Source organism: Lagopus muta, chromosome 2 (assembly GCF_023343835.1).
Source record: "Lagopus muta isolate bLagMut1 chromosome 2, bLagMut1 primary, whole genome shotgun sequence".
In the NCBI taxonomy this organism is placed as follows: domain Eukaryota; kingdom Metazoa; phylum Chordata; class Aves; order Galliformes; family Phasianidae; genus Lagopus; species Lagopus muta.
In genome coordinates, this window is record NC_064434.1 from 33,181,047 (window position 1) to 33,314,019 (window position 132,973).

General features: G+C 40.4%; 2 protein-coding genes across 6 annotated transcripts; one reads left to right on the forward strand and one right to left on the reverse strand.

Moving 5' to 3' along the window:
* The first annotated feature begins 7,102 nt into the window (after positions 1-7,102).
* PRSS35 (serine protease 35) lies at positions 7,103-15,606 on the forward strand. Its single transcript, XM_048934923.1, is given in 4 exon segments — positions 7,103-7,882; positions 7,884-7,994; positions 7,997-8,035; positions 12,498-15,606. Coding segments are annotated over 4 exon segments (1,638 nt in total). The 5' UTR covers positions 7,103-7,651; the 3' UTR covers positions 13,755-15,606.
* An 11,373-nt stretch (positions 15,607-26,979) lies between these two features.
* Positions 26,980-96,746, reverse strand: SNAP91 (synaptosome associated protein 91). Of its 5 annotated transcripts, XM_048934865.1 has the most exons (30): positions 96,439-96,746; positions 95,885-96,044; positions 77,261-77,403; positions 76,056-76,131; positions 74,375-74,477; positions 72,467-72,560; positions 71,163-71,274; positions 69,624-69,730; positions 68,275-68,316; positions 64,206-64,276; positions 62,831-62,858; positions 59,464-59,573; positions 58,138-58,238; positions 54,461-54,475; positions 54,145-54,315; positions 49,403-49,510; positions 48,611-48,868; positions 48,337-48,414; positions 48,161-48,232; positions 47,603-47,686; positions 46,599-46,682; positions 40,772-40,909; positions 39,356-39,505; positions 37,802-37,832; positions 36,501-36,612; positions 35,655-35,678; positions 32,540-32,623; positions 32,365-32,469; positions 29,426-29,526; positions 26,980-28,361 (listed from the first exon to the last, which is right to left on the reverse strand). In XM_048934865.1, the coding sequence occupies exons 2-29, from the start codon at positions 96,012-96,014 to the stop codon at positions 29,434-29,436; spliced, it is 2,724 nt and encodes a 907-aa protein (XP_048790822.1). In that variant the 5' UTR covers positions 96,015-96,044; positions 96,439-96,746; the 3' UTR covers positions 26,980-28,361; positions 29,426-29,433. The 5 variants fall into 5 exon arrangements, with proteins under 5 accessions (XP_048790822.1, XP_048790823.1, XP_048790825.1 ...); XM_048934866.1 differs by lacking the exons at positions 48,611-48,868; positions 49,403-49,510; positions 54,145-54,315; positions 54,461-54,475 and having other exon boundaries at positions 96,439-96,738; XM_048934868.1 differs by lacking the exons at positions 48,337-48,414; positions 48,611-48,868; positions 49,403-49,510; positions 54,145-54,315; positions 54,461-54,475 and having other exon boundaries at positions 96,439-96,737.
* Between the last annotated feature and the right edge of the window lie 36,227 nt (positions 96,747-132,973).

Below are 132,973 nucleotides of genomic sequence, written 5' to 3' on the forward strand. Positions count from 1 at the left end.
TCTGAGAGGTATAAAATGACTAGGTTCATTTCAGCTGAATATTCAGCTTCAAGTCTAAAATGAAACCCTATAAAATTCAACATTATTAGCTATTAGGCTGTTAACAATTTTAGCAGAAACGTCCAGCTATTTTAGGATTGTGAATGGAATTTGAAAAGGGCATCACCAGGTTTTCTTCAACTCTTTCTTCATACACACAGCTTACTAAGAATAAACAGTCAGATCTGCCTTTTGATGCAATGCTGTTCTGGAATGCAGTTAAATTAATGATTCTTTAAAGCATGCTGTTTTGTTTTTTTTTTTCCCTATTTTTTTATCCAGTGTATGCAGTGGTAGCTGAAAAATTAATCTTGTACTCTCCTGGGCATCTTTGTGATAGTAGTAAATAGTTTATGGTCACCTTCAGTCAAAAGTGGCCTCACATAAGAGAATACTTTATTTCTTATTACCAATGGATATGGCCAACATCTATTTTTTTGTTGTTGATTGTTTGGTTTCTCTTTTTGAGCTCTCCAAAACTTAATTTCTGTTAATGCTTCTTTTCCTAATTTGACTGGGCTTCTAGAAGAAGAGTGCTTCATTACCACAGGTGCTCAGTTTCATGCCAAATGCCAAATTTTCTCAGGTAACATGTTTTTGTTAGTTCTTATGAGTTCTCAAGCTTTTAAGACGTGTGTCTCCCTCCCGAAGACCTCCTTCCAGTTTAAATATTGACACTAGGCACAATGTCCCTCAATAGTTTTAATTTCCCTAGAATCCCTTTCTCATCAGTTGTGTCAACTACGCTGATGGTAGCTAAAAATCTTACTTTATCTAACATGTCACCATCACTCTATTAATCTTCCACTGCAGTGTGCTGTTTCCATTATAGTAATCTAGAGGCCTGGGGAGAGAATGAATATTCAGCTTTAGCCAGGCAAAGTCAGGTGTTTTTCCAAAGCTTCTCAAACTCCGGACATTCACTTCTTTTCTCTTCACATCAAAATGTCACTTATGGATATTACTGTACTCTGTTTACCATCTACGGTTCACTCTATTTTCCAGTGCAGTGGGAGTGTCAATTGGAGGAAACCATTTGCTTCAAAGTAGTATGCTCTCAAAAATACTTGCTCGATTTTTCTTCAGTTAGTTTTGAGAATTTTTCACCCCCTAATAGTACCAACTGGCAACTTGCCAACATATTGGGTGGATAAAATATTTGCCATCTGACAGTTCTCCAGAAATACCTCTCCTTGTGCAAATTTTCCGCAAGGAAAGTGATCACTCTATGTATGTATTTAATCTCCATGATTCTTATCAGGTAAGAATTTTAAGCATTGCTGTTTTAGCACTGATGACTGAACAGCCAACTGTGCTCTTCTATAACCATAAGAATCTCAGAGCAACAAGTTAGTCCTGCTTTCTCTTTAGCTGCAGATGTAGGGGGAGTGAAAACCAGGGAAGGCAGGACTTAGCCCTTGGGGGTTGGGCCTTCAATTCAGAGTCTCCTTCCTGTGGGTCATACTCTTCTACATCTCCACATTTTTTTCTTCTTTCTGCTTCACTGAAGAAAGCACCCTCTTAATTTGACCACAAGCCTGACACGGTTTTAACTCAGAAATGGGATCTTTTTTTGTTGTTTGTACTACCTCAAAATGGTAGGGTCATTTTTTTTTGTTCTTTTCTTTTCCTCCTGACCTCTTATTTCATACGCTCACGTGGTGAAAATCAAGTCTCATACAGATGCCCTATGTTCCATAGCGCACTTATTTCTTTTTCATCTGTAAGTTCTTCTGTTGATGACGCTGCGTTCATTGCTAATGTCCTTGTTCTGGCACCATACTCCCTTGTACACCTATACCCAATTTAAATTTAATAACAGCCTCACGGCATGCACTGTGATAGTCCATGGGTCTATGCAGAATCCTCCTGAGCCAGTGATGCTTCTTTATCCTCGCTGTGTGTACTCTTAAAAAATGATGTGATTTATTGCAGTTCTTGCGTATTTTCCAAGTCCTCAGTGCCAGGGTCTCTAACAGAGGTCTGTTTCATTCAACGTCTTAGTCTAACCGGTCAGCACTGTGTCACAGGAACCTCTGAGCAACACAATAACCAAGCCCAACTGGTCCACATAACAAAAGGGCTTCTGTGGCAACAAGCTGCTACAGAAGAGACACTGCCATGGAGACCATTCTTGATCCAGCAAGAAAGATCTATTGTATTTCACATCCCTTTGTTCTGAAAGCAGTAGGAATTATCTCACAACCATTCATCATGAGCCAATGAGATATCGAGAGTGTAATGTTTGGGGACTGCAAAAGTGTCAAAGCTCATAAAATTAGTCTTCTTGGGGAAGGGAAAGTAAAAAGGAAGTGAAATATATGCTATCTGCTGAACCGGAAGAGTATTGAGATGAGCTTGAGAATTAAAGGGAGACCAAATGGGTTTACCTGCACTCCCCAAGTAATTGCTTGTTTTGGAATGAGGTACACATCTGCACACGAGCAGTGAGGGGACAGAATGAAAGAAGAGAGTAAATCTGACTTACTCTCTGCACATTGAATGTGCCAAGGGACTGCGCACTGAGCTTTTAATTTGGTTATAGGCATTTCTGTTCTTTTTTGACATCTATCAACTTTTTGTTTTGTTTTCCTGAGATGCATCTGTGTTCTCTCTCCCCTCTTTGTTCTTATGCAAAAGAGTACTTTGTAGGTAAGCTTGTCTTTCTATTGAGGCGTAACGCATTACATAGGGTAAGATCCTGAGACTGACATTTTCTTGCTATGATTCAAAACTACTTGTATGTGTGCAAAACCTGCCTGGGAGCAGAATGCATTTGTCCAGCCTTGTAAGGCCAGACTGCATTCCGGGAGCGGCTGTGCAGCCGTTGTGTCCACACCCTGTGTGTGCTGCCCACATGGAAAGCTGAGGCTCCTATCTCAGATTTCTACATGCAAAAACAAAAACAAAAAAAACCCATAAAATAATAAATAATATATATACATATATATATATATACACAAGAGAATCTTATTTGGAAACATTTTGTATCTCATTTTGTGAATTATCTACTTTCCACTAATTACAGTTCTGTGACTGCATTCAAATCTGATGGTAAAAACTTGCTTTATTTTCTCCATAGATCCACAGGGAAGAACTTCAATAGAAAACAGTAAATTGTTGATGTTAATACTTGGTTGCTTTTCACTTTCCCTCCCTCTTTTATTTTAGGCATCAGTCTTTCAAAGCTTAGTTCCATGTGAAGGTCTCTCAGTTGGTATATGATGTCAAACTTATTTTTGGGACATGTAAAAATACTGTAAGGGCTCACTAGTCTTCTAATGAGGTAAAATTACTTCTGAAGGATAAAATTAGCATGCTGGAACTTTCCCAACAATTATATTTGTACAGCCCTACCATGTATATTATACAGCATGCTTCTAAAAAATCATTACTACGAAATACATATTCTTGATGTCTTTTTGCAATCTTTAGTTATTTTGAAGTACTTTTAAATGCAATAATTACTTTTTCTCTCCCTCCAGAATCTTTAAATTTGCACTAAGAATAATCCACAGTGTATATATTGCGAGAAATAAAATAATTGTAATGAAACAGTGTTCAAGAACCTGGTTAAAAATGAAGAAGAAAAATAGAAAACATATATATAGATTATACTTATTAAAATAGTTTATTTTTTCCCAAACAATTTTTAGACTTTTCATTTATCTTGACAACTTCTAGTGAATGTCACCTGAGATGAGGCAGAAATGTGAAATCAGGAAATATCCTATCAGCCAATTTTCCAAGATAAAAAGAAAAATTTGGAAGGTTAACTAACCTACAGCAGATTGAGAAAGCAGGATAGAGTGGGGTGATATGACATGAGCAAACTGGTGCCATTACCCTGAGTTCACTTAATGAAACAAACCTCTCTTAGCCTAATTTTCTGAAAAACAAGAAACAGAATATAGTACTAAGTAACTAATTTTTGTAGAGGCGACAGTTTAGCAGTAACAACCTGTTGCACCCTGAGCTATTCTGCATGTTCATAAATGATCTGGAAAAGGGATCTGTGGATCACACAGTCTGGTGAGGCTTCCAAATGATACAGGTTAATAAAGACAAAGCAAAGGACTTCAGGAAAATTTGTGAAGGGGAATGACCGTGCAATAGAATGGTGGATGGAGTTCCATTTAGACAAATGTGAAGTGGTTCACATGGGGAAAAACGGTCCTTACTTCACAGATGAAAATGCAGGTCATCTGGTCAGTGCTTCTTGGGAGAGTGATGGAGTTTTGAAAGCAGTTCCACAAGAACGTCAGCATAGTGCTCGACATCTGTCAAAAAAAAAACAAACACAAAAACAAACAAACAAAACCCCACAGCCACAAAACTAGGAGATGCTGGGAAATCAGCACAGGACTGGACAGAGAACACCTTTGTGCTGCATCCTGAGGTAAAGAATCATAGAAATATTGGTTGAGAGGGACCTCTGCAGGTCACCCGGACCAGGCTGCCACTTGACAGAGGACTACTGCCAGCACTGGATCAAGGCTTTGGCTCTGTCTAGCTGAAGGCTGAAAACCACAAAGGGCAGTGATTCCACAACCTCTCTGCACACCTTGTGCCAATGCTGCATGACTCTGGGCTGCCCAGAGGTGTGGCTGATGCCCCATCCCTGGAGATTTTAAAGGCAAGACCAGATTAAGCCCTGGGATACCTGATCTAGCTGTGCATGTCCCTGTTTGTTGCAAGGGAGTTGGACTAAATGACCTTTAAAGGTCCCTTCCAACTCTAAGGATCCTGTGATCCTATGACCCTTTTGGTGGTTTGGTTCTGATGTCCAATCTGAATGTCCCAGGCTGCAGCTGTTAATACAGCACAGCTTCCCAATGCACGTGGCTGTTGCTCCTCGTTTTGTACTTGCCACTACCAAGAAGTGTTTATCCCCACCATCCTTCAGATGATGTTCTAGTCCATGTGCATCAGCAGTAGAATGGAAAAAAAATGAGTTATTTTCACATAAAACAACAGCTAACTTAGCTAGAATCCTTCAAGGTGAGAGAGTGGCTACAGAATCTCTATGATGGAGACCTGCACATCTAGATGTGACACGTGAAGGGTGTCTCTGAGTGTAAGCAAGCTAGCAGTAGCGAGGTTGACAATACACAGAGACAGGTTTGGCATATGGTTTTGCTGACCTTTGGAACTAGCCACAACAGCCAGTTGTGGACACTAAAAGTCTACATAGGTTTAAGGGAAGGTAAAGGTTATTAAGTGCACAGAAATGATATATTCCTCAGAAAATCGCTGAGACTGAAATATTGGTGGTAGGGAAAGTTCTCAAGAGGAATACTGTATGATCTTGCCCTGCACTAATACTCTTTCATATGCTTTTGGTTTAAAAATCTTCGGACTGAACCATGTGTTCTTCATGTTCAAGAAATTGCTAGCAAAATGCAACTGCCTCGTAATGTGGATTTCTATCTCTCCTTGTCTAGTAAAATGGAATTTGTTCCGCTTATTTTCTCAGGTGCATAAATAATTACCGTTATACTTTGGTTTGAAGTTGTACAGGCAAACAGCAACACAAGCAAAACTGCAAGAAAATGAACATCATGAAGAATGGCCGATAGTTTATTTCCATCCTATTCATATAATAGATACACCAAATTCCACAACTAAAGTCTTTGAAAGATATTCTTATCCTTGAGACATTAAATAGCACTCTGGAGATCTCAATTTGATCTCTAGCAATGCCACACATTTCCTGCTGGTTTTGGCAAACCAAGCAGGCCATCATCTAGCGAGAGCTGTTTTCAGCAGATGAGCTCATTGAAATGACTCAAGTCAAGCACTTGCAAAACTCCTTAATAAATGAGTTTCTTCATGTGGCACATCTACATAGTGCCGGAATGCTTCAGGAGTACTTGTAGGGCAGAGGGCTGTGGACACCAGCTGTGTCTCCTGGTCCCTTCAGAAGTCCCACACTGTTCCCACACTGGGACAGGACCTATGGAGCAGAAAACCCCAGCCCAAGGTCTCAAAGGGAGTGGTGAGGGAAGGGTCGCCAAAGCTCCAGCGCTCCAATTCCACACAAGGCTACAACTAGCAAGGTTCTGGGAGCTCTCTGCTCCAGGGCATGGGAAGGCAGAAAGAGAGGTTAGAAAGAGAGGGACCTGGGTCTGTTCAGCCTGGGGAAAAGAAGACTGAGGGGGAATCTGATCAATTTTACAAATGCGTGAAGGCGGGTAGGAGGCAAATGGATGAAGCCAGGTTCTCTGGGTGGTGCATAGCGATAGGATGAGGAGTAACGGCCTAAAATTTGTACATAAGAAGTCCCATATGGAAGAACTTTGCTACAGTAAGGGTGATGGAGCACTGGAACAGGTTGCTCAGAGAGGTTGTGGAGTCTCCTTCTACAGAGATACTCAAGACATGTCTGGATGCCTACCTCTGTGAACTGTTGTAGGGTATTTGATTAGCAGGGAGGTTGGACTCGATCATCTCCTGAGGTCCCTTCCAACCCCTGCGATTCTGTGATTCTGAGAAGCAAGAAAAGGAGGGGAACGTTTCTCCCCGGCCTCCGACGCCCTGAGGAGAGCGGTCCGATAGGAGCGAGGCGCCCCAGGGGAGGACACCCTCCCGGCTCGGGGCCCCGCCGCCCCCCCTTCCCGTCCCCGCCTTCCCCTACTCTCCCAGCAGCCGCTCCCGCCCCAGCTCTGCTCGGGTCACCCCGGCTCCCCGCGGCGATGCACTCCCCGCCCCGCAGGCAGAGTCCCGTCCCTTCATCCCATCCCATCCCATATCCCATCCCATCCGAGGGGCTCTGCCTCGGCTCCCCTCGGCCCTCCCCCTCCCTCCTCCCTTGCTCTTTTTTTTTTTTTTTCTTTCCCTTTTTTCCATCCCCTCCCCCACCTGGGAAGACCCGGCGGCTCCCCCCCGCCCCGCGCTCAGTAGCGGCGGGTGCTCGGCGGCGGCGGAGCGGGGATACCGGCGCGGCGTGGATGTGGCCGCTGCCCCCCTGCCGGGGCTCGGCGCTGCCAGGTACGCGCAGGGACGGACTGGGGGGGCTCCGCAGCCAGGGCAGGACAGCGCGCAGGTGGCCTCGGGCCCGCTGTGAAACCAGGCGGAGGGGGTCGATGCCTCGGGTTCTGCATAACAACTGCTGTCCTGGTGGGTTTCTTTTTCATAGGACCAAGAAGTGACGCGAATCTCTGATCCCCTTTTTAAGCGCAGGCGGCTCCGCGGGCAACGGAGGGGGGCACGTTCATTTCTTTACGCTTTCAAGGGTTTTGTCTCCGCGCAGCTCTAGAGCCTCTCTACGTTTCAAAACAACCTTCTTTGAGTTCTGATTCACCCCCGCGGTGTTTGTGCTACCATTCCTGCCCTCCTTTTGGAATTGACACTAATTTTATCCAGATTCGTCACTGCTAGAAACGGCTTTATCTCGGAATCGCGGAAAGCTGTGCCAAGTATCTAGCTTGAGGACTGGGAGAGAGGGAGCTCCTTCGAGTCGGGCGCAAAAGCAGAGAGCCCCGTGGTCACACCCGAAAGCGGGACAGAGGGTGGCCGAGGGGCTTTAGAGCCTTCTTCCCACTCCTCCAGGAAAGCACCACACTTCCGCGCGATTAGTGCATCGGAACGGTGAGCAGAAGGAGAGCGGGCAATGAAACGAACGCGGTCGCCGTCCCTCCCCGGCTTCCCTCCCTTTGCTGATGTTCCCGCACCCCGGCAGCCACAGCGGAGCTACGGATCCCCTCTCGACCCCTTCCCCAAGTCTCGGCGGGGAGGAGAGCGGGGCTGCCTGCTGCGAGCCCGGCTGGGAGAGCTTCCAAGCGAGGCTTGAGCCGGCTGGGCTGAAGCTGCGAAGCGCTTGTCCTCCTCCGCTTGCCCTCGAGCGAAGCTGTGCCGAGCCCAGCCCCTCTGATCCGATTCGGGCCGTGCCGAGTTGTGCCCGTTGGCTCCGAGCTGTGCCGCTATCCGGGCGCGCCACCCAGCGGTCCTCCTGCCCCTCCCGGGACACAGAAAATCCGGGCCCGAGATGAAGCCCGTTCCTTCGCTGCCTTTTTTTTTCTTTCTTTTTTTCTTTCTTTTTTTTTTTTCTTTTTCTTTTTTTTTTTCCCTTCCCTCTTTTTCCCGTTTTTTTTCCCTTCCCCCCCCCCCCCCCTTTTTTTTTGAGTTTGATTTCATAAGTCCACATGAGCTTTCCAATATCCTTGCTGACTTTGTTCTTTTTATTGACACTGAGGCAGCTTAAATCTTGTAAAAAAAGACAAACAGGAGTCACTGTGTAGTTACTGAGTGAGTTGTTTGTTTTTCCATAAGTCAGAGCAGAGGGATGAAATCAGTGCGGTGCTCTACAGAGCAAGAACCTCCACAGGAGTGGAGAGGGCAGAGGTGGGCAGGGTTAGGGTGATGCTTCCTTCCAGGGATTTCTAAAATCTGCTTTCTCTTTTGCTGTGTCAAAGGAGAACTGTCAATTCCAAGACCATTTTGAGAGTAAGGCCAAAAGCACTTAAGGAGCTGGTTAGTGCTGCAGCTTCTTTTTATGGTCTGAAGTCTGCATGTAAATTTAGCCATGTGCTGACTTTCCTACCATACGGCTCAGGCTGCTCTAAACAGACCATAATATAGCACTGGGAGGCAGCTGGGCACATCTTTTCTGGTGCTTGAACCACACTAAAAGGCAAATTCTGTCTCTGGTAGCCTAAAGAGAAGCATTTTGGAATACAATCTGCTGAAGTAAGATAAGTCGTGCTGACAAAAATAGTTAAAGGATATCCTAAAAAGGTAGGGCATGAGTATGCTTTGTGATTGCAGAAAGGTTTGATGCTGGAAAAGAGCTGAAAATGCTTTTACACATACATATGGGTGCTAGAATGCCACTGAACAGAGTCCTTGTAGTTATCTGCTAGGCTTGAAAATCAGATGGAGAATTTTGACATATTCAAAGAGTCAGAGCACTCTTTTACTTCCTACTTTCTGTTTTCTTCTGTCTTCTCTGAAACAGTTCATCCTGCCATAAAGGCAGAAGTCATTGAAGGCTTCTAATTACTGTAAGCCATCTTAAAATGTGTATGGGGAAGGAGCAAAGAAAAGGAGAGGGCAAAGTTTGGAAGAAGAGCAGAGAACAGTGCAGTGCAAAGCATTATTAAGATTTTGATGATCTTTTTTCCCTTCCATCATGTAGCCTTCTCTGAGCCCTTCCTCCTCATTTTGGAGAACTCTGGGGTGTTCTCTTTCCCCTTCTCTCACTCTACAGTAGTGTCTTTGCAACCATCAGTGTGTTTCCATCCCCACTGTCCGGCAAGAGAAATCCCTGTATTCTCTCATGCCAGCAGCCTGTACTGGGCCATAACAACTGCTCAGTTCGCCTGTGCTTGATGCTGGACTTGCTTAAGTAGTAGAGTTCAGTTTAGTAAACAGAGCCTGAGTGCTTGGCTGTAAATGAGAATGATGAGAATTTTCATCAAGCTCCTTGGCTTGGACTTCATCCAGTTCTACTGAAGTGTAGTTGTCCAGTTGGTTCATCACAAACAAGTGGTTCATTATAATTGATGGAAATCTTGGCTTCCAAGACTCTTTGTAAGTAGTGAGCACTTGAGTATAGTGTTTCAAACAGGAGGCTCTGATGCATCTATTCAGGGTTGCATGTTTTTGTTTTTTTTTTTCTTCTTCTTTTTAAAGAGTGGCTAAAGAGAGGCACAGCACTCCTCCCATTTGCTTGCAGAATGCCTCCATGCAAAGCAAAGTTCCTTACAGGTCCAGCTGGGAAGGCCTCCACCATCTCAGTGAGAGGCAACTCAAGCCAGGCACCTTTCTATATGAACTAGCAGTTAGTGAATTAACTTTACATAGTGCTCACAAACCTCAGCTACCCAGATCCTGGAGAAGAGCTGAGGAAGGGAAGAGCGTTTTAGGAGAAGAGCCAAAAAAAGTCTCTTCTGAAGCCTGATGGAAAAAATTAATTTCTTAGTACCTTGTTTCTCTTCAAAAGCTCTATTAGGACACAGTAAACTAAAAGCAGCTTTCCCACATTAGTAAAATGTGATTTGTCATCAAATGATGCTAGTCTGTGGTTGGCTTAAGATGAGGAAAAGAGGATGCTTTCTCATACAACATGTAGTTAAGCAGTAGGATGCCCTGATACAGAGCTCTGTGGGTACAAATTCTGTGGGGTTCAAGGAAAGACTGGGCAACTTTATGGAAGAGAAATCCATAAAGTAGAGTTTTACTCACACTGTAGAAACTGCCTCTGGTTTGGAGTTCTTGAGGTGCAAATGGCTATAAGCTAAGAGAGTGTGAGAGAGGAGGAACGTATTTGGCTTTCAAGTAATGCTGTATATAAATATTAATGTTTAAATATGTGCATTTCTGCTGTACCAATGACCTACAGTGAGATGGCCAAGTGGTGTCTCCCTGCACAATCTTGCTACTGGAATGACTCTTCTGAGCTTTCAAAATTTTCAAATATTTTTCAGTATGACTGCATACACCCCAGAGCTTAGGCCTGTGAATCACTCTAATCTCCAGATGTCTTGGAATAGTCCATACATCTCCAAAACTTTAGTTAGTTGCTTTAAAGCCAGGGTAAGCATATATATGGTATTGTAAAATGTGTTTTAAGTATATCCAGGTAAATAAACCCCAGCTCAAAGTCAGCATTCCATGCAGGCTGAGGTGAAAAGCATTAAAAATTATGCTAACACTGCACTCTGAATTTGGCGTCAGAATCAACAAGCAGTGTTTGAGCCATAGTGTTTAGTCAGATAAAAAGTGATAGCTGTTGCCTCTTACAGCCAAATGTTGTGTCAATATGGTGTAGATGCCTAAAATGTTAGGAGTTGTTGATCCGTTGCATTGCTCTTAAAGTGAGACTAACAACTTTTTTTTCCCCCCTCGTTACACACACGCTCCTTTATTTTTCATGCTGTATATTTAGCTACCCTGTAACCAGGTTATTTCACTGTATGGTTTTACTTGTGTTATTCTAAACAAAGCTCAGGAAAATGAAAGCGCTTGTCTTTGCCCTGATTTACACTGCCATTATAATGTAAACCAGAAAGCTTAACCACATACATACCCTTGAATTGCTTGGCTTTGAAAGCTTAATCATAGGTTCTTTCTTCATACACCACTGAGGTTTCCCTGTAGTTGAAATGAAGGATATGAGAATGGAGTGCACTTCCCAATGGTACTGGTCAGTAGTTGGTTAATGCCACTGACATCACTGCTGCCAAGGGAGAAAAATGGTCTTTTCAATAATGTTCTGAGCTCAGAATCAAGAGTTCTGGGTTCATTTTCTGGCTCTGCCACAGGCTTCTAACAATTTTACATTCTTTCTGTATGTTTCCCAACTACTGATGATAATAATACATTTTCTTGTCTTTTGGAATTGTAGTATTAGCTTTTTGTATGGTGTATCACCACAGCTAGGTGGGGTTTTCCACATGTGGCCATAAGACACAGACTGCACAGTTTCTGCAGCCTTTGTGGGATCCTGCAGGAAAAAGGCATGTCATGAGTCAGCTGACTTGTCCCACCTACTTGGCTGGGCATTCCTTTGTGCATATAACCAGGAGTCTCTTTAGGCCAACCATCGTCGTCTTCTCTCACCTTTCTGCCCTTCCAACCACGGATTTTGAGATTCTATGGCTGAGGTGCCTATGCAAAGGAAAGGAAGGAGATTTTGGTGGCCCCAGAATGCAGGACACACAACTCAGGAGATGCAGGACACCCCTGCTTCTCAGAGCAGCAGCAATGAAAAGTGTCTAAAATGGCACTGTCTGCCTTTTGTAGATGCCAAAATTGTTCCTTTTGTCACTTCCAGAAAACAACTTTGGGAAAAAGGTCATTCTAAGTATGTTCACTGGGAAAAACAATTAGAAAAATGTTATTTTCCATAGCATGCAATTTCACAGATCTTAGCTGGATGAGTAGAGCAGAACCAGTTTTGGCATTTACATCAAAGACTGTAATTGGTCTGGTTTCCTAAGGGATTTAATCTCATGGGTACAGTCTGTCTATTTATCTCTGTCTGCATGCCAACTTTTAGATGGCTTTTAAATATGTCGATAATATTCAACCATGTTCTGCTTATCACCAGTAGCTTATAATCAGTATAACCAGTAGAGAAGCAGAATCTTAAAAGATAATTCCATTCCTACAGTATAGATAAAACCAGGCTGCTGGTAGAGTGGAATGGCTGAGACTACTACTGCTGCTGAGGGAAAAGCAAGTAAAACTCAGCTCTGTCCACCATTAGCTAGCTCTGTCCAGTAGGTAGCTCAACGTAGATGCTGGCTGGCTGGTAGCACCCATCTTGCTAGAGACTGTTGGGAATGTCAGAGGCAGTGCAGGGAATATTTGAAGGCACTTCTATTTTGAGCAGAATGTTAAATTCTGTTCCACTGATGTCAGTTCTAATATTGCATGGCTTTGCTTTTTTAGATGCTAAGATATTTGTGTGTATTTTCAACAGTGTATTTTCAAACTTCTCTGTTTTGTTTCAGAAAAAAACAGACAAGATGGATCACGTGTTACTGCTGTTCATATTTTTCATGCCTGCATTGGGTCTTGCTAATGGAACAGGAACTGAACAAGATTTTACCTGGCATTTAAAGAAGGTTCCTCAGATTGTGAGCGAAAGAACTTTCTCCCTTGACAGCCCTAAATTTGAAGCAAAACCCAATTTGGAGCTGAACAGCGTATGTGGAATTGAATGTCAAAGGAAATTGCCAGTACCCAGCTTGTCTGACTTGAAGGACTTCTTATCCTATGAGACTATCTTTGAAAATGGCACGCGGACCCTGACTGAAGTGAATGTCCTTGGTCTGACACTTGATCCAGCTGGAAACACAACTGCACATAAGTCTTTGAGAAAGAAGAGGCAGATATATGGAACAGACAGTAGGTTCAGCATCTATGACAAGAGGTTTATGACCAATTTTCCTTTCAACACAGCTGTGAAGATCTCCACTGGCTGCAGTGGCATTCTCATTTCCCCAAAGCATGTGCTCACAGCTGCCCACTGTCTGCATGATGGCAAGGACTATGTTAAGGGCAGCAAAAGGCTGAGGGTGGGTCTGATGAGGACGAAGTCCAGAGGTGATGGCAGGAAACGCAAAGGTGCTAAAAGAAGCAGGCGAGAAGCCCTTGAGGCCCAAGAGGATTCTGAAGTTGCCACAGGACAAAGGCGACGATCCAGAGGTGGTGGGAGAAAGCAGAGGAGATCTGGGAGGAAGCAGGGGAGCTCAGACGGCATGCCTTCCTTCCAGTGGACCAGAGTGAAGAGTACCCACATCCCAAAAGGCTGGTTTAAGGGTTTCTCAGAAGGTATTGCCCTAGATTACGATTATGCTGTTCTTGAGCTCAAGCGACCCCACAAAAGGAAATACATGGAGCTGGGAATCAGCCCTACCATCAAAATGATGCCTGGCAGTATGATCCACTTCTCAGGCTTTGACAATGACCGATCTGGGCAGCTAGTCTACAGATTTTGTAGCATTTCTGATGAGTCCAATGATCTTTTTTATCAGTACTGTGATGCTGAGCCCGGTTCCACTGGGTCTGGTGTTTATCTTCGTCTGAAGGAGCCAAACAAGAGGAAGTGGAAACGCAAGATCATTGCTGTATTTTCGGGCCACCAATGGGTGGATGTCAACGGGGAACAGCAGGATTACAATGTAGCGGTAAGAATTACTCCTCTCAAATATGCCCAGATTTGTTTCTGGATACACGGAAATGATGAGAATTGCGCACAAGGCTGAAGAGAGTTGACACTAACTTGCCAAGCACCCATGATATCATAGAGTGAAAATCTGCTGCCGAGAGAAAAGCGGCTACCGAGAGAAATCATTCCGCATCAGGATGCCTTCAAGCTCAAGGCTCACAAATGTGTTATGGTGACTTGAGTGACTCTGAATGGTTGGGGGATGGGTAGCATTGTCAAACAAAATGTTTTCAGTTGTAATCAAATCCAGGTCTGCACTTGAAATCCCAAGCTATATTTATAAATTGTGATAAATTCTAATCATTCACATCAGAAAAAAATGGCAACGCTTGTTTGTCATTTTTTTCCCCCACGGAAAGGATTAGACCTTCTCAAACTGGTATTATTTAACACCATACATTTTTCCAATGGATTTTCTTTTCTCAGGGTTCTGTTTCAATTCTTCAAATGCAAGTTGCACATACATCCCTTTACTGTATGCGCAGAATGTATGTGTACAGCATGAGACCAAGACTTTTTTTGGCATTTTCTAAAGACCACAGCTCCATGTTGAGAAACAGCAATCTAGTTCAAGCTTGTTATTTTGGAAAGCTTTGGTTGCTGGAGGAACGCTCCCATGGAAATCCCACATTTCTCTAGTTGATGACCAGACCTAAAAGACAAGTTTTGCTTCACTGCTCAGCAAAAACAACAGAGAAAATAATGAGCAGAAGTTTCCATGTTTGGAAGAAGAAGAAACATTAGAACGTAACGTAATGCCTTTGAATATTCTTTGAGAAGCTAGACAAGTCTTAAACATATGGATTTATGTTCTAGTTAGTGTTTGAAAAGCTGTAGCTGTAGTTTCTTTTCAAACATTTTGCTTTCCCATAAGGCAAAGCGGTGGCTGTTTGACAATCATTTAGAGCTTCACCTCAAAGCCACAGGTGATGGCTTTATTGGGTGCTAACCATTTTTGCAGACGTTTAAAATTACTTTATAAGAATTCAGCTTCATAGGTAGAATGCTCTGGGTATTATGCTGGGAGTTGGAAAGCAGTATTTCCTTGCCTTTAGTTTTACAAAGTGGGTAGTTTGAGTCATGTCATATTGAGACTCCACCTCAACTTGAGTTTTAGGGTTAAATTAAAAAAAAACCTCCCAACTAAATTATACAACCTTCTGAACGGTGGACAAACTACCCTGTGCATTATGAGAGATATCATGCTATGTAGCAGCAGTAGTTATCAAACCATGTGGTTCAATATGTTTGCTGAACCACGCAGTTAATGAAAACACAAAGTGAGCTTGACTTCTACATGCTTTTATACATGAATTGCCTTTATAAAAATTGGTTGCTGTTGATTGCCATGCAAGCCTTAATCTTGTTGTTTTGTTGGTGTTTTTTTTTTTATATCAAGATTTTGGAGTGCACAGGGTTGTTATGATGCTATGTTAATCTAATGACATAAAAGGATACTGTGTACTTCAGATCACATCCATTGTATTTAATTACATCCACAATTATTCAACACTGCAATATTTCATTTTTTAATAAGTTTATATTGACCAAAATCCTTTTTCTTCCTATGCAGAAGGAAAAAATATAACAAGATTTTCAAATATTATTCATCTGTTGGTATATTTGAAATATGCTTTTAACATTTTTCAGTGAAATATGATCCTTTTTAATAACTTGACTTTTTCTGTAGACGATTGAAAACATAAAACCTGACACTTTGACTGCGCAGGCGATTTTGTCATATTATTGACAAAGCATAAAAATTTAACGCTTGTTTCCATACCTTAACTATTACAACATTCCACTAATTGGAAATATCTCACTTTAATGGAAAATATTTCTTTCAACTTTTGCCATTTCAGGCAACATTAAACTTGTTTTTTTTTTTTAAGACTTGTGTAACTGTTTGCAAAAACAAACAAACAAAAAAACCCTGATAATTGTTAAAGATAGAAATCTATGTCTAATTAATTTTAAAGTTAATTATTGTTGTCGTTAACATCTCAATTAAGATATATGGCTTCACTGACTAATTTTAAATCCCCTCAATCCAGTATTTAATGTTCTTGCTCTATGCAGCTGGTCTATAATATTCTTTAGGTGGTTCTGTAATCTTTTTCCTAAGTGCCTTTTTCCATAGTTATGCTAAGAATTGAGATACCTCATTGTTGATCAACAGAAGTCAGCACAGTTCCATGGACTTCAATACAGCTCCATCCTCATAGAATGGCCTGTGTTGACAAGGACCTTAAAGATCATCTAGTTTCAATCTCCCTGCTGTGGGCAGGGCTGCCAACCTCTGGACCACGCTGCCCAGAGCCACATCCAGCCTGGTCTTGAATGCCTCTGTGGTTTCATTCTTAATTTGAGTCCAAAACTGATCACAGTAAGGTAACATAGTCCATTCCTTATTTTTGGAAGTATTCTCTAGATGTGTTCATAAGGAAAAGGCATTATTTCTTCGTTAGTTTGGGAACTGGGGACAAGGTAAGAAAGAAAAATATTATCAGTTTTCAGATGGTCTTCTAACAATCATCTGTTCTTGATGCCTCAACCACAACTGGTATCCAAGCTTCTGTGTCTGAGTGACTGTGCACAGACATGCAAATATATGGGTTTGGAAAGCATGTGCTGTTTTGTCAGGCCAAGCAGACATGAATGGACAAAATGTTAACGCCAGACAATATTTAGATCCGCCACTTACCCTAATAAAGAAGGAAATACGTTGTGTAGGCATTGTCACTACCTCCTGAATAGTTCATAAATCAAGTATTTATGCACTGGCCAGTGCACTGCACAGAGCTACAGTCACCTACCACTACAAGTGGCACAAGGACTTCTGAGCTTCAGATTTTGTTCAGATAGCATTAGTTGGCATCTTGTTATCTATGAAGAAATGCAGAAGAGGGTGTTCCTAGTGAGCAGTGTAGTGCACAGGAATCAGGCTTGCTTCCCATTATAGAAGGGGACAATGTTTGGGACAATATTTCTTCTGGGAAAAATATTTTCCCAAAGAATTTTTCCTTCTTTCCAGTACTGGAATGGGCATCAGTTTTCCTCAGTACTAATGCTTTTTCATAAGAGCTGATATTTAGCCGTGTTCATGGCTTTAGGAAAAAACAAACAAACAAAAAAACCCCTATAAATTCAGACAATTTCCTTTTCTTCTAAAGGGTTGCTGGCAATTTGTGAAGTTAACAAACAAGCTTTCCCCAGGCCAAGGGCACATCTCGTGTTCAAACTGTTAACACACCCAGCCAAGGTTCTGCAAGGTAATTGTGCATGTGGTTACTCTGGGGCTCTGAGAAGTGCAATGGAAGTCAAGGGGGTTATCTATGATGTGAAAAATTGAGTTTGTATTATCTTACAAAAGGAAAACACAAACTTATTTCTGTTATAAGAGGAATAGAGTGTCTGATGCTTTAAAAATTGCTCAAAGAAACCCCTGGAGTCAGTTTATAACTTACCATCCAAGTTCTGCAGATTTATGAGTCTACATGAAGTATGAGTCAGCCCAGAATATGGCTGCAGCAAGAAAATAATTCATGTGAGAGAGGCATGTGGGGCATTCCTCCCAGTCTGCTGATAAGGGACCAGCTTGCAGCAGGCAGCAATGGCTGCAGAAAGAGGGAGCAAAACAAGTTGATATTTCAAGAAGGAGGTGGTGTGGTGAGAAAGGAATAAAGAAAGTGTGGAGAGTAACAGACGAAATGGCGGTGAGGTAACAGTGGAACCCACTGGAAGCAGGAGCAGGCAGCTGGTAAAGGCATAGCAGTACAGATTAAGATGTAAAAATCATGTCACATAGACAGACTCCTTCCACTACCGAGCCTGAGGCTCTTCTTCTCAGCCTCAAGCCCTGAGAAAAGGGCTGGGAGCACTGAGGCTACGGCAGGAACCAAAAGCAGGCAGCAGCTGCCAACCCACATCTACAGACCTTGCCCAAAATCACAGTAAGTCAAAATCCTTGGGAAGCAACAGACTCAAAGCCCAAAGGGTCAGAACCTCCCAGCACAGCGTGTCACCAACAGAGTGGGAATACTTTTCCCTGGGAAGTTGTCCAAACCTGACTTTCTGGTGGGATTTCTGCAAAGGCTTTTCCCTCTTGGAAAAAGAAATCCCAAACTTCAACTGTTGGTCCCATTCTTGTTGCATATACCTACAAAGTCTAGCCAATAATTTTTTACAAATACCTTTAGTTTGTTTGGTATCTTTGTAGAAATTTAATCAACTGATTCTAATTTTAAAGCACAGCATATTGCAGACACTTCCATTGACAAATTACTGAACTGGAGAATAAAATGAAAAAACAAAAAATATTATTAGATTGAATGCTTAAATTTCCACGGTATTCTCAAAGGATTTGGCAGCAGGTTTGAGTCTCTGGTTTTCATTTTTGCTTGCACCATCATTTGCTCCAAGTGTGATATAGCATTTAGGTTAAAAACCCCAAGAGTTGGCTTGTATGATTCTTTAATGTTCTTAACTTTATAAAATGTGACAGCAAACTTCAAAAACCTGTGCTTTTATACAATTCTTAGATGCACAAAATGATGGCTCACTTGGGAAAACTAATGCAAACCTTTGGTATGTTAAGATGTTATTCAATGCACATACTACATCAATAAATATTTTCTATTGTTTTTCTTTTCCTCTTTCACAATGCACTTTGTCATCCACGTTGTCACTGAACCGACTCAGTTCTGTGAATATCTTTAATAGGTTCTCATTGGATCCTCTTGGTTGCGGCTTCACAAGATACTAATGAATGTCTCTTTAAATTTGCTATGGGAAAATTTTCCCTGCCTACTCCTGTCTTCAAGATAATTACACTGTGAGCAACTTTGATGATTAAAAAAAAAAAGGCTCAGCAAGGAAGTGACTCACAGACTATGCCACAACTTATTAATTCTAAAATAAGCAATTAGTTCTGTTTCTGCTGTTAGCAATTGTTGTATTTTCTACCTTGGAGAACTTTTGAAGTAGGCCAAGTCAGAAATATGTAAAATGTGACAGAGCCGGCTCTCAGCATTATCTTATCTCTGTGCCCTTGAATCCAGTGGTGATTTGATCACTGGCAGTAAAAGGAGAGGTTTCTGGCAAGAATGAGAGCTGTTTGGGACTATTTCATGGAATGTTTAGAAGTGATTACAGCAGCAATTACCTCCCTATCCAATACAAGCAATATTTAACAGGGTCCGACAGGGGCTCCCACACATCTCTGGGGGTCCATGGAGGAGGAGAAAGGGCCAAAAGGGCCACATGGCAACAAATAGGACCAACAGGTTTTTCACCTGGACCAAGGTCCATGTGTGACTGGGAACAGTACTTAAACCTTCCCATTGCTGAGGCCGTACCATTTGCCATTGCCCTGGAGAACGGCTTCATGCCTGAGAGATGTTTCTCTATCCCTAACCACAGGTGAAGAGTGTGTCCTCTGCAGGCCTATGGCAGGGTCTTTTTTGCTCCTATGGAGGGCACAATTCAGGACATAATATGGGTTTCATGTTTGCAAGGGCCTAGTAGCATCCTACCCAATACCAACTGATGCCTAAAATGTTCTGACAGAGCCCAGTTCCTCTTGTGAGTATTTTCCTGACATGGTTCTAATGCCCAGCATCTTTACCAAATGTATGACCTGAGCAAACAATAGCAACCACTGAAACCTCAAAGCCACTGCTATGTCTTAGGTGGGTTACAAATAGCACCCTGATGAGTTGCCCATTCCTCTCACTTGGAGCACATCTTTGAACCTTAACAAGGCTGCAGCTAAGAAAGAGGGTCAGATGCACTGCAAAAGCTATACACATATTTGATAAAGATTGTGCTTCTTTGGCAGTTATGTATGCACCATATTTACTGTGGTTGCTATGGCTCTGCATTTCCACGTGAAAATGCTGGAAAACAGTGGATGAAACTAAACTGGGCATTTTTTCAGAGGAATTACTCAGCTGCCCTTTAGCTACAGTTACTGCGCTCTCCAGCCCTTCCCCTCCCATTGATTTCCAACTCTGGATGAATTTCCGGTGTCAACTTCACTTAATCCCAGCTGAAGGGCCTGTCCTGGTGGCACCTCTGTGGCTGCAGACACAGAAGGGTGCGGAAGGGAAAGGTGAAAGTTGTAATCAGCAGCAAAAACCCAAAGTACTCTCTGGAACGGGAGAAAATAGGACCTTTGTCTTTCTTACAGTAAAAATCAACCCTTGTGTTTTCCTTTCCTTTGCCTTCTTTTGAATGATTAACTCATTGGCTAACCAGTGCTAATGATTGCAGAGCAGAGACCAAAGCTGCTGACAAATTTAATTAAAAAAAAGAGAGAGAGAGAGAGGGAGAGAATGTGGAGTTACTCCAATGGGATTTATGAGTAATAGGAGGGAAAAAAGTATTTTAAGAGTAATCGCTAAGACAAGAACTGTATTTAATTTAGGTAGAACATAGCAAACATTTTTCCATCCCAGCTTGTCCCCACCAGGCAGGGATCCATTGCGTTGTCTGACTCTTGTTGCTCACCATGAGTTTGGGCTCAGGCATGGTTTGCTTGAATGGTGGTATAAACAGAGGCATCTGAGCATGAACACTGGAGTTTTTGTCTCCTCCTTGCTTGGAGAAAAAGAGGCTCAGGGGGATCTCATCAATAAATACCTAAAGGGAAGGTGGGGTGCAAAGAAATGAAGCCAGGCTCTTTCCAGTGGTGCCCAATGCCAGGATAAGAGAAATGGACAGAAACTGGAGCATAGGAGATTCCCTGAAGCACTTCTACACAGGTGCCTGAGTATTGGCACAAGGTGCACAGAGGCTGTGGGGTTTCTTCCTTGGAGAACTTCAAAAGCCACCTGGATGTGGACCTGGGCACCCTATTCTGGCTGTTCCTGATAGAGTGGGGGTCTGGCCAGACAGCCCCAGATCCTGGGACTGTCTGGTCCCTTTCCATCTCAGCCATTCTGCTATGTTCTTTATCTTTTCTTCTTTTGTCTTCTTAGTTCCTCCTCATCTTTCTCATCCTTCTAGTATATTAGTGTCTCTAAAAACAATTTACTATATGTATCCAGGGAGGATGTATGAAGTCATTTTTAATAATGGTGGGCTGAAACTGAACTCGTTTTGGTAAGCTCCAGTAACCAAACAAACACCGCAGCACTTACAGTGGTGAACCTTAGAGGGAAATTTGACCCGCTGCACATTATACATATTTATATGTTACAGAGTAATGCACAATAGGCATTTGTGATCTGTAAGAAGGTCTGCTCTTTTCAAAAAAGCAGAAAGAAAGCCAATGCTCAAAATAAAAACGTGTTTTCTTAGTGTCCAATTTAGATCTCACACTTTACTGCTTGCAAGTTTACCTTTTGCAGCTGTGATCTGTGATCAAGCTAACTGCAGCTAATGTGACTGAAGGGCTCCATCCTTTGCATCTTCCTGATTGACTTTTTCCTTACCAGCTGGGACTAAATAAAATCTGACCTCTACGCATTCAACAATGTGAGGGTAAGCACTCTGTCTGCAGCCTTAAAAAAACCCCCAAAGAACAGCTGCCACTAATAGCATAATACTCCTTTAAGGGGATAGAGCTGTCCTTACAGGGTCCTGCCTTTGAAAGCAGCTTTAGCATGGCTGGTGTGCTGTACAAACCCAGTGTGCTACACACATACACAGGGACCAGCTCCAACCTCCTCCTCTTCAGCTTGGAGGAACTCAGGGACTGCATTAGTATAAGACAGTTACCACCCAGAGCTGCGTGTTCCTTCCCAGCTCAGGCTTGCACCCTTTTATCTCTTACATTTAATGACAGCAACTTCCCATGCTCTACCCATTCCCACAGAGGCTAACAAAGCAGCTTTTCTCTGTTTTCTTTTGCACTTCTAAAAGCTTACATATAGTCAGCTTCTGACTGTCCCAATGCAGCGTGCAGCATGTTGAAGCATTCACGAAGCAGGGCACCAGCTGGACACAAGCAGCAAGAATGGAATTCAATCACCTGACACATCCTCTTCCCCTGAGTCCCCAGTGAAGCTCTACCAAATTTCCCTCATTTCTTTGACTGCAAAAATAACAGCAATTTGATGCTATTAGTATGATTACCCTAACCAGGCTGCAAATGGCTTGTGCAGCCCCAGGACCTGCAGTGGGGAGAGGCAGATCCTGGTGGGCTGCCTGGGGCTGCTGCTGCTTGCTGGTCTCCACACCCAGCCAGCACCCACACATCTGCTGAGTACACACTGCTGGTAGCTGGTGTGGATGAGGCTTCTGCCAGCCACTGTTCCAGACTGGTGCCAGCACAGTGACACACATCTCCATGCAGCTGAGCAGTTTGCCAGTGCTAATCCAGGATTAAGGCTGGAAATCCCACCTGTAGGTGGTGTAGCTACGTTTTATCTGCACTATTTCCCTGCGTTTCGTTTGCAAAACAATCCCAGCTCTATTGAAGGGATAAAGCTTTCCTGTTCCAGAAGCATGTACAATGGCCTACAAGGTAACTGTCATCCATTTATACAGCTCAGCTTGCAGCCCAGCTCTGCAGCAGCAAAGCAGCACGTCCACCATGGGCCCTTCACACAGACTAAACTGGATTCAAAACAGCTCCTTTGCCAGCCTGGCCACTTTACGCCAGGATTTCTAGACCAACCACCTGCAATCTGGTGTTTTCAAGGTGCTTTCTTTAACATGTAAGAGTGGATCTCCAAAGGATCAAAGGCAGTACTGCAGGTTTGAGCTGGAGGATTTTCCTTGCTAGCAGAAAGCATCAGTGAAGCACGTCCCACCACGGGCATCATTGCAGCTCCCAGGGCTCACAGCTCTCTGTGCCTCTGCAATTTACATTTGAGAGAAATGCAGACCATTTCACAGAACAGAGAATTGTTTGAGTTGGACAGAACCTTTAAAGGTCATCTGGTCCAACTGCTCTGTGGCAAACAGGGACATATACAGCTACATCAGGTTGCTCAGAGTCCTGTCCAGCCTTACCTTGGATTTCTCCTTGGACAGGGCATCCATTACCTCTCTTGGCAACATGACTCTCCTTGTAAAAAAACTTCTGTCTTATATTCAGTCTAAATCTCCTCTTTTTTAGTTCAAAACCATTTCCCCTTGTCTTAACACAACAGACCCTACTAAACAGTCTGTCCCCTTCTTCCATATAGCTCCCCCTCATTATATTCCCCCTTCTAACAGAGCATTCTTCAGTATATACTTATCTAAAGGGAGCTATAGGTTGTGATACGTTAGCAAATTCTTTGAGGTATTTTAAAAAGCTGTTAAAAGCCCAAACAACCCACATCCAGCCCCTACTGGTTGTTGGTTAAAAAAGTAAGCTCTCTGACAAATGCCCAAACCAGACTAAATGATAGAGTAGGATTAGAGTCAATCCTGATGGTCAGTGATGAAGCCAAACATCTAAAGAAGCAAAATATTTCAGCAGACACATAAGCTGCTTTATAAAAAAAAAAAAATTTGCCAGGATCTTGAAATCCTACAGAAAACCTGGATGCAAAATACCATGCTGTGGGGAGAGAGAGCAGCACAACACTTCTCTAGAGCAGATTTCACTACACTAATGACATAGGTGTAAGATAAATGCCAGAAGTGCACATGAATTATGATTACTATTTATCATTTTAAATGTTGAAACAAAAAGTGAAACTCCTGCCACCATTATGTAATTTATTTATGTTTGGAAAAGAACCGTATTTTTTGAATGGTATCTTTGTTCAGAAATTTAAATCAACTTTTGCTCAAAACTTTATGAGCACCGTGGTAATAAGATTATGATTTCATCTGCATGTGTTGGAGCTTAACATTTAAAAGGAAATTTGAGAGAAATAATAATAATTAAAAAAGCCAGTTGAATGCAATATTAGCCAAATCACGATCTCAACTTCATTTCACATAAGTTTATGAAATGTGAAAACCTCAGTGTGTCTGAGGTTACATGAACAACAGAAGCTGGTCTGTACCAAGGTTCAGAAGGGATCAGTCGATTCAAAGATGCTCTAAAGCCTGAACTAGTATTTATATAGTGTGACAATTTTAATTATATGGCATGGTCTCAATATTACTAACTTCTCCCCATTTTTAACCAAGATTAAGCAGCTTTGCTAATCTGTTGAACTTATGTTTAGCTCCTGTTGAAAGTAATCTACTCTACTCTTAGATTTTTTTTTTTTAATAAAGCCAGATTTTGGGGTTTTGAAACTATACTTTAACTCAGCTGGAGGTAGCAAAGTATTATTCTAGTAAGAATCACTGAATCCTCTTGGACAAAATGATTGGGTACAATTATAGATGTGTTATAGATGCACAAAGCTTAAGTCGTACAACCAACCATAGAAATTACTGTTTTTTTCTACTCCTGGATTAAAGTGGCGTTTCACAAAACCCAGTACATTTACACATGTGCCAGAGAGCCTACCAGTCCCTGCAGTTGTGGTGGGCAACTCAATTGACTCCAACTGCCAATTCAACACGGACGGAGTACCTTCTGCTTCCCCTGGATCTGCTGTCTCTTAGCACTATGAAATTTTTGTTTCCATTGAAGTGGGCTAGTGCTTTGATAAGGCCTCTGAGAAAGATGGCTACTGTGGGCATCTACAACAGCAAGGTAATCTGACAAAGAGCTTACATCATACTAAATCAGGAGACAGCTGTATTTCCAAAATATGGGTCACACTCAACCACGAACACCTGGATGGAGGGGCTTTACTCTGTCATGGCAGAATAGATTGATCAACCTTTCAAAGGTTCATCTACACAGCCAGATGAGAAGTGTGCTATCCTCAATCCTTGCAGTGGATGTTTATCCCCACTCCTCTGCACTTCTCCACTTTTTGTGTGCTGAGTTTCTGCCTCTGCACTACCACCTTTGGTAACTCATATTTGGCCCTTACATCTATAACTGCATTAGAAGATTTCTGTACAAAACAAGCACCAGTCTTTTGCCACTCATATGGTTCTCAGAGTTTAATTAAGGGGAAGGAAGGAGGAGGTGAAGCTTTAGGAGCCAAAATCTGGAACAGAAAAAATACCGGTGCTGGCTGCTTTAAAACACATATAGCCCACTCTTGCCTTCTGTAATTCCATCTCTGAAATTCTTGTTTAGCTCTTTCAGTACTTTAGTGTCTGCCACCACCCACATTTCTCACAGCACTAGCAATACACAACATGCAGGGAAAGGGGTTTTCTTTTAATAAAGTTTCTGAATATTTCATATTTCAGAGGAGAGATTTGTACATCATCTTTCTGTTACCATCATTATTTCTACCATAGGAAGTTTCGGTAGGCTTTTCTAAGCATCAAGAGTTGGTACATCTGCACTGCTGTTACTGAGACCTTTTTTTTCCCATGAAGAATAAGTTATCTAGGCAGGCAGCTCTCATTTTAGTGGGAAAGATGGGAAAGGAGGATCAGGAGGAAAGAGCCATACCAGAAAAACAGAACTATGTCAGCTATGTCTAGTGGCTATATCATGCACTAGATCTGTCATCCAATATATCCTATATTACCAAAGCATCAACTGCATTTGCAAAGCAATTTCCATCTGATTGACCTTTTTAAGGCAAGTCCTTAGCTTTTTCAGTTCTTCTACTAAATCTTAGGAACAGAAGTTTAGGTAGCAGCATAATTTTTCAACCAGTCTGAAATACAGTCTTAGAAGATAACAATTCAGTCCTCAACTTCCAGATTTTCATCTGTTGTCTTGGGGAACAGCAGCATCACTCCAGGGAAAGTCCACACATCAAGTTACAGCACATTGAAATACATAGCTAAAAAAAAAATTACAAAAATAGCAAACTATAATGAATGGGGAAGCAGTGTGAGAGGCTACTAACCCCAAGCATTCAAGTAATGAGCCAGGTTGAGGTTTGCTACCACTGTCATTCAAAACTCAGCAAACTGAGTTCATGGGCACCCAGGCCTGGGGAGGAGCTGCACATTTCTCACATCACTAGAGCTTCCGTCTTCATAGGAAACCACCACATTCTCACAGAACTCCTGGGCATGAGGTCTACACAAGATAAACAAGAATGAAGAACAAGGACTGGGGGCATTGTAGAACCTGCTACAGAAAGACATTTATCACATAGTGATGGAGTACCTGGCAAAGGAAGAGCCTCCACAGTGAGGTTTTACCCCTTGAAGCATCTGTGTTCTACAGAAATAACTAGATTTTGTTATAGCTGACATTTATTGGCAACAAAGTGCATGCAACTAATTTTGCATCATTAATTAGAACAACATCCAACGAAGTAGTCTGAACACATCTCCTCACGTGCAGTGCTTGGTTATGACCGTCCTTGGGAAAAAGGTATAGAATCATAGAATTGCTCAGGTTGGAAAAGACCTTAAAGGCCATTGAGTCCAACCACAACCTAACCAAACTACCCTAACTCCAACAACGCTTCATTCAAGAAAGCTTCACAACACCATGTGTCAGAACTCCAGGCAATAGCAAGGATAAGTAAAAAACCCACCTGATCAGAGCCTGAGAGCACTATGAGACTTTCTGGATGAACTTGTTTGGGTCTTAGTGCTCAAATAGTGACAAAACCCAGGCATTTACAGGGCAGTCTGACTCTGTGGGTTACATATACTAAAAGCCTCTTAAATGGCTAAACGAGATAGATCAGTAGCAGCAAATAAAAGAAAATGGGATAAAAATAAAATTGAACAGTGAAAAAATCTCTTAAGAAATTACACCACCCTGCTGGTGGAAATTTCTTTGTAGTCCAGTTCTAAATTCAGACCTCACCAAGCTGTTTCAGTGTTCTGTTGTTTGTAACAAAACAGCCTTCACTACCACTTTATCACTTCTTCTTTTACCACTTCATCACTTCATCAAAAGGTCTCTTGTTAGTTGTGTACCATCAGAAAGACTTTGGTGTGGCTAAACATTTTCCCTTCCTTTTATCCCGTCACCAGATGAACCTTAGCACAAGCAGTTCTTGTAGCATCATAGCTGCGCTAGCTCTCAACAAGCTGTTGAATGAAACCTCATAGAAAAGAGATCGGGGCCAGTAACATAAGCTCTCACAGGTGCAACTATTTCAATATTATTCTAGTTTAGGAGTTCACATCCCTAATGAAAGCTTCTGAGGTGTTATGGGTCAAACTACAGAGTTCTCTTCTCCCTCTCACAAAAACCTTCTCACAATACGTATTTCCCCCTCAAAGCATATTACTGTGCTCAGCATCTGAATGATCAGGAAAATGGCAACAAGTTATTTACTTTGATCAAGGTGTTTATTGCATCTCAGAGGGCACACATGCACTGGGGTTTTCTGTTTTTCTGTTTTTTGCTATTTTTTTTTTTTTTTAAACCGAAATACAAAGAAGAGCCATTTTGAAATTAACTTTTTATAGAACTTTCCCATTACGGTGTATGTTATCCCCACAGCAAACTCTGTGATACATCCACTCTTAATGGTACCATACATTGATTAAATAGTTAATTTGAAAGACTTCAGGTGAATCTTTCCAACCCAATATGCTTTTACAGAGAACTGCCAAGCCACTTGTAACACTGATCAACAGTGACCTCATTTAAGAGTCAAGATCTTAAGCCAAGCCATCAGCAGAAACAGTATGAGAACAAATAAAAATTAAAGAAACACATTATGTACAGTAAAGGGCATGGATCTCTGGATCAGAATTAAATCTAATCACCAACTGTACAAAAGCTACTCACAGCGCAGTTGGGGAAATGGAGAAAACACTAGCCTAAGGCATACACAGGTAAGCACTAAATTAAGAGATGTACGTAAGAACTAAACAGAGGTGAATAACATCACTTGTCATGTTCTGACTACAGATATACCGATGAGTGCTCTCAGATTCGAAATTCCTTAATGCCAGGCAACCATGGTTGCTTTTTTCAACTACTGGAGAGAAACTGACCCTTTACTTATTTTCAGTGCATTCAGCAAGAACTGATAGATAAATATGCCAATTTAAAATGAACAGACTTAAATAATTAAAATATATTTTAAAATCAAAAACAACAATAAATATGGTATTCTTTCAAATATGACTTTTCAGTCTTGGAAAATCATTGGAAAAGTACTTGTTATGGAAGTTTACCTTTATATTACTTTAAATTATCTTAACATATACAGTGCCACAAAAATAAAACATTTTTTCACGACAATTGAGATTCCTGTGACTGCAAAAAAATGTATTCCACACAATTCCATAAGTATTTTCCTTACTATCTGGTATTATCACACTATATTTTGTAACAGATAAAGGAGAAACTGAGTCTTAGGGAAATTGTAGGTGTCCTCAAAAAGTTATATACATTGAAACCTTCAAAAAACACAGACATCGCTCCAAATGGCTCACCAAACAACAGCTGCATAATCTGCCCCTGTGGGTTAGGTTCAGAAAAGCACTAGAAGGCATCAGAAACATACATCCATTGTTTAAATTGTAAAACACAAATAACCCAAGTACACAAATTTAGAGAGAGTAGGGATAACAGCTAAGGTAGTACACATTCCTAATGTTCACTTTCACAGCTGTGCTACACGTTTCAGGAGTAAGAGAAAGTCTGAGTAAGCGCTGGGTTTGGTACTGGTGGCTCACTTTGAAACTCTGAGCATCCAATTGTAGACTCCAAACTCACGTTTTTATCATCTTGTCAGAAAAACTGCAGCTGTGGAAACAGAAGAGTGTTACGTGAAAGCAGAAATAATGAATCAGATCAAGCACATTCTAGAAAAATTAAGGGGAAAGTACCAAATATACTCTTTTCTGCATCTCAGAGCTGTTACCAGCATTTAACAAAGTGGCTGTGTTCCCATGGACAGTTATGAGCCTGTTTACTACAAATACAAGCTGAAAGCTGTGAGCCCAGCAACAAAAAATGCACCTCCACTTTTAGAAATCTCCAGAAATTCCTAAGTACCTTCAAAGCTGGAATACAGAAATGTGGAGAAAAAGAGCCATGTGGTACCTGCTAAAATGAGCTCAATCCCATCCCTTGCTGCTAATTCCAGCACTGAGGAAGCCCAGAACAAGCCTTAATATTAAGCTATGGGTAGAAAGCAAAGGAACTTGCAAAGGCCTCAGAGATATGCAAATACTGTCTTCTCACCTGGCAAATTATCCTGGACTTATAAAATGCTTACCTTACTTCATCCATTTAAAAAGTAAAATGCAGAAGTGTTAAATCCAATTTGACATTTCTTTCCAGCCCTATTTTTTTTTCCCCTTTTCCTCTCTCCACACCTGTGCTACAATATCTGTTTCCACACACATGAGATGGGATGCAAGATCAACCACAGTTTACCAAAAGTTCTCATAAACAATGCACAGCTCCTTGTAACAACATGGAACAAGCCTCTTTGGCATGGTTTTGCTCCAGTGTATGTACTCTTATTATGTTTCTATTTGTTTCAATATCAATTTCATGAAAACAAAAAATGTGAACCCTTTGACTGAGGGGAAGCAAGACAAAATAGAAGCTATAGATTGAGGATAATTTTCTTGTCAGTCACTTTTTGGCAAAAGGTAGTCGAACGTCGGGCTTTCAGGCTAGAATTAAAAAATGCAGAATTCAGTTTTCCATTTTAACCACCACATTATCACATTATCATTGCATGTTTCTACAGATCTCTGCAGGTACAACTCTGCTCTTTGTGTTTAATCTGCAGGACTAATCACCATCTGTTTGCCAGATATGTACTGCAGTGTAAAATGCAGGCAGTCACAAAATACCTTATCGTTTACAAGAAATCCTTGATGTTAAGATCCGCTAATGGGTCCTTTGTTGGAGGTTTCTTGGGACTCTGAGTAGCAGGAGTTGGGCTTGGAGAAAGCTAACAGACGCCAGCCAGGAAAGCAGAAAAAAAAGCAATACGGATACACAAGCATTAGGTAAGTATAGCTGGATCTCACACAAGCACACTGAAAGCATATGAAAGTTCTACATTGCTGTTAACTTCACTGTGCTGCCATTTTGCTCAAGCATTGTTTAAATTCTGTCCTTACTATAAAGTTAACAATGCTTGGCTGATGTAATGGGCACAGACACTGCCTATTCTTGTTAGCATAGCTGATTGCTTGCACCCTGCAAGACAGAACAGAGTTAGGAGTGTCAAACCAGACAGAAGTTAAGCACTTGTCAGATGTTAAACACCAAGGTACAGAATAAACTGAGCATGTACTGCAGAGTACATCTGAAAATCCAGCAACTTGCATTTAAATACAAGTTGTTCAGCACTGGTAACAAAAACGAAAGCCCATTAGCGTATTGGAGATGTGACTGTATTATACTTACATTCTTCTTGATTTTTGTTAAGCATAAAATGAATTATTCAGTAGTTGGTATCCATTTTTTCAAGTTACATGCAACCCTTTTCCCTACTGAGCTAAATGATTCTCCCACCCTTACTGCTCACTATCACCACCTTACCTGAGGGCACTGCAGGTAGTTAATATATAGTCCTGGCACACTGATGACTACCCTACTCTAAGAAAAATGTGTTTGTGTCTTCCATAATATCATTCTTGATAATCTGTGTCAAGACACAGTTTAAGATGGAAAGACCAAATAGGAATGTGTGAAATGCAGAGCTCCATTACTGACAACCTAAATTCTAGTAGTTTCAAGTTCTCGTTTCTACGAGGAAAACTCAGAGTTACTTAAACAAGAATGTAGTTTCTAACTAAAAGAGTGCAGTTTGCTACAGGTTGATTGTTTGACTTAATGTTTGGAAAACTGAGAGGTGGAGTGGTTTCAAGTATCAAAAGACAGATTTTAGGCTCACAGCACAAACTTCTACCTCGAAACTCATTTCAAAGATAAGATGAAAAGTACTTCAAGAAAGTTGTTCCCTGCCTCTCCTCTGGAAAGGGTCTTTCCATAATTACTATAAACTAAACTTTATTATGGAAAAATAGCCTGGAACAGCTATCATGGCTTATGCTGTGTCAACTAGTGGCTATCAGTCAGCTAAAAACTTGTACCAGAGTGGATACAGACTGCTGCATTTCCAATTTTATTAGCTTCAAGTTAGAAGGAATACTTGGGTAAATCTAAGAAGCAACTGATTACATACTTTTTCAACAGGATAGATGGCATGTCTCCATTCACTAATTTGTCATTAACTACTCCATTAGATATTTTTGTCATATTAAAGAAAGACCCATCCTCCTGGTAGCCAGTAAGTCATGTTAGCATTTTCTGGTTACTAGCCTTGCATTATGAATAGGGTGATCAGTTTCCACAATCTGATCCCAAAGATTAGCTTGAATTACTTTTTCTTCAGATCCATTTCTAGCACCTGCTTTTAATCTGCTAGTGCACAATTCTTGTCAAGTGAAGCATTTGAGGCAGAAGCACTCAGACACTGAAGTCTGCTAAGATTGGACTTTCAGGTAGCAGCTGGTAGGTAGGCAGTTGCATGACGAGGAACAGACTGCAGGACAGATGGTTGTGTGAATGACATAAGTAATGTGTGAGTACTACAGCAGTGCACTACTCTGTGTTGGGGGCTAGAACCACTTTGCAGTTCTTTACTATTTTCTGCCTGCTGAATGACTACCATCTTTTCAGACTAATCTGTTCTGCTTTGAAGCATCACTACATATGATAATATCCAGCAGTAATGTCTAGGTATATTGGTCAAACATAAAGAGAGGTGTCAGGACAAGAGGCAATGCGCAAAAACTGGAGCACAGGAGGCTCCTACTTAACACCAACAAACACTTCTGTGTTGTGTGGGTGACTGAGCACTGGTGCCTCAGAGGCTGTGGAGTCTCCTTCTTAAAGAACTTCAGAAGCAATCTAGACATGATCCTGGGCATCTTGCTTGAGCAAGGGTTGGATGAGAGGACTTCCAGATGTTCCTTCAAGCTTAAATCATTCTGTGATTCACCCAGAGTTGTTGCTAAGCAAATATCTCCTCATGTAATGAATAAAAAACTTCCTGTATGCAGCAACTAACAGAGTATTTGTATGCATGGAAATTTATGCTCAAGATTCTACATCTGTCTCACAATTTAGACACCCAATCCAGAGTTCAATTGCTATGCTAGTTCTTTAAGAACATGTTTGCTTTAGCTGTATATGGCCAAGTTGTATGTGTCCTTTTGGGTCTAAACGTGATTGTCACAAAGTCAGACTAGGTAAATTTACTTTAAATACATGAAAAATGAAGCAGTGGCATGTACCTCCCAACTTGAAAAAAAACAACAGAGTGACTGAAGCTCAAGACCTTTCATTTGCATTTCTCCACATCAATGTAGGTTAGAAGAAAAACTCCATTCCTCAATATTTAAATTTGCACATTGCAGTGAAAAACACTTCTTGAACTCTATGTGATGTTATACACATTATGGGAATTTATACTCAAATGCAGTAATTTTGCAGCATGCCACCAGCCTAAAACCATTAAACTTGCATTTACTAAGAAACAGCTGTCATGAAAGAACTCAAGAACTCAAGCTTGTCCATAAGCAGAAGATCGGTTTTCTGAAGTCTTCTTGGTGGGCTGAGAGGGAAGCTGCAGAGCATAGCTCTAGCAAATGTGGGCAAGCTCTGAACAGAATGGAAACATCGAACAGCTCTACTTCAAACTTCACCCAAATCCCCCCCAGAATACATCTTGGATGTAGTTAGACACAGGAGATTCCTTCTGTGAGCACTGACTCACCTGTACACCAGGGCCTGCGGCAGCTCCAAATGGCGGCCTCATCATGGGCTGCCCATACATAACTGGCTGTTGGGGCATCATGGGTACACCTGGTCCTGCTGGGGGCTGTAAATCAGGGCAGCATGAGTAGGGTTCTGGATAAAAAAGGGAGAGCTGTATAGTGAAAGAGACTCACCATGCCAAATGCGGCTCCCGGCTGTGCAACAGGTGGGGTACCTCCTGTGGGAGGAACTCCACCTGCTGGAGGCACGGCTCCTGCCTGGAACATAAAAGAAAAATTAAAAAAGAAAGAGAAGCACGAATTTCTGTAATGCCAATTATCTGGAAACTGCATTCCCAAAGTTGTTCTATCAAGTCAGGCTGTTATGTAGTAGGTTATACCTAACCTCAAAATTATGATGCTTCTGAAGAATGAGAGAATTGAATTAGTCCTTACAATAATGTTCAGCTTTCTCTGTCAGAAGAAAGCTAGGGTGACAGACTCAATTCTCTTTGCAAATGGAGTTCATTTTCCGAACAAAGCCAAAATGGGCCCAAGGAAATTCATACTTTTCTCTTCTTTCAACACAGGATAAGAAAGCACACCAATTTTGTAACAGGTAGCCAACGCACCATTGCACATGCTATAGCACTGAGTTTTAGTAAAAGCTATAGATTTATGCCTAGCTTAAGCAGAATGTAAAGTTAAAGGAAGGAACTGCTATAGTAATTAATTTCCAATAAAAAGTAGTATTATTATGCAGTGATATTAACTTAAAAACTAAGTTCACACACTTAAACCACAATCAAAACTGTTACATAGTTTACTAAGGAAAGTTTAGATTGTTATGCAATTGTTTTTCATCAAATAACATGTAAGCAAAGAAAAGAGATCTTCCACGAGGACTGAGGAAAAGAGAAATGTTAGTCTAGTAGTCTGACTGTATAAACAGCACATCTAAAGCAGTATCCTTGAACTAGCCAACTCAGGTATCCAGCAGAACCTATGCACCATCTCTTTTTGGTTCCCTTGCCTGTAATTTTCCACGTACAGTCTCCTTATGGCCTTGAAAGCATGCAAGAATCTCCTTTTCACAGAAGTATATTTAATCCAAACATTGTTTAAACTCTTAATAAGAACTTTAAAGAGAGGCAGGAAGCATTTAAGGAAGGGATTAAAGATGATGGTAGGATTTTTAGGAACATCGTTACAGTTATCTTGGGGCCTAACTAATACTATTGGCAAAATTTCTCAAGATGTTACAGAAGTTGCTTGGTCATTTATGAGCCTCTAAATCCTGACTACCTACCTTGAGTCAGTAATAGAAACACAGAACTATAGAATCCTTAGAGTTGCAAGAGACCTTTAAATGTCACCTAGTCTAACTCCCCTGCAATGAACAGAGACATGCACAGCTAGATCACGTTGCCCAAGGACTGATCCAGCCTCTCCTTGAAAGTCTCCACCATCTCTCTGGGCAATCTGTTCCAGTGCCTCATCACACTCACTGTAAAAGACTTTTTCCTTATCTCCAAACAAAATCTCTCTTTAGGCTTGAAACCATTTCCCCTTGTTCTATGACAACAGACCCTGCTGAAGAGTCTTTCCCCTTCCTTTAGCTTCCCTTTAGACACTGAAACGCTATCAGGTCACCTCCAAGCCTTCTCTTCTCTGTGCTGAACAGCCCCAGCTCTTTCAGCCTGTCCTCATAGGAGAGGTGTTCCATTTCTTGAATCACTTTTCTGACCCTCCTCTGGATGCGCCCCAACAGGTCCATGTCCCTTCTGTACTGAGGACTCAATATCTGGATACAGTACTCCAGATGAGGTCTCACCAGTGCAGAGTAGAGGGGCAGGTTCACCTTGCTTGTCCTGCCTGGATACACTTCATTTGATGTAGCCCAGGATACATTTGGCTTTCTGGGCTGCAAGGGCTCATTGCTGGCTCATGTCCAGCTTGCCATCCACCTGTACCCCACACTGGGCTGTGCTCAATCCTTTCATCCCCCAGCTTGCATTGAAGGTTGCTTCGATCCAGGTGCAAGGTCTTGCATTTGGCTTTGCTGAATCTCATGAGGTTCTTCTAGGTCCACTGGTCAAGCCTGTCTAGATCCCTCTGGATGGCATCCCATGGCATCCCATACCTCTGGTGTGTCAACTGCACCCCACAGATTGGTGTCATCAGTAAACTTGCTGAAGGTGCACTTGACCTCACTGTCAATGTCACTGATGAAGATATAAAAGAGCATTGGTCCCAGCACTGACCTACTGTGTCTGCATGCTCTCAGTTTACAGAAGATAGCAGCTCTGGAGATATGCAGGAATTACTCATCATACAGCCCACTTTCATGAAGGCTGCATTTAATGCCCTTGCCTAATCCTTGCTTTGAGGTAGAAATACCAGTTTCTTAAGGAACCTGAGATTAGTCAGGATAACTAATTCCAGATTTATTAAACAACAAGCATCCTAATCTTTCTTAAGAATTATCAGGAATCTTTTTTTTCCAGTCTGAAATTTTTACTGGGAGCATTTCAATTAAAATCATTATCACACTAGCAGTATATCTGTCCTCAAGCTAATAACAATATCTTGGATATGGAAAGTAAGGAATGTGAAGATATACACTAATGACATGAGAAGAGCACCCTAGAGCTATCTGATTGCAGCCAAAGGAACACAACTTAGTTCAGAATTCAGTCCATCAGTTGCCAAGAACACAGCCATACAAACTGAACCTGCTTTTGCCTGAAAGAGTAAGGGTCACTGAAAGGAACAGATTTTTGTGAAATGCTGCTGATTTTAATCTGGAAGGGAGGGAAAAAGTGACCAAAACTTCAGTGGCTCAAATTCAAGCTTCAACAGTGATGTGAAAGATCGCTTCATTTTGATCTTCACATTTATTTTCCCTGTGGCTTTGGTTTTCAAAAATACTTTAGTATACAGATTTAGAAGAAATGCATGTAAAACCCATGTTTCACAAAATGCTATCAAAACCAACCAGCTTTCCAAGAAAGGACAGTTAATTACTGGATGGTAAAACCACTTCCAGATCAGACTGGTATTACAGAAGCTAGAAAATTCAGGGAGTGTATGTCACCAGATACATCGCATCCACATACAGCAAAGATTGTTTGAAAATACCATATGTTGCTTGAGGATTTTCTGCTGCACGAACAATTCAGAAAGAGCCATGTTAGGTAGCTTCTAGGTAGTTTTAAGCCAGCCTTAGTAACTGCAGTGCAAGTGAGTTGTTGTTAGTATCTTCATGTTTAGTATGTGTAATGAGATCCCCCCAAAATAATTCACTTACACTGTACAGTACTGTCCAGCCTCTCTATTAAAAAAAAAAAAAGTTAGCATTACAACTAATGTACTCAATAAAGTTTCATAGGGTTAAGGAACAAGCTGTAATACACTTACAGTTGCATTAATATTTGACTATTGCAGCATGGAACTGAACTTGAGAGCTCTCTTTCCCCCTCCATCCCACTTTTTTCCAACAGAAGCTGCTTTATGCTGTGCGGCTCTGATGAAGTATGACCTTTCTTCAGAAGACTCTTGCAACTTACTAAATTGCTCTTGATCCAAGTTTAGATTTTAAGCTCAGTTCAACCCCCTTTTCCTCAAAATAGTGCTTTCTAATATATTTTACATGGCAATCTTACCCTTTCCAATAGACTACTTCACTGGGCTAAACAAGCTATCTTCTACTCTAATGTCAGTCATCTACTTAGTCTGAATGATGCACAGTCTTTTGATACTTCATTCAGGAAAATTTGAATTGAGAACAAACTTAAGTTTTTTCCTGTCAGTACATCAGTTTTGGATGAATATCACTGTTCTTTGAACAATTTATCTGGACCTGATGCTGGCCAAGACTTAAATGGCTAACCACACACTTTTCTTGGAAGACTCCTCAATCATTAAATACGTATGTAGAATCTTCATTTGTGGGCTACTGCATCTTCACTGACTTCAGTTCAGTGATGTTGGCTGTAAATATGGTCTTAAAAATGTGACTTGTAACAACACTATCATTTATACAAATGCAAATTCTTCTGATGAAACAGACAGAAGCAGTACACACATGCACACTTCAGCAGTCTCAAAATACTGAGGTTTCACTATCAGTGGTATTGATGGATGAAGCACCTACCAGTGGGCCACTTGGTACACCACCAGTTGACCATGTCGCAGGTGCTACTTTCGGCTGCCAGTTGGCTCCTCCTGTTAGCTTCTTCTCTCCAGCATTCCACTGAAGGTCTCCCCTAGTAGAGAGGCAGAGAGAGCTATTGTTTATACTCACACAATGAAAATGAAAACCAAGTATACGTTAAAATTAAGCTTGCAGCTACATTAGTTTATAGTACTTACAGTTTACGCTATTAACAGAAAGATAGACTTTTAGTACCATGCAGTTCCAAGGGCTGTTAGTGACAGACACCACTACACTCTACACTCAAGTCAGTTAAGTGGTTATAGCCTTTGTGGTGAGAATTAAAGAGCTGTTTTAATTAGTATTGATTGAAGGTAACATATTATTGCATGTACCCTTGCAAAGTAGGAAGAGGGACTGCTACTGCCTATTCTACTGGGGCCAGAAGTAGAGCTGCCTGCTAGAAGTCTTTGAAAGGTCATTTCATTGCTAGAAATCTTGCTCAGAAAGATGGAGGAGAAAAGCATTCAGTTCTGAAAAAAGTTGACAGATACAAGAGAAACAAATCAATCACAGAATAAAAGGGCAGTTTCAAAACCAGATTTTGTTAGAGGCTGCTTTACCCAAAATAGGCTGAACTCCTTGAATGAAGTAGACTGAGGGAAGCTATATATGGAGGACAGAGTATATGATTTGTTTACTCATTTCCCTCCTATCATCTCCATAGAGGCACAACACGTCTTGAAGAATGGGCATTACAAACTGGTCTTGGATATAGAGGAAGACTCCACACAGAAGTAAGCAGTTAGCTAAAGGCATTCAAAACCAAGTGTAATGTTTTAAATATCTCTTCTTGCAAAAAGAAGTTTTTCATGCCTACGTTACAAGCCCATTCAGTGTCTGTAAAAAGATAACAGAACTATTATATACTAGCCTAAATAACTGAAGGGAGCTAATGCAATTTATCATCTGGACAATTCCAGTTGTAAATCAGCTATCCAATACAAAGATATACATATAAACATATATATATTTTAGAGGCTCATGTTTAAGCCAGCAAATTTAAAAGCTACATCAGAAACAAATCAACATTAATTATTCAGTGAACCTGCATAGAATAGAACACTTTTCTCAAAATCTTAATGAATTTCTATTTTTTGTTTGAGGGAATACAAAAGGAGGGAGGTACTGGGATGTGATGTGATCACTTCATTGATTTCTACTAATCGCTAAAATCAATATAAGATTATAAAACAGACCTGAAAACTTTCTTTCTTTTTTAAATTAAAAGTTGAACTTACTTTTTAGAAGTGGTACCAGAAATTCCAAGATCTGAAAGTTGTAAGAAAAAAAAGAGGGAAAAAAAGTCACATATCTAAGAAATTGAAGCGCATCAAAGTAACAGCTCATGTTTCACAGCACATGGGCTTATAAAGAATAATGACGTTTTGGCTGTCTTCATTTATCTAGTCAGCATCAGAGTACTAGCCACACCTAAATCTGATTCAGGACTACATCTGAGGAATCATATGGATGTCTTATACTTCAAGCCATTTTTGCTCCACAAGCAAGCCACAGTGCCAATACATTTATTTCTACAAAACGTTCTTTAAGGTATTAAAACTACCACAAATGACAGCACTATCTATTCATCATATTATATACTGAACATTATTTTACTCAGACAGATAAAACTGTTAACTGAATGTTCTGCAGTTTTATCTGCTCTGTCATGAATGGGTGCTGCAAGCAGTTTCCTTAACTACCCTACGAAAGAATTTTTAATCTAAGTTTTAAAGAACTCTCTTCTCACATGATCAGCACAAGTCCTGTAAGTCAGACTGCTGAGTATGGTTATTTTCTCCCCCAAAGTTGGATACACCAAATGACTTGCAGAAGGCGTTTTGAGTGATTAAAACTTCTGCTGACTTCTAAATATGGTCATTTATCTCCACTCCTAACAGAAGAGTGTGCACGTTAAGATCAGTTATATCTTTGCTGTATTTACGTACAGGAATGGTATATCCTATGTATAAGGTCCTTCAAGAACAACTTCCACACTGTACCTTACTCTAGGTAAGTCTGTGTTAGATTTGTACAGGGTGCTACTGATCTTTAGTTATAACGACTACCTCACTACAGGAAAGAATATTTTTTGTTTAGTGCTTCAAGTACATGTCTTGGGAAGTTCACTATCTGAGATAAGGTCTGTTCTTCATACCACTGCTACTCTGTTCTCACAAAGAGAATAGCAACATCTCTGAACTTTTTCTGCTTAAATTCTATGGTACTACTAGATGCTTTGGACAATTTTCACCATTCCATCTGTTAATACTTGAGTGCCCATCTGTTAAGAGTCTGATTATGTCCCTGAACATAGCTAGGATGCTCAAATGTTACAAATCACAGTTAACAAATAGATCCTATTGTTTAACCCAGATCCTAAACACAATCACAGAATCACATAATTCTAGGGGGTAGAAGGGACCCCTGAAGATCACGTAGTTCAGCCTCCTGCTAAAGCAGGCTCCCTACAGTAGATTACATAGGAAGCATCTAGGCGGGTTTTGAATACCTTGGGAGGAGACTCCATAACATCTCTGGGCAAACCTTTTCCAGTGCTCTGTCACCCTCAAAGACAAGTTCTTTCTTGTATTCAGATGGAACGAGTGACAAGCTATGATCCTAGAGCACCAGCTACCTGAATCAGACTCTACTCTTGCCTATAGCTGACCTGATCTCCACAAAAAAACAGGACACTGAAACAAGAAAGGTAAAATGCACAGGTGTTTGGATCCACAAATAAACAGTATTGTTATGTGCCACATCACTTAAAACAGGCATTTGTCACTTACTGCCTACTAAGTTCGCGAGAGATGAATCAAGATCACTTCCAAGACCTTTGCTTGCTGCTGAAGCAGGAACTGTTGTTGTGGCTGCAGGTGTTATAGACTGACCAGCAGGAACCATAGTTGGCATAAGAAGATCACCTAAGCCATCAAACACTAAAAGGGACAGGAAAATAGTTTATGAACAGCAGCTTTGGTAAGAAAAACACTACCAGACACTTGGATGTTGGTCCAACAAATATAGCACAGACAACAACGTCACAAGACTTACCAAAACACAGTTTGACATTAAAAGTAATGCCAACAAGGGCATGCACATCATTTTACTAGAGACTAAACATCCAGTAGTAACCCTAAAAGAGTTATACCAATGAAAAATAAAATGACAGGACATGCCTAAAAGTACTTCAATTGAATTTACACAGAGTTAGTACTATTTCCACATGACACTACTCTTCTTACAGTTATCCTTAGAAAGACATTAGATGCACACACATTTGTCAGGAGATATTCATTTAAAGGCTTTTAAAATGAACATCTTGCAGCAAACACCACTTAGAATTATGGTGGCGAAGATAGTCTTATACCTTGACATGGTAACAGGATTGAAACAGTCTTAGGATGTGACTATTCACTTGCAAGCAGCAGGGAGTTGGGAAAACCTACTAATATCTCAAAAGATCAGAAGGAATAAGAACCATCCACACTGACAGAGCTAGTTTCCTTAGTCCAGCCATCTCTCAGAAGCTAATTTTTTTAGATCCCTTGAGGTCAAACTGTTTGGTACATCCCATGCCAACACTGTCTTCTGATCTGTATTTGAGGTACATGCTAATATTAAGTCAACAGGAAGGGGTAGCATGTGCACTGGCAAGCAACCAAATAACCACGCAGCAGTACTACTTTAACCTTTTTTTCTTGTACAGTTGCAGAACTCACCAATTATAAGTTTGTAGCAAGGACCCAGCATGGAAAGTATAGAATGGAAGAGATACAAACAAAATGATAGCAGTGATGAAAGTTTAAGCTTATAAGTCAGGCAAAGAACTTTGTCTCAGTTCTGTGAATCTTCAGGTGCCATGCGAGCTTAAAAACAGCTTCAGCAGCAACAGCGAGATGACTTGGGTACGTATTTAATTTACAAAAGAGTATTTTCACTGAGTAATTTCTGATTCATGCCATAAAGCACGTGCAAGGATGATGCTTGCATTAGTTCAGTTTCCACTGACATGGTAGAATAAAACATGGTCACAGAAAGCTCTTGGGCACACATTTCCCTAAATATAACACTGAGTTCTTCCCGTTGAGATGAAAGGGAAATCACTTCTACTGCTTGCATTCCAAGCTTAAATATAGTGCCACTAACTCATCTAACACATAAAACACATTAGAAAATTCATAGGAAGAAACCTTTTGACTCACCTGATGCATCAAATGAACTGCCAGTCGTTGGAGCTGTTGTTCCAAAAGCTGCATCAAAGTTAGGCTGTAGTAAGCTTGTTTGAGCTGGAGTGACTGGAGACGGTGATGGAGAAGGAGCAATAAAAGAACCTCCAAAGCCTTCAAAAAGTCACATAAAAGAGGTGTGAACATTAGAGTCAGTCTTGATGGGCTGTGTTTAACAAAAGCTCAATCTATAAAAGTCTCAATCTATAATAAAATAAATCTAAAAAGAATTACTAGACTACAGCAAACAGTTCAGTACTACACAAGCATCCTTATGCCAAATATGATTCAAGAAATTTAAGCTTTTTCAAGAGTTGCTGGTAAAAACTTTAATGTTCATTATTTAGATACCTCCAGAGGTGCACTAACAGAATACACAATTCTTCCCATACTACGTGCTAGTTAAGTAAGCTCACATACAGAAGGCAAAAAACAGTGACAATAGCATATTTCTCAGCTACGAAAACAAGTCTTCCCCAGGCATTTAACTACAAGACAAACCAGTGCTGAATGTAAAGTATTTGTGTTCAAAGTGTGATCATTAATTATATCAAATATCACTGTGAGATCTCAGATGATCTCCTCCAAAGTGATAGTTTCTCAGAATGAAGTAAAACTAAACACCAAATACTTTAAAAGTGTGGAAAGGGTAGGAAAAAAGTGGCATTACAGGTCCAGGAGAACACAACCTGATTAGAAAGACCTCTAAGTATATCCTTCAGCTGCTTAAGTTTGCCAGATTGCAGGCAGTGACACATCATAACTTAAACTAGTCCCTTTAGATGACTGATTGATTGGACTGGATAGAGGCAGGGAAGCAAGAGAAGGACACAGAGCAGCCTGTTTTCAATAGCCTGAAGTAAAGAGCATTTCAAATGCCTGCATGAGCTTCCTTTGGCTTATTAGACCCACCTCAGGGTTCTGGCACCAAGAAATCTTTAATACCCAAACTCTACTCTGTAGCAAGCCACATGCTTGCAGTTGCTAAATGAGAAGCTGAGCAAACATACTGAATCAGAGAGCTGCCTCAGCTCCCCAGTGTCTGTTTGTGAGGCAGGTTTGTCACTGGGTAGTTTAAGAGGTGATATCTGATCTGATTATTGAGTCCCAGCCCCTGCTAAAAGCAGGTTTCATCAAATCAGGTGGCTCAGACACAGTTGCTTTGAGCACTTCTATGATGAGAGACTCTACTACCTCTGTGGGCAGATAATTCTAGTATCTGATGATTCTTGTGGTAATAAATCAATAAATAAAAGTTTCTGGAATTCCCACACCGTCTTTTTCTTCTTACAGTGCACCTCCATAAGGAACATGGCTGATTTTTGTATCCCTCCAAAGAGCTGGATTTATACAGCTATAATGCGTAGCTTTTGCCTTCTTAAGGGTGAATGGATCCAGCTCCCAACCTCTGCTCATTTTTCACATTTGTCACCATCTTGGTGTCCCTCCACTGAATGATCTCACACTGGTATGACTTGGTCACCTACTTCAAGAGATTACTTTTAATACATTTCAGAAGTCCCCGGGATCACCTGTGCCCAGTCATACTGCTCTTCCAGCACATATGGTGGTTAAAGCTGCTCATGAGTGCCAACGCTTATGACAGCGAAGCTTTCTCTATCTGCCTAAAGGGAGGCTTTTTCTACTGCTTCGTTTTGACTAGATGGTCTATAGCAGGTAACTACTATAAAATTACTAGTGCTCTGATTCTTATATACAAACTTCTGGTTCAACGCCAGTCTCAAGGCCAAGCTTTAGGCATTCAGCTACATGTAGAAAACATACTTATCATTGAAGAATCACGCAGAAGCAGGGTAATAAGGCATATGGTTGATGGACAAAGGCATCTGACTCCAACAATCCCTACAGCACCAGAACCGTCTAAAGATCCCATGCTCAGACCCATTCTGCCTCCTGAGTGAGAAAGAGCTTGGCAGCAGTGCATGACATAACACAGTTTATACAATTTTGTTTAGAAAATTATGCACATTTTTGCAAATCCCCACAAAATGCCTATTTTTCCAGCTACAGAACGGAGTCCTCCCCAGCTTCAGGTGAAGTTTGCATGGTAAGTTCTCTTAGTTTCATAGCTTTCAGCCGCATGCACAATCATCAGGCACAGAAGCCACAAATATGCATTAACATGTATAATTCCTAGCCATCTATGCTTTTACAAGACCCAGAGAAAGATGGCAGAAATAGCAACAGCTGAGATATGTTGTTTGGACATCTCCAACTGCCTGATTTTGAAGTTATTTTTACTAGCACACTCAGTAAGATTTCTTTTTCCCGATGTGACTCCCATCTACAATAAGGGAAATAAGGAGGATCCAGGGAACTACAGGCCTGTCAGTCTGACCTCAGTACCAGGGAAAGTTATGGAGCAAATCATCTTGGGTGAGATCATACGGCATGTGTGTGACATCCAGTGGATCAGGCCCAGCCAGCATGGGTTCATGAAAGGCAGGTCATGCTTGACCAACCTCATCTCCTTCTACAACTGGCTGACGAGACTGGTAGATGAGGGAAAGGTTGTTGATGTAGTCTACCTAGACTTCAGCAAAACCTTTGACACAGTCTATTACAGTATTCTTCTGGGGAAACTGGCTGCCCGTGGCCTGGACAGGTATACCCTTCTTTGGGTAATTTGGGTAAGGAACTGGCTAGAGAGCCATGCCCAAAGGGTAGTGGTTAATGGAGTTAAGTCCGGCTGGAGCCCCTTTTCAAGTGGTGTCCCCCAGGGGTCGGTACTGGGGCCCATCTTGTTTAATATCTTTATTGATGACCTAGATGAAGGGATTGAGTGTACCTCAGTAAGTTTGCAGATGACACCAAGTTGGGTGGTAGTGTTGATCTGCCTGAGGGTAGGGCAGCCCTTCAGAGGGATCTAGATAAGCTGGATCATTGGGCTGAGGTGAATGGGATGAGGTCCAACAAGGCCAAATGCCAGGTCCTGCACTTTGGCCACAACTCCATACAGTGCTATAGGCTTGCAGCTAAATGGTTGGGTGACTTTGAAGAGGAAAGGGACCCAGAGGTTGGTTGATGCTCAGCTGAACATGAGCTGACAGTGTGCCCAGCTGGCCAAGAGGGCCAATGCTATCCTGATCTGCATTAGAAATAGTGTGGCCAGTAGGAGCAGGGAGGTGATCATCCCCCTGTACTGAGCGCTGGTGAGGCTGCACCTTGAGTACTGTGTTCAGTTTTGGGCCCCTCTCTACAAGAAAGATACTGAGGCCTTGGAACGTGTCCAGAGAAGGGCAACGAAACTGGTGAGGGGTCTGGAGCACAAGTCTTATGAGGAGCGGCTGAGGGAGCTGGGATTGTTCAGTCTGGAGAAGAGGAGGATCAGAAGAGACCTTATTGCATCCTACAACTTCCTGAAGGGAGTTTGTGATGAAGAGGGATTTGGCTTCTTCTCCCAGGCAACAAACAGGACCCAAGGAAATGGCCACAAGTTGTACGAGAGGTTTAGGTTAGACATAAAGAAAAACTTTTTCTCTCAGAGAGTGGTCAGGCACTGGAATGGCTGCCCAGGGAGGTGGTGGAGTCGCCGTCCCTGGCAGTGTTCAGGAGGTGTCTGGACGAGGAACTGCGAGATATGGTTTAGTAGCTTGTGATAGCAGTGGTAATGGGAGGATAGTTGGACTAGATGATCTTGCAGGTCATTTTCAACCTTGTGATTCTATGATTCTATCATTCTTATAAGAACATACTATTAGCACTGGGATACACATGTATTCACTTAGCTGAACAGAAAAATCTAGAAGTGAAAAAGGCTAGACTATTGCATGTACTGACATAACTATATTTTTGTCTGCTGAGAGGCTCAGAAGAGTATGAAAAAAATTCTACCACCCTTTCCAAGAGAGCAGAGTCTAGCCACTTACCTGAAAGCAGAATACTTGAGACAATGATGCATGGCAAGTATACTCGAAACACTGTGCATATAAAGACTTGTTACAACTAATCATAAACCATGAAGGACAAGCCTTCAGCGAAACCTAGACAATCTTAAATTTAAAACTGGATTGCACTGCAGGCTATACATCTGCCATTATCTAGGGTGAACAAATGTTTAGCAATATGCTGTGATGTTTCCCGACCCTCTGTATATGCCAAATTGAGATTCACCTCTAACTTGGTGTCATTTTGGATGCATATAAGTAGAAAAAATCTATTCACTCAAACAGCTTCAGGTCTGCTTGAGTATTCAGACTTACAACAACCATTATATAATTCAGGTATTGATTTAATGTGACTCATCAGATTCAGAAAGTGCACTGCAGAAGTTTAAGCCATCTAGAGCGTAACTCTTACTGTAATTTAAGTTTAGTTACAGATAAAGACAGCAAGTATTTTTTTATTCTAATGTTTGCATTGACAAGATTAGCTTTTTCTTGACAGCATCTTTTCACCCAGTCCCCACATACTGCAAACGGAAGCAGCACTTCCTTTTGTAAACTTTTTTCCTTACAAAATTACCAGAATCTACTTGGTAAAGTCTCATCTACAGTTTAAAAGCTATTCATAAGCTTTTTAACCAATACAAAGAATAACAGTATTAAAACAAAAGGAAGCCCTCCATCCTGAAGTCTGGAAACTACTTGTACATAGCATGCCCTCACAGTGTATGTTCGACTAAGTAGTCAGATGGCCAGAAATGGAACAGATTCAGAACAGACATGCATGTTATTCTCTAGAACATTTATATTTTAGTGAAGCCCAACTAGGAGATGCCCACACGCAGAGCAGATACTATCAAAAACACTGAGATATCTTACTTGCATTATACATTTCTGAAGACAAAAACATACATAGAATTTGACTTCTGTTGTGTAAATTGACATGGGAGAACTTCAGACATACAGACAGCCAATGACATCAGGTCCCACCATGCCTAGAATGGTTAATCATTACATAAAGAGCAAACTTTCACTCTGGGTCTGAACTAAAGCCACAGAAGCACAACACGAAGCTAACAATCATCCACATTTGCAAAGGATAACCTGACAAATTCACCTTTTAGAAACATGAGGAAAAATTAGTCAAGTTCTCTTTCAAACCAGAAACATATTAGTTTTCTTTAAGCCTGAAAAAAAACATGCTGGGATCTTGTTTTCTATGCACTTCATACCGGGATGGGGAAGAGTCTGACTGTTTAGCACAATTTGTATATCCACTAAAATACACAGTGTGGCAGGTGTTTTGCAGAAACAGAATTCAGCTGAAGTGGCTTAGCTTTTAGGATGCAGACTAGAAGTATAGTTATTTGACCTCCTAAATTGGCATTACAGTCTGATGCCACACTCAGAACAAGCGAGTATAAGGAGAGGATTTCTAGCACTGCTGTGTCCTTGCACTCAAGAAGGCTCTCTTTTGTCAACCCACTCTTTCTGGTTAAACACAAGACTATTGAGAGAAATCATTGATTCAGTTTTCTAACATCTAAAGTATGTAAGTTGACTTTATTAAATCAACCAAGAAATAATGATGAATTACAAGTGAGGAATAAAATGTGTAGCCTCCTATCTAGTTAGGTGGCAACTCTGCCCACAGCAGGGGGATTGGAACAAGACAATTGCTAAGGTGCCTTCCAACCTAAGCCTTTCTATGAGATAACACCTCCATTACAAACCCAAGAAGTTTTAATTTAAGTTTAAAGTACCAAGAAATCTTACTAAAAGCTATTTTTATCCCACTGCAATCATCCATATCCACCCATGTAAGATTTCACAAAATTTCATAAGACTATCCATTAGATTTTGCATGACAATAAATTGGTTAAAAAGTTCTTTATTACCAGCCAATAAGTCTGCAGAAGCTGAGGAACTAGAAGTGGCCTGGGCTGCTGGCTGAGGTTCAGGAGCACTACTTCCAAAAGCATCTAAAGGGAATTCCAGGAAGCAAAGAGTTCAATATTAAATGCATCAATTCATCATTCAACTCAAATAAGATACAACAATAGGATAACAATTTCATTCATCAGAAGAAAATGAACGTGCTTAGCCATCTTTATTTCAGAGCAGTACCATGGATGCAAAGCTCAGGTGGAAGAAAAGGAGATGCAACAAACCAGCATTTCAAAGATTTTTCTATAACAAAGAATAGCAGTGAAGAAGATAAGAATATTAGGTCAGTGAGGCTTGCAGATCCTTATATTTGGGCCACTTATCAGAAGACTCAAGAGCAGCATTCTAGACTAGAGGGGTAAGCCATTTTATTCAAAGTTTGGAGTAATTCCAGACATAATTTACTGACTCACATCAAGTCTTATTAGACGTGTACTTCACTAATGTTTGAATATTCACTACTTCTAAGTAACAATCATCTCTTCTACAGCACTTCTAGAGCTGGTTGTGCTCATCCCAATTTCCAACTTGTCAAATCTAACAAGGACCTTGTAATTCAGCCCTCTGCTTTGAGGCAAATCACCCTCAAAAATTCAGCTGCTTTGCTCTGAGAAATGGAACTGAGAGAAACTAATGTGAAAGTGAAGAGTTGCAAAGAAGAAGTAAAAAAAAAAAAAAGGAAGAACATAATATACTTTCATTAGACTTCTGAGAAAAAGACTCATACATGCATTGACTGAAGACAGAATGGCAAATGTAAGGACAACAGAATGGTAACAATGACAGCTCATTTGCAGTTCATTAATGTGCAATATGAAGATTTGTACATGTTATTCTTAGCTGTAATGACAAAGAAAAGCTGTAAGAAGGGGAAAACTGCAGCTTTGGCAAAGTGCAAAGTTAACTGAAATGAAGTGATTCAGCTCTGAAGTGGTGAGGAAAGAAAAATACCCACCACCAAATAGGTCAATCACACCTGAAGAATCCACCTTTGCTGGAGAGGCAGTGGGTAGAGGAGAGGGGGCTGCAAATGCATCCACTGCAGTAAGCATAGGATAAATAATATTTAGTATCAGCAAGGCAACAATGATAGCTAAATATTTCAAAGCAACATAGGCTCCATTAGGTAGAATCATGGGGTACGTAAAGCCGGGTGAGAGTCTGCAGAACTGCAAACAGAAAGTGTCACATTTCTCACACAGCAACTGAACACTGGAGTACTTTAAAGAAAAAAAAAACAACAAACAAAACATTTATTAATAACTTTCTTATGCTTACAGAAGAATACACTCTCTTAAAAACCACATCACTTACTTAGCTTCAGTGTTAGCCACTTCATGATCCTCATCTTCAATAACTGCTAATCTTGTGATCAAAGTATCAACAAACCTACAATTTACTATTTCAGCTTAAAGATATAAATTGGTAATAAGTTTTGGTTTTCAGTTATAAGGAAAAAAAATCCACAAAATCAAAACCATAAGTCTATAGGATGGCCTGTGAAAACACTTACCAGATAAGAGATCACCAGTGAGAGAACTCTCAGGCACAGGAGAAGCTCCGTGTGGTGGAGATGAAAAAGCATCTTCCAAAAACAAAAGAAAAAACAAGAAGTCGAGTATTGTTCAGTCAGTTTACACCATCACAAGGCATCAAAGCAGCAGAGTATTTGAAGACTTCACTCTTTACCTGTACCAAAGAGATCTATGCTAGGAGTAGCATCTGGTTTAGGAGCTGCAGGTGCCTCAGGGACAGACTCAAATAAATCTAAGGCCAAGAACACAACATGTCTTTAACTCATTTTTGAAACACAGGACTGAATGTGAACTTTCAAATTTTGTACATCATCTTTGGAGTTAATAGGCTCTCTGGTTTGAAAGCCTAGCACACAGCATGCATGCAACAATTTTTAGTTCAGTACTCCTGACAGATCAATCCACCAAAGAGTTAAAAACAAAATTACCACCAAAGATATCTAGAGCAGGAGGAGCGGAGGTGGTGGCAGTAGCAGAAGTGGTGGCAGTAGTGGTAGTGGCAGTAGCTGTAGTAGCAGTAGTGGCAGCAGCAACAGCAGCAGCTGGAGAAGGAGTTGTTGCAGGAGCTGGAGTGGCTGCACTAGTTGTAGGGGTAACTACAGGAACAGCAGTCTCTGTTGGCTTCATAGCAAAGAGGTCCAGCTCAGGAGCAGCCTCTGCACTACCTTCGGATGGGGCAAAGGGGTCTTGTAAAAAGGAGAGGGGAAATATACGTGTATGCTTACTTAGTATCAGTGAGGGAAGAAGTCAAGAACAAAGCAACTATAGGCTATGCACATACTGCAAATACACTCACACACACATAGATGAGGTTGTTCTACATCTAGCCTACTTATCCAGACATGCCACTTATGTTTTTCCAAAATAAAGACTGTCTGAAAGGCTGAGAAGTCCAGTTACTAAAGGGCAGAACATTCGTAGGCCATTTGACAAGTCCAAAAAGGACAGCAAGATGATGAAAGAATATCCAGTTTAACAGGCTACTGCTCACAAAAGTCAGCACTGCCAGAATCTTTGATTAGCACTAATGAATAAGCAAAATAGTACTGGGACTCAGAAACAGGCCATTTTGTTAAGCATGCTCTTCCATCTAAGGTTTGTTTTGACCAATAGCAGGCACTAAGAAAATTTCAGAAAAACACACTGCCATGTAGTTTAAATGAAAGAAAACAAAACCAAAAACAGCAAAACAAGAAACCATCTAATGACATAAAACCCACCATTTCCTGAACATGCATCAAGAGCTGCTGCTACAGGGGTTGGGGTAGCTGGTGCTGCTGCCCCTTCAGTTGCTGCAGGGGCTTCCCCAGGAGAAGCTGCAAAGGCATCTTGGGTGCAGATTTAAAACAGAAATTAAAAGGAAAAAGGATAAAGAGAAGAAAAATATAGTAAAAGAAACAAGTTAAATTGCACAAGTAGATCCCCTTATACAACATGAATGTTGTTCTTCTGACAGCAAGACAAGACATGCAGCTTATGTGCTTTGTCTCCCCCAACCCCACATGAGCAAGTTCTAGGGCTTGAAGAAGGAATTTCTCCAGTTGCTCAAGGTACAGCAAGCGTAAAAGGCTTTATTCTCATTGTATAAGGGTTCAGAGCAGCATGGTCATGATCTACCCACAATTAATTAATGAAGAGTGGAGGTATTGCAGTATGTCAGTGTTAATACTAGTGTTGAAACTGAATTTCCATGTTGAGAGCCACATTATATGTGATTATCCTTTACCTGAATTTACCTGCATAGAGGTCTGCAAACTTCAGCACTGTTATGAACAACAATCCAATTATAGTGGAAGAGATCTATTGCTACCACTTCTAGCTTTTTAGTCAACACCTAAGCAACTTCTGAAACATCTGAAAACCTTAATTTATTTTTTTCTTAACAGTATTTCAACAGGATATTTCTGAAGCTGGAAAAACTGATTCATAGGTTATATTTACTCAGCTTACTTCCAACAGATCCAAAATGTTCATTTTCACTACTGGCCAGCCATACTTAATCTCCACATCTATGAGGATTATCTCTAAGGCTAACAAGCCCAGTCAAGCAAGGGAAAAGAGTAGCTTTGGGGTTTTGGAATTACTTGCTCTTGAGTTTTGCCTGATTTGTTTTTTTGTGGCTTTTTTTAATTTTTATTTGTCACTTGCTAATATATAGTTAAACTTCAAGCTCTGAACTTTGACAGCAGTATTCCTAGATGTAAACCACCATTTGTAGCTGTTAATTCCACAGAGTAGTCCTAATGGGTGGTTTCATTCGGACTATCCTCATAAGCGAGCACATATTTCACAAAAAAAAAAAGATGGTGCAATTAAGATTAACTGGTTTAAGATGCTCATAAAGGTCATTCACCTACTAGCAAAAAGTTAGTGAGGTAAAAAAAAAAACAACACTGTTCAGGAATACTGCAATCGCACTGCTAAATCAGCACAGGAAAAAGCTTAACATGCTTTAACTTGAATATCAATTTTAAAATGAAAACAACCATTTTAAAACCAAGTTTATGCCAGTTAATCTAAAAAGCCCAAAAAGAACATGCACTGAAATTTGAACATAAGAGATGAAAGCCAGTTACTCTTGCAATAGAATTAAAATGAATTGTTAGCAAATAAAGGCCTGCTAATAAGCCATTTCAAATATAATTCTATTTTTCATGTATCAAGGTTTAATAACAAAACTGGATGGCAGTTGTCCAAGTAGAAATAACAACTAGACAAAAGTCACATTACTGTATGCATACCAGGCACTGGCATATACCCCTCAGAAGAAATTCAAGATAGAAGTGGACCGAAGACTTCTGAATCATACTACTTCAGAATACACTGTGCATGGCCCTGTGTGCTGCTGTTTGTCCTACTCTGATAGCCTTCCTGTGGAACAGCAGCTTGCATTCTTGTGAAAGAACATATTTCTATCCACACAAGCCTGTAGACCAACAATGCAATTCCCTCCTGAAATGTGGTCTATAGTTGACGTTTCTCAATTCTTTTGCAGCCCTTCAAAAGGCTCTGTTGTACTTGCACAGATGGCATCACATGTAGGGATGGATACAGTATATTTTATTAGTCAAAAAACCATATTTTTGCTTTTGTTCCTCCACACTGTCGTACTAACCCTATGAGTTTATACCCAGCATTGCAAAAGACCTTCTCTCTTTAAAGCAGCTAAGACATTTACTTAATTCCTCACATTTGCACATCTTTTGCTTCTAAAGAAAATGTAGTTTGACTTTTATAATCAAATGATACATGATCCTCACATGAGTTTACAGACAGCCCAGTAACTTCAAGAGATATTACTGAAGCCTTTACAACTTCATACTACACAGAACATCAACTGGGAGTCGTAGATAAGTATTACATACTGCTTAACTACTAATTGTTGAAATGTGTAAAGAAGGGTGCCCTTAAGTTCTGAAATACTGAAATAGTGCTTCAGTATGTACTGCCCACAGCAAAATAAATGTTTCTGAGTGTGGTCTGTGTAATTTTAAAAATTCCAGCTTTTTTATTTGATGCTACTGCATCAATACAGGATAAAAGCTTTTCACACTGATGATACTGATACTCATCTAATGTAATGTGTAACATCTGGAACAACTGTATGAAAGCCAAAATTACAGGAATGATCATAGAACTAAGTGTGCAGGTGAAAAGGATGTTCTGTTTACACATTTTTTTCTCTATTTTTTTTTAATGGAGAACCTCTGGTGAGCTAACAGGACTTACTTCACTAGGCTCAGTGTTAGGAAAGAATCTTATAAATATACATGTTTTTTAAATAAACATTAGTTTGGTATACACTATGAATGCATGTTCAAGCATAAAAGAGACATTCACTAGGGAAAGCCACAGTTCTCCTGCCTAATCACATCATCTGAATGCTCAGCATTTGCACAAAGTCTGTTGTTATTTGCTATCCTCACTGTTGACATAATAGAATAAATTTAATTCAAAAGCACATCAATGATGTCCAAAACACTATGTCTGAATTCTGTCACTGAGATGGAAAGCATTTCAAGATATTTCTTCTCCTCTACCTTTAGATTTCTCCCTGTCAAGAATGACTCCAGTTGCACTCTGAATTCAGCCTCTAGATAGGGAATTTTTAAGTGGGACCAGTTAAATGAAAGCTCACCCATCATTCAGACTGAATTCTTCAAGAAGCTATGGTGGATCAACCCTGCATTTCTCACCTACTTTCCAGGAATACATTAGATAAAGACGTAACACAGGACTGTTTTCCTAAAGACAAAGTCCAGTCAGAGTCACAGGTAGCATACAAGCTCCATATCAGTAGTAATGCATAAGAAGAAAAGTCAGAATTTATTCCTGCAAAGTCTTCTCTTCTGCTTCTGTCTTCTCTGCTGCCTTTTTTCTATCCCTTTTGCCTACCCTGCCACTTCTTGGAGACTCTTCACATGTTTTCTTTTGAGATCACTGTTCTTGTTTCTTCCTGTAGTGCACCTCACTGACAAGACACAGTGCAAAGCAACTAAGAACTTATTTATGTATTTATTTTAATCATTATTTTTATCAATTCATTTAAAAGTGATACATCCATTCCAAATGAAGAATACTATTTGAAAGTGCTGTTTCCAAGACTGACTTACCTTCCAAAGCCAACACACCAGAAGTAAGCACTGCACATTATGTAACAATGAATTCATCAGGCCTTGGCCTCTGCAACAAGCTTCCAAGAGTAACAAATGTCAGATTCTTGCTTCTGGTGGTATCATAAACTGCTGCCAGGTTAAATGGTTTCTGAACTTCCTGATTCTGCGGCACTAGACTCTCTTCTACCCTTTTAAAAGGAGGGATTAAGAAGCAGTGAACCAGCTCCACTCCTTCCTCAGAGCTTGTCAGCAATTTTACTGGAGCTATCTGAAAGATGTCTGTTGAAGCCAGTCTTAAAAAAAAAAAACAACCTTTTTCTAGATACTTCCAGCCTTTGGGAAAAGCCTTTATAGTCAAACTGTTTTTGTACAAGACCTCTGTATCAATCCTGGAACTAGAACCAACAGATAAACACACCCAATCAGTGAACATACGTTAAAGTGCTAGAATACACCAAGTATTTTACCAAGTTTTTACACCAAGTAAGTTACTACTAATTCTTGACATCCACTGAGCCACAGGAAGTATGATTCATAGGATAAGACAACTAGAAAAATGGAATGGTTGGGAATGTTAGTAGCTTGTAGCTCAAAAGATTTTTCCATAAACCTGGGCTGGTACCACGTTGAAAAGAAACAGTAGTTTCTGACTTGTTGAGCAGCCCTCTGCTTCACTAGACAAGTAAGCTGGCAACATACTGGGTGGAGAGGGAGGTTTATCCTTATTCAAGGTTAGCAGCTAAGATTAGAGACCAAAAGAGCATAACAAAACTATAAGAAAATGCTTCCTATAACTCAATTTTATCATTGGCATTTAGTACCAAGTTCATTGCCATTTCAATTTACTGTCATGCTATGCAAGATAAAACATAGATTGAAGAATATTGAAATGAAGTCATTTCAGCTGGCTCAGTATTGTATTTACAGGAAAAGTCCAAATTAAACAATAGCTCAGGCATGGCATGTAAGAGATGCAAAAAGCAGAAATGTCCATCTTCTCCAGTCCAATAATTATTTTTCCAGAAACTGTAGTTACTGGATAATGTGGAAAGCATGCCTGCTTAACCCAATGTGGACTTGAAAATTAATGTTCTTAGTTGTTTAACATAATATACCTCAGTCTTAAGTGTATGCAGTTTTCCATTTCCATTTAGTTAAATATATGCAAAGAAGTCTATAGCTAACAGCACAGCAAACAAAAGGGTAGTTTACATTTCCTGTTCCATCTAGTATCCAACACACATGCACTGGTAGAGTTAAATTAGAGGTCTCATTACAAATAGCTGAACTTCTGTTGTTCATCTACCTTTTGAGTTGGCACAGAGGACTAGAGCAACCAAACTAACCTCCAAAGAGATCCACTTCAGCAGTGGTAGCAGTAATAGTTGTAGTTGTTGGAGCAGCAGATGAAGTAGTTGTAGTATCAGTAGTTGCAGCAGTAGTTGCACTAGGCTCTGGAGCAAATGGATCTGAAATCTGTGGCTCAGAGGTAACACCGGAAAGTGCAGCCAGATTATCTATATGCAACCACATAACGAAGATCAAACAGGAAAAGTAAGGCGAAGAGGGAGAGAGACCACAAACACTCAACTGCAAAAAGTTAGAGCTCCTAATAAGAACTCTTAACACTCAGAAGACTTAAAAATCAAAAATATTACTCACCCTCTCCCAAGAGGTCTAGCAATTGTCCATTAAAATGGCAGCAGTGTAAAGAAACAGACCAATTAGTAGAACTGCCAGACTGAAGATGTTTGTTAGCGATAAATTTGTTCTCTAGGTGATAAGTGTAGTTTAAATGTCATTTCAGCACTTGATTTTCTAACATTCAAGATGTTATGGTTACACGCCACAGCTCATTCTGTTAAATATCTCTATTCATGTCAGCATAAGCACATAAATTCCATTTGCTACATTCCTTCACAGTTAATCAGCAAGTTAATCACATACAGGCATCATGTATCACTGTTTCATACAGCTACTGCTCTGTTTTTTACACTACAGCAGAGAGAATCTACCAGTAGCCCATAGGAGCTGACAGGAAGGTCTCCTACCTTTTGCTACCACAGGACACAGACAAGAAACTTTAGAGTGCAGTTCACCACCATACAAGTTCTCCCTTCCTGGCTGGCTTTGTTCCAACTTTGGTTCCTTAATAAACTTTTCAGAAGCCATTGAGTATCTTTAGTTATAGACTTTTCTACCATCTAATGAGTGCTAATACCAGTCAGATTGAGCACACAGGCAGACAGAGGAAACTTTCCCTACATATATATTTAGAAAAAAAACACAAAACCTGACACAGAAAGCTACAAAACAGAATATCAAAATAAAAACTGTGAGGTATAAAAATCTGAAAAAAATATGTGGCTTGGCCTTATTTAATAATCAGTAGTTCAGTATTTCTCCTTGGTTCGTTGTACATTTAACAGAGTCATGAGTTCATTTACCTACAACGCGCTGAAGAACCAGCACAGCATCCGGATTGTTTCACTATAGGTAAAGTAAAAATAGTAGTAATTGGTTTGTTAGGAGAGCTCTACTTGAGACTCACTTCACAAGCCAAGGTAAGTCAAAACACCATTCTGAAAAGTGTAGCAGTGTATTAAAAATGCAGTACTCTGGTATCTCATTACTGCACAACAGGTGGATGCCTCACAGCTAGACCTGAAATAAACAACTGTTGGCAAACTTCTACCTCCTATTAGCTTATTCCTCAATGCATTTTTGTTATCCAGTTACATTATAGGTTATAATAAAGTGAAATAATATTTGCCCAGCACAGCATGGCCAGCACTGTATTTACTCTTATTGTATTGTATTTAGTCTATTGTTACCATAGCAGTGTAGATCTCACAATTTACAGTTCATTTGGTAGGTAATTCATGTTGTACTCAGAAATACACCTAACATACAACCATAATGTATATTCACCACTAAATATAAATATATGAATCTCAGTCTAAGATTGAGAAGGATTTTTTTTGTTAGTGACCACCTGCATTCCTGAGATTTATGTGACATATAAGGTGCCAGCTTGATGCTTCCTCTTAAAGTACGTGGTATTTACATTCAATATTCTAAACTACAGCAATTTTTCTAGCTTCCTGCCCTTACTGGTTCTTTCTCACAAGTTCCTACATTAACTTCCTGTGAGCAGGAACTGTTTTGCAGATGAGCAAGCAGCTCAAGTAGCAGAAAGGCACTATTACACATTCTCACAAAGTGGAAGGGAACTTAAGGTCATCTAGTTCAGTCTGAGCTCAGACTTACTGCCACCAGCAGATCAAGGCAGTCATGGCTTTTCCTGGTTGGGTCTTTAAAAATCTCCAGGAATGGATATTCCTTTAGCATGTACATAGAGGATCTGCCTTGGTGTTGCCCTATCCTCCACATGAAACAATGTTTTATTAATGTAATAAGCCTCCAAAACAGCTATGTGTTTCTGTTACTTTTCTTTACAACCAGTCATCATTCCCAAAAAAAGGTTGGTTCCACTTTGCAAGTTCCCTTTCAAATAGCTGTAAGCCACTGCTAAGAGCCCCTTTTAGTCTCCTTCAGTTTATCAAATGTCTGCCTTGACTACAAGAGCCCAGAACTGGATACAATATTCCAGAAGTGGCCTTATATTTTGAAAAGTTTTAGGAAAAAGGTGTGATTCCAGTGTGATAACAGGTCTTCCACACCTGAACTCCTGCCATCAGCAAAGCAGACAAATTTGAGGCTTACTAAGTTACCAAAATGCTATTCTGAAATACAAGCTTGAAGTATAGTTGATAAGACTGGTAATAATCCAAGCCAAAGGAAAAAAAGTTTGCTGTCCTCTTCTGCTATGGAGCAAGAGGTCTAGATGTATTACTGACCAATTTTTAAAAGTTTCCAGTAATTCAAAGGAATACACACATAACACCTCTTCTAAAACATCTAAGCTCCAAACCCTATGTTCCTTATAAAAAAAAAAAAAACAACACAAAACAAAAACCAAACCATCAGCTTTCAATTGCAATGTGAATCAATATTTTAATGGCTATTTATTCTGCACAAATGAACAGTTGCTTGAAGAAGAAAAAGAAGTTATCCAAGAGGCCTAAGCTCTTCTGGAACAGCTCAGAAAAGCTTGTACTAGACAGAAAAGCTTTTTACAGAAAAGTTTCTAGTACCTGGGGATGATAGAAAAGGACAACAAAAGTAACTACAAGCTGCTAGGGCATAACTACAGAGAAAATAAGTAGGAAGCTGCTAAAAAATGTGGACTAATTAGTCCCAGATATCTAGGAGAGATGACTCTTTGGTCTTATTTTCTGTATAAAATTGTATTTCAATTAATCTGCCACTTCTTAAAAAAAAAAAAAACCCACAGATTTAATACAAATATGCAAAGCGTGGTCTACATAGCTATACTTTCATGATGAGGCAGTTGGGAGACATATCTTTAATGAACTGAAGATGAAAACAGAAACAGGGAATGCAGAAGTCACTAGTATCCAGCGTTAGCATTTATAATGGAGTCAGGGTGACTCAGTGCAGTATTCCTGCTGTAATGAGTGAAGATGTCTACAACTACACCACAGATTTACAACTATGTAGCCTAAATCATCATTTATTAGCCTAATTCCTTGTCCACAAGAGGAGAGCAGTGAGCATTGCCTAACATTTACTGTGGTCCTCTTCAGACCATCACTGCTAAAGCTGTCTGGAACAGGCTTGGTTCAGCCTGTGCTGTACCACAAAGATCATATTCCAGAGAACCGGTTCCTATTTGAAGACAGCTAGCCCTCTACTTCTATTTTCTTACTACAGTTCTAAGCAGAAAAGCAAGTTTTTTAGTGCACTATGTTAAGGAATGTCAGAGGTAAAACTCACAATAGAACTAATTTACCATCATTAGAATCCTTTAGACATTTTTTGCTTTAAAAGATACTTTTGATCCTTCCCCCACTGGTCTGTGTGTTTTGCTTCATGAACAGAAGTGCTAATATCTCCAAACAACTTGCCAAGAAGCAAATGAACAGTTTTAGTTCTATCTCCCTGACTATTTTAAAGCGTCTGCCTTACCTCTTTACCTTTAGCCATCACTTCCTGCTCATATAGTTACACAGTCCTGCCCCCCAACCACAGCTTTGCATTCAGGCCTTTATAATCAGCTTATACAATTATGCATATCCCTAGAAAAAGGAGTAGTTTTGTGCTGCAAGGGAATGCATGCCTGTCAGGTCAGCAGAACACAGAAAATGAGCTGGGAACATCCTGTGCTAGTATGAAAAGGGATAGGTTTCAGTTCAGCCAGCCAAGCAAGAAGAGGGAGATAGCAAGAAGAAATGCTGACAGTGGGTTTTCTATACCTCCCCAAGAAGTCGCTCCAGCAGGGGCTGCTGGAGCTGCTTGCCCAGTAGCAGCAAAATCTGGCTGAAGATCCAGAAGATCACTGGATGGTTTGGAAGAGCTGTCAAGAAAAGGAAGAGAATTATTAAATACTGGGGTAATTTTTCTACTTCAGTCAAGTGCAAAAAAAAAAAGTCACGTCTGGATTGCAGGAATTAGATTGGATAAGGCCATCCTTAGACTGAAAGACTGAGGGAACTATTAAGAGAGAGAATTTTTCCAGGTCTTAGAGCAGTGACCAGAAACGGAACTGCAGTGAGTGCCAAAGAACATACTACATCCTAGGATAGGATCTTAACATATTTACGTTACTTCATAATGGCATTTTAATAAATTTATGAGACATCACTAGGCTGTGATAATCCCCCAAAAGTTTTTTTTTTTAAATATAAGCCACCACCACCATCAACAAAAAAACCCAACAAACCCAAATTCAAAAACCCAGGTGTCCCCTAAGAACAGAGGAAATAACTGCTGCAACTGAAAACAGCTCCATTCCTTATGCCATATCTGAAAGTCAGAAACCTGCATTTCTAGGCAATAAATAATTGTTAGGTAGAATGCAGTTGGTAAAACTTTGATGCCTAAAGCTATCTGAGTGTTTGCTTAGGAAACAAGGTGTTTTTTTTCATTTAGAACATTTAAATAATAATAAGCTGTAGAAGACCTTTCTTCAATGAAGTGTTTAATTTGGCAATTAAGTCAGTATTATCTTCATAGTTTTGGTTCAAGCTCAGAGCTTTTACATGTTTAGAGTCCTACCATTTCTACTCATTACAATGAACAACAGTCGTCTGTCCTAGTTTTAACTTGGAAGTACTGTTCAAAATTCCTCTGTGGAATTTAACATTTATTTTTTATTTCAACCTCCCAACATTCATTATATTTTTCTGTGCTTCATTAACTGATTTGAACAGCAAGAGTAAGGACTCTTAATTCAGTAGTTTTAGAAGCAATACAGAAGGTCAGCAGAGACTATTTTGGATGTGCATATTACTTCAATCTATTTGACAATAAGTTTATGCTGTTATGTTGAGAACTGTACAAAATCAGTACTACACTGACAGCAAATCAGGGTAGACGCAAAGTTTGCATTCTTGTTTGGATGTTTTTTTTGTTTGTTTGTTTGAACTCATATATGACCTAGACTGGTAGAATTGTGTACTTCATTCAATACTGTTGGATACTATCTGTAAAGTAAGCAAAATCTTGCAGGCTACCCATTACAAGTGTGACTTTAGTTTGTACCATCAAGCACAATAACTCAAATATGCTTCTCAACTTACCTGACTGGAGCAGCTGTAGATGCAGTTGCAAAAAGATCAACTGGAGGAGACGTATCAATGCTTTTTGCTGGAGTAGTATTGGGAGATGTGACAGTTGTGGCTGGAGAAGACTGGAGAAATATTTTAAATGTGTTCAGTATGCCAGCATTTATCCACAAACTGGTGCACAGATTCACATACTTATGAAGTCCGATTTGAACATTAAGTCTTCTCATTGTGAACTGTTCTCACCTTGAGAGAACTCAAAGAAGATTGGGCTGTATTTTCAGAGGGCTATTAATTCACGAAACCTGAACATTTGGTTTCCTTCCTAGAGGCACAAGTATGATGTATGGTCATGGGATAATTCTAATGCCTATACCAGCACAAAACAGCTTTCCTGTGCCTCTTTTCCTAACCACAAAGAACTGTGCACACCTACACGCTTGTGACATCCCTCTCCTGGCAGGGGAAATCTTCCCTTGGGCAGAGGCAAGCAAAGAAAGACCTCCCAAAAATCGTGGCTGAGTCAAGGAACTGAATCTAGAGTGACTCCACATAGTGATGCCTGACTCAACAGGAAATGCTTACTGTAGGTGCTTTGAGTGCATGGAGACTCCAGCAGCAAGAGTCACATCAGCTTTAGTCCCCTGGGTTCAATAGTGTCTAAGCAGCTAACTCAGATCCATGAGCTGGAGGAGCATTATCTGCATTTTCAAATCCCAGCCAGGACAACCAACAGTGCCTATGTGTCAAAGGATTCTCAGCAAGTTTCAAGAAAACAGTTTGCTCATCAGAAAATTCCCTCCTATCAATTTTAAGACCATTTTGGAGACTAAGTATATTTGTGGGTTTGATTCTGCACATGTCAGATCCCTCATTTTGTCCATTAAATCAAATACCTGCTAGTTCACAACAGTACCTTAGTATTCTAATGATAAAATTTGTGGGAGAAGTTAACTATCTAAACAGTTCAAAGTGTATACACAAACCTTCGGACTGAAGAAAGTTTAAGAAAAAGAACTATTACTAGCACAAACTCTTAAGTTCTAAGGAAGATACAATAAAAAGCTCAGCCTATAATTTTGTATTAATTGCACCTCCTGTTCTGGAGCTTAAGGATATCTTAAGTGTTGCAAGAACTGACACTCAGCGTACGTTGCAATTTTTCTGTGCCCTTAAAGAATCACATTTCCTTGAGGCATGTCATTTAATTCTGAAAGATACTATGAGCTTTGTTCCCTTGGCTTGCTAGAGATACTTTTCCTCATAAAAGGAAAACAAGTCTTACTTTCATTACTATTTACCATTCTGACAGCTTTCAAAATCAAAAAAGTATGGTAAATTTGAAGTAATTTTCTTCCATCTGCCATACTGCCATCTCATAATCAGTATGCTAACAAGAGATAGATCAATGATTTCTCAACTTTTCTCAAGCCTTTGAGACTAGATTGGTTTTCATAGAAATAGAGAAGTTTTACCTAAAGTTGTAATAACACTTTCTGAATCTGGTGGTGAACAGAGTTAAATCCAGATGTCAACTGGTCACAAGTGGTGTTGCCCAGGGGTTGGTACTGGGGCCTGTCATGTTAAATATCTTTACTGATGACCTGGATGAGGGAAGTGAGTGCACCCTCAGTAAGTTTGCAGATGACACCAAGTTGGCAGGAAGTGTGGATTTCTGTGGGGGTAGCAAGGCCCTTTAGAGGGATCTGTAGAGGCTAGATTACTGGGCTGAGGCCAATGGGATAAAGTCCAACAAGATCATGTGCCGGATCATGATCCTGTACTTTGGCCACAACCCCAGGCAATGCTACAACCTTGGGGCAGAAAAGCTAGAAGGCTATGTGGAAGAAATGGACCTGGGGCTGTTGGCAGATGCTCAGTTGAACATGAGTCAGCAGTGCACCCAGGTGGCCAAGAAGGCCAATGGCCAATGGCTTGTATCAGAAATAGTGCCACCAGCAGGAGCAGAGAAGTGATTGTCACTCTGTACTCAACTCTGGTGAGGCTGCACCTTTATTATTGTGTCCAGTTTTGGGCCCCTCACTACAAGAAAGACACTGAGGCCCTGGAGTGTGTCCAAAGAAGGGCAACAAAGCTATGAGGGCTCTGGAGCACAAGTCTTATGGGGAGCATCTGAAAGAACTGGAATTGTTTAGTTTGGAGGAGGCTCAGGGGAGACCTTATTGCTCTCTACAACTCCCCGAAAGGAGATTGTGACAAGGTAGGAGTCAGTCTCTTTTCCTGTGTAACTAGCTACTAGTTACTGTTCCTAGTAACTAGTTACTAGCTACTAGTTACTGTTCCTAGTAACTAGGACGAGAGGGAATGGCCTTAAGTTGTACCAGGGGAGATTCAGGTTGGATGTCAGGAAAAATGCTTTCTCCGGAATAGTGGTCAGGTGCAGGAATAGGCTGGTCGTGGAGGTAGTGAAGTCAACTATCTCTGGAGGTGTTCAAGAAGTGTTTAGAGGTAGTACAGATGGACATGATTTAGTGGGGAAATACTGGTAGTAAGCAGACGGTTGGATTCGATGAGCATGGAGAGCTTTTCAACCTTGGTGACACTATGTACGATTCTGTGTGTGATTATAATGTGTTTTCATCAACTTTCATCAACTGCTACAGTATTAGAAAAAAGCCGTTTTTAAAAACAACCTATGGGCTTTTGGAAATATATTGAAGAGCTTTTGGTTAGAATCAACGGTTGAACCGCCTTCTCCTTCAGATTCAGAAATCTGCATTCAGTTCTTCCTACACAACTCTTGTTATTAAGCATGGAGTTACGACATGCAGTGGTCATTCAGGTACAGCAGGAACTAGTATTACTAACATTGTAAAGCTCATTAGTTTATCTGACACTCTAACCAAGCTGTTTTCACTGGCAAGTCTATCTTTACAGTGAGCAGTCACACTAATAAAGATATTCCTAAAGTAGGTATATCAGATTACAGTTTGAAACGATATACATTTTTAGGAAGAGAAAGAGTCAGCATTTTCTCATAAAAAGCTGAACATGGAGCGAAGAATCTGGAGAATAAAGAGAACAGAGCAATTGTCTCACTGATGAAGATTAAAAAAAAAAAAAAAAAGTTGGGATAAAGGTATGAGTGCCTTAGGCTTTCACAAAGCACGACCATCAACCCCCAGCAAAGCTGCTTAGCATCCTGCACTGGTCTAAGCAGCATCTCCCTGCAGATCACCAAATTGTTTTTATGAAGCTGTTATTTACAAGCCCATCTAAAGATGCAACTTTGTCATTCAGGTACAGTCTAGGTGACCAAGCCTAAAAAACAAATTAGGAAAGAAAAACTTAACTCTTCATGCCTTTATGTTACATCACGCAAACTCGTTATATCATCATATCAAGTATTGGCAGTACTTACCTTGCTCAGAGGAGAGGGAGCCCCAGATCTAGGGGGAAGAAAAAGGGGGCTGAGATAAGTACACTTTTGCAAACTTGTTTCTTGTACTTAAAACACATGCAAAAAGACCAAAAACTAAGCATCACAGCTGTGAGAAGATCTCTACAACTGCACGCCTTCTCCATTTCTCAGACTTCATGTGTCAATTTAGACAAGGAATGCAAATTGTTACTTCAAAGCTTAAATGAATCTTTTTAGTTAATTGGTATCACTGGATTATTCTGCCTTTTAAACAAGTTCTACTTAATGGAAGAAAGGCAGAGATGCATGCAAATGTCTTGCCTTAGGGTCTACAAAAGTCAGTAGAAAAGAATTATTGGGGCAAAATATAGCTATATTATAAAATCCTGCAAGGGTAGCAGAATAAGACCAATAGGGAAGCAGTTATCGAAAATGAGTCTTCTGAGAATGTATCAGCCAATTTCCAAAGTCTGTTCTTTAAAAAAACTCAGGGACACTTTAAAATAATGTTTGAAAGTTGGGAAAGAGTAGGAAAGTCCCAAACTAAGAATTCTCTCACATGCAAGAATACACCAATCTTAATCCATAGAGCTTTAGTCATAAATTAGAATATATGTCAATGCATTTGTTTACTTTCATTATCGTGAGGTATGAAAATACTGCTATGCATTTTTAGAGCTGCTTTGATCTAAGAAATGAAGAATTACAATGGTGCTAATTTAAAAAAGAGGAGCTGAAGTTAAAAATTGTGCCAGTATTGAGCTAGCATCCATCCTTAATTGAATTGGATACATTACATGAGGTGTAGGATGGGTTAGAAGATTCAGAGTTAAGACTGAAATGACTAAAAATAGCTTAGGGTACAATTTCATGAGGTATCTAATTGTTCAAGCCATCTTAAAAACAAAACAAAAAAAGCTCCAAAACCATGCTTGCATGCAAGTGATATGTAAACATATGTACTTACCCTTCACTAAATTGCAAGGGAAGCAGCAGCAAAAGAGAAAACAAAATTTTAGCTTAATCCTTCCTAGAGTTAGCCATGACAAGCATCTAGTAAGAGGATGCAAAGCCATTAGAAAACAAATCAATTTTAACAATAAAACCTTTGGCAGCAGAGGAAAATAGATCCTTCCGGGTCAGCTTCACAGTTAATTTTGCTTCATTATGAAAAGTGCTGAGCTGTTCAGTATCTCTCCCCCACCCCAGTAAGAAAAACAGATGGCATTAAGACAACTTTGTAAGGAAAGGAAAAGCCAAGTCTTACCACAGCTTATTTTCCAGCTAAAGGAGATTGGGAGGCAAACCTAAATATTAGCTAGTCTCAAATTGTCAATATTCTGCCTTGAGGAAAGTTCTCAAAACATGTACCTACTTGTTGCCAGGTTTTTTTCCTTCCAGTGAGTTCAGATGCTGCTCAAGGGTCTCCATAAGACTGCTAGGAGCCTTGAAAGCAAAGAGAAAGTCACATTTTTAAAAGGATTACTTTGACCTGATGGTACTAGAAATCTAGCACAACTTCTCTGAAGTTCACCATGTGCACACTCATGCTGTTATTATAGCACTGAAAGTAGTGGATTTCCATGCTATAGGTATTCAGGTAAAGAGATTTTGAGAGATAATATTGTGTCAAAATTTGCAGAGGGAAAGCATTTCACTTTACCAAACAGAGCCTACAGCCAGAATCAAGGATGTGCTCACCATGCTTTGAGTCAGTTTTAAACATTGACAACAGCACAGGCATCCACAGGGTCAAGTATAAGAATAATACATTCAAGGTCATTCCTTCAGTTCTGGTTTTAGTGAGATCTCCAACACATCACTTAACACCAAAGGGTTGCAAAGCATTTGTATATCTAAATAAAACAAGCTAAAAGATTGTTCTAATGCCCCCAAAATCAGTTACTGTTGATTTAATACTCCCAACATACCAATACCAACTTTCAGCTATGTCTTCCCAAAACTAGGCACAGATTACTGAGCCCAGCAGGTAAGTCAAAATTCAGCAAGATTACTTCTTTGGACATTGACAAAAACTAAGCATTTTACTAGACTCCCTGATCTTAGGTTTTATTTTAAGCAACCTCTTCATTGGTAATATCCCCAGGCAGGCACTTGCTGTTACAATGGTAGTTAAGAAAGGTAGTTAGAAATACAAATGACAGGGCACTTATCTACCCCAATATAAAAATAGTGTCCAGACAAGTAGAATTCTACAAGATCAACACACAAGAAGGAAACCCTTGAGAGATACAGCAGAGCATAACAGTGAAGTATTTCATCAGGGTTACCGTTTCATCACTGGTACTGTCTTTAAGAGGGGAATTCTCTTTATCAGAGTGTTTCAGATCAACCAGAACTCCTGACAGCAAAACCTATGGTGTTTTTCATAAATAATGTCTTTAATTCCAGGGTATACACATGAATTTAAAATAAATAAATAAATAAACCAATCTGTTTGGCTTGCAAGCAGACTTTCTACTGCTTATACGTACACTATGCTGAAAACCAGTTGTCTGCCTAATGTGGATGCTTCAGGACACTTCGTACCTAGTAGTTATGCAGAGCTAACTGTATTTGTAGTGTTTTTATATTAATTTGGACATTAAATTAACACATGTTTTAACACATGCAAAAATTTTAAATGCCCAAAAAATCCTTAACTAGTTGCTTGATTTCAAATACATCTCATGTACATACACAATGCAGCACCTTTACTACTATTTCATAGGCAGGTCTATTCATATTCTAAGAATATATGCACAATAAAGAATTTAGCTAAAAACAAATGACTTTGTTCATTTTTCTTGCTCCTGAAGAACACTTGTTACTAAGTCTTTCATTAACTGATGAAGAGACTCAGACTTCTATTTATTTAATAAGGCTACAGCACAAGAAACAAACTGTGCCTGTAAGCCAGATAAGCAAAATGCTATGTTTCAAAAATAAATAAATAAATATTTTTAAGAAAAGCATTACTTTTTTTTTCTCTTATGAACTGTAGCTCTACACAATTTAATTATCTTTTCAATACATTACTTACAGGTTTCAGAAAAAGACAAGAAAACATGAACTCATCCAGCAAGCAGAATTAACAGAAGGAGCTTTAGAAAAATTTCTACCTACTTCAGAAGTTAAATATTGCCTGGTATCCTCTTTGTGACTCTGAGCATCACTTAATTTCCTCTGGATATTGCTTCAGTTAGATTAATCTGCTGGCCAACATCACTGGGGAACTATAGCTATGGGTTACTCACTAGCTATCTGGGGGAAAACTGCCATATTTCAATATTTGCTTATAGCTGAAAATGAGCCTAAGTGCCAAGATGCCTCCTCAGCTTCCAAAACCTTGCAGCCAAACCAGAAAGTTCAAAGATGACAACTATCAACTTCTATTTAGTACTGTAACCACTTTCTTGGTTTAAAATATATTCAGGCACATCAAATGTCAACATAGCCAATTTCTTGTAGAATAATACTGACTACTGGTCTGATAAGGATAGGCCAAGGGGGAATGGCTTTAACTCAGAAGAAGTGTGATTAAGATCAGATGTCAGGAGGAAATTTTGTCTTTAGATTATGTGAGGCGCTGGCACAGCTGCTCAGAGAAGCTGTGGGTACTCCATCCCTGGAGGCATTTAAGGCCAGGTTGGATGGTGACCTAGGCAGGCTAAGCTGGTAAGGGGCAGCCCTGCCCAAGGCATGGGGTTGGAACTAGATGGGCTTTAAGGTTCCTTCCAACCCAAGCCATTCTGTGACTCTGTGATTTTACTGTTTCTCTTAGGAATTCAGGTATACCACTGATATTTCAACTTTGTTAGCTGAAATTACTATATGTAATTATATATAAAACTTATTAATTGGAATTCAGTTTTATTATTATTCACCTTTTACTTTCTTCTCGTTGAAATGCACTGCCTAGGTCTTTGCAGAATCTAGAGTGTTGCAAATGAGCTTCAGCAAGCAAGTTCCAGACAGCTTTTAGGAGAACACAGCTATGATGGATGGTTGGAGATTTAGGTTTGCTATCAAATAGCCATGTGTGGCAGTTATCAATTCCAGAATAATTTATTATGCAGTTCCCTGCATAATAAATGCGTTAGATTAGCAGTCAGCTTCCTGTGCCCGCCTGAGGAGCACGTTCCGGCAACACTGGTCAGTCATCCGTTTATCCAGTTGGCCCAAAAAACTGCTACTCTTGGTCAAAATATTGATACTTGAGGTGATATATACCTCAGTAACAGATACAAAAGTAACTAAAAACCTCCACTGACAGGCCTCAGAAATAGAGGTAGCAGCAACTAATAGTAACTAAGCAACTGTAGCAACTGACTATGGACTGTGGAGTAAGGCTTGTGCATTCTAGCAGGCAGCCTTTCGTCTAGACAGATGCAACAAAAGCAGGAGCAGATAAAGCATATTTTGTTAATCCAACTTAAGATGACTTCTTCTGGTTCAAGGACTTGGTATATGACTAATGTATGACTAACATATGACCTTGTTTTAAAAAAAGAGCCCATTAGTTACAAATTTGACTGAACAGCCTCCTTTAGCTACTTCAGAACTGAGTTTTGCATTCCAAACACTATTACAACTCTGTTTCCGCACTTGAAGAAGAGTGGGTAGAAATTATGGGATGCTACAGGGCTATAAAGAATAAAATTCTTCACCTTCACATGGCATCTGGGTTTCTGATTTAGTAAGTGTTTTGTTTTGTTTACCAAAGAGAACCACTATTTGGATGTCAATTTAAACCAGGTTTTCTAGAGGCTTTACAAAACTTAACATTTATGGGTTATGAATGCTTAAGATTTACAACTGTTATGCATTTTTGCTTCTGTTCCTATTTTATTGGCACTGAAACTACCAAAATTCCAAACTCCTTTGTATGTATCCTCTTCTCCACATAAATATCCTTTTCACATTAAACACAAAGCCCATTGAAAATGTGCCAGCGCAACAGAATCCAAGCAACTACAGCACTGGCAAATTTTGGTGTGCAAGTTTTGTTGTATACTGACAGTTCCACAATGAAATCATGACTTCTGTTTGCTGTACCTAGACTGAGACAGGAATGTTATTGCTGCTCCAAATTTCATCTCTGGACCACTACAGTGACACGGAGAGACTATGAAGCAATCATGATCACAACATTCATGTAATTTGTTGTCACAGACAAACATTTTCTACAACTGTGAGAATCTGTCCTTCAGCAAGGAAAGAGCAACATGGCTCACCCTTCAGCTCCAGGTTAGAAGAGATCAGGAAAGACATCAATCTACTTATATTAGTCTTCAATAAACAGCTTTTGACAGTTCTTTTCTTATTTGCAAATTTGGAGTGCTTGAAAATATTGATTTCCTGTAAGTATTTAAATTCCTGGTGCACTTACTAATTATTAAATGTTAATTACACAGACCAAAAAGATTACAAGAGAGTCTTACCTGTGTAAGATCAGGGATATCACCTTTGTCAATGCCAACTTGCTGTGGATTTTTAAAAAGGGAGGTAAAATGTAAGCACATTATTCCACCGCAGCAGACATTAATCTTGATAGAACAGTGGTACACACTTCAAGCTTTAATGCACTTTGTCTACAGAAAAAGCCTACAATGTTTTCACATGCAGATGTCCCTATCTTTCCAGCAGTAATTCCATCACCTTTATCGACTCACATTATTAACTCTTCCACCTTGGTAAAATTCATGCTCCCTACTGCAAATCAAACAGGACTTTCTGGTCATCTACTGTTGCCTCAGAGGACAGCATCAGTGAACTACCAAACACACCTTATTCAGATGCCTGACTATCCCCAAACAATTTTCTCTAAAATTCACCCACTGAGCAAGTCCTAGAAGACAACACTTATAAAAATGTTTAAGCTCCAGTCATGCTGTTTTTCCAACCTTTCTTCCTAGCTTTTCAAATCAAGATGCAATCTGCAAGCTTTTGTTAGCTGCCCTGTTGCTTACCTATGCTCTTCAAAGTGCCTGTTGGTTCAGGTTTTGCAGAAGTGCAGGCTTCAGTGCATCTAGTAATCTTGAAGTGTAGCCAATACAACCCCTGTTCTGTAAAGCTGACCTATAGTGCCTGAAGTATTGCTCAGAGATCTGAAGTCTTCATGCTACTACTCTCTCAAGTCCAGCGTTCACATCAGGCATTACATGAGTTCAAGAGTCTAGCAGGCTCCTTCATAAACAGTTAAATAAACTAGTAAAGAAACATTTTATTCAGCTCATTACTGCTGCCCTTTATAATGAAGCATGAAACATGGAAAATGTGTGTCTTGTGCCAAGGAGCCAAATACCATCAATGAGGGCCCAACAAAAGAACAAATTAACCATGTAATATTTGTATTATCCACAGAAGAGAATGATAAGAAGGATCAAAATCAGGAAATTTTCACACTGCAGTTAACTTGTAGCTAGCTGCAAAGACTTAACAGTAAGACTTATGAAATCATTATGCTTTTATTCATGATCACCACATTTTTCTCTGATGTTCAACTCTGCCCTAGAAGCACACATTATGCACCTCCAAGAAATACCACTATGACTGAACATATATTAGCAGGAAATTGAGGCTGCTGCACAGCAGAGACTTGCAGAAAGCCTAAGCAGGGCTTACTAGTTCAAGAAGAGCTGAATAAGCAGATCCAAGAATTTCTATGCTGCCTCACAGTTATATATAGTGAGTCAGATGCTTAACAAGCACAATTAATATTTTATATCGGGGCTAAAATAGTTCACAAAATACTTAAGTGCCAGACTCCAGAAGATTAGAAGTCACTTACCTCTGCAACTTTAAGAAACTCTGATACTCTGGTCATTCGAGTAAGAAATCGTTTGTAGATTTCAAGAGCATCTTTACATTGTCCCTTTTTCATTTCAAAAAATTTCTCTAGAGAAATAATTTGGCAAATTTCAGTTAAGATATCTTACAGTAGGCCTGCATTCATCAGCAATTCTAGTTTTCAGGAAAGTCTCATTTCAAGAATACTGCACTCCATTAACATTTTTCTACCTGGACACTAAGCTAGCAGTGTTCCTAGTCTTAGAGAACTCAGAATTAGAATCTGCTGAGATGCCTAAGAATTACATAGACTGGAAAACTCCGCCCTAAGGAGCTATAGCACTGTGTAATGTAAACCCAGTACTTAAAGATGAATAATAACTAGGCAAAGTAGTTACCAACCTTAAAAATCAAAGCATTTAAGGATACTTAGATTTCCTTTGATTTCCTTTCCTAAGTTGTGTTAACTCCAAAGAACTCCAAAGGACACTGCAAAGAACACCTTCCTGCTGAAGTAATTCCTTAAAGTTGGTCTGTGTCCATTAATAAGCACAACTGCCACATATTTCAACTGAATTTACACTTTTAGTAGCAGTAGACAGTGAAATCTCAACTCAACTGTTATGCTCAACACACTTTTATCTGTCTCATCAGCTTCCATGTCTATAGTTTCAGTCAAAATACCTGGGACTTTTATGAATTATCATTAGAAAGTTTTACAACATGGATACAAGACCAGTGTTTGAGCTTTACAATCCAGGAATCTCTTTTTGCCAGTGTAATTTTTACAACTTCTCAGATTCTTCCTTTTCTAGTTGCAGCCACAGATTTTAGTCAGTTACACTGGCTGAGTGATCTCAGTTTCTATCTTTGTAGACCAGCTGAAGTGCTCAGAGGTTTCAGTAGTGGAACCTTATTTTCTACGTCAGTTGTATTTCCTGCAGTTTAAGGCAAATCCCAGTTTTAGCATTCATAACAAAGCCACCAGCAAAACCTTAACAAAGGTTAAGGTGTGTTACGCTGTTGCTTACATCCAGCTTTCTGAGCATTTCTAAACATGTTTGCAACCTTGCACAGGGCTTGTAGGTTGACTCTAAGTAAGTCTCTAGAGAAGATCCAGCTTTGGCCTTTCAGACAGATCAAGAATGTTATACAGGAGGATATTACTTCAGGTAAGGCACAGCATATTTAACCAAAAGAATAATCTGGATAAAAAAAAACAAATAGCAAAAGCTGTTTTGCTAGCCTTATTGGACATATTATGCAGTCTCTCACAGCACTATATATTTCTTTACATACAGAAATGCTTTTTAAATAAACTGTACAATTCTAACAGCGTATCAAAACCTAGCCTCAGATGAACTAAGATCATAGGTTATGGCTTATAGTCATCTCTCACTTCTCACTTCAAAATAGAATGGAGAAGAATAATTATCATTTAAATTAAAGTTAAGTAAAACATAAAAAAGGAGTTTCAAATCTGCTTCAGGTTTTGTTTATTTGCTCATAGTATGTAAAATATCAACGCTGGCTTACTTACCTAGTAAGTTAATAACACCATCATTGTAGCACGCAAAAAGTTTGATAAGATCTTTAAACAGAAGCATGAATGCAGCATTTATGACACCATTTGTCAGTTCATTTGGATGAACCTACAAATAAAATAAGAGTCAGTTACAATATATTTATTGAATGCAAGCAGCAGTTTTAGCTAGTACCATATATCTGATGCTGTTACAGATGGGATCAAGCACTGAATACAAATTTACATAGAAAAAAACTAAACAGAGGTTGTTTCTGTTTCAGTTAATAGACCACAGGTTGCTTTTTTCACTTCAACACAAACCATTATAACAGAAGAGTACTCCTATCAACTCTTACCCCTGACTCCTTCACAAACAGGTAGAATGCAGAGACATTAAAAAAAGCTTTAATGAAACTGGACCAAAGGCATCAGCTCATAACAGTGCTTAACAAAGCTTCAGTAGCCTCCTAGGTAATACAGTTAGATTAATGTAGTCAAGACTCTCTCAGTTCTCATATTAACTTGGGCAGAAAATAACTGCTTGTATAAAGGAAAAAAAACCTCTTTGTAGACCACCATCATAATTCCTAAGCTGCTTGAGAAACAACCTTAGCGAAACTGTGTAGTTCTAAGGCTTTCATCTGAAAGCTGGAGTGGGCCTTGTCTTCCACCTGGGAACGTGTCCTTTCACTCACCAAGAACAGAACAACTTCAAGATTGATTCCTTCAACGATCTCTCTGCAATACTATAGTGTACCTCCTATAATTGACTCCTGGTTTTATCCTTAAAGCAGATAAATAACCCCATCAACATTAACAATGCTATAAATATACTGAAGACACATTTCAATGAATAGACTAGATTAAAGTTAATCAGCTCACTTACAACTGAAAACTAGATGAAGGTTTTAAGGAGTGAAACAATGCACATGTGGTAACTTAATGTTTTCTTCTTTCCCCTCTAATAGAAGCTGATTACCAGAAGAAAGAAAAAAGATTTTTCAGTCTCCTTTTTTGTTCCATTTCTTTCCCTCACTGATGCAAGAGATGAAAGTTCACACTCTCAATCAAAATTCCTAAACAGCCCTCATTTCCCATTCTGTTCCTCTAAAAAAAAAAACAAACACCTGCATTTAGGCATATAGGAAAGTACCACTTTTCACCTCAGTCTGCCTCAGCGGGACACTGAAATTGGATTTTTTTGCTCACATACTGGGAACATTAAGTAAAGCATTACCTACAATGTGAAATGTGTTAATTACAGTGCAGCATTTTAAATCACTGCCTAGTGTTAAAGCTGGGTCAGCTTCAATACGTACATCAAATTCAAGTAGTGCATCAATTTGTGCCTGTAGTATGGGCATACTCTTCAGCAACTTTTCAGGAGCCATTGTCCTCATTACACCATCAGCTCTGCAAGAGAGAATACAGATTAGAAGCCATGGTGTTTCCTCTTCCTCTCCTCAAACCTATCTGCTGCCTAAACTTAAGCTTAAAGCTGCTTAAGAGTTTGAATAACTTGACAAGAAATAACTGCTGTGGAAGTGCTCAGAGAATTGATAGTGCTTGTGCATTAACTTTGTTATGAATAACTAATGAACATTTATTGCTAAGAGTACTTTTTAATGATATATCTATGGTCACTGAAGACAAAAAATACTTCTACAGGCTGCTTTTTTTCCCATCAAATACCACAATATATGCATGTCAATAACTTAAATTGGGCAATTGTTGCTAAGAGCTTCTTACATTAGCACACTTTCCTCTATTAATTCTATTGCTCCTTCATAACAATATTACTGATCTTGAACTGTCTTAGTGGTGCTGGCCTTTTATTCCACTTGGATAACTTAGCAGTCATGGATGTGTAGCACTTCTTATTTGCAGCTCAGAGGCTTAGAGTAGTCTTCACATACACTGATTTTTATTGCTAAATACCCAAATGCACTCAACAACTGTTAGGTATTGACCCATTCTGATCACTGATAGGTATGGTGTCTCCTCTTTGCAAATGCATGTCAGCATTCCTACTCATTTTATGTTACTCTCTGAGGCACCTTGAGAACCAGAAACAAAATGAACAGGAAGGCTCTCCAGAAACACATAACAGTGCAGAAATTGAAGGATGTCTAGCAACCCAAACTTACATTTATGTAACTTGAAGCATTTTAAAGTACCACATGTCAAAGGAAACTTAGGACTGCTGGATCAAAGTGGTCTGCTGGATCAAAGCCTACCTGTAATACCAATCCCACTAGCTATTATCCTTCATGTCACAAAGTTCTTAATGATTCATATTCCAGATGGGTTCAAGAGATTACTCTGGTCCGCATTACTGGAATGGCATGAAGCCACACAGCAAAAACAGTTACAGTAGGCCTTAGACTGTCTCCTAGTTTAAAACAGCAGGAGAGGAAAACCAAGCAATGATGTCTGCATTAGCAGCCCAAAGCTGCACACTACACTAAAACTGCTGGAGCAATCCTGTATGTAACTCATAATTTAAATAAATATCTTTAGTATGCAGTCAACAAAACTGCATATGCAGTGGGTGTTAAGACACTTGCAGTGTAGCTAATGCTTCAAAAGATAATCTGAAGCTATGGATCACCCAGTTAGAGACCAAAAGAATATTCTGACAGATACCAACTCACTACTCTGAGTATGGTTAAACTATTTTCCGTGCCATATCACACTTCTTTTTTTTTAAACCACAACTTTCGCAGGAAAAACAACTCAGCAGTTTACAGCCTTGTTCTGATTGGTTCACGACTGTTTGCTATGTAGCCCACTCAGAATTTTATGTATTCAGTTGAATTTTCCTTTGTAATACGTCATCTTTCTTACGGAAATTATCTGGAGAGTAATGAAACATCCTAAATATAGATTCAGAGCATTTCCTTCTAAAAATTCTAAATGCAGTTTCCCTGCAGCACAATTTAATAAGAGCCTGATTTAATACCTAGCACTAAAAGCTCCCAGTTCCGCAGGGCATCTTAGGGCAGTCTTCAATATTTGCCTTAGTACCCACAGTCTTTCCTCTTTGCCTTGTGTAATTTTAATCAATTACAAATGCCTAAGAAATTCAGCCATTTTGGTGTCTCATTGGGGCTAAACAAAAAAGTGAAGAATGAAGTCATTAAGAAAATAAAATTAAGCATAATGCCAAAAGCAGATTTTTACGGGTCAGGCAATCCAATCAGTTTACATATCTAAATTTTGCTTACCCTTTCTTCACTCTTGCAAAGTCAAATGCCATTTGTCTGTAGGAAAACGCTTTTTCATTCAAGTATCTGCTATATCGCCTTATAAAGGCGGACATGTCATAACCTGTGCAAAAAAAAAAAATCATGTTTAATTTTGCATTGTATGACATCTTCTTGCTTCTGAAGAAAGAAACCAGCAGTGTAGCACCAAAGCAATCTACTGCTACTCTCTACTACAAACTGATGCACCCAATTCACAAATGGGTGGTTCCTGCGGAAACCCGCCAGTGGCTCCACCACAGTTATGGGGTGACACTACATAGAGGTGAAATTAGTTATCTCTCTGCAAACATGAAAAAAGCCAGTTTAACAGAAAGTTTGTGCTTAACTGTTACACATTTTCCAAGATAAAGATTTATCTCAAATGAAAATTCCCATTGATGAAGTTTTTACACCTGAGATCTTCAAGGTACATGATTGTGCAAAAAGCCTCAAATTTCAATGACATTCCAATCTAGAAAATTTCTAAACAGAATTACAGTGTAACCTTCTTCTTTTTCTCATGAAGTTTCTTCTTTAAATTACTGAAATGTGTACAGAAAGTAACTGATTGTCCTCTTCAGTATTGGCCCCTTTTTTGTTACCTTCCTTAAAATCCACATTCCACAACTTCATAATCACATGCATTTTTCCTTTCCAATACTAAGTATCTCTGCAAACTCAGGTTTATTACTACAATTCCTGATGCCATATCGTCTATGACACAGTGATGTGCTAACTGTGAAACTCCAATTGAAGTTTAAAGAGCAGCAATGTACACAAAAGCATGCATTGGACACAATACACATTTGCTAAATACCACTACCACTGAATGTGAAAACCCTGTTTCAGCTTGACAAACAGAGGTTTACTATTCTGGGGCTTTGTTCTTGCCCTTTTTTTTTTTTTTTTATCATTTCTAAAAGATGGTCAAGTCTTTTTGGTGTCACATGCCTCCAATAAGAGATGGACAAACTTGGTATTGCTTTATTTTGCCTATTACTTTAGAAACCATGCATTCTGCATACGTTCTACTAATATCCGTAACAGTTGAAGAACTATGTTTTCCTGTTCTCTAGAACAGCCACCATCAAACAAGCTTTTCCCTCTTTAAGTGAAATAAACAAGAAGATTCACTATTAATTCAAAACTAAACTAGAAAAGCACACTAGACAAACTTCAGAGGAAGCAAGTACTTAATTTCTTCCTTGAGCCTTTTAAGTTCACTATTCAAAACAGATCTAAATAATTCCTCTGGTGTCGTTTTTTGGTTTGTTTATTTGCAAACAAAAGACTTATGGACAAATATTAAAAAGCACTGTGTCCCTAAACTAACTACGATTTGGGACTGAGTAAAATACAAAAAACCATTATATAATAAGTTGCTCATTTTGTCTTTGACTCACAGAGGAGTTAAGCGGATAGCATCCAGCACTTTTTATGGAATTTTATAGTTTTTGAATGAGGATTTTGCAGGAACTGAGAAACACTGTTTTGAAATGATCTTGCAGCTCTTATTTCACTTGAGCTCCTGTATTAAGTACTTCTAAAAATGTACAACTGAAGCCTTTTAACATTATTTGCTTCTTATGAATGGAGAAGTAAATTAACAATAGTATCTTATATAAGATCTTATTAAGGTAACAGACAAGAATAGGCTTACCATGAGATCCACTTTTGTCCAGAAAATTGCTCAGATTGAACAATGTGTTTCTAGATGCCAGGTACTGAATGAATCTCTGCAACACAAAGTTATTTCTTATCACAGGCTATATCTGCAGACTTTCTACCTCCTAGCAAGAAGATTACTAGCCTAGTACCAGTAAACACACATGAAAACCCAGATTTTTGTGGTAGCCTACTGTATTTTTCTCAAAAACTTTTCCACCAATTAAGATTAATTATATTTAGCCTGAATCTCTACTGAATATCTTAATGCATAGGATACGTAAAAATAGATTTTATACAAAATATCAATGAAGAGGAAGGAGCAGTAAGAATAGCTAAGATTTATTTGCTTGCAAAACAGCATGTCCCAACTTCTTGAACCACCAGCCCTCAGTTTCAGCCAAGCTGAGGGCCTAAGAACAAGTAGGTCTCACACTGAGAACCAGGGCCAACAGACTGAAACAATTGCGGAAAACAAATCAGTGTTGGCCCAAAGTTGGAACAAAAACATACAACAGGAGGAAAAAGTTTACGCTGCAGCACCAAATAAGTTCATTGCAAAAAGATACTTTATACATTGCCAGGAAGGAGCTGTTTTACAATCATACTAATGCTTTTAGTTTTGCACAGACACATCAATTTAACCAGGTCAATAAAAAGCAACAGCAAAGACAGTACAATCCAGAAAGCTACTGAACTGAATTTACAGGTCTAGGAAGAGTTTAACAGTCACACTGAAAGGGCTATTTGGATGGTGCTACACACAAGACTTTGATGGTGCTACACAACAACTTTGATTCTCTAATGTCTTCCAAGCCATAAAAGGCCATTAATAGCAGAACCTTTTACTACACACATGAGATGGGCCATCAAGAATGCAAAAACAGCATCAGAGCTTCTCCTTAGGTTTTGTTCATCATAACAGAAGCACCAAGTAGTCTTTAATTCTGCATAGCTCTATGTTCAGAGAGCACATCAATTCTGTCACAATATTGAGGCATGCTGTTCTTTGCTCTAACTCTGTAGTTATATAAATGAGAATGCAGATAATCAGCAGGCCTCTCCAACTTAAACTATAATGCTAAAGGTAAGTTTGGAAGCTTGCTTGTCATAAATAACTATTCTTGCCCTTTTTTCTCAGGTCCTTGGTGGCTCTGAGAGATATCTTTCCAAAACTAACATTGTAAGCTTTCCGCTTACCTCGTTGCCATGAACCATGAGATGATGCGTAGTAACTAAGGCTTTGAATACAACCACCCAGCTACTATTTGTTGCTCGCTCAAACAGTGTATCAGCCATCTGAGGAATATTCACATTTGTTTCATTAGTTGCTTGGATCAAGTCTGTAGGAGAGATAAAAGGGAAGTTTTAGGTGCTACAAATAAGACAAGTAAGTTTGCAGCATGGCCAAGCTCTCGGATCACCAAGCTGCAGGCCGTGGCAGTGACAAACTGCAGATCCAGTGCTTAAGCAGCAAATAAAAAAAAATAAAAAAATTAAAAAAACAGAATATCTTTGAGGCTAGAGTGGTACAAGCTGACAGTGATGCCATCTGGCTCTCCTTTCCAACAACTGTGTCCTGAGCTATGCCTCAGCCCTTCCCCATCTTTATCCCAAATGACTGTGGAGTACAGAACACTACGTGACTGCTGCTTGTGGGTTTACAAGGTAATTGTGGCAGTTCATTTTTCTGGGTCAGTTTAATAAGTATTACCAAATTTTTTGCTAACAGATAGTATGTCAAGCACACTGAATCTAGCCATATCACCAGAAACAGATACTCTAGCCATCTCAGAGGTTAGAATTTCATCAGCATGCTACAGCACAACTTCTAGAGTCTTTATGTACCTCTAGAGCAAAAGAATACACTCAGACATGCCTGAAGACCTTTTCAGCATCAGAATAGAAAGCAAAGATGGATATGAGCTTCTATTAAAGCACGAGTCCTCTGCATGCAACTAGACATTACATGGAAGAAATAAGATACCAGTGTATTCAGAGAAAGGGAACAAAAAGACATGGCTTTGGATCTTGTACATTAGAAAGGTGCATACTTGCACATGGCTGTACCAGAAATTAAGATAAATACTTAATCACAAGCAGTAGAGCAGCAGCTTTCCACTAGCATCTCTATCCCACATCTACTATTAGGATCTTTGATTTACTATGTTACTACAGATACTTGGTGGGTATCTGGCAATGACTGTTTACAAACTGTTACCTAGTTTTGGGAACACAATGGGAAACTGCATACCACAACTGCATGACTTGAGCCTGTGCACTGCCAGCCACAGTCCTGGCAAGAGAAGACTTGACATTACAAACGCAGTGCAAAACACTGAGGGGGGCTGAGAGGTGGGGCTGAGACTTAACCTTTGAAGACCTACATAAAATAAGTTAAAAATTAAAAAGCTTAACTCCTAGACTAATCAGTGTCTGTTACTAATGAAAATGTTCCTATTTTCCTTTCCCTGGGATGGCAGTAACCATTGTTAATGATCTCCCACATATTTCTCCCCTCCCTGCCCCCAACTAGAAATCCTCACCTCGCTATTCAAGTCATTCAGTGACAACAGATGTTCTTCCTTAGAAGCAGAGTGCAATTGTGTGACTGATCCTTGTACACCTCAACTACGTGAATCTGTTGCAAACTCTTCAGTACTTCAGCACAGTAGTACTTGTGTTAGCAATTGTCTTTTTCAATGAAAACAGAAATTGCAATTTGTCAGTTTCCTGACTATGGAGTGACTTGTTTGCAGCCACAGATAAGCAAAGTTCAGCTTTAAAGTGTTTGTTCATTTTTCTGTGTATATTTTGTTTATTTGGAGCACCTTCTGAAACATGCAGTTAACTTCTACAGCCTCAGTAATCCTACCCTTGAAGGAAGCAGCTCTGCAGTCTATTACGGCAGTAAAGACACACTACTGAATGAAAGCAATCCAGGCTCACAATTTTCGTTGATCTTGCTGTAACAACAGGCTAATAATCTTCTATAATGTAATGCTGATTAATGCATTACAGAAGACTTCAGTCAGTAAATGCCTAAAAGCAAGTCACAATCTCCTTGCTGTCTGTTCACTGCATTCAGAAGTTTTATTTCAGACAAGCATTTGCCTTTCTCACAAGGGAGACATGCATCACATTTGCAAGCTTTCAGTCTTAAGTTTCAGTGCATAGCTCACTATGGGGAGTGGAGATATACTCTGTGTATTCCATCTGTGGGTGTTAGGTAATGAAACCATGGGGGGTTCCACCCACAGTAGTGCCGTCAGGGCAAGCTGCAATGCACGATCCATATGTGCTGCTGCAGCACTGCTTCTAAGCCACTCAGTCAATTCTGATCCTCTCCCTAGTGCTGGAGGGTACAGCATTACAGTCTGCAGCTCTAAATGTTTTAGGACATGAGTAATTACAGTGTGCTGAGGAGAGAGGTATGATTATATTTAAGCGTACTTCTTTCAGTGAGCAAAAAAGAATTAAACAACACATGAAGATGCTGTGTACCATCTGAGTCAGGAGAACAAAAAACAAATTGAAAAATGGGTGAGTTATCTAGTTAATTTTTCCAGGGCTGGTTTTCATTCAGCTATCATAAACAGAATTAAGGAATTCTTTCCCCAACACTGTAAAGCCTCCTCTTAATTAAGAATTGTCAGCGTCTGGCGCCGCTGACAAGCACAGCTGAATTTATAGAACTCAAGAGTTTGTTTAGTGGCTAATTGGAATTTCAAGACAAGAATCAGCTGAACTAATTTGCTTTCAGCAACCTTGGGAAGAACAGGTATGAGGAAAAAGAAAACACAATTAAAAAAATCTAGAAGCTACATTTTTTATAAGACACTCTAATGGAGATATTTACTAGACAGAAGTCACAGGTGGATTTGTTAACATGAAAGAGATAATAAAAACTATTGGATGTAGAACAGCACACTAGAAGCAATATTAAATAGTCCTGCAATGTTGATTCTGTCTGCTATACAGAGAAGTAGGATGAATGAGGATTAAAGATACCTTCATGATGAATTTTCTATTACTGCGGGCATACATATCAAGTACACTGACAGCTGATTCCCAATCCCAGAAACTAAGTTCAGATGGAAGTTACATAGTAAAAAAAATTGGAATTCTACAGCAATCACAGAAGTGCTTTCAGTGATACTCTCGCAAAATCACTGAAGAGTGAAGACCTATATCCTTCACTTGAATTAATTTGCTTACTGCAAAGGACTGAATTACCATTGCCAAATCACAGTACATGACTTATATTTCTTTTCTTCACATCTTGCTAGCTGATATTTTAACACTCAGTCAGTGTAGAGATCCTTTTTTAAATTATACATTTCATTTGGAGTTGAATATACTTTTCCAGTTAAGTCTTCAGATGAAAATTTAATATACAAAAGAAAAAAAATCATAAGAAAGGATAGCAATTGTTCTACATCAAAACTTAAATCTAAACACTAGCCTTTAAACTCTTTGACTAGACCACTTTTTGACCCAGTCTTGGGATATGTGCAGTTTATTCAGGTAAGAGAAGCAAGTCCAGAGTATGATCAGAAACAGGGTGGCCAACAGGGCAAGTGAGGGAATTATCCCCTTCCGCTCTGCCCTCCTGAGTGTGTGTACTGTACTGTGCCCAGACCTGGGGCTCCCAGTACAGGTAGGATGTGGAAATGTTGAAGAGGGTCCAGAGAAGGTCACAGTGATGACCAAAGGTCTGGAGCACCTCTCCAATGAAGAAAGGTTGAGGAGGCTGGAGAAGAGAAGGCTTCTCTTCTCCATTGTGGCCTTCCAGTACTTGAAGGGAGTTTACAAGCGGGAGGGAGACTATCTTGTTGCACAGCCTGATAGTTACAGTACAAGGGGGAATGGCTTTAAACTAAAAGAGAGTAGATTTCAGTTAGATTTTAGGAATAAATTTTTTACTTTTTCAGGAGATGAGGCACTGGCACAGCTGCCCAGAGAAGCTGCAGATGCCCCATCCCTGGAGGCATCCAAGCTCAGTTTGGATAATGCCTTGGGCAGTCTGATCTACTGGCTAGCAACCCTGCCTACAGCAGGGGGTTGGAACTTTAAGGATCCTTCCAACCCAAGTTCTGTGATCCTATGACTGCTGCATCTTATCCAGTGCACTTTCATACAATCTCTACCCTTCCTTCCCCACCACAACAAGGCTTTAAATTATATGGGAAAAAAAAAAATCAAAAACCCTATTCCATTAACAATATTAAATAAGTTGCATTCAATTTTTGTCCTTTTCAGAGGACCAAGTGCAGCTCCTTTGGAAAGGAGAACACATAAACCACTGCCAGGCAGTGTTCTACTAGATTTGAAAAGGTGCAGCCCTAAGTTGCTTAGTTTTTCTAACTACTAAAAATGCAGAAGATGTGTGATATACTGTCTTAAAAGAATTCTTGTCACAAGTAATTGCAAGTTCCATCAACTATGTATATTTTCTACTTAAAATTAAAGTGCCCAAAATGTATTGCTCCACTGACCATGGGAGAATGTTTTACCTTTACTGTTTACATTTGAATTCTCTCCTTGAAAGTAATAAAACAGAAAGATGCCATTCAGGCCAGACCATGGCAACAGCAGATTGGTCAAGTGCCTTCATGGTAGGAAAAGCCACAACGACTCAGAATAAAATCGTCTTCCTTCTTCAAAGAAGTAGGAAGCTCACTCTTGAACCCCATTCGTACAGAATTCACTTTAATTTAAATGCCAAAGAATTTGTCTCAGGTAAGTAGACAGGTTCAGTAAGCAAAGGGAAAGAGGAGAAATCTCTGCCCCCATGCTCCCTTCCTCTTTCTTGAATGCCAATGGCATGACTCTACATCTACATCTACAGCTAGTTCAATAAATACATACACTTTTCCAAAGACAAATACTGAAGAGTTTTCATTGTTTCAGTAGGAAACATCAAGTTATTCTGGAGCTGAACACATTACTTCAGCATTTTAAGGACTTACACAAATAGCAGCTGAGCAACACATCGCCTTGTACTACATTTCTCAGGCAGCTTTTGATAGTTTAAAATATACAAAATGCCACTTGCATTTGGTGGACATCAAGTGATAAGGTTAGTTCACAAAAGTAGTTGCCTTGGAGAAATGCCATTCCACAGCCTATCTTAGTATGGCATACTGGAAAAAAAAAAGTACTGCCATTAGAAGGAGAATGCCTTCTGTTAACCACTTGACCAATAACTTTTTGCAATAAAAATAATTTTTGTCACATATGGCAACACTCATACCTCATTCTACAAGTCACCTCCTTCACCAGTTCAAATCTTAACCAAAATGCACATTCAGTTAGAGAAGGAAAACAAAGCCACAGGCATCAGCCAATCTTCTCCCAAGCCTTCAAAGCATTTATTTGATTTCCTGTAAAGTATAAAATTGTTCACTCAATCCATGCAAGCATTAAAGCCATCAACCCATTGGTCACTGTACTGCACTATACAGAGTCCTAGATCTTGCACAATACAGAGAAACAAATTTAGAGGGAATGTACTGTTGCAAGATAATTTCTGAGAAGGATAAAAGCAAGCAAATTTTCTGTTGTAAGTTTACTGCTGTAACTGAATACCAGGACTCCAGCTGTGGCCTGTGATTATCCTTCCACGAGAGTGAACAACGCCTAACATTAAGCGTTGGTTATATCAATTTGTAACTCCTATCACTCGGCTGTTTACTGGACTATCAATAACCACTAGCAGCAGCTTTCAGCAAGAACACCACAAATACACAATCCTTCCTTTTCCAGTCTGTTTGCCACATCAGTATGGGGTCATCTGCTGTAATTTCTGCCCTCCAGCATTTTATAATTAGCCTTTACATGTGGTGATGTAAAAATCCAATCATACCTGGCAGAAAGTGGTAATCAATAGAGGCATGGTTCACAAGATGTTTGAGTTGCTACACTGCTGTCATTTTTACGCTGAGAAGAACAAATTCCCTTTAGTGCTCTCTACCCTCAGATGATCTGTCTTCCTCAGAAAAAGCATTTGCTTTGAAAAAGACTGTAGAAGTGTAACTTACACTAGACCAAAAGAGCAGTTTGTAATTCCACTACAAATTGGAATTAGCCTTGAAATACATTGGAAGGAGCCTGATGTTTTAGCTGCATTACTTAGCTTCTATGTACTGAAAGATTAAAAACCCAGGGTGAAGATCAGACAACATACAAGCAACTTCAGTGCTATGTATATTAGCTATTGATGAATGCTAGAAAAGGGTCAGCTGAGTAGGCAGCCCAAGTGGCTGACAGGCGTAGTATTCAATATCCAGGCCATGTGTTCTCAGCTGCTTCAGTGGGATTCTCATTGGAGTCCAGCTACTTCATCAGTGTGTGTCACATGATGATATATAACCTTCAGTATAACACCAGAAAATAAAACAAGACCAGAGTCCTCATACTCCACTGAACAGACATGCCACCAGCAGCTGAAAATGGGATGAAATTCTGAACTGCAAATGAAATGCTCACAACTATGCAGTCTTGTTGGAAACTTGGGCATACCTAAAGGAAATGGATACCAAGTGTGATGCAAACCTGCCCATGTAGTCAATGCAACAGCATGCAACTCTCCTCGAGGCACACTGAAGCATAGCTGCATCAGCAAGTAATTTTTAACACTGATGGAATCATTTCAATCCATTTTGTCTCACATCTGTAATGCAACAAATAAAAAGACAGCAAGACTTTCTAAAAGCAGGAGGCTGCCTCACATGTGAGTGCTGTGCCTTAAAAGAGGTTTTACAAAGCTGACAGATATCCTTTAGGATTAGAAGGAGCAACCTCTCTGTGCTAAAAGAACAAATACAACAAGATGAAACTAAACATTCAGTTCCCTGAAGATCATTCCCTTGCATCACAGCAGTTCAACAAGAATCTTCTGCTTCTGCAAGTTGAAGCTTTTCACATACTGCACATCTCTCAATGCTAAAAAAAGAAAAAAAGAAAATAAAATTGCTAATCTCAATGGAATATCCACCTGAGAGGAGGAGGATGCAGTTAGGACTACTAGCATTTAAAATAAACTGACAGCAGTAAGTTGCTATCTAACAGTTCAAAGCCACCACCATATCTGGAAGATGCACTTGCCACCGGCAGTGGAAGTCTCATATCAAGTACTGAGGAGTGGGAAAGTTGGAATCTGTCATGCTGGTTTAAATCCAGACAACAAACCTTCATGCAGAGGCAGATCTCTAGACTGAAATACCAAGAAGTGTCAATTAAACTCCCGTGCACACTGTGGAGTTGAGTTTTTGAAAGGTAACTTTTCATAATACTGCCTAAGCATTTTCCAGCTTCTAAGCAAACAACAGGAAGTTCTTTGCTCTCACCTATGGTAAACACTGTAACTTTTGCCTGGTAATATTCCCACCATTCACAAATAACAGAAGAGTATTTGCATAAAGCTAAGCATAACCAGAGAGACTCACCATGGCTTAGAATGAAGAAACACACCAGAAAGTCACAGGCAAGGTTCACGTATGAAAATTGTGCTCTGTTTCAGAAGCTAGAAATGAACCATTGACTCATGATAAATTGTACTTGTTTTCAAATACTGGCACATGAGATATGCTGACTGAGATAAGCTTCCTCTGGCTTGCTGCCCCTTAGCAGAATGTACGTTCCCCTGTAAACACATTTAGATGAGGCTATAAAACTTGGATTAAGAGCTACAGGCACTATGACTGCACTGTGGATTCCAGAGTTACGCAGTAAGATCCAAACCCAAGTCTCCATATGATAAGGTTGGGTTTAAAAACTCCAGGGTTGCTAAAGAACTGATGTAATGATTTCTTAAAGTTGGTGTCTATATTCAACCTCTATATAATGAGAAACAGCAGCTTTCAGAGCCAGGAAACAGGCCAGCTGGCTTCCCCCTTTCATACAAGTCCCACACTCTCTAAAATGAGAAGTGAAAGAAAGAGTTCCTTTAAAAGCAATTTGAACTCCCACTTAAGTGCATCTATAAGGGCTCTGTTAATTACATGTAAAGATGCATGCTCTAGCTAGTGAAGTCTTGCATCATGGGAAGATCACTGTCCCATGTTGAGGACCTCCACACAAACTTGTTGACTTGAATAAATTGTAAGAGTGTGGGCGACAAGTCACTATGTTTTATTCATGTTTTGAGCAATCATGTCTTCCTCTCATTTCTACAGAGTACCATTTTAGAACATTCTGTAAACTATCAGACTTAAGAGATACAAAGAAATTATGCCAAAGGCACTGAGAGCCTGCCAGTCTCTGCAGGCTAACAGCTGACCATCTGCTATGGAAGCATCCACTGCCGTTATGTCATCCATGTCATCCATGCTCATGCCAAGTCGAGATCCAGTTTGAAGCAATCAAGTCTACTGTCAGTAGTCATGCCACAGTTTGTCCTGCCTCTGTAACAGAGTGCAAAGTTTACAATACTTTCTTGAAAGGACATGTTTCTCTGGTCTTTTAAAGAGATGGTAGAACAATCTTAGCTCAAGTAGACACCAGCGTCTTTGAATCTGCCCTTATCAGTGTTTCACATTTCAGCTATAACCTCATCTCCTAAACAGCTAGGGAAGGGGAAAACAAACAAACGAACCCATGCCTTCTTTTTCATTCCTTCTTTAAAGATATAAAACCACCTTGGCAAAACACAGCTGAATCATTTTTTAGAGCTCTATGGCCCAATTACAGCACTGGGAGCTCCTGCCAACCCACCATCTACCTGTGCTAATTTTGTGTATCAGCTTGCAACTGAAAAAAAGGGTTGATTGTCACCAGTTAGCCTCAAGCTGCAGATGCATCCTGGCATTAACTTGCAATTCTCAGTTCATATTAAAAGCACAGTATACCTTTTGGTGGCCTTCAACCATGACCATGCTTGTGTACTCATACCATCCCACTCCCCCCACCCCAAAGCAAGAAATATCATACACTTTTGATTTTTATCAATGGCTAGGAAATAGACTCTAGCAAAGGCAATCAACTGACACAATGCCTCAGCTCAAATGGCCAAATTACATGTTACAAAAATACACAACATTAGCATGACATCGGGACGTCTCAGCATACAATTCCTTTCATTAAACTAGAATGAGATATAGATACAATCTAAAAAAAAAGCATGAAATCACATTACCCTGGACAGGGAGGAAGAACAGGAGGGTATTTAGACTTGGTTAGTCTGGAAGTCAGTAGTAATAAAGTATGCTGTCTACTGTGCCTACTAATAAGCTGTAAACATTAGATGCCCTGTGGACTCTACCATTTGCCAGCAGCAAAGAAAACACCGTATTCCATGTATATTCGCAGTGATATGGTCAAGTCTTGAAGGCTGACATCCAATACCACCTGTGGAACTAGTTAGGCTGCTGGTATATTGCCTCTCTGATGGACTAAAAGTACTGCAGCAAAAATTAATTTCACAACCTGAAGAGGAGAATTTTTATGAGTGCAAGCAGCCTACTGACTACTAGTCATAAACTGACTGCTAGTTACAAAGCCAGGAGGAGCAACTGACGCACTCAGTGAGACCTGGAGAGCAGCCTTATGAGGTTCAACAAGGGCAAGTATAGAGTTCTACAACTGAGGACGAATAACCATATGCACCAGCACAGGTTAGGGACTGATCCACTGGAAAGGAGCTCAGCAGAGAAGGACCTGGGTGCTTCTGGTGGACAACAGGTTGGCCATGAGCCAGTAGTAGCCCTGTGGCCAAGAAGGCCAATGGTATCCCAGGATGCATTAAAAAAAGCATGCCCAGCAGGCTAGGCAGGTGATCCTCCCCCTCTATTCTGCCCTGGTGAGGCCACATTTGGAATGCTGGGTCCAGTTCTGAGCTTCCCAGCTCAAGAAAGATTGCATTTCTAGAGAGAGAACAGAGGAGGGCTGCAAAGATGACTGAGGGCCTGGAGAATCCCTCTTGAGGGAAAAGGCTGAGAAGGAGACCTGGGACTATCCTGGAGAAGAAAAGACTGAGAGAGTATCTTATCAACGCTTATAAATATCTGAAGGATGGGAGTCAAGTGAGTGGGGCCAGAGTCGTTTCAGCAGTACCCAGTAAGCAATGGCACAACAAGGGACAATGGGCAGAAACTGGTACAAAGGAAGTTCCACACAAACATGAGAAACCTTCTTTATTGCGAGAGTGATGGAGCAGTGGAACAGGCTGCCCAGAGAGCGTGTGGAATCTCCTCTAGAGATACTCAAGACCCACCTTGACACTTTCCTCTACAACATCCAGCAGGGAACCTGCTTTAGCAGGAGGGCTGGATCACATGATCTTCAGAGGTCCCTTCCAACCCGTATAATTCTGTGATTCTATGAACCCACCTTTTCAAAACTTCATACTGTTCTTCAGAATGTTCTGTGATTGAATTAAATACAATCAAAATAGTAATATTAGAAGTATTAAAAACAGTTTTAACAGTCTACCATGTGGCTTGCAAGACTTCAGAAAAAGCAGACATAGCTATACTCCAGAAAGTGACAAGCTAGCCTCTGCCAAGTACTGCCTTCTAACAATTGCCAACATCGCTTTTATTCAGGTTTTGTTCAGGCCATCAAGCCCTCATCCAAGCAAAATTTTGGCCAGTAGGGAAGCTAAGCAACTATGCTGAGTCTGATGAAGTGGGATACTCCAGTGTTCACTTACCAGCTTCACACTGCAATCTTACTGGTACTACTGGCCAAAGCAGAACAAAAATACTGTTGCAAACCCTTTGCTAAGGATCAGTGCCTGCGAAGATCCTAGAAAGGCTTCTTATACCATATTGTTTGAGTTCAGGGTTCAGACTAGTGCTATATTGCTCAGTTTTTTCTGTACATTGGAAGCCTTGTGCTGAGACTCTGACCCTGATTTTCCAGATTGCATATAGTCCTTGCTGCTCAATTTTCACAGCATTTTAAACCCAGGCAGAATATTGTTCCTAATCTGCATGCTGTGTATTGAAGTTTGGTGATTCAAGTTTCATCAGACGCTCACTGGTGTGACTTCTTTTGTGTCTGTGGTATTTTCCCTATGCACACACCAGAACTTGTCCTTTTCCACCCTTATCAACATTCTGATCTGTGCTGGAAAATAAGCTCCAAAAAGGAACAGCACATGTTAAGTTAATGATACTGTTCGGTACAATTGACTCATCTTTAGACTATAGAAAGACTAAGGGATGCCTTCAGCAATACCATATGTCCACAACTGACTGTGGGATATCTTCCATTTTTTTTCCTTGAGGACTAGGGGATATACGTAGCACAGTTTTGGTAATGGAGGAGCTGCAGGAGTGACCCATGTGAGAAGGGGGTCTCTTTCATGGGCTACAGGGGATATCTCATTCAGCAGCCCCATGAGCCTCCCGCTCCACCTCTGATGCTGGTATTTGCTTTGCTGATTCTCACTTTTTCACTGCCTGCAGCATTTCCTGCCCCTTCTTAAATACGCTTTCCCAGAGGTGCATCCACATCCTACAATGTGTCTGTGGTGGCTGTATCTGGCCGAGGACAGCTTCTTCTCACCATGCAGACATCCTGCTGCCAACACCTTGCCATGGACATCTAATACTGAAGGAAAGGTGAAGTGCAAAACATGTCAGTTGTCTCAAGTATCTTGAAAACAAGCAGAAAAGCACCAGATGCAGGTGTGCCTCCACTATATTACCATCTCTTCAGAAGGAGAGACTAATAGTACAACAAATTCTTCTCTTCAGTTACAGTTTTCTCTCAATTTGAAGACCAGTGGCTGTTCAACCTGCCGGTAGGCTTCATAATAGGAGAGGACACCAGGTGGGGAAGTATCACCCACTACTGCCATCTTCTCCATCCAGCAATAAGCACTGAATAGCACCCAAAATTCTGCGTGCCCTTCAGAGTTATCCTGACTGCAGTCTACTTTTAAGCACTTCAGAGGATCTTTCAAGAAACACACAGGACCACTCCACCAGAGTACTTTCTTGCACAGTACACAGAAGTCTTAACTAATGGGGCAGGCTCAGGTAAGATGCATAGAGAAGATGAATTTAAGAGCCAGGTCAAGAAATCATACACACAGATCAAGTCAAACAACAGGAAATAAAAGAACAGATTATTATTATTATTATTTTAATTATCGCTTTTGTCAACCACTGCAGCCCAGGGCTATAGGATTACTGCCCCACAAGAATATGATGAGATATTCAACCAGGAAATAGAAGTGATGAAAACTATGGATGGGTCACTGCACTACTGTCTGCTCTTCCAAGAGAAGAAAAAAAAAATAAAAACCACACACCTTTTTCATCTGTGCAGAACCAGAAAATGCTAGGCTTCATTTACATAAAGGAAAAGAAGCCATACTGTACTGACAATTTCAGGAACAAGGGACCACAAAGAAAGCAGAAAAGGCATGACTGCTGCATTATAAAGCTCTACTGACAGAAGTCATTACAGCAGAAAGGCCCAACCTGTCCCAAAATTGGTCATTTGTGACCTTGGCAAAGCATCTCTGACAGAAGGATCTTGACTGTTGGAAATAGACTAAGAATATGTCTTCAGTGGCAGAAAAGCCAAAGGGAGGGAGGGTAGGACTAATGAATCTAACATTATCAAGTTACACTATTTGGATAAAAGGATTTTTAATATTGCTCTATTTACCCACTCTTCTGTCTCCTGTCCTCCTTGTCCTTAGGCACTGCACCATAAGAAGACAGAACAGTTTAGATGCACAAAATTGAGTGATCTTGATCATGTTTCTGCCTCTGAATCCTAACTCAAACTCAAACTTCTATCCAGGATCAAACACATTTTTAAGAATTACTACTTTGCCAAGTCTTACCTTAATAAAAAGGGGAACCTTCTCTTGGTACACATGCCTCAAAAACAGTATTTAAATGAGGCAAAGATGGGAACAGAGGTAATGTCCTAGGAATGTTCAAGACTAGCTAAGACTTCTTATTAGCTCCCCTTACCCATTACAGCTGTTTGTACTTCTACTTAGAGATCTACACAACTCCAAATAAAGCAAGTGTTCAAAACCATTTTGAGACAGGACACGAGCTAAGTCCACAAAAAACAGAGTGCTATTCACCAGAGAGTGATGACGACAACTTTCAGGGGAAAAAGGTGCTAATCTATTATCCACTACTGAATGGCCTACTAAAGTAAAGAATTGCTTGCTTGGAGTGTTTATTTTCTGAGAAAGAAATTCACAATTCAGACTACATCCTAGCTGAGACAACAAAAACAAGACATTGTACTAAAACTGATCTACATTGAAAGCCATTTCTCTCATATATAGAAACTGACAAATTATTTTTTTTATAGCTCGTTATATCTTATACTGTAGTGGTTTCTTTATAAGAGTATGAAGGATAAAGTCTGGTTTGTGCAGAGAGTCACTTCTTGACAATTTTTTTAGAGTAATTCCACAGCCACCCAGACAAAGCATCACCTAGACTGCAGAGCAATGCAGAACTCATATGTCTGTGCTACTCCCTTCAGTAAGAGGCCATAAGTGCCAACAAATCTGGAACTCTCTCCAAACAACCTCAACAGCAAACAGCTTCTGAAATACACACTTCGTTTAACAATAGCGGCACTGATGCAAGGAACTGAAGATAGCACAAAAGCCATCCAGCTAGAGATACGTAATTATGTAATTATACAGAGTAATACCTTGTACCTCTTTCTTTACTGAACCTGGGAAGAAAACTTAGCTCACTGCTTTTGGTCAATCAACATTTCTCTTTCAACATTAGAGACCATCTTAATTCAAACTCATTAGGTCATCCACACAGTTTGCAGGAAAACAGGCAAAAACCCTTCAGAGACGAGTATCCGTATCAGCAAAACACTGACACCAGTCCTGCGTTTCAGTTGCCAACATGATTTAAACTACATCTCTTTTCAGAGCCTTTGTCAGCCACATACAAAGAGACAAAATTAGACTTGAGGTGCAAATACTTTTCTATTTCTGCAATATGCACACAGGTCATCTCCACAGTCACAGAAAATTCCATCTTGATCCTCATCTTCGCTTCCACATTTCATGAAAACCTCCCAGCCTTTGATCGCCCCCCCGGAAGGGCTTCGATCTTACAAAAACTGTTTTGAGGAAGCTAGGAGACTTTACATGGTCTTTCTAGGCCATGTGAGACATGATATTAGACACTTTAGAGCTTCCTCCAGCTGCAAAATAATTCACTGACAACATAAGATAAGGAAAATCCCAACTATTCTGATCCTTTTCAGAAAAAGGAACTTGTTACAAACAACCACAGATGTAACAGCCTCACTGCTTTCCACTTCACTTCCCTAACTGACAGATCACTGGTCTGTTTCTCAGCTAAATCCTTATAAGTAGGTCTGAACAGAGCTCCTTTCATTTTATTTTATTTTTTTTTTTTCAGATCTATATGTGTTTTAACATTTGCAAGTCACGATATGTCCTTTCTCTGAAAACTTCTCCCTGTTGATGCCTTCAGAGCCAACACCATTTAAGACTGGATGCTTGCTTTGCCTGCCCCACCACCAAACCCCCAGCGAAGCATTAGCACAGCTTTCATAACAACACTGAGAATGAAGTGTCTGTGCTGTGCATGAGTGTTGCCCTCACAGCTGAATGACCACATCTCATGTATCCTTAACGTACATATATTACATCCACAAATTCCTCAATAGCCTTTTTCACTGCTTCAAAAATAAATGCATAAATAAAACCACGCTGCTAATCCTCATCTCACCATGTGAGCGCTTGCCTCACCTGCTATATCTTACTGCAATTTATTTAATGCAACACAATTAGCAGAGGGAGATAAATCAATATCACTGTGCAAACTTAAAGGCCTCTGTTGGAATGAAGGAAATACAGGCGGGGCGATACCAGTTTTTAAGTCCAAAAGGATCAGAGCTCCGATGTTCTAGCTGCAGTGCCTGGCCCCAAACCATCACTGCATCCTATATTTATGCTTCTTTTCCCCCACAGACATTTGAGAATTTGTTCAGTGTATGACTTCCAGCAGAAGTTCTTACTGGTATGAGAGCTGGGATTCAAAAAAGTGGTAAATGTTACTAATGAATGTAAGCAGCCTATTCACGCTTGGTACTTCTTCCTTACATAACAAGTCTGTGCAGCATCCAGAGTCCATGCCAAAGGACAGCTACAATGCAGCATCCACAGCAAAGCCTGCACTTGTAAGCTGAGCAAGTACAGAAAGCCACACCAAGGTAAGCATGAAGCAGCTCAGCTTTTGTTCACACAAAAAACTTCATTATACTTTTTTCTCCCTTCCTCATGCACATAGATTCACACTCAAATCATGCTTTTTAACCCTGACAGCAACTTCCCTCTACTTAAGCACTATTTACCAAAAATTAAAAAGAAACAAAACCAAACAAACCCTCCACACACCTCGCCACCCATTGTCTTTCTGTAACCTCCAGAGCTAATGCCTTCTGTAGAAAACATGAGGACAGGCACTGTGTCCCATCCTCACAGGACTCGTGTTCAATGGTTGACCTTTCCACTTCATTTACAAAGCCCAGCTGCTAAGCAGGACACTGGCAGGTAGCAGCCAGGTGTCATGTCACACAACCCAAGACACTAAACACAATTACAGAGATCCTTAAGGATGCAGAACCACTGTGCTGATAGTAGAATTACAGCTTTTAATAATACACTGTTCCAATCACCTCACATATCGTCTCTAGTACCTACAGCCCTCACTGTCAAAATCCTTCACACCTCAATTCAGAATGTAAGGTAAGTTTTGCCGCCTTCCATTTCCTTTCCCTGGCCCTCCTGTGCTACTTATCCATCAGCAATGCAGCCAGCCATGCAACTTAGAGCACAGCCCCCACCCGCAGCGTTTCCTGCATGCAGGCAGGGGATGGGCCTCTGGTTCTCATTACAGCACCAGACCCATCCTGACACTTGCTCACAAGACACACGCCAGAGTTCAAGGAGCTGCTTGACAATTCACGGTGCTGAGGAGATGTCTCAGGTTTAAGAGTCTGAGAATACTTTATCTTCTAAAATATGAACCTGATTTTCATTTATAGCCAGCAATTTTGAATGTGTGCATCTCCCACTGATAAGATTCTGTCTTTAATGATCCCAGATAGTTAAATGCTCAACTAATACACATTAGGCCTAGAAAACAGAAGATAAAACGAACAAGGACTTCTTCCCAGGAAGTGATTCCCCCCCCTCCTCATGGGTATCTCACATGTAGGTGGGCAGGAAATGGCAGGGAAGCCTGCAGGCTTCAGTCTCCCCCAGTCTCATTCCCGAAGTAATAACACTAGCATCAATATCCAAGCACAACTCTTTTCCAGACCTCATTACAGCACTGGTAAATTGTTTCTACCACACTTCTCACTTCAATCCTACCTATTCCATATAGCTCTTTCACTTCTCTACAGATGTGTGCATGCACATGTGTGTAGAATATATACACATTAATATTGCATAGACACAGCACGGTTTTAATTATACAAGAGCCAAGCTTTTTTCTTTTTCCGTTTTAAAGCTGAAGCTTCTAGTAACAGACACAGTAGGACTGGCCATACACAGCCTACAGATTGAGAAGTGTCGACAGCTACCAAACATCAACATAGGCGATATCAATAACCAAGAAATTTATAGTCTGTGGATTATCCACACTCATCAGAAGATCTTTTACTAACTTACAAGAAAACAAGGGAGATTACATGACATTAAGACAGCAGATCTATGTTAACAACAGTTTATGCTTAAGTCAGTTTTCAGTCAATGGTGATAAATCAGAACCACAGAATGGCTTAGGTTGGAGGGACCTTCAAGTTCATCTAGTTCCAAATCCCTGTCATGGGCAGGGCTTCCCCCCACCACATTAGGCTGCCCAGGGCTCCATCCAACCTGGTTTTGAATGCCTCTAGGGTTGGGGCAACCACAGCTTCTCTGGGCAGCCATGCCAGCTCCCTCTGGCACCACCCTCTGAGTAAAAACTTTGTTCCTAATATCTAACCTGAATCTCCCCTCTTATATTTTAAAGCCATTCCCCTTTGTCCCATACTATTAGACCATACAAATAGCCAGACTCCCTCCTGCTTGTAAGCTCCCTCTAAGTACAAGAAGGCTGCAGTGAGGTCTCCCCAAAGTCTTCTCCAAGCTGAACAAGCCCAACTCTCTCAATCTTTCTTTATAGGAAGGGTGCTCCAGTCCTCTGAACATCTTTGTGGTCCTCTTCTGGACCAGCTCCAGCAGCTCCACATCATTCCTGTACTGGGGGTCCCAGGCTTGGACTCAGTACTCGAGATGGAGCCTCATGAGGGCAGAGTAGAGGGAGACAACTCCTTCCCTCTTCATGTTGATCATCCCTCTTTTGATGCAGCCCAGAATATAATTGGCCTTCTGGGCTTCTGCAACGGCACACTGCTGGCTCATGTTCAGCTTCTAGTCCATCAGAATCCCCAAGTCCTTCTCCACAGGGCTGCTCTCAATGAATTCTTCTACTGACCTATATATATATATATATATATCTGGATTGCCTCAACTTAAATGCAACACCTTGCACTTGGCCTTTTTGAACCTCTTTAGATTTCTGTGTGCCTACTTTTTGAGCATGTCCAGGTCTCTCTGGATGTCATCCCTTCCTTCTATTGGGTCAACTATACCATTCAGCTTGGTGTCATCAACAAACATGCTGAGAGTACACTCAGCATCTCTTTGCCATACACACAGAGCACTGTACATGGCTGAAGGCTGACATGCTGTGTTCCATCTGAAGGGCTAGCCATGAAATCATTAGCACCAAAATATGTAATTATTTTCCAGAAGTAATACTACCTCCTTTGAAGAAATATAGTATCATCAGAACTGTGTTTGCATGCACCTGCACCAGCATTACTTGATAATGGAAGTAGCCAAGAGACTTCTTGATACAATACTCAACTAATCTTCTCTTCTGAGTGTTTTTTACCATATGTTTCAAGCATTAGAAAAAAAAAGAAGAAGAAGAAAAAAAAAGAAAAAGCACTTACTTTCAGGCATCATTAAAACCTGCTGTTGATTGCAACCAAAGCTGGACAGTTTCTGTGGTGAACAATGCCAATTACCATCATACAATTAAGTACCTTCACCATCCTAACTCCTTGGTGTCTCCAAGAAGGGCCTGACAGTTGAGTGGGTTGAAAAGAAGGAATTGTCAAGGCAAAGCATTACAAGCTTATTGCCTTTTAAGAAACATTTTAACTTCAACCTTGTTTCATGCATTTACCAGCTACAGCAAGTCCAGAATAGACAATAAATCTCTGAAACAAAGCCTCAAGCCATCCTCAATAAAACATGACAGAAACCACCAGGCAGACCACAAAGCTGCTATCAGATGTCTAAGACCTCAGCACCTGCCCTTACCCTCTCCAAAAGCCATTCCAATCCACAGCATACTGCTGACCACTATGCCGTCACCTAACCTCTTCAGAAGGCCTCTATGGAGAGGCCATGCTCCTGGCAAAGCACTTATTTGTTCCTGCTGGGCCCCACCAGGGCAGGGGGAGGCAGTGGCAGGCAGGTGCCATCCTGCCATGTGCACGACCCCCTTCCCAGGCTGGGGCTGTGCTCTGTGAGGCACGCTTTTCATCTAGAAAGGCAGCGCAAAGCAAGAGGTCAAGAGGAAAAAAATGGCTGAAAGAGTGGTATTATGCAATACAAGAAGAAATGCAATAATAACTCATCGTCTCCTGGAGATTTCTCACAGCCCTTTCCACTCACGAGCTGGATTACAGTAGCAAGCCAGAACGCCCAAAGCCACATCCCAGAGGGCCGCAAGCTCAGCCCCGGGTCTTCACTGCGGATACAAAAGGGATGCTTACAGTCCAGGTGCTTCTTCTTGGGCCCCATCACTTCATGCGTGGTGGCTTTGCAGACGGCTCTGGCTACGGCCGATCCCGTAACGCTGTACTGAGCAGCTGCGATGCGATCTGTCAGCGTCTGACCCGACATCTTCGGTTGCCGTTCGTGCCGCTGCCTGCTCTGCAGAGGCAGAAAACACGCGAGGGGAAGGGGCTCGCGGGCTGCGGGCCGTGGGGAGGCGGGGGCCGCCGCACAGGGCTCCTCCGGCCCCCCCCGCCCTGCTGCGAGAGCGTTCGCCTCGCCAGACAATTCCAGAGCGGCTGCCTGGGGCAAAAAAAGGGCGATTTCAGACACTGCGGGGATAGGGAAAAAAAACAAGGAGAATAGAGGGAGACGGCACAAACCGCGAATGAGGGCCGGGGTGGTGGGGGAGCGGGGGGAGGAGGAAAGCTCACCCCCACATCACCTGCCCGCGTCCTGCCCCTCGCCGCCTCCCCGGCCTGCCCGCTCCCCCCGCCCCGGGAAAGGGCCGCCATCAGCGCCTGGGGGGGGATCAGGCAGAGTCGGCACCGACCTGTCAACGCGTCCTTCCCTCCGTCCTCCGGCCGCCGCCGCCCAGAGCCCCCCCCGGCCCCGATAGCCCCAGGTGCGGGGCGGGCTGCCCCCTCCTCCCGCCGCCGCCGCCGCCGCCGCCGGGATGCGCTGGGCGTGCACGGCCGGGAGCCGCCGCTGCTATTTCCAGCCTAATCCTCCCGCAGCCTAATCCCCGCGCGACTGCCGCAGCAGCGCCGCCCCCAGCCCGGTGCAGAGGGCGGAACGCAGCCGGCCCGCACGCCCGCTGCAGGTCGGTGGCCCGGCGCGGTCAGGTGACGCGGGGTTGAGGCGGACCGTGCTGAGCCGTGCTGAGCCGGGTCGGGCCGCTCGGTGCCGCCCGGGGAGCCCCCCGCCCCGCCGCGCCCCTTAAAGGTGACGCCTAGAGAGTGCCGGGGGGCTGCGGGTTTCCAGCGAAAACAAATAATAATGATAAAAATAAAAGCGTAACTAAATAGAACAGCGCCGGAAGAATAAAGAACCCACAGCACCTTGTGCAAATGGGGAAGACAGCAGGAGCCGCCGATGCTTCTTCCTCTGTCTGCGGTACGGTCCCGTGGTTAAGCTTCGAAATGATTCACCGAGACATCCCCAAACTGCGTGCAAACTGGGCTTTAATTACTGCCTAAAGCTGTCAACGGCCCCGGAAAGATTCTCTGTTACTGAAGATATCCTAAGGACCGCGGTTGTTGCGCTGGGCAGAGCGCGTTGCCACCAGCAGCAGCAGCTCGGGGAGGTTGTGTGGTTGAAGCCCAACCGAGCAATGTGCGGAGCCTTCGGAAATGTGGTGCACATGGAATAGCATAAATTGTCTGAACTTAGTTCTGGAGTAAAGTAATTACGGTGGGTGGGGTCTAAACGGGATGGTGCTGGTAGCAATTACACTGAGCTGCTGTCGGAGCAAATTCAAGAAGACGATGTGTGTTGTTAATTACCCGAATGCAGCAATGTGCACAGCCGGCACTGAAGATCCCTGCATAGGAGACGATGGCTGGGTCGTGTTGTATGCAGACACACTGCACCATTTCCATTCATTGCACCAGGAGCACAGTGCTGCCTGGGGACTGTGTTCCATGACAGTATGAAACAGCAGCTTTTTCACTACTGCTTTTTTTTTTTTTTTTTTAATGTAACCACCCAGAGTTTTTTAAGTTGTAGGTAGCCTGAAAGCTTATTGCAGCAATGCTCCAAAGTTCCAGTTCCTGTTTCTATGGGAAATCGCTTCTGAAAAAAAAAAAAAAATAATAATAACAGAACACTTCAGGTGGTGTTTGTGTGCCCTGAAAAAAGATGCTCAGCCCCTCCAGCTCTCAATATGAGTCAAACAGCCTTCCTTTTGCAGAGTGCATTGATTCTTTCAAATTGCAAGACTGAAATGTTTTCTCCTGCACAGTGTTTGAATTTAATTTGAAAATATATGTCACATATGTCAATAAGAAGTGTTAGGAACTTGCAAACTTTGAATGTTCTCATATTTGAGAATTTGACCCTCGTGTATGAGAATCTCACAAACAGTGGGTGTCTGTAGACACAGTGTTCAACTTTTATAATAGAGAAGGTATTTGATTAGTGGTGTAACTTGTTATTAATGACCACTGTGCATATCCTGAGCCAGGCTTAATGTAACAGCCATGACTCTTTCTGAACCGATCCGTATCACTATCAGCAGGTTCAGTCACTGAGAAATCATGGCTGTGTCACCAGAACCATGGCTGTTCATACTCACCTCTTTTTATATTTTCACACTGTCAAAATGTTTAAGCAAAAGATACTATAAATTAATACTATTGACTTAAATGTATGTTTTGCAAACTGAGTTTAAAAGAAAGAAATGATGAAATCATCCAAAATTTGTGTGGTAATCTGGCGATTTGCTGCGTTAAGAACAGACCGGGAGGTCTGGCTGAGGGCGATGCAGGCAGTGGGGAAGTGTTCTTGCTGTTCAGAATAACCCAGAATGGTGTTCTATTTCTTGGCTCCTTGTAGCTGCGCTTTCGGCCTCATAGTGAAGATTCTGACAGAGAAGATACACCAATGACTACAAAGCTGAGATAAATGCTCAAAACTAATTCTTACCAGATCTTGAAATAAGAAAAAAAAATGTTGATCTTACCTTCAAGCGCCTACAGGAAGAGAAGCATGCATGTCTAAAGGCTGATTCAACTCACCTGAAAACTGGATTATAAAACACAGATGCCTATGTCTCAAGTGATGCAAGGCATGTTGGATTTTCATTGTTTAGTACATATTAAGTTACAGTTTTCTTAACACATATCCTCAAATATTATGTTCAATTTTGGCCCGTCACTACAAGAATATTGAGCTGTTTGAGTATTTGCAGGAAAGAACAACTAAGCTGGTGAAAGGACTGGGAAACGAGTTATGAGGAGTGATCAAGGGGACTGAGGCTGCTTGGTCTGGAAAAGGGGAGGCTGAGGGGAGATCTCATTGATCTTTACAACTACCTGAAAGGAGGTTGCAATATGAAGGTGTCAGTCTCTTTTCTCACGTGACAAATGATAGAATGGGAAGAAACATCCACAGGTTGTGCTACAGGAGCTTTAGGTTTGCTACCAGGAAGAATTTCTTCATGGAGGGGTTGGTCATGCATTAGAATGGGCAGCCCAGGGCAATGATGATGTCCCTTTTTCAGGAAATATTGGAGAGATGTGGCTGTGGTGCTAAGATATGTGGTTTGATAATAGGACTTAGTAGGTCAGGCTGATGGTTGGACTTGATGATCTTGATAGTCTTCTACAACCTAGCTGATTCTGTAATTCTGTTTCTGCATTATTTTTTGTTTCCCATCTGATCTATTTCCAGCTTTCTCCTCTTGGGCCATCCAGTTCTCCAGCCAGCTCTGGTGCTTTTTCCTCCTGCTTTTGCAAGTATGCAGTGGGTCAGGCTGGCTCAGGCTCCATCCTGGTGACGTCTAAGCCAGCAGGATACCCAGTGCCACTGCTTTGCTGCTGCTCTTATGGTGAGTGGTAGAAACAGAGTTCCTGGAGAGGCTGGCTGTCACCACTGAGACAGCAGTGAACCTATAAAATCCATGTGGCTGTGGTAAGGAGAAGGAAAGGACTTGACAAAGAATGTGCATCCTTCTGTCCTGCTACTTGCAGCAGGAGTTGCAAAACACCAGGACCAATAAATGCCAAAGTATGAAATATCCAGGAGTTCCTATGCTTTGCTTCTCAGGGTAAGCTTATCTTCTGGTCTTGTGCAGTTTCTGTCCATGAAAATTCACTCAGACTTTGTAGCTCCCCCCTCATCAGGGCAGCTGTCCCAGTAATTCTTTTGGTTACTATGGCAATAAGTGCCAATGACAAATTAAAGCAAGTTGTGCAAGTTGCCAGTTTTCCAGTCAGTATGATGGCCCAAGAAGGAGTCAGCCTGGATATGTTCATGCAGCCAAAGTAGACAGTTCATTAAAAGTGAATTATTTCTCCTGTGCATGAATATCAATTTTATTCAGTATGCTGGTTTCCACAGGAACTACCTTAAAATTTGTTTATCTTAAAGGTCCCTACTGGTCTGATGAGTTAATGGACATCATCATCCACATTGCAAGGACTGTTTCTTCCGCTGGAGTAACTTTTGGGTCAGGCCTAGTAACAGCAAACACTTCAATAGATCAGAAATAGAAGAGATACACAGATACAGAAGTGGGACAGAAAAGTCCAGTAATCATGAAAATCAATATCCATAAAACTTTTCACTATTATCTCCCTCGTTTAATGTCTTATTCTCTGTAGCTCCTCCAAATCCAAAGTTAAGAAGTAGATTGCTCTTCCATGCAACATACTCAAACTAGGCTTAAAATACTTTCTTTTTTTACAATTTTTCCCTTCTTTTGAGCATTTGTCTTATTCCACATATTTATTTAAATGAAACTATGTACCAAAAAATTACCTAGCTTTCTGCTTCAGTTTGCAGTGTGTATTTTAATATATTCATTAGAGATGACAGCTTTGTATTTATATTAGACAGCTGTGAGAAATAGTTTAAGGAATAAGGAAGTCCGCAGGTCAGCTTAAATACAAATATTTAATATTCCACTGAAGCTGCCGATAGTGGGAAGGGGAACATCTGTCAGATAATTTAGGTAAGTCATGCGAGGCTTCACAGATATTAGCGTGAGACAGATTTGCAGTAATATAGAGAAACAGATAATTTCCTACTAATTGACTTGTAAAATTTATTACTCAATGACTAATTGACAATCCCCGTCTATGAACACAAAATAACACTGAAGAAATTGATCAAAGCTGCATCATTTCCTCAAAGAGGGAAGGATGCTGCCTGAAATAAAATTCAAATTTCATTTCTCTGTATACCATATTTAACAAGAAATGGTGATCCATGGAACTGAGAACAGACTTTTGAACTACCTTGGCTATGGGAGCAGTAAGTTTTCATATTCAAGCAAAAATAGATCTGCTCTTCTGCTCTTTGGGTAAAGGAGCATTATTTTGTTATTGAGACTAATAAAGCATCACCATTTTTCTGCCAGTGGTGAACTACTTTTGTATTTATTTATAACTGTAATACTTGTGTATTGGTCAAAGTGTGGTTGTATTTTGGCTATAGCCATTGTGTACAGCAGTCAGTATGCTTCACTATCACTTGTCTGGCTTCCATCTGACCACCCAATGCCAGCTCTAAGCTGCTGTACCTTGCATGGAGCAGAAGTGATGCAAGTGGCTGAAAGCCTGGATGAGGAGCAGCTGAGGTGGCATTCAGATGCATGATGCCCTTTCTGTCTCTCACCCTTTTACTTCTCTCCAGCTCTTCTTCCTGTTTGCATCCTTTCTCACAGACACCATCAAAGCCAGCATTGCCCCAAATAATAAAATAAATCCCCAACGGATTTATGTGAGCAAAGCTGCAGTGTATGATTCCTCTTGATCAAATTAGCAAAGACTTACAAAGGAGAGATCTTTTCTTTTCTATATGCTGTCAAGAGAAGGTAATTTCATTTCTTTGCTGTGCTAAGTCAGTAAAGCATAGACGTGGTCCTGGAAGCTGAGCCTGCTCTCTCACCAACTGCCTGACTCCTGGCATCAAATGAAAGCGGCAAATTATCCATAGCTACAAAAGGATGAATGCTGTTTGACAGTAACTGTAGTGTCCTACTGCTTTTCTGTAAGCTGGGTGTACTTACAGCATGTTTTTATTTCACTTGTTGTCCAGTATCTGTAGCAACTGATGGACAGAAAGTGATGCTTTAGTCAAGGAAAACACGCCACTACTAAAGAGGTAACTGCAAGCTCTGCTGGGTAATGTGCACTGTCTTTGTGAGCTTTTATGCACCATAGGAGCAAGTCTTAACCAGTCAGAAACAGATGTACTATAGAAAGAACCACGAGAAGACTTCGCTGAGGTTCAGCAAAACACATTTTTGTTGCGGACAGTAGGCATGTAGTAACATCTGAACCTCAGGACTAAGCTTTAGACCACATGCTGTGTAGCACATCTGCTGCTGCTCTGTATACACACAGCTGTAAGTGCAACAACAGTGAAGTACTGTCAGTCTGCTGATAAATTTCTCAAGTTGTAATTTCAGTGACACATTAATTCAGCAGAGGTTCAATAGATGCCAGACTTGTCAAATAAAAGTAACATTTTCAACCCAGAGGGTAGAATAAATTTTAAGGGAAAAAAAAAGCATATATTAGATTAAAAGTTGTAATACTTTTTGACCAAACTCTACCTCTGTTCACTCAAAAAAAGAAAAAAAAAAAAAAAAAAAGGCCAAGGTAGGCAAATGAACACTTGAATGTATGATAAAATGTATATGTACAGATATGTACTTTATAGTAAATTTCTCATGCCTTTTTAACAGTGCTTAATCTTTTAGTATTTTTAATTCATATGGTTTTCAGCACACATAATTTAAAGCTCTGTAAGACCAAACTCTTCATCTACTCTTCTGATATGGTAGCACGTCTGGTCTTCCAAGACTGAGGTTGTTCTTTAAACTTTTCACCATAGAAGCCACCATAGGAGGGCACTTTTGATTGTATTGGCAACCCGAGGGCCATTTTCATAGTGGGATGTGATCAGTCGGCTCGTTCTACTGGACTGCTGTGATGTACTAAGATCTAATGGTCTTGCACAGTGTTGACTGCATCACAATCATATAAAAGACTAAGCCCTTCTGATTTTGCATTGCACAGTAAACTGAGATTGTTAGCAACGCTTCAGTACAGCCAAGTGCATATATCTAGAAGCAAATCCTATAAGATTGCTTGTTGGAAAGCTTTTACTCTGAAAGGGATTAGAGATCATAGCAGGCAAGCAACATATTTGAACTTCCAGTATGATGCCATGTGGATAGACCTGATGAGATGTATGGTTTTATAATCAGATCCACCAACAGCAGCAGGGTGTGATTTTCATTTGTTTGTATGGCATGGATGACACCAGGAATAAAAAACTGCTTAAATTCTTATTTCCATGTTCTCTGAAATTATTTTTCTTAAAATGTACTAGAGTGTTGGGAGGCTTTTGCTGTCCTCTTCACCTGACTCCTCATGATAGACATATGGACCAGGGCTACAGGCCTCTCCATAAATTGGAAATATATAAGCCATTTGTCAAAAGGGGAAGTAGAAAAGAACAAACCATTTATTTTGTCGGGAGCATTTATAAAAGGTAGAGGTTGTTTACTGGTATTCTTTTCTGCCCCTCTGCAGATGTGTGCAATCCTACCACTGTGTATCCTACCTCAAGGTTTTGCAGTCTCCAGCCCGGTAATGAGCAGTGACAAATATTAAGTTCACTTGCCCATTCCTAGCTCACTGTGCACTCTGATAATGACCTCTTACTTGGAAAAACTTTATATTCCTGTGCAGGAGAAAAGACCACTCTTGTCTGCACACACATCATGCTGGTAATTACTGAGCATGGGTGTTGCCCAGTGTATCCCTGATGCTTTTGCTCCAGCAGTTCACACCATGGAGCCATGCTTGCTTGGTTTCAAGGTATTCCCCATTTCTTTTCTGATTACGGAATGACTTTCTTGTTTCATCAAAACTGCTTGTCCTTAGAAATCCAGAAAACCTGTTCTTAACTTCTTGAAAATCAGGACTATAAAAACAGTCATAGATTTGACACTGAGTAGACAGGTGAATGCCTTTTATTCCTAATGGTAGGAGCATTTCCTCATAGGCTATACTGTCAGGCTATCACAAGAAAGCATAATTGCCACATTATATGCAGGTTCTGGCCATAGTTAATACAATAAAATCTTATTTAAAGAAAATACATCAAAGTTAATTTCAATAAGCAAGCACAATTTTGACAGCTCAAAATATACAAAAATATACAGGATATATCAGTGAGTGCTTAAACGTCATCCTTAACGAAGAAAAGAGGTGTTTATCCTGCTGCTGTAGAGTACTCTAGGAGCACTTACAAAACTGCCATTAAAAAATGATCCAAGGAACGGAACACCTCCCCTGAGATGACTGGCTGAGAGCTGGGGTTGTTCAGCCTGGAGAATAGAAGGCTCCAGAGAGACCTGAGAGTGACCTATCAGTATCTAAATGGGGGCTGTAGAAAGAAAGGGACAGACTCTATAGCATGGTCTGTTGTGGTATGACAGGGGGAAATGGTTTCAAACTAAAACACGGGAGATTCAGATTAGATATAAAGAAGTTTTTTTCAATACAAGTGATGAGACACTGAAACAGATTACGTAGAGAGGTCGTGGAAGCCCCATCCCTGGAAACACTCTTCAGGCTGGATGGGGCTGGAGATCACTCTGATCTAGCTGTAGGTTTTTTTTGCAGGGCAGTTGGACTACATGGCCTTTAACTGTTCCTTTAAGGGTCTCTTCTGACTCAAGAAGTTCTATGATGATTCTGTCATTCTATGAAAACAATTAACTGTTAATTACTTTGTGCTTAGAAAAAAAAATCCAAACAAATCCTGATGCCATGTTGAGTTCAACCTATGAGAAGAAAGAAGCAGATTTCACTGAGATTTTTCAATCTCTGTTTAACTGAAGAGATGGACTATTTTCTAGAAGTACTGAGTGCCAGATGTTTTCTTGAAAGTGATGGTACTCAAGTATTTTGCAGCCCTGAGAAGTGAGTTTTTCATTTTTTTTATTTTTAAGGTCAAAAGGTTCACAGGAGCAAGTTACTGACATTGCCTCATGTTGGAAATGATATATGTGAGAGTTAATATCGACCAAAGTTTGGAGTGAAGCAGGGAATTTGAGACAAGAACCAGAAAATGTGATGCTCTTAAGCATGTACGTTTATAAATAGTATGTGTGGTTCATCAATAAATTCTGCTTCCAATGGGTAGAATGGCAAAAATGATCTCTAGGAGGAACTGTGATGGGAAATGGTTTGATGATTATATACTATCAGAGTGAGGCTTTGTGAAAGATGTTATAGTAGGGCCTGCAGAGGAAAAAGGGTAAAAACTGTTAGAAATATTTTCTTGAAGAAGAGCAGCAGCTCCTAGAGGCGAACATGGATCAAGACCAAAATGTAATCACATATTATTGCCTGAATGACCATGTTGATTAGCCAATCATTTGTATCTCTGGGTAGATACTTAATTGAGTGCCTATGTGGAAGACTTCAGTCTAAAATAATCCAGATCTAGCCTGAGTCTCATTTTCATGCGTTGCTAATAGGAAAATTATGGCCATTATGGAATAGTATTAACTGTTGATATTTTTGCTTCACAGTGTCCTTTGCTTTCGCCTTCATTTCCATGGTGTCCTCCATTCAAAGAACTCCGAGTATTTTACAAATGCTAATTTAACGTCCCAACTGCACTGCATGGAAGGTAAGCATTATTAGCCCCAGGGACTGCCTTCTCTTTATGCCGAGGAAGTACTTACTACATTGCTGGCACTATTAGAGACCTCACATAATAAGATGTTTGTGAAGCTACAGACCCAAGGACCTAAGCCAATAAAAGGTTATCTTTTTTCAGTGTGAAACAATTCTGCCAGCTTAAAAACAGGAAGGAAAATGCAGATTTTATTTTTTTTATTTTTTATTTTTTAAGTAAAAAGCAGAAAGGATGTCATTGAGAAATCATAAGTAACATTATACTCCTTTTTTGTGTGTGTGTGAGGTGTGCAAACGCGGTTAATAAGCACATGAACACCTGTGTGTGGCTTTCAGCTGTGTAAATAGCAGTTAATAAGTCTTACTGCTGTAAACTGCAGTAGAGAACATGGAATTTTATCCTGTTGCATCTTTTTTCACTTTACAGTGTTAGACTTGTCAGATCAGGGCAGAAAACATAGTATTTGTGGATATTTCATCTGGCTGAATTTGAGAGGGACTGCTGTAGAAGGAATCCAACCCACTGCATTATACTAACAAATTCATGTTTATATGCCCTTTAAATAATTAATGATATGCATTTATATCTCTTTAATAAGTATTCATAGGAATAAACAGCCTTTTCCGTATAACATGCAGACTTGCAGGCTTTGCTTTTTAATTACACTGAATTTCACTGGGATTATAAACCTATCTAATAAATACTCATCAAAAGGACAGAATGGAGTAGGTGCACACACTGCTTCCCAGTGACTATTCTTCTATGCCTCAATGTGCTTAGTAAAGGGCATCTCTGACTTTGTTGAGTTTGTTGGAAGCAGCACACAAAAGGAAAGAAAAGAGAACACGTTGATGGGGATATACAGTAGATATTAGCTGCTTGTTTGCTGTAAGCTAAAGGAATATGTATCAGGAGTAAGTGCCCTGAGCTTGTTATCGTTAGAAATGGAGATCAACTCTACCTCTGCAATAGCAACATACTTTAATATTCTTGATCAATGGTGGCCTTAATGATGTCACAAATGATAGACATCCAGCCTGATTAACTTCTGAGCTTTCTTTTCTACCAGGAAAAAAACATTTGTGAGTAAAGAATAACACCCCATTTTCTTAACCCTGGAATGTATGCATTTTTTAATATGTTACTAGTATTATCATCAGTAAATAAATTTTTGCTAGGGGTGAAGTGCTCTTTATCTCTCAGGACTGACATTGGAGAGTTCACTGAATCCATCATGAAAGTTTGATATCCAGAATGTTTGGTAGTTATTCTGATCTCTGATAATGACTTTGGAATAGATGTAATGAAGTGGAAAGCTCACTTAGATTTCATCTTGTCAACATCATTATTAATTTAGAACACCCATTTTTGAAGATTAAAAGTAGCTGTTCATGATCTGCATTGGCAAACAAAGAATGAAGCAGAACAGTGGGGCTGGATTTCCTGTCTGCTGCCTCCCTCTCATGCCACTCCTGTCACATAAAGAATCTGGAAACATACCAAGATCAACCCACAACTATTTCTATTGGCACAAAAAGCAAGACAGGTTTGACACACTGTCTCTTGATGGCCTTTGGGTAGGAACGATGGCTGATGTCAACCATGAACGACACTAATGGGGACACTGCATCTCCTCATCATGTTTTTTTTAATCTATATTAGGCATGAAAAATAATTTAGTGGTCATTGCAATACATCATATAGCCCACAGCTCAGCAGTATTGCTGAAGCTAGGCCTAAATTATGTGGTAAGCCCTTATTTATAATGCCAGAGCAGTCTGCTGAGTTAATTCAAACTGTTAGAGTCTACCATAACACATAAACTGTTTTGATGATGATATGGGACAACATAGGAATGCCTCTGCGTGCTCTGGTTTTTAGTGTGTTTGCTCTTCACTGCAGTCAGACATGCTTGAAATGTTATTAAACTACTTTAAAAAAAAAAAATCCTCTGAAGGAAAAAAAAAAAAAAGAAATTTGTTTCTGTATCACTGTGCCTCTCAAACACCAGAACCAGAACTCTTCAAGCATAGCTTTCTATTTTGCACTGGCAGCACAAGACTGTGGGGGTTGTTGCTGTTTATGCAAGTAAATCAGACTCAGGGGGTTTTATCTGCGTACTACTTGCATGCTTACGGTTCTCTGCAGTAGTTACCCAAGAGAGGTAATGTCTGATCACCTTTTCTTATGGTTCAGACATGTTTTGGTCCAGTATTCCTGCAAAGAGTTTTCATAGAGATGCTTTATGAGAGCATGGAAAGTAAGAAGAGGATATATGAAAACATAGAAGATAAACAAAATGTTTGGCAGATTTTCTGTGTATATTTGATGCAGGTTTAAAATAAAACTCTAGATCGTGCAAACTTCCTTTGTAATCAGAGGTCTGAATGACAGGAAGTCTAAAACCCAGTACAAAGGCCATAAAAATGCCTTGATCCTTCTGAGACCGGGTGGGGTTAAGGAAGACAAAAATATTCATGAGAATCAAGCGCATTCTCTTTATAATGCCAAATGCCATAAAAATGCAGGAATCCAAAGAACCCAGATACAAAGATGTTTTTATTATAGTTATGTCATTCACGTTGCTGCAGAGGTTTATCTGAACACTGAGAACTTTCTCTTTTCACAAGTCTGGAAGTCAGGACTCATTACAACCTTTGCTATCAAACTCAACACTTAAAACTATGACAAAATAAAAATTATCTCTGACATTCCCGGTGCTGCCTTTAAGTTTTGCACTGAAGTTTGCTGACTTAGGGCAATTGGATGAGGAGGATTCCTTACCACTGATGACCTTTTTGTTTATACACTTGATTTTGGCTCATGTTCAATCCACAGCATCAAGGAACTTCTTTTGGCATCTTACGGGAAAGTTAAATAGCTGAGATAACAATTCAAGTGCATACAAAACTTCTCTTTTTTTCTTTTTTTCTAAAGCAAATATAGCTAAGCATTTCTTCTCCATGTAACACCCACAGCAAGTAAAAAATCAGATAATATAATCAGACAATATTTTGGGGTGGCTTAGGCCATTATATCACTCCTCTCCCTGAAGGGCAGTACTAAATTACAAAAAGAGAAAATCAAACAGAATGTTCATAAAACAGCAATAAAAACTTGCACCAAACCTGCTTCAAGCACACACTCAAAAGACAAATAAAAAAATCAGCTGCTTATTACAAAGTGATCTCAAAAAGGTACAATGACTCATATTCAGCTTGAAATTAGTGAGGATACTTTAGGGATAGCTTCCCGAGAGGAGGTTACATCAACAAGGAAACTCTCATATTGTTTTTAACAGTGTCTAACTTGTAATATGTCTTTAGAAAAGAATGTGACATATTCTTGGAAGAATAATCACTGGGGGAAAATGGGTAAAAGATTCAAAGAAGTTAGACACCTGTAACTAGGGCAACATAAGATCATTGCAGATTCCGTCATCAAAAGGGTGATGTCCTTGCCTTGGGCTGTTTCTGTGTTCTATAAACTTCTTCAAAGTTTACAGGTCTATAAATTAAATTCAGAGATCTATCTGAGCTATTTATCTGCTTTTTAGCCAAGAAGTGGCACTTCTGAGGTACGATTCATCTTACTGTAAAACAGATATCTTTATAAAGATCAGATGATCCTGTTTATTCCTCTCCCTTGACAATAGAGGAAAGCCAGTTGCTGAGCTCTCGCACAGTTATCTGTGGTAAGGATGTCTAAATTGACCTAAGATGACTCTTGGTCCTGGTTTCACCAGTGTAATTAAAACCTCATGTCCTTTACTTCCCCAGTGACACCACTGTTATCTTGGAATGAGTGGTGATCACAGAGGTGATGGAATAGGGTCTGTGCAGCCCTGTACAGAGAGCTTTTGGGGTACTTTAGTGTTATCAGCTCTAAAAAGATCATAACAGATGGGAAAACTTGCAACCACCAGGGATTCCAAGAGTGTAACCAGTTCCTAATAGCTCACAGTTTCAGAGGCTGCTGAAGTGCGAGATTGACACCTGGTTTTCAGCAGCAACAAAGGCCTTGGGCTGTAGCAGAAGTCACAGAGCAAGACAATGGCTCACCTGCTGAAAATACTGGAGACCATTCTCTTCGCAGTCCTTTTTTAAAAGGAAAAGAGATTTTAGAGGTGGTGGAGGAATGAAAGCTCTCCACAAATCCCGAGTAAATGCGCTTTAATATTCACTCTTGAAAGTGAGTGGGAGAGAGGGGAAGGAGAAGTGGAAGGACATTCCCTATTTTGCAGAAGCAGATGGAGGAGGATCAGTACATCTGCTCCTGCAGCGGGCTGCAGTAGTGGCCACTTCCCTGGAATAGACCATCAGGAATAGGTTTCTGACCTATTTGTGCCACATCCTTTTATCTCCCGCTACTTGCATGACCCAGTAATAGCAGAGCAGAGGGAACTGCTATGATTTACTCAGCTGCCTGCATACATGTTTGGAGGCATCCTCTCATTGCTCAAGCATTCCATACTACTACATGGGACTGGTGAATAACTTCACCTTTATAATACCATCCTGTTCTCTAAGGAAGGAGTCTACAGTATTACATGTTTCACTAGGAAGATAGCACTAAGTTCTTCATCCAGTGTAAGTCACCACAACACTATGGAGGTTTATTTTGTCCAAGGAGAAGAAGCTGCCTATAACATTTAAACCAGTTTTTTGCCGGTGTCCCAACTCAGTGATGTTTACCCCCAGTGGCAGCTTTTGGTGCCTTTTAGCTGCTGGGGATGTCAGAAGAGAATCTAGTGACAGATTGCATGTGTGTGTGTGTGTGTTGAATAGTCTCCACCAAGGGCTGCCCCACTGGTTTGCATCAATCTGAACACCACATGAGAGGTACATGGAAGAAGTATATGGGAATTATATGACAGTGCCTACAAAGTAGCCCTCAGCGCCTTTGCTAAGCTCCTGCAGACTTGCAAAAAAAGAAAAAAGAAAAAAGAAAAACAACAATAAAACCCTTCAGTGAAGAAGGATAAAATTTAATTTGCCTGTATGTAATCACCAGGGAAGATGCAGGTGTTGATGTGTCTGCAGTGAAGTCCCTCGTTGTGGAGGGAGACCCACTGCCTGTGGGAGCAAAGGGAATAAGCCATTCCTTGATGTGAAGAAAAGATTTAGAATTTGAACCACGAGTCCCCTGAATGTCCTTAGATTCCCTTTTCCCAGTTTCTGAACTCGCAAGAAGGTGGAAGACGTAGATCATTGCAATATATGCTGCTCAAACATCTTGCCTCAGATAACAATGTGTAGTCTTTCAGAAATGAAGACAGACTTCATTTCATTTAATGATTCTCTCTACGACTCAGTGCCTTCTATGACTTCGAGATACATTTGATTGTTGACTGATACATTTTTTTAGTTAGTTCTCCTAATTTATAAAAGTAATGCTTTTGCTTCTGAAAACTAAAGTTTGATAATTATTCTAGCTTTTGACATGTACATATATATATTTTTTATCTATTGACAGAGGGGTATGTACTTCATTCCAGATTGATGTGTCATGTTTTGGTAAGAAGAGAAACTGATATTTAATCACCAGCTAGCCAGTACTCTTGCTGTAGGATTTGAAGTCACATTTAGATTTTATACTAATTCTATTACCAAAAAAACAATTATGGAAAAATTCACCACTGCAAACCCTGAACTCAGCTGAATTTGTGCACACACTGGAGATGTTCTTCTTCCTTCCTTCCTTCCTTCCTTCCTTCCTTCCTTCCTTCCTTCCTTCCTTCCTTCCTTCCTTCCTTCCTTCCTTCCTTCCTTCCTTCCTTCCTTCCTTCCTTCCTTCCTTCCTTCCTTCCTTCCTTCCTTCCTCCCTTCCTTCCTTCCTCCCTTCCTCCCTTCCTCCCTTCCTCCCTTCCTCCCTTCCTCCCTTCCTTCCTTCCTTTCTTTTTAAATTCTGTAAGACCAAGAAACAGAGTTACATGACATTGATTTTGTGTTTTTTTCTGGCTCAGTTGTGATGGCATTGCTCAGTGCTTACCAAGCAATGCTTGTTTGGTATGTTTTACATAGTTGTCCCTCCTAGTTCGTTCCTCTAAAATCCAATCCATTCTGCCATTGGTAGGACCGAAGACTGAAAATGTTAATAAATCAGTGCAGTTTTTGAGTTAAGGGTGTATATATTCAAAGATATTAAAATAAATCATAATTAAATTCAGCGGGCTAGCAGTCAGTAAAGGCTAAGTCCAATTTGCCTTACTTATGCAAGCTATTACACTGCAATGAGATTAGTCACCTAACATCAGTAAGAGTTGGTTCTGTAACAAATCTTCAAACATGCACACACACAAAAAAAATGAGTCAATACTGAAATAACATTTTTAGCTTGCTCTTGTGCCTTTTTAACATTACAGAGGTTTTCTAGTAGTGACAGTTTTGACCTTGCCTCTCTTGCTGTATGAGAGATGAAGTCAGATGGAATGTTTTTCTCAGAGCTTAATATTCTCATCAGTTTTACTTGAAGCTAGGGTTAAAAAAAAAAAAAAAAAAAAAAAAAAAGATAAAAGAACAATAAATTTGAGGAGAGATGGTAAAAGGAAGCACTGCATTGAATCCGGATGGCTCCCAGCTGTCTTAATTGAACAAAGGGAAAGTTTCCAAATACACCTTCTGTATTGGCTGGCTGCCTTCAAAGATCTCTCGAGCTAGAAAAGTCCTTCCTCTCAAAATTAACACACATACTTAAAACAACAACAAATATTAAAATCTGTTGTATGAATTTAGACCAGAAATGTTATAAAACATGTTATTTCACTGCAAGCCAACATCATAGTTAAGCTATACTATGTGCCTGTTTTAGTGCTGGAATAGATAGTAATGCTCCAGTTTTCATCATCATGTAATTTCTCATAGGGATAAGAGGCTGATTTTTTAAAGCAAAAAATCCTGTTCTTGTCAGTTAAATCAGCAAAAGTACTGGAGCGATTCCTGGTGACGTGGAAGTCAGTCTGCAAAGTCTGGCCCCAAGCAAGAAGCGAGGCTGTGGGAACCTGCAAGCAATCACAGAGAGCCAACTGACGGCGTCAGAAGGATTGACTGCAGCTCGCATTGTTTTACCATCCAGAGAGAAGGTCAGATGGAAATACAACACTCCACCAAGGCACACCATTGCTTCGAAATGCAGCCCCGTGGTCTGCTGTGGCTTCAGCTCTGCTCTGCCTGCTTCCCCAACAGCAGCGTGAGGGAGGTGCCACAAGGAACAGCTGTTAGTAATACAATTCCCACACTGGCATTGCCAGCTGCTGTCATCTCTGGGAGAGGGATGGGGTTTCTGCATCCCTATACTTTTGGGAATTGTCCCTGGTGACAGGGAGAGCCTTCAGGTCAGGTAAACAGTAGCATTCAGGATTTAGTAGGTAGAAGTCGGTAGTAAAAGAATGCTAATTTTTTTTAGAAAGCAGTTCAACGTCTTAGAGGTCAGGGAGTGCCAGAATTAGCAGAATAACGTGCAGGCAGCTCAGCTGGGAGTGCAGTTGGTGATGCCATGCCTGATGGCACAGCCACGTCTCCGCAGCACTCCTACTCACTTTGCCTGGAGGACAGGCAGGCCTCGCCCCACAGCAAGCTCATTGCATATTCCATGTTCAGTACTCTCAAGCCTTACCCATTATTAGTGCAGTTATTCAAATCCTCTATTGAATTATTAATCTCCTCATGAGATTTACTGTGATGATCTCTTTGCAATATTGTCACTGCTTACCAACATCAATTAATGTATCCCTACAGCTCTTTTTTGAGGTTACTATTCCATCAATTTTATACACAGGGACATGAGACAGAGAGAACTGAAGAACAGTGGTTAAACCAAGAATTAAGTATTGCCTGAATAGGATGCCCAATTTTAGATGCTTAGAGCCTGATCATTTTTTCATATGTTCAAATTGCAGCTAGCAATTTTAAGAGCAGCTGTGAATGCTCAGCCCTGTTCTAATTTAGACCCAGATGTCTCCCGTTGGGCCACAAGAAAATGAAAAATGACAGAGGCAGGGACAGACTCGGTCTCTCCAGGGCAGCATTCAATTGCCTGCGGTCCCCTGCCTCAATCACTACACATTTTGTAACTTCTGGAGTGAAGCTGGAGTCACACTGACAATAGCTCCACTGGCTAAATGACACTGAAACACACCAATTACATGACCACGTTTCGTTTTTCCACAGTTAGTTATTTCCACTTGTTCAGTGTGCAAAAAGAATTACCTTCATAAAAATAACATATTACATAGTAACCTTCATTCTAGCATTTCCTTCTATCTTCTTCACTCTGTCTTCTACCACATGCTGCTTGAGCCCCCTCTGGTGCATTGATGCACTACGACCCTGGGGATGCCTATAGGCACAATAATGAATATTTCTTAATAAGATGCGTGATCTTATATTTTTTTCTTCAAAGTTATGTTCTAGAGAAGAACAGTGTTCTGGTGAGAGCCCAAGGCAAAGAAATAGGATTTTTTTTTCTAGAATTGGTTCTGCCATAGACCTTAGTGACCTTGGGCATTCTCTATCCTTTCTGTCATTCCTTTTCATCATCTCAGGTTTGGGACCAGTACAACATCTGCTTCAGGGCATCTTTGTGGAGCTCGACTCATTGAGCTCCGTAGAGTGTCAGAACCTCAGGTGGAATTTGGTATGAAAGTGTGAAGTATTATGCAATCCCTTGTCTAAACAAGGGAGGTATGTTCAAGGAAGGAGGAAAGGACTGCAGCAGATGAGAAACTAAGCATGAGAACCATAACCAACGTGGTATACTTGGATAGAATTATAACAAGTGTGGGAACGTAAGGCTGAAGGTGAATCTGATGAGATGATATTGAAATATCACTCATAGACCCTTGTAAAGAGATCTAGATGACATAGGAGAATGAAAAAAAAATACAAAACAGCATATTAAAGACAGAAACGATAATTTATGGCAAAAGGACAAAAAGTGTAATAGTTGCTTGTGGTAGTTAAAGATACTGGATTTAAAAAAAATAATAAAATATTGGAGTGAATCAACATCTTCCTGGAGAAATACAATAGATGGGAAAAGTCTCTTTAATATGGGAAAGAAAAATTATATCAAAAATCGGAGCTTGGAATTTCAAACTGGGCAAGATTAATAGGATAAAAGATAGGATTTTTTTTTTAGTGGGATGGTAAATGATCATGGGAACACATTGCTGCCAAGGATATTGGTGGATTTTCTGTCCCTTTGTATTCACAGCCATCTGGAGGAGAAGCAGTAGTCTAACATAGCATCAATGTCAGAGATACACAGGACTATCTAATGATCCCTTTGGGCCTGATACTTAAGGAACTGAAGTTCAGGGGTGATCTGCCATTGATTTCAATGGAGGCAGGATTTTATCTTCTATTCCCAAGGCTTTAATAATGGAAAAGGTATTAATTACCTACGCTCAAAGGAATGGAAGCAGAGTAATGTGCAATCCATGAAGTAAAGCTGCCAAAGAAAGCAGCAACGAAGTAAATTGAAAACATTTCTCTTTTTAATATGAGTGTTCTCTGCATTTCAGCTGCACAGTCTCTTGAAGCACATCTGCGTGGTCAGTTCTAATAATAGAGCACTTCTGGGATGTAACCCCGGGTACAGCCTGAACCAGGGCTGCACCTCAGGCTTCGGAAAGCAGCAGATGAGAGGGGAGATCCTAGTGATCCACATTTTTTCTGAAATAAATGATGCAATTGTGGTAACTGGAGGTGGGTGAAGTCGGCAGAGATGGGGCAAATTGAAGGTCATCTCTGTTCCCAGTGAAGGGAAACACAATTAGCAGCAATGGATAATTCTGGGCTTCAGATATGACTGCATCTCTGTCAATGAGCCAAGTGAAAAGACAGATTCTTCTGCTTCAGCGGGGTTGTCTATTGCTTCAACTTCAGAAACTGGCTTGTTTGTAAAGCTGCATTTGGATGCCTTGCCAGAAGTGAAGCCGCTGGCTATGTGCTAGTTTATTTTAATAAAGACATATTCAAATGTACAAATCTGTGAATGTTCCTTTCCTACAGTACACTCTGCACACAAAAGACTGATCAGTTATTTATCTCATCCATGTTAAAGAAAAGTTCAAATGTTTGCTATAATAGTTAATATTCTGGTTTTAAAAGTCAAGTGCAGTAAATCCTCTGATTAAACTACAGTTACTGAAAGAATACTTTTCATTTTCCTGTTTTCATTTATGTTTGCATTTTGAGGCAACTGATCATGAAATGCAAGCAGTCCAGCCAAGGCACAAACATGGTGCAAAAAAAAACAAACTGAAATCAGCATGCACCCACAAGCAAAACCACAGTTGTACAATTGGCCAGAAAATCCATGAAGTAAAGCATTCTCCAACGGTATTTTAACGTCAAGTATTTCCAATCTTTTTGATAGCAAATAGGTGCAATAAAGCCATTCGAATAATAACAACAACAATTTTATGTTTTGGTTGTATGAAAACACCAAGTCTTCCTGTAAGTATGGAGATAAAAAACACATATGCATGACTGGGTTCCAGATTACTCAACTCCGTGCAGCATATGCTATTCTTATTCAGAAAATCCCTTACATCCCAAAGTGAGTTTTTAACAGCCAGATCCCAGAACAAATGTGAACACCCCTCTATCTTAATACAGAGTTAGGACCCAATAATTTTTATAGGGAGACAGAAGCCTTTAAGAGATGGTCCACATCATCTAAGTTTGGCTTCTGGGGTCTGTTTAATGCAGCTGAGCAGAGTGAGAGCTTAAGACAAGACAGACATTTGAAAAGCCTTCTTTCCTCCTGTTATAACTCTCTTGTGTGGAAAAGGCCAAAATAGGTGTAGGCTCCATTAAAAGCAATACTGTGAAAGTCCTGAAGTTATTATACCACTGTACAGCCTACTGAGTCTATGTGGGGGTACAGATCCCAAGTTGGACATCTTCATTCAGAACAGACAGGCAAATTGTTAACTCATTTAGACTGTTTCTGCCATGAATTCTGATCTAAAGGAGTCACTTAGTCTTGGTGTCTCTTCATCTCCTTATTCAGAACAAAAACAATTTTCCATCCCATTGAAATAATTGTACTTTTCAGTGCACACAATCAGAGTCCTGTCATCTAAACCCGTCGTTTGAGGATCCAAGTTTATGAGGTTGACCATGATGTTTACTGCCCTTGAAGTAATTGTGCATGTGAAGCTTCAAACATTATTTCTTTGACTATCACTGATTAGCTTGATTTTCTAAAACCAGGGGCCTCTTTAACTTTTTTTATAGATCATAACCAAACCAAAGACAATGCCAGTTACACTGTATCAACACAATCTCTTCAGAAAAAAAATACAGTTTTCTCTTTGCTCCTTTTTTTTCCTCTTTTTTTTTTTTTTTTTTTTCCTTTTCCATCAGATAGGAGGAAAATGAGAGCATAATAGAGAGGTCTGTCTAGCCCATCTTTACTTCTGCCTCCAGCTTAAATTGAGAAATAAGAGAATACTTCAGTAAAAGCTCTCCTCAGAAATTGCTATGATTATTAAAGTAATAGGAGGTAGTTTTACTTCCACTGACAAAGTCAGACAAACTTGACAGTGCCATATTCACTCCTGTCCTCTGTACTTTCTATATTACAAAAGATATCAAAATTCTGGATGACTGTAATGTTTCATCTACTCACCCTGAGAAGAAAAGGCCCCAGTAGCACAATATTTTTGTCATTTGACAAATATGTCTCAAATAGCTTAGACAATTGGCACTGATCCATTACATTTGGCTCCTACAGATGCTGGAATTCTTGGTAGCAGTGTATCTTTCTAGATACTACTGTTATTTTCTAAACTCCAACAAAGTAATATATAGCCAACTAGTTAAGTAAATGTCACAAATAATGAATGGATTCCAAATTCCTGTCATTAAAATTATAACTCTTGTATTGTCTGTGGCAATGATATTGTCAATGTGAGACAGCTGATCCTAGTCAAATTATGGGAATGCACTTATGCACACCTTCATCACTTTAGTAATGCACAAGACATTAGTATTGCACTTAGACATAAGGAAGAACTTTTTCTCTCAGAGAGTGGTCAGGCACTGGAATGGCTGCCCAGAGAGGTGGTGGAGTCGCCGTCCCTGGCAGTGTTCAAGAGGCGTCTGGATGAGGAGCTGCATGATATGGTTTAGTGCTTGTGGTGGCAGTGGTGATGTGGAGACGGTTGGACTGGATGATCTTACAGGTCGTTTAAAACCTTGTGATTCTATGCTTCTAAGAAATCTCCCTGAAGTTGTCAGGAGGTGCACAGCATGAGTAAACATCGGATGACTGGGACTAAAGATATGGACCTCTAGGCATTTTTATTGTCACTTGTCTGTTCATATATCCACTTAGAATATCTTTAAAATATTCCTTTAAACTTAGAAAACACAATTTAAATTGACTACCTGGCATTGCAACTGCTAGTAATGTCAGCAGAAATGTTCGGCAGAGTATTATGACTACTTGGAGGCAATTCTGAAGTCTGTTTTACAGAGAGACCACACCAGATGGCCTCATGTTGCCAGTAGCTCAGAAAAGACAACAATACAGTCAGTGGGATTCAGCTCCGGATCAGCACACGGGAATGCAAGAGCCTACCATTGCCCAAGTGCTGGCATGTAAAGCCTTTTGTATATCTATAATATCCAAATATCTAAAGCGCAAATGTCAAGAGGACAGAGCAAGGCTCCTTTCAGTGTGGTCCAGTGACAGAAAAAGGGGCAGTGGGCACAAACTGGAACATGGGATGTTCCTCTGAATGCAAGGAAAACCTTCTTTATTGTGAGGGTGAAGGAGCACGAGAACAGGCTGCCCAGAACGGGTGTGGAGTCTCCTTCTCTGGAAACCCGTGTGGATGCTTACCTGTGTAACAATGTTGGGCACCTGCTTTTGCAGGGGATTGGACTAGTTGATCCACAGAGATCCTTCCAGCTCCTATGATTTTCAGTGACTTCTTGCATGTCCTGTCAGGTCTCCAGCTCCTGCTGCAGAAAGGTTTGGGTCTCCTGCAGATCCTGTATGTAAGGATGTGTCAGACACAAGAGGATATCTCTAACAGCACACAGTGCCTACTTGGTGCATCCCAATTCTGCAGTCTCTCAGTGGATTCTCAAATGTAGACCTAGACATGCAGACACCTACATGCAGGTGTTTGCATCCTTCCCCATATGACATCTAGGAGATTCTCATCTCAAGAGGCTCGTTATGCTTACCCAAAATTTGTCCTAGCCCTAACATGCCCTAAGTTTCTCCAGCAATATTATCTGAGACCTCACAGCTGTCCAGAGACATGGGGTCAGATGCTGGGACTAAGCTGGAAAGGGGGAGAGAGAAGACATAGATCTCTACTTCATAAAGCTCTACCTGAGGACCTGAGGTTCTCCAGGCAGAGATGAGTTTGTGTGTGTGCCCATGCCACCTTCTGCAGATAAGCATCTATATAATTCATGTAGAAAAACAAATGATGCATTTTCACCCTTCAGCACCACATTTCCTTTTCTCTGTTGAAGTTTCCTAATTCCACACCCCAATTTAATTATTACTGTGCTTTGGCTATGAAGGCATATTTGAAAAATATTCAGTAAATTCAGAAACTACTCATAGCCCCTAGGAGCTCACTCACAGTGTCCAACTGCTAGAAGAGTTAGTTATAGGTGATTATCACAGATGCAGAGATCATATATAGATAGATGGATATAGACATAGATAGGGATATAGAGATAGGTGATTATCACAGATATATTTATAAATATATTGAATATCAGTGTAAATGCTGATTTCATTAAAAGACACTGCATGTTTTCTTTCCTCAAATGATCCTAGTATGTGTGAATGAGTTTCAGTGTCTGGCCATAGATGGCACCAAACAACCACGAGCAGAGCTTCCTGCTACTGGAGCTGTCTGCCTGAGCATGCTGACTAGCAGCTCCAGCAAACCCGCCATCAAGTGCTAGAAATGTTACAGACCCTTCACAGAATCACAGAATCACCCGGGTTGGAAGGGACCCCAAGGATCATGTAGTTCCAACCCCCCTGCCTAGCAGGGCCACCAAACATACACATTCAGATCAGGTTGCCCAGGACCCCGTCCAACCTGGCCTTAAACACGTCCAAGGACGGGGCATCCACAACCTCCCTGGGCAGCCTGTTCCAGGGCCTAACCACTCTCCTAGTAAAGAACTTCCCCCTAACATCCAACCTAAATCTTCCCTCCTTCAACTTAAAACCATTTCCCCTAGTCCTGCTGTTGTCAGCCCTTTTGAAGAGTTTACTCCCCTCCTGGGTGTAGGTTCCCTTCAGGTATTGATAGGCTGCAATGAGGTCACCCCGCAGCCTTCTCTTCTCCAGGCTGAACAAGCCCAACTCCCTCAGCCTGTCCTCATAGGGGAGGTGCTCCAGCCCCCTGATCATCTTAGTCGCCCTCCTCTGGACCCTTTCCAAAATCTCAATGTCTTTCTTGTACTGAGGGCTCCACACCTGGACACAGTACTCCAGGTGGGGCCTCACAAGAGCCGAGTAGAGAGGGACAATCACCTCCCTGTCCCTGCTGGCCACCCCTCTCCTGATGGAGCCCAGGAAGAGACCCTTCCAAGACATGATTCTGCATATCCCCCAAAAATCAGTCTTTCTGGGCTTCACAACTATTTTTTAATTCCTCACAATCAATAATTACTGATTATTTCTATTATTACCACTAACATAATAATAATGATAGCAATAATAATATAGTTCTAAAAATAATAATCATATAGAAGCACAAAGGAAAGCCCTGCTGTGGTAACAAATGTGCTATCTTGATACTTTGAAAGAGCACTGCAAGGGACCATGGCTGCTCTGAAGAACTAGCACTCTAAATAGACTGTTGCACAGGACTGATTTGGAATTTTAGATTCACAGTGCCTAATTTTTGCTTTTACAAGCCATTATGTAAAGCCACCCCATTCATAAACTGATTAAGTTCCATCTTAAATTTTAATCAATGGTTATTATTCCCACAGCAGCTGTTGGGATGGTGTTTTACTCCTATTCCTCCCTGAAGCTTAGCAAGGTTTTAATTTCCAGCCTAGACTCACCCATAGATGTACATTCTCCTGCAAACACTCTCCCTGCCTGCTATTTCATGCTCAACAGGCCTGTTAGACTATGTGACTTTTGAGGAACGGTGTGTGCTCTTTCAGCCTTCATCTCCCTGGAGATATGCCCAGAGCTGCTCCTCTCTTGGCCCCCCGCACTATGCCCAGCTGCCCTCAGGTCTGAAACATCATTGCCTGGGCAAATGGAGACAGCAGCTCACCATCACCACACCTTATAATGCCTAGGAAATACTTGTTCCTTTTGGAGGACTTATTAAGTGCTTTGCAAAAGTCCAGTCAGACCTCTCTCCTATCTGAAAGAGGTCATATAATCTGAAAACGGGAAGCTGAGATCAAGCAAGATGAAATAACAACCTGTTGTAGTCACACTGTAGGTTCATTTGCAGTTCATACTGTGCGATTTGTCCCCAGGCAGAACTTCTGAAGTTCAGTCCAACTTCATTACTCTTTTTGTACATTTAAATACATACATTGAAGTGAAAACCTGTGTATTTTAGGTTAAGAACAGGGGTTGGCAAGTTGGCATATTTCTAATTTCATAATTTCCATCTCTCAGATGCAGCATTTTATCTGAGAGGACTCCTTTTAATACATTTCCATTTCATTTTCCTCAATGAATATTGAGTGATACTAAGTGAGTGATTGTTTCTCTACTAAGGAAGGGAAAAGTACCACATGGATATAGAAACAAAATTAATTTTGTGAACACAAATTCATACCCTTAAGACCTTTTTCATCACAGGTATCTCATTAAGCATAGGTTACAAGCTCCCAAAATAGAATATTGTCTTGTGCATTCTGTACCACACTTTAGCTATGAAATTAATAGTAACTATATAGGGACTTTTGTATTAGTAGAGATTGAACACAGAAAAAGCAGAATTAGACTATAAGAACAGCTCAGTCAGCTCAATCCAATAATTCATAAAGGATCTTCATCATATGAAAAAGTAGAGCAACAGGGGAGACATAAATGGTTACTTTACATATGCAGCTTCTACTTCGTGTTGTTTTATTTAGCTTCTCTCGACATCACACTAAGCTGTACCTTGAAATGTCGTGTCTTGTTAAATAGGCCAGTGTTGATATCTCTTACTGCTTAGACATTTCAGATCCTCAGTTTCCTTTTGATTGTGCAGTCGTGGCAACACTAATGTAGTCCCAGGCCTTCTGACTAACACTGGCATTTATTTAAGCAGATGCACAAGTTATATGTAAGATAGATAAACTGATATGCAAGTTCAGGTATCACAATTTCTTCTTTCACTTAGCACAAAGTTAAAAGTCCTGGGCATCCCTCTTCCAGTGCCTTTGCTACTGTTATAAATGGTTACTGCAATGTGTTACTGCAAATGCCAGCATATATACTACTATTTTCTCCCTAAAAGTACATTTCTCCATTACTGTTAGCTATTTTCAAGTAACCACAGGAAAACAGAGAGGAAAGGCATGAAAAATAGGCTGGCCACTACTCTTACCCACATCTGTTAGAATTAAGTAGCCTTTTAATAGCTGCATGATATTAGAAAGAAATTCTTTACTGTGAGGGTGGTGAGACACTGGAACCAGTTGCTCTGTGATGCCCCCTCCCTGGAAGTATTTAAGGATAGGCTGGGTGGGACTTTGAGCAACTTGGTCTGGAGGGAAGTGTCCCTGCCTATAGCAAGGGTTTGGAACTGTGATCTTAAAGCTCCCTTCTGACCCAAACCAATTTATGATTCTATGAGTTGCTTTTCTTCTTTCTTTGTTTAATAATGCAGTAGCAATTTTATTTTATAGCTCTCTCAGCTTCATCTGTCCTTTTAGCCATTCAATTATTTGTTTGTTTGTTTGTTTTTTAATTTGTTTTATTGCATTAACAATGGAATTTATTTTCTGCCTTCTTCTTCTGAGAAATAGAACCTAAAGCAGAGCATGGATAAATTCATCTGCCTTCCTGCAGATCTCAGCACATCAAATATCGATCTCATGCTTTTTAGTTACACAAGTGATACCAGTTTTCCAAAACAGCACCACTGGGGGTGGGCTCATATGAATACGTATATAACCAAGTAGAAAGTTCCCAAGGTCCCCAGCTGCCCGGGCTCATTGAAGATGAACCCATTCAGTACCGGAGGGATTTGGAGCATGTCCTGGTGGTGGCATGAAGGGTCATTACATTTTTCCTGACCTTGAAGCCTTCAAGCATGAGATTTGATTATAATCATTGTCCTATTACAGAGTTGCATAATTTATGAGCATTAAGAACACAGCAGTGAGTTTCCTTTTCTGTATAGGAGGCTCCATTGTATGTGCAGGGCAGGCCCCAGATTTCAAACATGCACACACACATATGCATGCACACTGAGATTTCTGTGCTGTACCCACAGGTGAGATGGGGACATAACTCAAATGAACAGCCTCTACTTCTTTCCTGGGTAAAAGATCATCTTCTTCCTCTTCCTTCCCTTTCCCACTTCCTTCTTTTCTTTCTTTCCAGCATTTTTGATCACACTGGAAATAACCCTTTCCCCTCCTTAGTAACTGAATGTTTCATCTGTAGATGTTAGAACCTTTTCTTTGTTCTAACATTGTGACCATGCACATAACTGACCCAGAGCATACCAATTCTCCACGTTTTATTGATTCAATCTTCTGAGATTCAAAATTTTTCTGGCAAAGACTCTATGAATCACTCTGTGAATCATCCACATAAACAGTGAATAGCCTGGGACCAGAAAAGTGTGTTGAAGCAGAAGCAGCCCAGCTGAGAAAGCCCACCCAATCAGGCACCTCACTGGGGACTTCTGTCCTTACCTACCTCAGGAGCTGTTGGTCAATGCCTGCATTTCCTTAATTTCACCAGTTAAAAACTTTCAGATATCAATAGCACACATACACATTCACTGTGCAAGCCCAAGTAGATTTCGTTGACACATTTTGTCCACTGCCCAAATCATCACTGAGTCAAAGACAATGAAATAAACCTGATAAGACCTCACTTGCATGGAACCAATGGTGAGGAGAAATGTCAAGGGGAGCGTCAGATTGGGTATTGAGAAAATCTTCACCACAGGGCAGTGGGCATGGAAAAGGCTCTGCAGGGCAGCGTGCATGGCCCCAAGCTGTTGGAGCTCAAAAAGTGTCTGGACAACACTCTCAAATAGAGGGTCTGGTTTTTTGGGTAGTCATTTTTGGGAGCCAGAGGTTGGACTTAATTCTTGTGGGTCCCTGTCAACATATTCTATGAACTGTGACATTTATTAACAATTTTTTAACTTCTACCTCTTTGCTGTTATGGTGTTATAGAAACCATTCCAGTGTTTTGCCTATTGGGCTACTTTTCATATATATCATAGAATGACAGAATCACCAAGGTTGGAAAAGACCTACAAGTTCATCCAGTCCAACCGTCCACATTTCACCAATATTTCCCACTAAACCATGTGCCTCAAGATGACGTCTAAACATTTCTTGAACACCTCCAGGGCCAGTGACTCTACCAGTCCCTGGGTAGCCTATTCCAGAGCCTGACCACTCTCTTGGAGAAGCAATATTTCCTAATGTTCAACTTGAATCTCTTCTGGTGCAACTAGAGACCATTCTCTCTAGTCCTATCACTAGTTACACAAGAATTTATATATGTGATTTATATGTATATATATGTGTGTGTATTCCCCTCTTAGCATTTATTTGAATTATTTTAATGTATTGAAATAGCAATGTAAGTAATTACAATATCTTTTGGCATATTTCATTTTTACCCTTTAAGTGTGAAACCTCCAGACTCATATATTTGAAACAGTCTAATTAGTCAATACCACTTTGCATTCTCTTGTGTTACTTTTACAAAAAAAGAAGAGAAGAGAAGAGAAGAGAAGAGAAGAGAAGAGAAGAGAAGAGAAGAGAAGAGAAGAGAAGAGAAGAGAAGAGAAGAGAAGAGAAGAGAAGAGGAAAGGAAAGGAAAGGAAAGGAAAGGAAAGGAAAGGAAAGGAAAGGAAAGGAAAGGAAAGGAAAGGAAAGGAAAGGAAAGGAAAGGAAAGGAAAGGAAAGGAAAGGAAAGGAAAGGAAAGGAAAGGAAAGGAAAGGAAAGGAAAGGAAAGGAAAGGAAAGGAAAGGAAAGGAAAGGAAAGGAAAGGAAAGGAAGGGAAGGGAAGGGAAGGGAAGGGAAGGGAAGGGAAAGGGAAAGGGAAAGGGAAAGGGAAAGGGAAAGGGAAAGGGAAAGGGAAAGGGAAAGGGAAAGGAAAGAGAAAGAGAAAGAAAAAAGAAAAAAGAAAAAAGAAAAAAGAAAAAAGAAAAAAGAAAAAAGAAAAAAGAAAAAAGAAAAAAGAAAAAAGAAAAAAGAAAAAAGAAAAAAGAAAAAAGAAAAAAGAAAAACGAAGTTTTATGCAAGCTGAAAATCTGTTGTGATTTGTTTTTATATGTTTTCTTTTTTTTTAACTTGTGGAAGTTGTGCTTCTGTATCTCCTAAGCTTTTTGCTTTGCATCCTGATCAGATGCAGGTGATTTTCTAAGCACCGAGAGCTGGGGAGGAAGCAGCTCTGCTATTTTAATGCTGTAGCCACTATTTAACAACACACTGTGCCTTTCCTTCTTCTCTTCTCCACAGCATTCTGCTCCCCAGTGCTTCATTCAGATCATCAGGGTGTATTTAAGCCCTACAAAATTTAGAAGATTGCAGAACATTTACTGTGTGTCTGAGCAGTAATTGCATTACTGGCCTCATTTTCTCTCTCAGCTATTACTTATGATACCTACACCAGGCTATCCCCTAGAGAGCCTAATTGGTATCGATGTTATTAATGGCTGTGGTTGAAAACTCTGCCTCTCTGTTGTGGAGAAGTATTCTGCTCACAGGCTGCACCAAACACTAATTATCATTTTTAATGTATTGAATCTTAAACTGCACAAATGAGAAAGGATTATTTAAATCATTTGCCTTCAGCATGTAGCAGATTTCCTACAGCTAGCTGCAGAGCAGCACTGGAGTGGATTTGGGGGAGAAACCTCCCATGGCCACATAGTCAGGGTGCTGCCTTGCACTGCTCACTGTCAATGTTCCCTTCAGTGAAGGCAATGTCACAATCTGCTGTCTGTTCTTAGGTACCATGTGCAGGAACCTAAGCAACAGATGCTTTAGCTGAAACATTAAATTCTAAGAGCTTTCTGCTGTCAGTTTTGTGAAATACATCTGATGCTTTAATCAGGTTGTCCCCAGCAGATAAGCAAGTACAATCCTGTCCAGCCAAAAGAAACTGATCCATTTGCAGATATTTAGATACTGCATTATACTATTTTGGATTTAAATTACTTTTTAACTTAACATGCTTTTGTGTGAGTTTACTTCATTTTTTACTGTGTTACAGTATTCACTTGTAATATTTTCATCCTGTTATGTGATCTGACATTCTGAAGGAAGTTAGATAATACTAATGAGAAGTATTAAACATGAACCCCTCCCACTTTTATAATAGTGGATGAAGAGCACTATAATCACAAACATGTAAGTAGGGTGAATTCTTTTTCCTGAAGCACCATCTCAGCCCTTCAAGGAACTGCCAGACCTGGGGAGCCTCATTTCATGCACTAAGAGCAGCTCCTACTTCTCCCTACCGCTACTCCTCCAGCTGTGCATCACTTTATCAGAGTATCAATGACAAATGACATCAAAACAATCAAATGACAACTGAGCTTCATTCTGTTTTTCACATGTGGTAATTACAGGTTCCTTAAGCAAGCAGTGATTCCACAAATGCAACACAAATCTGGGAAGGTATTTGCTTTGTGTGGGATCTCATCCATTCGTCATGTGAGGGGACAATGAAAACGCCAAATGAAATACCTTGCCATCTGAGAAGAGAAGGGGTATTTTCCCAGCTTCTGTTAAGAATCATAAAATCACTAAGGTTGGAAAAGACCTCTAAGATCATCTAGTCCATCCCCCCATCACCACCATGCCCACTAACCACGTCCCTCAGTGCTACACCCACATGGTTTCTGAGCACCTCCAGGGACAATGACTCCACCACCTCCCTGGGCATCCTGTGCCACTGCCTCTCCACTCTTTCTGAGAATAAATTTTTCCTAATATCCAACCTGAATCTTCTCTGGTGCAACATAAGGCCATTATCTCTCAATGTAAATGCAATTAGCATTTGAAACCACCACTTCCTTCCTTCAGTGGGCAGTGTAGAGAATGTTGGCACTTACTGTGATCAAAGTCACAGAAGATGGCAAGTGACAGGGAGGTTTTGCTGTCAGATCCCTCCAACAGCACATGAGATACCCACAGCCTGGTATGTACCTCAAAAAGAAATTAATGGGAACCCCCAATGGACATAAATGGGAACCCCTGAAGATGCCTGGGTTGGGGTGTCAGCAACACCTGAAATGGAAGGATGCTGCTTTCTTTGAGCTGATGGAAACATAGCAAGACTGATATCTTTTTAATAATTTTTCCCATGTGGGAATTATAGCTCTAATGTGGTATAGCTAATTTGAAGGACAAGGCTTTACTTAAAAGATACAAGACTATAACTCAGAAATTATGTCTTCACTGATGGTTGGTTCTGAATGAATGATTTGGTGGTAAGTAATTAAAAAAAAAAGAAAGAAAGAAGGAAAGGAAAAAAGAAGTAAATCTCTAAGATAACTAAGGTTTAAGAAACATAAAAACACAGAGCACGCTAAACTGAAATATAAAATTTTTTTAATCAAGTACCATCTGCATGAGAACATGCAGCGGAGGCATTTTGGTGGCTTTCTGCTTGACTGAGAACTTAAAAAGATGGCTCTGATTTGCAACATTACAGAGCCACAGCTTTTGCTTTGCTGGGCCCTGAGAGTTATGGTCCCCGCCAATGTTAACTGAGGCAGGTTTCACCACAGCTGTAAGACCTACATTCTTTTCTTCCGCCATAATGCCAGTTACAGGGTTTTGATTTTTCAGATTCCTTACGTCTCCTACTTCATAATGTAATGTAGATCCATAACACATCCAATTGTATAGCCTGCAAAAAAGAACACTGATACTTTAGTGCCTGTGACAAAAGTAAGGTGACTGAACACCTTGGGATAAATGCCTGTCAGGGACATCCCAAACCACATTTCTCAGGGTATTGCTTTCTTTATTTTGTGCTCTTAGATCTGGCTGAAAGAAAACAGCCTTTGTTTCTTAAGACTTTGTTTCCTTCCACTATTTCTTTCCCCTACTAAGCCACAGATTGTAATCCTATTTGTCATCACAAGCTGTGTGGGAATTATGATATGATTCTGTTCTCACTGATGGCCAAACTTGTTTTGACGTAGGAACACAGGCAACCACATTGTGTAATCTCTTTCCTCAGTTTATACGATACGGAGTTGACCCTAAGGTATTAAATGGGATAGAGTAAAGCACTCAGTTCTCAAATACAGAAAAGAAAGAAAACACAATGTTCTAGACGTAAGAAATATAATCTTAAATCGGTCTTCTTCTGTCAGAGACTTTCAGAAAGTGTCAGCATCCATTACTTACTGAAAAACCCTTTATTCACCGGGTTCATGGTGTTTGAATGTTTTCTGCTCTCCAGACTTGGGGAAAGTTAGAGATTGCAAATCAAAATTTGGTCCCAGGCTTCTTCCTGCATAAAGATGTGTACACTGTCCTGTGGAAGGAGATGGTCCTAGGTGGAATGGGAGATTTCCAGTGTGGATCATGGCAGTGCAAGGGAACCTAGAAACTGAGTGGATGCCCAGGGGTAGCCTTGGTATAATCTGCTCTCATGTCAGGGTGTAACTCTGGTTTTGATATTCCTTCATCATGAAGAATTCTTGATCATATTTGGTCCCAACCACTGTTTCCTTCCACTGCTCTTTTGTCTGATCAGTATTAGCAAAAGCAGTGAATTTGGGCTTCTGAATATTCACATCTAATCTTGATCCATTAAAGATTCGGAAAGAAAATGTCATGGTTTTGTGGTCTGTCACCAGTATTCCACATCATAATGTAACTACCGAATTTTTCTTATAGATACAGAACATCTCTATCACGAAGGAGAAGTTTTAAGAGAAAAAAAATATGCAGGGTACCATCAGGTGCAACAAAGTGATTGGCAGATTTCTCACTATGTTTTTATGCACCTGGAACAAGGAATTTACTTTCAATCTATTTGTACTTTATACTACGGAAATACACAGCCTGAGAATAACACTATACAAAATCTCCATGTGTTATGAGAGCATGAAGCTCATCCTCTAAAAGACCCTCACCTTAGGGCTCCCCATGAATGCTGCCTAATACAAAGGCTGGCAGCCACTGTACCAGCAAGTAATCCCGCCTGAAACTTTGTTTACTTCTGTGCAGATGAAGGTACAGCCAGCTCTGCTCAGCAAATTGCGAGGTTATCAAAAACTTTGAGAGGTTTATAGCGAGGAACAGAAAGTGAAAGACTTCATGCTAGCAACAGAGATATTGGGGGGAGAGATATAGGCAGCACACTCTCAGTTTCTTTTCCTTTCTGATCTCTGGAGGTCATCTTGTTATTAGATAAATGCCATCAGTCAGAGCTTGAAACTGGAGATCAGAAATTGGGAAGAAAGAAACAGAATATGTGGAAGGTAAGGGAGCAGGAAAATTAGGTAGAACCAGTGCTGAGAGCTACCTCATGGCAGAGTTGGCAAGGGAAGTTCTCAAGGAGGAAAAAAGAAAGCATTGGAAATACTTCTGTGGAAGGAAGCCTTTGAGGCAAAGAGAAAAGAGGCACATATATGAGCTACAGAGTACATTCCAACCAAATTTGTGGATGAGGACTTTGAGAATAGCATGCCTTTCTTCCTCTCAGGACAGCCACACCAGTTAACATAAATCACACTCACACATTTGACAACAGCCTCCTGACTAGGACAGCAGGCAGAGGTCCTGTGTGGGCAGGCAGTGGATGTCTTGTGACTGTGTCCTCTCCTGCCAGCCTTTCACCTCTACACCCCCTCTGGCCACACCTCCCCAGGTTTTTCTGTGTGTCCTTTTCCTTACACCCTCTCCCCATCATCCTCTTGTCTACCTCTGCAGATTTGGAAGATGGGGAGATGCTTTTCTCTATCTTATAGACAGTGAGTACTGAAATGCTTTCCTGGACAGCAAAAGGTGTGTTCTTAGTTAGAGACCTTCCTCCTCCTCAGCAGGATAGCCTGATGCTTCCCAATTAGTCTATATTCTAGGGATACTGAAGGCATAAATTTTAGTTCTTCCAGCCCAAGATAACAGTCAGATAGATACCTCCTGGGCCAGAGTTCAGCTGAGATCTCTCAGCTGCTTTCTAAGCAACCCCTTCTACCTGACAAAAAAATGCAGACTGTAGTATAGTTTTGGCTTTTGGGAAGGCTGGTAGGGCATGAAAACATGAAAGGAACTGATCCTGATGATAGTGATAAGGACAACCAAGTAACAAAGGCATGCTTGGTGTTTAGCTCACGTTCCCTGAGACAACAGCCTGACGATGGAAAAGAACAAAAGAAAAGTGATGGATGAGCATAGGACTCAAGAGGAAACAAAACATAGCTGTAAACAAAACATAGCTGCAAACAAAGAAATGAAGTAATAGCAAGCCTATAAAGCATGCAGTGCCTTCCTGAAGAACCTACACAGCACTCTGTTCACATAGATGAAAAAGGCTTCTTGGTGTATATAGGCATATTTGTAAATGAGGTGCAGTCTGCAATCAGTGAAAGGGTAAGGACTAAATGAGCTGGACTAAAAGAAACATTAATTGGGCCAACCTATCTTTGAGTACACAAAGAACTTCAAAGATTTATTTAAACAATATCTCTATATTTCAAAGGGTAAATAGTCATGGGTGCAAGCATTTCCCTGTTTTCAGATTTTGCAACACAAAAAAAAAGTCTTTTAACATTAACATTAACATTTAAGCCTTTAATAAAAGCCTTTTAACAAACAACAAGCATAAAAACTCAATGACTGGAACTATCTTTGTTCTTCTTGCATTCAGTTTGAATGAAATAGAAATAATAAAGAGTATCAAGGCAAGTAACCAGGCTTTGGCTCCATGTTTTTCAGTGCAAATGAATAAAGATGCTTTGGTTTCCTTTTACAGACAATTTAGAAACCCCATCAGATTTCTATACCAATACAAAAAGCTATTAATAATAAGTAAATATAGTCATAAAACAAATATATTTATATATTTAATAAGATTGTTTTTTTTGTTTCATTATATTCTTTCTCTGCCGAGTTTAACTACGGTTTTATTCAAAAGTGAAATAAGATTAAAATGACAGAACTACTGCTTGCCCCAAACAGAGATAATCACATAGCACTTCTATACTGTCATGGACACTTCATGACAGTTCTTCTGTGCTCCCACCTGCGAACATCATATAACATTCAGCAATGAAAAACAAATGAAACAAACAATCCAGTAACAACAAGAAGTAGAAAATGAATTCTGAGTAGAGTGTTATGTGGTCCTTTGAATAGGTAGAAAGGTCTATGGGGAGAGAGTAACTAAGGGATTTGCCTGGTACAGAGATGTGCCCTTACAGCTAACTGAAACTTCCGGGAAACATCAGAATGCCACTGTTGGCTCTTACTGATCCACATACAAGCCCATGTGTAACCATGCACATGCCTCTGCACATGTGCCTTTTAGCTATCTGCATAAAATATAGGTGCAAAGCTGGACAAAAGTAACTCTGGCCCCTCCAGACCCTCTCTACCCTCCAGTAGGGTGATGCTGTTGAAACCATCTGATCTACTCCATGTCACTGAAGAATACTCATAGATTTAATTTATAGTTACTTTTGGGGGGGAAGAATTCTAGCATGATGATTTAGAGGCTTCCCAGCACGTTTCCTTCCCTTCCTTGTGCCAAATAAATCACTTCACATGCAAAAGACTCCACTGGTAGGATGCAGAACAGCAGAGCAAAATTATCTTCCCAAGTGAGAAGTGTGATTAACACTTGTTAGAAAACCTTTCAGGACCATTTGCAGAAATAGCTTAGGCTGTGTTGTTTGTGTTAGCGCTCCAAACCATTCCCAGCCTGAGCCCAGATCTCCGTGTTTGCTCAAGCGTGAGGGGAAGTGTTAATGTTTACTGAGCCAGAATGCTGTTGCTTAAGGAGCTTAATTAAGTTTATCATTCCTGGCTTACCGTGCCTCAGGACGAGGCACAGAATGCACTGAGCCAGAGGAAGAAGGCAGATAAGCACAGTCACGTTTTCTGAGTAATGACTGTGAAAAGAGAAAGTATTTGTCAGACAACTTTTGCTGTTAATGTTTTTCTTACCAAATTCTTACTGTAACAGAAGAACACAAAAGTTCTAATAATTGACTTGTGCACTGAAAGGCATATATTGCATCTGAGTTAAAGACAGGAAACTGCTGTTCTTCGTGCAATTAAGAATCACTTGATATTCATGTTGTCTTCCACTTACAAATCAATGCTCCTAGGATATGATAACTTAGCTGGAATTGTTCATCCTGAAATTAACACTTCCACAATCCAGCTTGATAATCAAAGGTTAGTAATCAAAATCACCCCCTGGTTTTCCTTTCAGCTCCTTTATGCCTTTGGTCAGAACATGAGGGCACAGCCAAGCAGGCCAAGGCACCAGACCAGCCCTCTGTGGGCTCAGAGAAGGGCTCCTGGCATCAGAGAAAGCACAACTGCTCACTCTGATTTCCCCAGTCAGACAGATACCCATGTGATCCTTTTTAATACTCTCTGACATATCTGCCTTATCTCTGTCTGATCCTTTCAAACACCTCTATGCTTTGGTCTCTATGGCACCCTGTGGCAGTGAATTTCTCAGTTTAATTGTATCTTGTATGGAAAAGAATCTTCTGTTAATTTTAAACCTGTCTTGTGGCAATTTTATATGATGTTCCTAGAGATCAAATCATGAGAAATAGTTGTTTATTCTCTTTATCACTAACAATTTACAGATACCTAGTAGAATTATAGAATTCTGTACATCACTTTTCCTTCTAAATTGGAGAGTGCTGTAATGTTTACTCCCCTAATCTAGATGCTGTTTCAGTACTCTTAACATAAACGATGCCTTCCTATGACTTTTCTAATTGTGCTGCATCCACTTTCATGACAATGGAACAATCTTACATGCAGTGCTCAACACAGTTTCACCATAAGCTCACAAGGTTGATGGTATAATGATGGCTTTTGTTTAATTTTGATTTCTGTACTTTAATAAAATGGTTGACACCTTAAACAATGCACCATCCTTTGGTGAAGTGTCACCTTCCACCTGTATAAGCCATGCATACTTCCTCAAATCTAAATAATTTCCCTCTACTTTATTCTTTTATGATTCATACAGTTTGATTTTGATTGGCTTCTTCATTTGTAAGCAGCTTCCTTCTTGAACTCAGATGTGCTGTAGTTATTTTCTCCAAGTGGTTGTGTGTTGGTGTCTTTTCCATCTTTGCAGACGTGCTGGATGTAACACCATAGGCTCTCCACTGCAGTTTTTCCTTCAGTCATACGTGGAAATAGCTCCTGCAAACTGCTCAGGTCTACACCTGGAGCGGCTTTGTCTCTTGTGGAACATCTGACTGGTTGGGCCAAGAAGTACTCACTTATAGATGCCTTATCCCTGGAGAAGCTCAAGGCCG

Coding starts and splice junctions, on each gene's coding strand:
- SNAP91 (XM_048934865.1), bottom strand. CDS start 96,014: ATGTCGGGTCAGACGCTGACAGATCGCATCGCAGCTGCTCAGTACAGC. Junction 72,561..74,374: donor TTTGCAAGAGTGAAGAAAGG/GTAAGCAAAATT, acceptor TCTCTCTTGCAG/AGCTGATGGTGTAATGAGGA. Junction 49,511..54,144: donor TGAAGTGGATCTCTTTGGAG/GTTAGTTTGGTT, acceptor TCTGCACCCAAG/ATGCCTTTGCAGCTTCTCCT.